At 39.0% G+C, this 144,179-nt stretch overlaps 1 protein-coding gene across 1 annotated transcript; it reads right to left on the bottom strand.

Annotated features, from left to right (window-relative positions):
- Positions 1–47,695: 47,695 nt before the first annotated feature.
- Positions 47,696–121,394, bottom strand: LOC137662649 (synaptotagmin-9). Its single transcript, XM_068399263.1, has 7 exons — positions 121,247–121,394; positions 78,733–79,084; positions 75,214–75,760; positions 50,344–50,464; positions 49,116–49,287; positions 48,367–48,496; positions 47,696–47,803 (listed from the first exon to the last, which is right to left on the bottom strand). Exons 1-7 carry the CDS (start codon positions 121,392–121,394, stop codon positions 47,696–47,698), a joined length of 1,578 nt encoding a protein of 525 aa, XP_068255364.1.
- Positions 121,395–144,179: the final 22,785 nt, after the last annotated feature.

Below are 144,179 nucleotides of genomic sequence, written 5' to 3'. Positions count from 1 at the left end.
TATCAAACAGTTTGAATGAGCTGCCATAATCAACTCCATAACCTTTTATAACTATCTTTGTGGATGAAAATTTTCCCTTTGAAATCCATATTGGCTATTCTCTTTCAGGTTATTACTTCAAATATGCTCTGCAACTCTCTTCTAATTAGTGATTGCATCTGTTTTGTAAGCCACAGATGAACAGTACTGTTCCAGTTTCTCCAGGTCAGGACTCCATACACTTTATAAACACTGAGGCCTCAACTTTGTACTTTTGGACCCTTCACTCTTTGTCTTAGTGATTTTTTTTTTTTATGATGACTGCCGCAAGCCTCTTAATTCACCCTGGTTTGAATCTTGACCATCAGAATTATTTAGAGCCAGAGGCTTCCATGAAGCTCTTGGGAGTTAGATCTGCTCAATACCTCCACCTCAAATGAAGTGGTCACACTTCATTTTCTTCAAAACTCTAGAATAAGATCAGCAGTGTTTTGAACATAATTAAACTACTTATGTAAATTACTATTGTCGCTCCTTTTGATCATAAAATCACTGACAATATTTGCTTAGAAATTGAATCCACACTCCAGCCCAATGAATTCTCTAGGAAACGGCAGTTTGAACGAACACCAAGAGACAATGAGGGTAATTTGGGGGAATGTTCTTAAGAATGTACCTTGCTGCAATCAATTAGTTTCAATAAAATTGTCCACCTCCCAGAAGTTTCAAATGCCCCAGTGATGCTATAGTGTATGGAGTAAAGGACACTTGTTCGCACCAGAAGGGGCACTGACTTGAAAAGAGCCTGTCTTCCAATTCAATTGCAAAGCTAGTATATTTGTTCATTCAGAATTTCTCTCTTCCTGATGCTGATTCCCTACTCAGAAAAATAATTTCCTGTTTCTGGTATTACTGCCTCGGACATCTGAAGTTATTGTGAGGAAGAAATACAGAGGCAGGGGAACTTCATATCAGGGAATATAAAAAATTTTGTGGTTTTATATTACCAAATAATATAGTTGAGACAGAAATAGTGAGTCAAAGCTAGAGCTATCCCACAAAAAACAAAGCAAGATAAAAATGCTCAAGATACAAAACTTTTGAGATTATTTTTCCAGTATATTTATTTCCATGTGCCTTGCATTCTCAGGGACAATTTGAGTTTGGAAACAGAATTTATAAAGTCCCTTTAGAGTGTCTGTTCCATGCAGTATTTCTAGCCTGACCAGAAATACATTTTCTCAAAGATCTGGAGAGAAAATTTGTTTTTTTTAAACTCAAAAGCTACTCTTTAATCAGACAAAATCCTGTGTTTTGTTAGTAAGGTTGTCCACTCATCCAAAGTTTGCTAACTTGTGATAGGATTTTGCCCTTTTTGGGTACCAAGCAAATTTTTTATGGTTCTCAGCTTTATCCTTTCCAGTAGTTGATGATTAGTTTTAGTTTTGATAAACTTCTGAACTTTTACAGTTCTAGAAATTAAACTGAATTTTTTTAGTATTTCCCATCATTGTGCTAGAATCTTCACTGTGGTTCCTCTCAAATGCATTCACTGTGAATGCTTGATGCTTAGTACCTTGATACGGTATTCAGCAGTTTACATGACTGAGTGTCTGCTGTCTTTGTAAAGGTGACTGGGGAAACATTTTCTAGTGGGGACGTGCTGTACTCTGTGCTAATCCGACAGACATATGCATCCTAGTTGAGCAATGTACTCCTTGACCTACTCATAATATACAACCAGAATGGATGGCAAGAAAAAAAAAGAAAAATGTGTCATGGAATATATACGCATCTCCCCTCAATTTTCCCTCTATATTCTTAAAATTTTCTCTGTAACATCAAAATTAAGGACTGAGATACTTGATTAAGCTACAACATATCAGTTGACCAATTGTAAGAGATAATGTACAGGCTTTTAACCTGTAGCAGTGAAAGAAATTCGAAGTGATCTATTTTACCTCACAGTCCATTACTGCAATTCACTGAGAACCTGGAATAAATCAGTCTTGTGCCCAAGTTCTAGCCCAGCTTGGTGTTCTTAGTTACAAACTGAATGCTTATAGAAAATGTGTATAAATCTCTAGTGCTCATAAATAAGCACTAAATTTACCATACTCATGGCTAAATTCTGGCAAATTAAAAACCAGCTAGTTGTGATGTTACTACTTTTTTTTTTTATTATTTTTTTCATCCATAAGTATTTTGCAATTGCAGTTACGAAATTATATATAGTACTCTATAAATGGAACAATATTATAGCCCTTGCTTTTGTGGAGCTTCTGGGATAAAGTAGACAAAAACTCAGTGAGGTAAACAGGCAGGAGGCACAAAGTCATGATAGAGTGGTTCTGAACGGTTTGATAAGCACTGATCAAAACAGACCAGAGCTTAGACGTGGTGTTCTAGACACTGCCATAAAAGCAAGTTTGAATGAGAGTTTTGAAGGAAAACAATAGGATTATTTTTGCGTAAATTAGAAAATACATAGGTACATTGCTGCTTGAGAGAGAACAGGTAGCAGACAAGATTACACAGATACCATCTTATTTTACATGATACAACCTATCATGTACATGTCACTGTATTCTTTAGCCCAGTTATGTAAAGGAAGAGTAGCTGGGTGCTGCTGTCCCTGCGTGTGGTTTTTGGAATGCAATTATTCAGTTTTACAGAGGGAAAACACAGTTTTACAGTGTTCTTTGTCTAAGAAGCAATCTCCATTGAAGCATTACTTAGGAAGGCTATGAAGTGCAACAGAAATCTGTCATACTGCTTCAGATTTCCACTAATTGTTGTGCTATAGCAGTAGAACAGTTCCATCTTCATGTCTGTAAATAGTATTGTTCAATTAGTAATCTCAGTAGTTATGAGGTTCAAAAATCCCTCAGGCTGACTGAAAAACAAGGAGAAAATAATTCCTTCTGCAGTGTTGAATAAAAGGGACTTGAACAGGGGAAATGAAAAAACTTTTATATAAAGTAGAATCATCATCAAGTGAAGAACGAACATTTGTCACAAAGGGAAATTGATAAGTGCTGAAGTTTTCACTATGTTTCACTCATTGTGTCTTACCAATACTGCAATCCCTTATATACTTATGAGTAAATAATGAGTTTTTATTTGATTTTGCATTTCATTACCATGCATTACATTCTATCTGTTCAATAATCATGAAAAATGTTTCTGAGTATCCACTGTCTCTTCATGTTTTTAAGAAAAGGCAGGAGAGTTGTAGGTCAACACTACTGAACTCAGCTGAAAAATCCCAAGTATATAGAAGGCGTAGAAACTAGATTGGGACATGTCTTGTGCTTTTTGTAGAAACAGGAGAGAAAGAGGTTATTCAGGCTATGACTTGCTGAGAAAAACTAGAGGAGTGCACGTTGCAGAAATAAACATTGAATAAGCACAGAACGTGTAGGTTGTAAAGTTTCTTTGGAGGTAAAATAAATGGACCTGCAAGGTGTCCTTCCACAGTACCAGTTCTAGCTGGAAGCACTTGTAGCTGACTGTGAATTCTAATTTTCTGATGGTGTAGCAAAATAATTTTATCTTGATTTTTCAAAAGTATAATGCGATTTTATATTGAGACAGGAATTCTCAGTTGAGTGAGATTTTAGCTTAACTGTGGAGCATCACTTGATGCTGTTCACAGTTCCACTATCAGTTGTAGTTGTCTTCATTGAATGCCACATTATTAATTTCATATGATTTATCCAATTTATCTGTAACATCTTGACTTGTGGTCCTGTCCTAAAAATACTTTCAATTCTACTTCATTTCATCAGGACACGTTGACAACTTTTGAGAAAAGGTTCATCTAGGGGGAAGGAAAGCTCTTTTTTCTTTTTTGACAAATACTTTGTGGAAATACTGTCAAGCACTTATGTTTCACACTATTGTGTCTGAAGCTGGAATTTTATGCAGGGGATTCCCACTGACTTTTTTTTTTTATCAGTGAAAAGCATTTAATATTTTGTAAGCTTATGGCTTTTTAAAGTAAGCTGCTGATTCAAAACTAATTTCTGGTACCTGCTCTAGGTTCAGATTTGCCATTGGCTCTAATACAGAGGTTGCTTTTACGTTTGACTCTGCTTGAAATATCTGTGTGCAGTGCTGGTGAGTAGTACCTTCAGCCTTGTTAGAGATGTCCATAACAATTTTATGTCTCTGGTAGTCCTCGTAAAATAACCCACGAGGCTGACCAAAACCTGCTTTCAAAGTCCTTTCCCAAACCGTCTTTTTTGCTCAGGTCTTTGTGAAATAATCAAACCCAGCTATATCTAGAACCGCTGAGGGAAAGAAATGTTACGTAATTTATCAGTCTTATAAGAGACATTGTGTATAATGTGTATAAATAATGATGACTATTCAGTGCTATGATACTGTGATGTCAAAGCAACTCAGAATATTTTTAGATGAAAAATACATAGATTCTGCTTTTTGGATGTTGAACTGAGTGAATGCAATAATGTCTATTTTGCAGCGATGAAATTTGTGTCATCTTTCTAGTCATTAAACATGGTACTTCAGCTAGTAGGATTTTGATGCTTTTTCAGGACAGAACCAGTACCTTCTTTAGTGCCATTTGATAAGCAGAGATCCAAGCAGACTAAAAGGTACAGTGCCATGAACTCTCTTAGTTTTCAATACTTCCTCTAAAAATATATAGAGAATTTCACAGCTCTGGGAATCTGTGTTTTTATGTACCTCTATCATCCCGCTGAGTTTTCCAGTGTAAGTTAGAATCTTGAGTCTGAATGGTGTAGCTGAAGTGGCATTTGATATGTTCATTTTAGAATCATAGAATAGAAAAGAATCATGGAACAGAATCATAGAATGGTTTGGGTTGGAAGGGACCTTAAAGATCATCTAGTTCCAACCCCCTTGGCATGGACAGGGACACCTTTCCTCTAGACCAGGTTGCTCAAAGCCTCATCCAACCTGGCCTTAAACACTGCCAGGGAGGGGGCATCCACAGCTTCTCTGGGCAACCTGTTCCAGAGTCTCACCACCATCACAGTAATGAATTTCTTCCTAATATCTAATCTAAATCTACCCTCTTTCAGTTTAAAACCATTCCTCCTCATCCTGTCACTACTTGCTCTTGTGAAAAGTCCCTCTCCCGCTTTTCTGTAGGCCCCCTTCAGGTACTGGAAGGCTGCTATAAGGTCTCCCCGGAGCCTTCGCTTCTCCAGGCTGAACAGCCCCAACTCTCTCAGCCTGTCTTCATCGGAGAGGTGCTCCAGCCCTCTCATCATCTTCGTGGCCCTCCTCTGGACTTGCTCCAACAGCTCTATGTCCTTCTTATGTTGGGGGCCCCAGAGCTGAATGCAGTACTCCAGGTGGGGTCTCACGAGAGCGGAGTGAAGGGGCAGAATCACCTCCCTCGACCCGCTGGCCACACTGCTTTTGATGCAGCCCAGGATGCGGTTGGCTTTCTGGGCTGCAAGCACGCACTGCTGGCTCATGTTGAGCTTCTCATCAACCATCACCCCCAAGTCCTTCTCCTCAGGGCTGCTCTCAGTTTTAAAGTGCAGTAATTTGGTGCGCTGCTTCTGCAAGTTTTTCGAAGTTTGATATGTTCTGGCATTTGATATGTTTATTTTAAAGTGCAGTAATTCAGTGCACTTCTGCAAGTTTCTACAAGTTTTCTTCTGTAAGTCTGCAAGTTTCCTTCCCTAATTTAATTCCTCTCCCATGTAAACTCCAGAATCTCTTTAGACAATAATTTTTCTGTGAGCTTTTAAGAGAACTACTAAATGACAATATTAAACTGTAGTCCTCCTTTTATTTTAATAAAGTCCAAGAAATTAAGGTATAATTCCTTCCTTTTTCCATCCAATTTATAGCAATTGAAAATTTATATTATTATCTATATTTATGTCTCTTAAGCCTGGATTAATTTTAGTGCTGTGTTTTAGTCAACTAATTTTGTATTATTTTTAAAAAAAATCAAGTGAGCTCAGAAGGGCTCATCTTCAAAGCTCAGCAATGACTGAGCATCCTTGACTTTCCTTCTTTTTTAAAAAATGAGGTTTTTCTTTTAATTTTGCCTTCTCATTTCTTCTCTCTGTACATTTAACTTTGGAAACGTTCATTGCTAACCTCATGAGGTTCAGTGGTGCCTTGATTTTTTTTTTCCAGTAGCATGTTCTGAGTTGCTGAGAAAGTCTTGTGTGCTACATTCGCTAATTTTTCTGAGAAATAGTATGTTTATTCTCATTCTGGGACGTAACATGTTCTGCAGTTGTATGAAAGCATCATGTGCTAACTGTGCCATTCACAGCCTGGAATGGTTCCAGGAGGGCACAGTTTAGCAGCTTCTCTATCAAAAAAGAGAATATATTTATTTCTTCCCCAGTCAGGACATTGATTCATTAGAAGTCTTTGTGCCAGAGCCTGTGTGCATCTGCCTGTTTTCTGTCACAACTGACAGAGTTCTCTTCCTTTCTTTCTTCTGTCTGTCCGTCAAAAGACATCAGAAAACCGTAAGTCTCATTGAGGACCACGGAGAAAGAAATGCATGCACGAGTGCCAGTATCAGAAGTTCTGATGAATGCATGCAGTTTGAATATATCTAGGTTTATGTGATTCTGGATAGTGTGTTTCATTGAGACCAAGTTACAGGAAAGGATAAAATGGCAGTGGGGTTCCTGAGATGCGTGGTTAGAAAACAGGGGTCAAATGTTCTTTTTTTTGGGGGTCTGAAGAGTCACTGATCTCATTTTGTGATCAACAGACCCAAGAAAAATAATTTTGGTGAACTAGTATACATTAAGAATTCCTATAGTGGGACATGTGAAATGATTTGCCAGTGTAGTACAATCTAGCATAACTGGAAGGTGCAGAGAAGCTTTCTAACAATCTGGAAGAATCTTTTCTACCAGTTACCAATATAGAATTTCTACCACCTCATATATGCTCGAACCGGTAGATTAAATGTTTTAAATGTTAAAATTAAAACATAATGAGATAAATAAACTACTATCATATATATACAGCATATTATATGGAGATATATTACCAATGTCCTGTCCTCTCTCATCTGGCATAAATCTGTCATTGACTTTGCTTTCTTGTACTATATCTAGTACTATCCTATATCAACTGCAGTTAATATGCCTTCCATCACCACTAGATTCCACCACAACATTCGTTCATTTCTGTGATAAAAAACAGGAACAGCAGCAGAGCACTAAGAATTAGAAATAAAATTAATTGAAATGAAAATAAATTTAAAAGTTAGAAAGCTTCTTAACCACTTTCATCCAGGAAGCAGAAGTAAAGTCTTAAGTTCTGTTCAACAGTGAGTACAGAAATGTAGTCAATGAATTCCTGTTCTATCTGTTTTCAACACCATTGTAAATGATGGGGTTTTGGGATCTTAAATGTATGTTATAAAACAAGACAGAAGAGGTTATGCAAGTCAACTAAAAGAAATGTTGTTGGCTGTAAAAATCTTGGCACAGAAACTCCCAGGATTTCAGAGTCAGAGCATCCATGACAACAGAGTCAAAACCAATACTTGAACTAGAAATTCACAGATTTAGGAGGACTAATCAATAGGTTGAAGGCCAAGGGGTTATCATACCAGCTGTATAAAAATTACAGATGAGCAGCTTCATCTCAAATTCTTGATGACTACATCAGACCTTACAGTATTCATATATCCATATACATTCCTTCTGTGCATTGTTTTTCAGCACGGAAAATATTTTATATTGCCCAAAGAGGAAAGGTGTTTAAAAAAAAAAAGAAAAAAAGCCAAACCCAACCACACAAGTTTATACTCAAGGGTTTAATTCAACTCAATGCCAAAGATGGTACTATGAAGTACTTGGGGAGAATGCATTAAAGCTCAAACTTGCAGTAAAAAAATTTGAAATGATTGGAGGCTGCATTTTACTTTTATTGAGAGCAACAAGGGAAAAAGGCCAAAATTAAAGGGTTCTGTAGAAAACCAATGAGCATGTGTCTGTGTGAGTTAGTCTCTGCCTGTGTACATCCTTTGAGACAACCTGCATCTGGGCACAAAACAGTAGCTACGTTTGTGGCAGGGATGTGAGAAAATGTTTTCTATTTAAAAATTCATCAGCAGAGAGTAATAAAACATTATATAATCAGGCATTTTTTAGAAACTATTGATCATTTAGTGATTATGCTGGCTGAATTTTGTTCACTGAAGATCTATTAGAAATGTGCAGTTCACACTAATTTACTTAGTGTTCACAACTGTTTTCCCCATTTTTTATATTACATATCAATGATGATGAGTAATTCACTTGTAAATAGTGTTCTCAGTAATGAGTTAGCTGAAAATTGAGATATCACAATAATCTGCAATTCAGGATGATGATCTCAGCATTTTCAGAACTGTTAATTTTTTCTTTCCCTGCACAACTGTGTCATCTCTGTTCTAGTGAGATAAGAAGAAAACTAAAGAAGATGGAGATTAAGAGCAAAAACTGAGAAACGAGCTTCTTCCTATGGCTCTTTGCCTCAAAACCACTTTTCCAGCTGACTTACCCAACATTCACCTGCATCTCTAACTGCGGGGCTTTGTGACGCTCCATGTGTCATTGTATTTGTTTTCACATTATCTCACAAGAAAAAGGTGTACGTTGGCAAATTTTATGTCAATCACTGTAAACTTCACAGTGGCTAGGCAGGAGCCTGTGCAAACCATGACCGGTGAGGACGCTGGCGTTGCTGACAAACTGTTATGGCCATATGGGGTCTTCTGGGGAAATGAATGCAAGAGCAGGTGCTGTTGCAAACACTTAAAACCTGGTAAGGCTATTTTTGTGGGTGACTGGAGCAAAGCAAACAGCGGTTTTGTCTCTGCGTGTGCTTGGCTGGGTGTTGCAGAAAACCGGGTAATTAAATTATGATACTGTTCAGGCAAGCTGGGTTTCTTAGCTGCCCTAGAAGAGATTGGTAGCAGATAGCTGTTAGAATAGCTGCTCCTCAAATCAATTAGACTAACACGGAAAGCTGACAGTAAGGGGATGTAAGCCTTTTCTCCCGCAGGCTGTGGGAGAAAAAGCTTAGAGGCAGCTATGGTTCTGCAGGTGTCCATCTGGGCAAAGTCTAAGGGAAATTGAATTTGGAATTGGGCGCAGGAAACAAGAGCTGGGGTTCAATGTGGTTTCTGAATATTTTGCAGAAAAGCTAATGACTAGTGACTTTTAGAGGACTTCTTGAGATCAGATGGAAGGTGACAGCCTTGATTACTGAGGGCATGACAGAAGTCCTCTTGGGAGTTTGAGCCTGTGCATCTTCAGAGGATATAGAGATTCTTGTTGAGCACATGCCACAGTGGCCGGAGGCAGTCGTAGCTGTGATTGCAGACCTCTCTCAGAGCAGTCTGAACTCCGCCGGTGTTGCAAGAGTAGCTGAAGTGAGCCTGAGATATGTGACATGTGACAGTTTGCAGATCTGGGTAAAGCAACATTGTTTGATAGCTCAAATAATAAAGTGGGTTCCAACAGTGTTTATAGTTAGATTGTGAAGCTGATAGCCAATTCCCCTGCCTTGCCTAGAATACTTCTTGTACTCAGTGGGAATTTGTATTAGATGAGATTTCAGACATAAATGCCCAGATGATTTTTATTACAAATTTAAGGAATGTTTTCTGAGATTGCTGGAATTCTGATGGCCTTTGATTATTATGGAGGCTATAAAGATGCTGGGATATTCAACTTCACAACTACTGCTGAACCTGTTGAATCAACAGCAATGTTTTTTGGCTTGCTGTTGCCCCTGTCTAAATGTGCTAGAAGTGAAAGTTATATCAGAATTTCAAGAACTCTGCAAGTAATATTCCTCTGAATGTTTAATTTACATTTGTTGCTGTCTTGTCTCTGTCTATACATAATCTTCTGCAGATTCCTTTAAAAATAAAATCCTTTTATGTCAGATCTTGGGGGAAAAAATCCTCGTAACATGGTTGAGAGTTAGTTCTACACAAAACTCTTTCAGAACCTTTGTATTTTGGAAATCAGCATCTGGGACTGGAACTCCAAAAGCAATCTGCAGCATTTAAAAATAAATCTAGTAAACAGCAGTGGCTGTCAGACAGAGAGAACATGCAAGGACTGGGGAGGGTAGTTTGCAAAATAAATGCGTGCCAGGAATGTTCAGGTTGGTGTCCATGCAGGTTAGTTTCCTCTTCTTATCAGACAGAGACTTCTGTGTCACAAATAAATATCCATACAGAAATTTAAAACATAGGAGCTGAATCATGTAAGATGCTAAACATTTTTGTGCTAGTTGAGCAAACACTTTGTAACACATGTGCTTAGCTTCAGCAGACTGTATGAAGTTCTACTTTCATTCTTTCAGTCTCTTTAGCTTAGAGAAGAGGAGACTGAGGGGTGACCTCATTAATGTTTATAAATATGTAAAGGGCAAGTGTCATGAGGATGGAGCCAGGCTCTTCTCAGTGACATCCCTTGACAGGACAAGGGGCAATGGGTGCAAGCTGGAACACAGGAGGTTCCACTTAAATTTGAGGAAAAACTTCTTTACTGTAAGGGTGACTGAACACTGGAACAGGCTGCCCAGAGGGGTTGTCGAGTCTCCTTCTCTGGAGACATTCAAAACCCGCCTGGACGCGTTCCTGTGTGATATGGTCTAGGCAATCCTGCCCCGGCAGGGGGATTGGACTAGATGATCTTTCGAGGTCCCTTCCAATCCCTAACATTCTGTGATTCTGTGATTCTGTGACGTGTTCCTGTGTGATATGATCTAGGTAATCCTGCTTCGGCAGGGGGATTGGACTAGATGATCTTTCGAGGTCCCTTCCAATCCCTAACATTCTGTGATTCTGTGATTCATTTTTGTGATGGGTTGGATCAGGAGCACAAGTCAGCACCTTGCAGGATCAGTCCTTGTGTTTGCGTAGAGCATTCCTGAGCGATTCAAACAACAAAAACATTGATGACAGCCTGCAGAAAGTCAATTAAAAATACCCCAAAACCAATAACCAGCCACATTCGTTCACATATCCTGTCTTCTAAAGTTTTCTGGTACCATTAATGAAAAAGTGATTAGGACAAAAAAATGAGACCCATTTCAAATGTATGCTGCACCCTTCATGTGCTGCAGATTTTTAATGCTGCAGGTCTCAATTACTATGGGAAAATCGCTTTCAAGAAGACAGTTATGTACTTACAGTCTTTTAAGTTTCTGGACCTTTGAGCCTCTTCCCTTCTGTGAAAGTATTTCCTTAGAAAATGACAACCATAATGGTTGTGAAGTGCTCAGAAACTGCTGTAATAGGGATTATCTCATACACCCTCTGATACTTTTCAAAATTAAACCGTGTGTAATATGAGGCTGATTTAGATACACACCAAAAAGTTTCATCTTAATGCTATGCATACTGAAGTGTCTAAGTTTTGGCTGACTTAAAACTGCTGGCTGCTCTGAAGACTTCTCTAGTAATTTGTGGTTTATTTACTTAAAGGCTCATAAGATTTTTCCATCCTCTGAACACTGAGGGCTTCAGGCTTGTTCATACGTACCTCTGCTTTTTGTTGTTGAACTTACAGAGCAAAATTTAGTTTTCAAAATACGGTTATGAGGAAGCATGTGGTTGAAAACAATGAGAAAATAATTAAATGGGAAGCTCATTTTAAAGATAAGAGAACATGTACCTGACAAATATGTACTGTAAATAATTAATCCTGTATCTATTGCATAAATAATAATGTATATCAGCCTGAGCTAGCCTGAGGGTTCTGTGTTATGCTATGTATATATCCCATGGGGCAGGAGAAACCCGCAAAGGTTTCGCATTTCATTAAACCTTTAGACAATTTTGCAGTTTTCAGGCCTGCTGAAGTAAGAGATTGGCCTTACATGACTTCCTCAGATGAGATGTAGTGTAAATGCTTTTCTTTGGCTACAGTTTTCAAAATGTTTTATGTGATACCAGATATTCATGTTTGGATGAGCAGGCAGCTGGCAACTTGTGTATGCTTTGAGCAAATGAACTACAAGGCATCATCAACCCTGCTGTATAGTGATATAAGGCAAATGTAACAATGGTAATATTCTGAGGAAAGTAAAGAGGTTTTTGTTTTGTTTGTTCCTGCCCATCCAAGATGCTATAGATAGTATGTCCTGCATTTAGGCAGTTGAAATAATTCATGTAATACGTGTGCTGAAAATCTGTCAAATAGCATAAGATCTAGAATCTAGTGTCCTGATTTCACTCTCTTTTACTTACTTGTACATGTAATCAGTAGAACTTTATACATTTTTCATTATCCTGTATTATCAGGTTCTGCCATGTTAAGAACAGCTGAACAAGATCAGTAACTCAGGATTAGTTTAGGTAATTTCTCTGATTATTTCATAAAGATGACAGTAATCGGACTTTTTTTCCAGGAGTAATAAAAATACAGTAGCAACTCATATCTACATTTTATTTTTATTGCAGACAAATGTAGAGTCAACTTTACTACAGCTGCTGAATATGCTGGAGCTAAAATCTTTAGTTACCTATTTTCTTTACTTTTTCACTCACTCAAAGCCGTGACTCGGCAGTTTCCATGTCTGAGCATGCCTGCAGTGCTAATGGTATTCAGCACTGAATAAAGCTGAGATCCTCTTGATGTCTGTCTTGTACATGGTTGTAACTGTTTTGTTCATTATAAAGAAATGGTTCTGTAATTAAGAAATAAATGTTAAATTCTGCCAGTACACTTTCTTTGGGTCCCTTACTCTTCAAAATTATGGAATTGTTCAACAGTATTTTTAAGTGATTATAAGTACCTCCTTCTGTGTTTTAAAAGAAATGCTAATAGAGGAATAATTGAAAATACATCCACATATATAAGTAACACTATAGTAGATATTACAATAGTCCTTTAAAATTCCTATCAGTGACGTACACTTTGTGTTACTGCTCTGCTCCTTCACGTATCAGTTCCCTAAGCTTTCAAGATTCAGAGGGTAGAGTTACGCACTAACAGTGCTCAAGGGGCCCCTGCTAGTCTTTGATTATGATCTTTTCTGGGTCAGATTAATAATTCATACAATATTTCTCTGTGAAAAGAGAGATGCTGCCTGTCATCTCCTGTCATCTTTTTAAGGTTTCTTTCAGCCCTCTAACAGGACTGAGGCCAGATGAGGATTAAACTTCAGAAAAAGGATAATTACTAGGTTATATGAACAGGCACCAAGCAAAGAGCATTCTTAACTTGGATGTGTTTTCTAGATCTTCAGCTATTAGACTGTGGAGTAACTTCTCATGGAACATGATGCAAGATCCACTACATCAGGCACTTAAAATGCAATTGATAACTCCTGATGGGGAAAAAAAATCACTGTGGGAATAATTTTTCTCTGTGCAAGAGCTGTAGATACAAATAAATTTTGCAACATTTTTGAGGGCAGTGACAAATTTCTCATGCACCCTTTGGCTCATTCCTTTAAGCCGTTTCATTACTCTTAACATCTTGTTCATGTTCTTCAGGATACAAGAGGTATTTGATGAAGATGTTATATGTTTTAGATTTTTAAAATGATCTTTGATTTAAGAAAAAATTGATCGCTTCACCTCAATTTTTAACTGAGTGAGGAAATCCATTTTCAGGAGAGAGACTCAGGTAGTTCATAAACATGGGTTTGAACTGAACAATTCAGAACAGAAGGTGGTGCCCAGGGATTTTGATTAGCTTTACATTATCTCACACATTTTTTGGTTTGGGGTTGTCTTTTTTTTCCAGTTACACTCAGTTTGCCTGTAGTACTTGGGACACAGATAGTGTTGTTTGCTATCCCTTTACCTGTTGCCTAATTTCAAAAGAAAAAAGAGGCAAAATGTAGCTTGACAGTCTCATCAGACTCTTTATTCTTTGACATGAGATTGAAGGGGAACTCTGGAAAGCGATTAGGAGAACCTCCCTGTCTAGACATCCGTGGCTTGAGTATTCCTTCCTACAGAGCTAGCAAACAGATAAAGGTTTGTCCAGCACAAGACACGGCAATGCTGGTTGAAATCCTCATCATACAGTGGACTTGCTGTATGACTGTGGGAAAATTGTCTGGTTTCCCTGCCCACTTGCAAAACAGCCTATTACGAGGAGAAATCTGTTAATCTGACATACTCCGTACTAGAAAAATGGGGCTATATATGTTCTTGTTCTCCTAGTACCATGCTGTAAGATGACCCTGGCAGGGAAAGGGAAGACCTGCTTCAAAAGTAGTCATGATTAATTCTTTTACTAAAGAATATGGTAATTTAGCTTCACAGTAAATCTCAGTATCCAACTCTAAAATGGACTGGAACACTTTAAATTGAATAAAATAACTGAAGTATGATTAATATTGCAGTTCCAAGATAAGGTCTCAATGATCTGTTTTTTGAATGATAAATGAATCTATAGAAGGGTAATAAAGTTAATATTTTCTGTACAGATAATTGAAGATAACTGTGTTTTTTCTTTCACATTCCATCAGCCTGGGAAAGATTAATTTCTAAAATATCAGCAGAGATTACAGCATAAACCAGACCTGTATAAGAGAGGCATAGTATTCCTGTCTTTTAAAATGGTATGGATATGATTAAATTGCAGGTGAGAGACTAAAACTTTTTATTATAGCAGTGTAAAAAGGTAGAAGGGGCTAAATTACTCTTTGAGGCACAGATTTCAAGAACATTGTACAATCACACTGAGAGAATAGCGATATAACTTGCGAGGAAAGTATTAAGGACAAAGAAATTTGTGCAGAGATTTAAAGGTCTAATCGTATATGTAAGTACTTAATCTGTGGCAAAACTTGAGACAGCTTAAATTGCATCTGGAAGAAAAGGAAATAGGTTTTGAGATTATCTACATTCTAAGTAGAACCCAGGACTTTTTTTGAACACTAAAACTATCTTGTCTTAACCAGCAGCACCTGGTTAACATGAGCTGGAATTAAAGGTATCCTTTACCGCAATCTCTGAAGTATTGACTTAGGGAGAACTGTGAGTGTTTGCTGTGTTCCCAGCTCCACTTACTTTAGCCTACTCTTAAATTCTTACTGTACTAAATGTAGTTTTGCATCCTCTGAGGATTTCTTTAAGCTGGGAGAATCCTGTCGTTCTCAGACAGGCTTGAAAGCTTTCTGGAGGTGTTTAACTCAGACATGTTTGCCTCACACAGCAAAACTTGTGATGTGCTGTGGTTGCTTGCTGTCTGTCTGAACCAGCTACAGAAAGAAGGTTCGTGTTTGTAACAGTAAAGGAGGCTGTAGATCAAATCCCTAATGATTCATCAGAGTGCATATTTCTATCTGTCTGTGGACTGGAAAAACTACAGGGTTATGGCTACAACCCACTGTGTCTCTGTTACTTCCTCTAATACTTGTATGTAACTACAGTTACCATCAGTGTAATCAACACACACACTGGAAAAGCACAAAGCCCTCTCTCTACTGCTCTGGTACAAACATTTTTACAGTATTTTCTGTTTTATACCATATATTATAATATTGTTCAGAATATAGCAAAGTAATTACAAACGTATAGTTTTATTGCTGTCACTAGAGCTTCTGAAAAGAATATTACAATATTTTATATAAAAATGTAACCTTTTTACTTTATCAGAAGAAAATGCCAGTATATTATTGAAATAAAGTATCTTGACATCACATAAAAGAACTGAGGTAGCTTAGATTGCAACTTTCTGCTATACATTTTGTCCAAAGCAGAATATTTCAATAAAATATATAAAAATATGTAATAGAACTGTAATTCTTGTATGTAAAGCAAGATCGTCAAAAAGACCTAACTAATCAACTTTAGGTGTAATGGCTGAGATGACTCTATTCACTGTTTAGAATATTGGATCCACTTTCAGAAGAGTTCTAATAATTACCAGTACAGTATCATTACACATTTCAGGAACAAAACCAGACAACACAGGATTTCTATCCTGTTGTGAATGATTCTGACTTTTCACTTACACATTTGGCGTGCTTCGAGAGGATTTTACCATGTGGCTATTAAAAGTTTCTGAGTTTCACAGTCATATCCACGAGGCTCAAAAAGTAAATTCACCCCTTGTGTTATTGTAATGGAGTTTCCCAGCAAGAAGCTGCCCTGCTGCCAAACCAAACAAGGCAAAAAGAAAAAAAAAATTAGAAAAAATAAATAAATGAGAGCCTGGAGATGGTCACAGTTGTTTCATAGGAGACCTAGCAATCTTTTGAGTGTAGATTCACAATCATTTCCAAACCTTTCCATAAATTTATTAATTGAGCAGCTCTCCAGTTTTCACAGAAGTCAGTCATTTGTGCATGGTAAAGCACTAGAGTCTCTGGCAAACACTGATGGGTTCTTTTGAAGGTAGTTAGCTATGTGGTGGTTCATGTCTTCTTCAGCAAATACCCTGGGAGGGAGTTGGAACCTGGGGTCAACCAATCTGTTACAAATACATTATTATATGAAGAGACAGTAAGTATGTGAAGAAGCATTCAGAAAAGGGATATGCAAGCCCTTTTCAGCTGGCAGTCTGTTATGACAAACCTAAAGAGAAGTGTGAATTCCAGTAAGCTATTTTCCAGATGATAGCTTAGAAGTACGACTGTCATTCAAGGAGAAAGATTAAAGCTTTCAGAACAGGATTTTCTCACTGATGTGATAAGTTCCCACAGAGCATGCAAATTCCCATGTTTCTTCCAGGGAGCGTTGTCAATGCATCATCAGGAAACTTGACTTCAGTAGAAATACAGAGGAATAATTTTTTGAGGAGGCTACTGATAAGGAATTTTTAATTTACACTGCTCCCCATCTACATGTTATGGAGCAAGTTCTTGAGCAAGCCTCTCATCTTTTAGATTAACTGTGATCAAGTCTAGCAACCAGCTTTTCATGATTTAAGATCAGGGCTGTTGGTAAGTGAGAAGGCTATATAATAACTTTTTATGGTTTTAGCTATTACTTACATTGTAATCTAATTAATATTTTAAAGATTCAGTTTGGTGCATTTTTTGTTTGTACTTATCTGATGGCCGTAGTTAGCCGAATTAGGACAGTGGCATAGCTGTTGCTGTAGTTTCAGGAGGTTTCTCTGGTTTTAAACTTTCTTGGTGGCAGTTAAACAACTGTTATCATTTGTGACAGAATGCAATTTTATTTGTAATTCTAAAAACTGTCACTTAAAACCGTGGCTTGTTATGTTCTAAAATATTTTCTCAGGTTTCACTTGTCTGAAAATGTAAAAATAAAAGAAAATGAAGAACTGTTAATACATATACATTGTTTGTGCTTTCATGTGCCATTTTCAGTTTTCTGATAAGTAGATGCACAACTTGGTGAATATGAAAGAGCTGGAGGTACCGTTGGACTCCCTGACTCACAATGATTCATCTTATGCGCTTGTTTCGATAACTGGATCAATTTTGTTTCTCACCTAAATTATTTTTCTATTACATTTTTACTTGCAATTTTTTTAGCTCATATATAGACAACTTCTTGTGTTTAAGTGTATTTTGAGGCTTGAACTTTTCATTTGTTCCGTTAGTATTTCCTGCTCATAGAACAGAATTTTTGAAAGAATATTGAACCACAATTGTCAAAAGAAACTAAAGCTGATGACAATGGTCCCATAAGACAGATTCTTATGGTAGTGTATGCTGCCAGCTTGTTCCTGTCCAAGCAGTCCTGATCCTTAAGTCACACTCACTTTAATGTGTGTGGTTAACTGTTTGTTATTTTAAAATAATTTTTACTGTTAAATAAACAATTATGTAGTGTCATTACTAATGATCTTCTGAGATTATATTTGCACTTCAAAAGCAGTAATTTTAATATGAGTACTGTTTTCCTGCATAGGATCTCAAAACATTTTATATCATGACATTGTTCCAATGCACAAATGGAAAGTTTATCCATATTTCTCCTCATCAGAATTATTTCCGGAGACCTGCTGCATATTCAGATCAGAGCATTAGTCTCCAATATGACCTATCAGCTTGTTTTAAAGAAAAGAAGGGGGAAACGGAGATGGAGTTGCCATTACATTGAAAACTTACCAAGAAATTGTGTTTCTTTTATTTATATTAAATGACATGCGAAGATGTATTGAAGCTAATTGGCTTCCTTTGAGAAACAGATTCAGATGATTAAAGGAAGGTGTAAATTATTAGAAACACAAAGATTTTAGGTAGATCTAAAAGTCTTGAATAGCTCATTTCATCTGAAGTGTTAAAAGCACACAACAGCTTTTAGCCTGAGTGATTAATCTTTTGAGGTTTCTGTTTGGAAGCATATATTCTTTCCAAAATACCTTGCTAATAATAATGTGTCATTAGATCTGCACCTGTCCCTGTTTAGCCCTCATCTGGGGCTAAACTATAACCAGCTGTTCTATTACCCACTGACCCCTCCCCAGCTGAGAAAGGCAACTGGGAAAAGGAAAGGAGACCCACAGGTTGAAATAGAAACACAGTTAATAAAATAAGAAAACTAGTATTAATGCTAATATAAAATGCACAAAGTTATACTCAGTGTGTACAGTGGTCACAAGCTGTGCGCTCCCAGCAGTGGATGTTAGATGTCAAACACTGTGAGCACCACAGCTCCAGCAAAAGCGTGACGGTCATAATGAACAGGGAAGCAGAATGATGGGCGAGACCCTACAGGGATGGCAACCATTGAGAAGAGAGACTGTCCCCAGCAAAATTTCCAATTTATAGTGGGTGTGATGTTTATGGTATAGAAGATTTCTATTGGCCAGGCTGGGTCAGCTGCCCTGGCTTTTGCTCCTCCTAGCTTTAGCACCTGGTTAACTTGAAGCTGCTGACTAAAACAAAGTGTCTTATCAACTTTGTTCCCACTGTATCGGGTGCTGCAGTCTTCTCAAAAACGCAGCTTTCCTGAACAGAACATCGATTTTATGATTCTATCCCAGCGAAAACAGGACAGCGCCTCACCACAGAGAGGTAGGTTAAAAAGTTATCAGAATTACTTCCTTGCACCCCTTAGTGAAGGAAAGATTCATAGATATCCTGAAGGCTACAGAATTCAGCTTCAGTCTGTATAATCATAAATAGGGAGTACTGTCAAATCAGAGTGTATATCTGCTGGAAATATACACTTCTCCATAAATCCTTGCTTACTCTTTTCTAATCGATGCTAGAAGATTTAGTAAAAGTAGGCCTCAAAGTAGGCCCTAAAAGGGCCTGTGTAACCTTTAGACAGAACCGATTTTCCTTTCAGTAATTTTCCTTCCAGCTAAAATACCTGCACTTTCTGAAGCTAACTGCATGTTTTGCAGACAGTGTCTGCTTCTAGGACTGATAATGCTTAAAGTTATATCTATCACTGACTCTTGCTTGTGCTTATTCTTAGAGAATTCAAGGTCTCTGTTAAATTCCTCACTAATTACAAAGAAGGGCCAAAGATAAAAAAGGCTCTGAACAACATCGTTGTAGTGTCTTAAATGACTTGATTCACAGTTCTGGCACCAGGAGAAGAGATAAATCCTGTAAGAACCAGAAAAGTATCTTTTCCTTGGAGCCACCTGCATGTGTCAACAGAAAGGCCTCAACTGCGCTTGCACAGAAGCAGGGTCATACAGCGGACAGCACAACTATGGGGGGATTGCGACCACCAGAGACCACCCAAGACCCCTTCCCCAATTTAGTACACATGCACAAAGACATTACATAATGTATTAGCATATGCATAAGGTTTCTTGGAATAGGCGGGCTTTTCTTGGAAATTATATGAATATTCGTTTCTCTATAATGTGTATAATGAGTGTGCTTTTGTGCCTCGGTCGACATGTTAGATGGAGCAATCTCCCATGTCCCTTGGCCGAATAAAGCAATGCCTGCTTGTTAATGCTAAAACCTGGCGTTAAGGAGTTTTATTCCTGATTTTGGTGACATAGTAAGAGCTGACTTGGAATAATAGCCAGGAAAAAATACTGTTTTCTTCACTGAAATGTAAAATAAAAGCAGTAAATGTCTTCACTTGAATCCATTTTTGGTGATCCTTTTTGATGTCTTACTTTTCACTACTGTTTGTGGGAGAATATGATTTTCCCGTGCTCTCAATGCAAATATGAACATCTACTATTTGATGCTGGATATTTAGCAAGTGCATTTAGCATAGGCATCATCTGTGGAGGGCTGAAATCAGCATGCAGAAGGGCCCCTGTATGGTAACAATGGAGGCAGTGATGCCGTATTAGAAAATGTCATTTCAAATAATGTGAGATTCACCTAAGACCTTGATGCTTGTTCTGTGCCTGCTTGCTTTCCTATAATGAAAATACAGAGGTAAAGTAGTTGAAGATAATTATCGTATTTAAATGAATACCATTGTTCAACCACCTTAAATGTGTATTTTTCTAATGGCTTCCTGTAAAAATGAGAAAATCTATCCTACATAAAGGTATTTATAAGGTGCTTTAAATGAACGTAGTGCTTAATAAAATAAAAGAGCAGGACATTTCAGTCTATTGGTCTTTCTAAACAAGAGTATTACTGCTGTTTATATTTGTCTGCTTTGATGTTTGTTAATATATACCATCTGTATCTTTCACTTATATTCAGTTTAGTGCTGCTTTCACAATTCCTATTCATGCTTTTTCAATTGTAATTTTCTCTTGTACCTAACATTTTTTACAGGTAGTTTCATTGGTCAGACTTTTAAAATTAATTTCTGGCTTGTTTTTTTTTTTTTAGGTTGTCATCTAAATCAGCTAATGGTCACCTCTGTCGGCGACAATGGAAAATAGGTAGGAATACATTTGAACATAATTCTACACTTTACAGCAAGAACATAATATGTCACTTTTTGCATGCTGATATATAGATGCAAAGGGAATCTAAACCATGCATGTATGTATAAAACATGTTATGAAGAACAGAACTGAAATGGCTGTCAATGAGTATAGGTGTCAGTTCCTCAGCAGTGACTTTTGCTCTACAAAGCTGCTCCTATTGAGCCTTACTAATGCTCTGCAGACGGAAGGTCCTGTGGTTACAAAATCCCTTTCTTCTAAAGGAGAAAATTATGAATGACATGGGCCTTGGCAGAGCTGCAAGTGAATGTGACCAGGGACAGCTGGTTATTGCCAGCCCACAACCAACAGAAGCTTGATGAGCCTAGTCGTATCCTCAAAGCCTCAGAAACTAGAAGTTGTCTCTCCCTGACTCACTCAGTTTCAAATAATGAGATGCCTGACACTGTGGTCCATTGGTCTCCATGTACAATGGCCTGGTGAGCTTAGGACATTGGCTCAGTTTGTGATACAAGTTAAGGTAACTCTCTTATAGAACTAGTACTATTACCTCAATAGCATCTCCATCCTACTATTACTCTACAGCACCTTCATGAATGAAGGCCCTGCAAAGTGACAGTCCTCTTGTGCACCCTCAAAAATATTCTCAGTTTGCGTGCTGAAATAGTCCTCTCCAGACAGATTCTGACCTTTGAGAATTATAGTCCTTTTACACACCTTACAGTGGCCAGAGTAAGCGACAAGAATTTAACAGAAGATGTGGCATAAACAAGATGATGGATTGGGGAATTATGTTTGAATGTTAAAAGTTGCACAGGTTTTTAGTAAGTGAGTAAGTGTATTCACGGATAGATTTGCAGGTGTCGGAAGATCTGAGAAAAGCACATCCCTAACTTTCAAGGTTAGTCTGACAATGAGGCTTGTTAGTGAGTACTGGTTTAAACTCAACTTCTATTATTCACTTCCTCTTACATGTATGTGTGCTTGTGTACTTACTGAATTAGGGTGCAGGTGACATGGTGTCAGAAATCCCAACTAGATTATTTACATTGCACATCTTAGAATCACAGTCATTGAGGTTGGAAAGGATCTCTGGAATCTCTATTTTTAAAAAACAAATATACTAAGTTTTATAAATGTGAAAGTTGCAAATATTTCCAAAGATTAAAGTCTTTAGCATGTGGAATTTAGAGACACTTTTACAGAACTCATGGTTTTCTGTTGCCCTTTGTTGCATGCTGTTGAACAGGGATTGTGATTCACAGACTGAAAGTTCGCAAGCAGCAATTTTTCAGGTAATATTTGACTCAGTGTGGAACAATTTTTTTTTTTTTTTGCTAGGAGCAATCTGTGTAAAAGAAAAATTAATTTGCATGGTTGCAAAATCAGAAAGGTTTGAAGAGAAAAAAGGAGAAGATTTCTGTGCTATGTAATTGTATTTTTTAATCCAGTGTTAAAAAGTCAAAGCTGAAGGTTTCCTTTCTATAAATTCAATTTAAAATATCAGAATGAAAAGATATCCCTCCATAATCATTACTTTTGAACACACAGTAATATATATTGGCTGAAAAAATAGAGAGCACAAATAATTATTTCAGCAGATCACTGCATTGCTGAAACTCCAAAAGGTTCAAATTAAAGTGTTTGAAAGCCATCCTGTAGGCTAATTGTGTTTCCTCAAGCCCCAAGGCAATTCATGATGTCTCCATGGCAACTGTTCTTTACTTTTTTATTTAGAAAACTGTTTATGCTTCATACTTCACATATTATCATGTGTAACGAAAACCTAATACTGGAGAAGTGTAATGGTTGGCAGCTTTTCCTTTTGCAGTATTTCCCTGAGTGCAGATATTACAGTTGTGATTTCTGATCTTAACTAGATTTTTATAACAAAGTGATCATTACAGTTTGTTTTTGCACTGCAAAATACTTATTCGATAACAAGGAAAATGATGTCATGTTTTCTTACATTATTGTAGGGGCAACCCAGTAGATTCTAACTGCCCTTCATTTGTGTGCAATTTTCATGTAATTTAGCAGAGGTATCACAGCTGGGACAGTGATTGACATCAATACCAAATCTGAGCATGACAAACCAGATTCTTTTTGGAATTTCAATCCATATCATATGATTGGTACCTGACTATTTCATTGACTAGAAACTGGAGCAGAATTAGGACTAATAAACGGAAAAGGGAACCCACTGAGAGTGAATAGGAACCTGAAAAAGCTCTCTCTGATGTTCAGGCTGGCATATTCAGGAGATGAACACCTAGAGTATATTTGCCTTCCAAATGGACTTGCTAAATGACTGCAGACAACTCATTTCACCTGTGTAACTCAGTTCCTGCATCTATAGGTGGTATTAATGATTTGTTTTTACAAAACTGCAACACCTGCACTTTTGAAAAGAGGTGCATTATAGCTCAAAGCTTTTCACTCTTTGTGAATACTAACCAACTTGCTTACTGGAAATATTTTGCTATTTGTCAGTTCTTGCCCAGTGGCGTTTATTTACGCGAATGATACCAAGACTCTGTGGCCATTTCAGTCACCTGCACAGCTTTTGTAGTTACAGTTATTTTAGAGAGCTACTCAGCAATTTGAGTTGTGGCTTCCTGCTCATTTTTGTTAACACAGTATTTTTGCTAGGGCTACCTGATTGTATTTCTTCATGTTTGAGAAAGGTGTGGTTGGAGAGCTTTTGGCCAGCTGTTACTACCTCTACCTCATAGCTAAAATTGCTGCGAACGTAGTTCACGTCATGTGAGCTTAAAGTGATCAGGAAGGATTATACCTTCTGTGTATGGCCTTCTGGAAGGGACTGTGGTATGAACTGAACAAAGAGGAACAACTGAGAGTGATGCCCAGTCTTAGAGTATTTCTGGAGCTCACAGCAGGACTCAACTGAATTCAATATCAGTTTGGGGAGGCAGTGGTAGTGAGACCTGTGAGCAGTTCTGGGCAAACATCTGTCAAGGATGTTTTAGATATGGTTGATTCTCTTGTATAAATGAGGATGGGCAAGAGATCTCTTTGTCCTGTTGGGCTCCCCTCCACACCTGTTTCTATAGTTTTATGGTACTTTTCAATAAGGAATATTTTTTTTCAAATGCTTTCCTTTTATTTTTAAAATTCTTGCTGTAGTATTTACTGAGAGATTTTTTTTTCCTTCAAAGACTTGAATTTAAAGTTTGTGTGAGTAAAACTCCACTTAATAACAGGCTTAAATCTAAGCACTTATTTAGATGCTTTATCGAATTGAAATCTGTCCTCTCAGTGCCCCATTCTGCCTTCTTTACCCTCTCCCTGAGAAATATGAGACCAGCATGGTGATTACTAATCCTGCTGCTATTGTTGTGGTAGTGTTTAGATGCATCAGTGAGGAACATTTTTAAGAACATTTCCTGTTGTTTGAATTAGTCTTTAATAAATCAGGGAACAGCAAAATTGGTGTGTGACCTTGAACAAAAATAACACAATTCAGATACCTAATATAGAGGAAACAGTTCCCAAGGAGCTTAGAGAGTATCAATTGTGGGCCCAGAGTAATCATCCAGTAATGATCACATCTATAAAGAATTTTAAATTTGTTTTTATGGAAAATATGCAAACAACACCCTTCCCCCAACTGTGTAATAGTAATAATTCATTTATCAGCAGCAGCTTGATAATAACAAACTGCCAGTCTATATTCTAGCTTGTACTAATAAGAAATTTCAGTCTCCTGTGCTAGTCCTAGAGAAGTATGGTGGAAAGCAGAATTAGGCATGCATTGTGTACAACTGAATGCCAGCTGATTACAATACTTCCATTAAAGCAGCTGAACAACTTGCTTGTTTTTATTTGTGAATATAGTGCAGTTATAAATGTGTGCATTCCATAAAACTGAACACAAACTAGTTGTTAAACAGTTGGCAGGAGAGAAAAGTATTGGCTGAAAGCATATTTATTGTGGTCTTTTTTGATTTGTTTTTCTAATAGCAGTAATAAGCAAGAACATGCTATGGAGTGAATGTGTGCCATTCATAATGGCATTGCTTTTTCTAAAACATAGGAGCAACAGCCTTGGTGGTATTTACTTAATGTTTACATTTAATATCACCAAAGAGATGAACTCTAATGTTCTAGGAATACTACAAATATATAATAAACAACAGTCCCTGCTTGAGACTTTCACGTGATCTATATAATCTAATCGTGATTTGTTCATATGCCTTATTTATTACAAATGACATTTCTTATATTTGACATCTCCATCTCTGAAGTCTTCCTTTAGATCAGGAGCATTCAGAGCTAAGGCTTCAGCTTTTTTTATCAAAAAAATAAAGCGTGATCTGCTTTAGGGGCTTTTGGGCCTCCTAAAGAAGCCCAAGGAGAACAGGAGAATCGCACGTTATTTGTCAGAGGGGTAATTGCAGAAACCAAAATATTAACTACACAACTACTAAAACTCATCTCCACAGACACAAGTCCTGTGAAAAAATCCGATAGAAAAATCAGACTGCTTTCTGGTGCTTTCTCAGTGCTCCTGTGGCACAAGATAACAATAAAGAATCTACCTTCAGAACTGACAGTAATATTCATTTTAGATATTTTTAGCGATCCTAATGGATTGTACATCTATAGAAATGCTGAGGTTTGTTCCTTACATTATACAGGATATTTCCAGAAAGAAAGAAAAAATGAAACTGTATAAACCAGAAATGAGAATGAAAAGCATTCAAGAATGCATAATCCTCTCCTAATAGCAACTTTAACTCCCTTGGCAAAAGTCCAGTCTCGGAAACATAAATGTTAACTTTGGTAAGGATTTTGAGCATGGCTCTTACATTCTGTTGAGCCCTCTAGGCTTAATTTGAAATGAATAGAAGCTGAATAGTCAGTGGAAATCTCTTTCTTAAGTAAAATTTGTATCAGGTAGAATGTTTCAAATTAAGAATTTAGATACCAATTAAAACATAAATATGCAGGTCATAGGGAGCAATGATCATTGACCAATAGTCTAAGTAGAAAACTATGGGATTGGGGTTAGAGATATGGAATAAATTAAAATGATCCTAAATAAAAATATAACCTGCTTTTTTTCCCTAAGCAAACACTTATGTGGAATAGGAAAAAAACAAACAAACAGTTAATTAGCACTCATTTAGTAATATTTATGGTCTGGATGTCTTTGTATAACTTGCCTTTTTTTAAAAAAAACAAAACACAAAAACTTGGTGTTGGTAATGTCTAACATAGGTTGGTGTTGTTTTAATTTTTTACAGAGTTTGAATACAAGCAAAAATCAGAAAGTTTTGCTGGCACAAACATCAAAATAGTAGATCTCATATGTAGCATCTACCTCATTTTACTAACTAGTGCTGTATTGACCCCATTTATCAGTACAGCACTAAACTTTGGGGCAGTAATGGTGGGAAGGTTGTGGTAAATGAAAACAGATGAAAATGCAGAGAACAGAGAACAAAGGGGTACAATGTTGTTTCTTGAACATTTTATTAGTTTTCCATTCCTTTTGTCCATGTACTAAAATGATTAGATAATGTGTATGATTGCCGTTAATTCACCAATAACCTTAAAAATAAAGAGACTTGTTAATGTTAGGTATAAGAGGAGGTTTAGGGAAGAAATGTGGCTATGTGGTAATGTCTGGCTGCTGGCTTGGAAACAGAATCCCTTCTGGACCTTCACTTTTATTGTTGCTACCCCATACTATTCACTGGTGCAGAAATACCATATAACATAGGGATTGCAACCAAAGACAGGGAAGCAGCAGTAGGAATAGATTAAGTCCTAAGGAAAAAAAAAAATCTAGTTTCCATAAAAAGACCTTAATTAAAAAAAAAGAGTAGGGAAGGGCAATGAAAGGAAACACAGAAGTCACAGATTGCTTTTTATGGCTGTATTTTTAGCACTTTTCATGGGTGACAATTACTGTCGAAAAAGAGCTTCTTAATACATTTTTTTCCAATACTGAGTATGGTACAGTGTGTGTATGAGTACAAATATACACAGATATAGGGCTAATATTGAAAGATTTTCAGCATGGCTTCAGTCATTTAGCACATATATTAATTCCCATTTAAACTTTATCTGATCTTGTCTTTTAAAGTTAAATTTCTCTAGAAAGGTAATGGAAAATAACCTGTATTGTTTTTTCATTAGTTACAAACGTCATCTTCTAATTTAAACCTACCTGGGGTTGGTTATTCTGTACCATAGAGGCACATAAAAGCAGATGTGATTATCAGAGAAATAAGCATTCCCCTCTTGGGTAAAGAAACAAGTGTATTCCTTCTGATATGCCTGAGGATGTCATGAAGTATCAGAAGACCCAGTCACATCCCACATTCTTTTGATGGTGCAACATCGTCCTGATGTAGGTCAGGGTTTAAGGACTATAGCAGAGTCCTCAACTCGTGATTTGTACTTTTCACTTCTTCTGAAATGTTCTTTGGTATTGTATGCATTACGATTACATCTGATAATATTAACAAAACACATTCCTCCTGCTTATCAGTGTGGGAAGAAGCCACACATGCATGTGCACTCACATGCATGCACATTTACTGTATGTAGTGCGGTTAAGCAGAGTAATTAATCAACTTGATTGTATGGAAAGCATAACATTATTATGGTTTCTTAGCATCAGAGACCATGGAAGCTAAGGACATTTTCCAGGAGGAACAGATTGGAGAGATTTTGATGCAGGTTCATCTTTAGAACCAATACAGGCTGCAGAGGTGACAAACTAAAGCAGCATTTCATAAACACCGTTTGTAGTTTATTAGGTAGCGTAGTTTGATTTTGGCATCCTGAAATAACAGATGAGATACTTCGCTCTATTGTCATTTCTATATATATTTATATGGCTCTGCTTTTTTATTTCACTTGTTTTGGAGCCTTTGGCGTTCTTCTTTGACAATGCATTAAAGCTGTCAGGATTTTTTCTATATCATTGCCTTTAATTCTAGTCCTGTGTCATTTTTTCCATCCTCTCCCTCTCCCCTCGCTGTTGTCTTTTTCTTCCTTCCAGCTCTCTTGCTGCTTTGCTTTCTGATTCATTATTTGAAATAAAATTTTTCTTCATATGATAAAGAATCACAGGCGTGATTTAAATGATATTTTCTTTCTTCAAATACAGACATTTATTCCAAATTGTGAGCAGGAGCCTCTGAGTAATGTCGTTTAAGAGTATCTGTTGATACCCTTCTATGGACGGGCTTGGCAGAATATGGGCAAAATGTTTCCGTTTAATAATATGTTATCAATGGCATAAATGGAGCAGAAGTTACTGCAGTATAGTCTTCATATGATTGCAGTGTAACTCATCTGAAAATGCAAGTGAATTAATTGTAGAATGACTGTTTAATACTAACAGAGCTGTTTTCTTTAGATTGCATGGTAAGTCACATTTCCTAACTCTTGAATGATAAGCCCTTGGGAAAGTTATTAATTTGTTGTTGAACATTGTCATTCCAGTCTCTGATGGACTGAGGCAATAGAACATAGATGTTGAATGGTTAAAAGTGTGAGGTGGCAGGAATTGCCTGTGGTTCATGATGGATCTGACAAAGACTATGAATATTTACTTCCTTTGCTACCATCCAGTCATTCTACTTCTATTCTGACATCCATGAGTGCAGCATATCCCTCCAAAAAGGATGGCTTGCACACTACCAAGTTGATAATACCAAGTTAATAATATCCTTAAACAAGGATTTGGTTTTTTTTTAATACTGAACAAAAAGAAGCACTGCAGTCTTTTGTTAATGTCCTAGCTCCCTCTGCCCTATGTGTTCAGGTCCTTGTATTTTATGTATAAAAATAAATGAACACATATGAACTATGTTAAGCAACTTGTTGACTTAGAATTTTATAAACTGAAGCATATATTAAATTAGGTATTCTTTTTCCTCACTGAAGTCAATGGCAATATTCCGGTAGTGTTCGTAAGTGCAAGAATAAGCCAGAAAGCTGTTTTTGCCTGAATTAAATGAGTGTACAACAGATTTTCCTTCAAGAAGTTGAAGCCTATTTAAAACATTTGTTTTGTTTTTGTTTTGTTTTGTTTTTTTTAATCAAAGAGTAACATGCAGTCATTGTTTGCATGAAAAGTGCACTAAAACTTGACCAAAATGTTTTATTGAATCCCTGAGGGACTGTACTAATGCCTTCATCTGTTTGGTTATATGCAAAATGAAGGACTGTATCATTCAAGCTCAGTGTTCTGAAACAGAATGTAAATCTCTAACAGGGACTGTTCACTGCCATTAGGAAGCAGCAACAATTGTTTGAAATACAGAGACTCCAAAGATAATGGAAAGCTTCCTTCAGAAACTAGATGGAGTCTGTAGCACTTTGTGGTATTTCAGCAGATGGCCAGAAGGTCTCCAAAAACTAAGTATGAAAGTAAAGCTCTAATTCTGCCATTTCAAAGTACTTGACTTGCCATTTCAAAGTTATGACTGCGACAAGGTTACAGCACAGCCTGAGCACCACGGAATCCACTATGAGAACTCCACACCCACCAGATACTTAAAACTATGCAAACAGAAAAGCCAAAGTTTATTAGACAGTCACAAATAAAGAAATCATCGATCACATGAAGATCACATGAAAATCACTTGAGGTCTAGAAGTAACTAATGCGGATGGGTTAATTTACTCTCTGATTTCTGAACACTCAGATTTCTTTAAATACCTTCTCAGAGACTAAGTGAAAGCTGAGATACTTTTTCAGTGTCCTGGTTCTACCTGTGATTTTAAGGAAAAATGCTGAACATTGATGAAAAAATTGTGATGTTTTGTGTCACTAATGATCAGAATAGATTTAAAGATAAGAAGTAGGCAATTGGATGGAATTTAGTTGCCTAAATCCAAAGCTGTATTTTTGAATATTTTTGAATATTTTTTCTCTATTGCGATATTCACGTGAGGTTTGCAGAAGCATTAGATCTGTGAGATAGCAAGGTTTTAAGCAACTTGCCAAAATTATATGTAGAGAATCAGTGGCTGGAGACCTGGATATCCAGTTATATTTTATATGAAGAAAACAATGAACAGAATACAGAAACAGCCTTGGACCAGATCACGGACCAGAACATGGGCTTGACTCTTCCAGTTAACACAGAGAACCTTACCTGTGGCTTTTTTTTTTCTTCTTTCACTTATTCCATTTCACCCCATTTCTTCCTTGCAAACTTCACAAAAATTGAGAGTATCACCACACTCTCTTCACGTAACCTGTTACCGCATTATAGTTTAACCTATTACCACATTATTTAGTGGCTTTGATTCTTTTGGTAGGTTTGAAACCCCCAGTTAACAAAGGACTTGTAAATCCTATATACATTTTTTTTTTTTATTTCTCTACTATCTACTCCAATTAAAAAGGAGTATGGCCATTGATTCAGATCAGAAGTTCACATTTTCTTCACAGCATCTGGCTATAGCTAGTTAAAATCTACCATTACTCAAAAATCTACTTTATGCTTGGCTGGTTTGACTCATCTCCAATTAGCATCCCATTGTGAAGTGTGCATCATCCTACCTCCAAAGAGACTGTTTTCATGAAACATCAAAAGTGATCATTCATTACAACACCCTTCATAATTGTCAAATGCTGTATTTGTCATTTGATGCCAAATAACTTCCTAATGCTGAAAAGAGGCAAATAGCTATGCAATGATATGTTAAAAGATCTGAAACAGAAGAAATTGTTGTTACTTCAGAAAAATGACAAGCTATGGTACATTTTATTATTTCATTTAAACTGTAACTTAGCTTGTGTATTTTCATATTAATTACTGAAGTAATATTTAATTGACTGTTCACTGGCAGAACTTGTTCAAATCTTAAGAGCTAATTTAGGAAATAATATTAAATGACAAAAAGTCTCTAATAGGACATTTTGTTTTGTTTGGGTTTTTTTTTATAAGTTTACAAGTATTTTTATGATTTCTATTATTACTATCCTTTGACATTGCCAGTAATTTGGATGATAACACTTGTAAAAAATTTTGAAGTTTAGAATTTCTTAAATAATATTTATTATGTTTTGTAAATGTTCCCTTTTCAAACGTTTTTTGAAATTTAATAGTGGCTTATTTACAGCTGGGAACACCTAATAGAGAGTCATTAAAAAAGTCTACTTCCATTTTCTCCGAATTAGTTTCAGGAGTATTTCAGATTAATAAAGCAAAAATAATACTTATTTGATTAATTATAGAATAAACTGTCACTCAGCTACTGTAGCCCTTGCCATATACACAGCTTGATATATTTCACAGGTGAAAATATTTATCCCTGATTTACGGAGAGGGAAATTGAGGCATGGGTTGATGGCTCAGACTTGTGGAAACCAACACTGTAAATGAAGCAATAAAAGCCTGTGTTCTTGTTCCATTGCTGCCACCCTGTCCACTTCATCATCCTGACAGAAACAAAACCATCTAATGGGATTCCAGTTGAAGTTGTGGACAGCAGCTTATACCTGTGAGGCAGCGCTGGGTCTGACCTCAGTAAAAATACCGAAGAACTTTATGGATAGGCTTGGATCTGGAGCTAAACTTTGAGGCTTACATCTAATGTCCAGTTTCAGTGACAGGAAATACTAAAACAGACTTGCAGCTGTGCCTCTTGGAAATGGTCTCTCATTGATCTTCATTTCCATGATTATGTTTCAGGCTTAGCGCTTCAAACACATTCATATCGATTTGTATGAATATTCACATCTTTATGAATGAGCCCTGCAAAATTCACCCTATACAGGTGTTATTCTGGGGGACCTTCTCTGATGCAGTAGGCAGGAACAAGGGCAACGTTACTTCTTGCTGAGATCATAAAGAAAAATGGCTGATCCTTTGAAATATGTTTTGCTACAGAAGATATGATTAGTGGGACAGATTTTGAATAAATTCTGTGTGTCTGTAGGAGAAATACTCTTCTAATGGAAAATATGCGTACTCAAGGAAAACCTTCTAAGTATGTGCAGCCAAAGGAGTTACAGGGAGGCAGAGGAAGGAGGAAATTACTTGTAAAAGGATGAATGAAGCAAGATTATTTTGGAGACAAGAAATAGACCTACACAGTACTTTTCTTAGTATTTCCTAGGATATGTCCTGTGTTTTTCATTTTATTGGCTTAAGGGAAATAAATTTAGCTTTTATTTCCAGAATAGAAATCACAGCACAGAAGAGGAATGCCCAGAGTAGGTAGCGCTAAAGAAAATGTCAGGGACCGAAGACGTAATATTCATATCAGATTGCATTAATTTGTCTAAAATGATGCTGGAATTCATTCATCCAGTTCAGCAAAACCCAAAGCTTTGTCTTTTAGAGATGTAGGACAAGGCTTTTTTCAGACACATGGTGAATGACATGAGGATGCATGATTGAAGAAGGTCACTTTCATTAGCTTGATTTGTTCAGTATCCTCTGCATAATCAGTATTGATGTCCATCGCTCATGACACCAAGAAGTTGAAAATGGATTTATGACTAATGTAATTAAAAAAGATAACATTAAAGAGAAACTATTTATAGGATTACCTAGCAAATAAAAGTTGTAATTAATAGTTAAAGATAGCCCAAAGGAAATACTGCAAAGCCCTGCGGTCTCTGTATTTTATCGGCTTTTGTTCAATATCTCAGAGTGACTCAGTTTAAAAGGACTAGGCATCTTGTATCTGTGACTCATGAGTATTAATGGCCACTGATGGCACAGGCTGATATGCACACATTCTTGTCCCCTGAAAAATGATCCAGTTAGGTCATTCTTGTCCATACCATAAAAGTTAAAATTTCAATCTAAGTCCTTTTTTCATGTGCGTGTAAGTAGCCAGTGTCTCTTCCTATTTGTGTTATCCAGACCTCTCTCTCTTACTCACTTTCCAGATATTTGGTGCATTTCTTCTTCAGCTAGTGCTCTGAAAAGAAGTCAGGCGTTTTTGTCATGCCAAACGTGGCAGACCTTTCACAATTACTAGAACACATGCACTGAATAATAATAATCATCATCATGTGAAGTTTGAAATAGTCCTGAAGCTTTTTGATCTCTTACTAAATGAGGGTACAACTGTAAATGAAATTGTCAGTTCTTTTTAGCATGGGCCAGGCTATACGTAGTAAGTGAGCGTTAGTTAACTGCTGCTTTTAGAAGTAAATCTATGACTGATTTCTCTTCACATTTCTGTTGTTGAGAGGGGTTTTTTTCAAGTATCTATGCAGATTGCTGGAGAGCATTTGATGTAAGTAGTAAAATGGATGAGAACAACATTTCTTTGAAGATTTCTGTTGGAGTAGCTTTGTGACAATAAAGCAGTTTTTCCAGCTGACAGACAACAGAAATGTAGTGACTTCAACAATGCTATCCCTTATAATTAATTCTTCTCCCTTAGCTGTACAATATGGGTTAGGTAGCTGAAAACCCAGATCAGCTTGTAGGCTGACTTCCCAGGCTCTCTTTTCCATGCTGTTGAAAAGTAAACAAAGTAGCTAGGTTTATCTTAAGTGAATTAATAAAATGTATGCATAGTTGAAATTTTTGAGACGTTTCTTGCCACAATCTAATTGCAGCACAATTTAAGTCAGTAGAATGACACTAAGGGAAGTTGGATAACAGTTCCCTTTCTAGATACCTTCCTTCGGCCATCAGTAAAGGGATGAAGAATTCTTTACATTGGAGGAAAAAAAGTCTTTGTGTCAGAAATGACCTCTATTTTAGACATTGCAGCACAACGGGAAAAACTGAAAAAAAAGGTCTCACACCTTTTCCCAGCAGCTTCAAGGCACTGAGAGTGGTAGGAAGGCTTTAAAGGCCCATCAGAGAAGAATAAATGCCTCCTTCACCTACTCTAGTCTGGCGGTTCTTTCCACAAGTTCCCCAAAAGGGAACACTGAGTTCTCCGCTGACTCCCTGCAGAGCATCCCTGGCATCATGCTGGTTTTGAGCTGTCACATTTGGCATAGAAATTGTCAGTAGGTGGAGGGAGATGAAGAAGAGCCCAAGCATATTTTTTAGGCTCTATCGAATATATACCAGTCCCTTGAGTTTGTCTGACACACAGCCCTGAGCAGCACAAAGATGATGTGTGTTTCTGCTGTCCTGTTACTTCATATCAGAATGAAGAATTGGGCTCAAAAGTTTTTTGAGTGTCAAATGTGTGTGGCTAGTTGCAGGGGAAAAAAAATTGACGTCAGTGAAGGTAGAAACTGTGAAGTCGGCAGAATTCTGGAGTACAAAAGCTATGCTACCAAACTGAAGTTGTGATGGCAGATGCAGCTGGGATTTGTGTGGTACCCTACAAAACTCAGCATTGCACATAGATTTGAGTTGAATTGGCTTTTTCCCCACCTACCTGCAGTGGAGAAACAATACTTGATTTTACCCCTCAATTAGCAACTTAGCAATTGTATGTCCTTTTATTGAGAAGATAAAAGGCTCTGCTTGCAGCCCTGATCTCCATGGAAGAAGTACGCTTTTCTTAAGTCATTCAATAAATGTGATAATTTTTCACTTGGAAACAAATTTTTGTAGGTTCGGGAATTTGGGAATCTGTGAAATTCCATTTATGAGCAGATTAGACGGTAATGATTTAATTGATGGTTGACCATGCAGACAAACTATGCATACAAGATCTTTTCAATAATTGTATCTTTTCATGGAGCGACAGGTTTTTGTAATTTAGGTCTCAGACAGTAATTATAAATCAGATGGTATTTTAGGCACAGTCTGCAGCACACCCATGGTACTTATTTTGGAATTCAAAACAAACACAAAACCACTGTTGGAGCACTTAAGGCAGAAAGATGAATTGGAGTCACTGTAATGTGACATCATGCATAGATACATGAATTGCTGTGAGAGTACTTTATAATATTATTAGAATAATCTCTATTTGGGTTCACTGTCATGGAGCATGACCAGTTTTGGTGAAATTATTTTTTTTAAGCTTTGTGTTGAATCTTCTGGGTCAAAAAGCTCAGGTTTCATTTGCAGACTGTGTTGCATAAAAATCACTGTGTGTTGGTATTTGGGGGTTTAGAAGAGTGAGGGTGAATTGTTTCCTGATAAAAATTGAGGCTTGTTAAAGTACTGTGAAAGCCGGCATGAGACATAATTCAGCTTAGGAACAAGGTAATGTCATACTCTACCTCTGCGCCCCATGCTCCTGCCATATTTCAAGCAGACTGCATTCTCTGGAATAACAAAGGATGTGTGGTAAGCAGTTGTCTGTCAGACTGCTGCCTTGTTTGTTGAGGCAACAGGAGGGCTATGATGTATCAGGCTGGGAATATTCCAGAGAGAAAGGAGGGTCTCCTGGCTGAGAGCTTTAACTTCTGTGTTCTGTGCCTGCTTTTCCCAAAGAGTTCCTTTACAGTGCTCAGACAGTTATTTATGTTGCAGATTTCATGATTCATCACGCCTTGTATTCTGTCTGTGTCCAGAGTGCTTTCCCTAGAGGGAGCGTACTGAGATGTTAGCATAGTATCTGGGCTTGTTCAGAACTCTATTTTGAGGAAATAACCTGCTCCAAGATGCTTATTACTGCTAACCCACACCCTTAGTTTTTGAATTGGCACCTGAATGAATATGTTAATGTCATTTTCTCTGTGCTCCTGCACTCCGTATATAAAATAGAGATGATATACCAAGGTAATTTCATCCTTCCTTTACAGCAGCTCATTTTATACATACTGCTTTGAGTACAGGACAAGTAAAGTGAAATCTGTGTTCTGGAGAGCCATGTAGGAGAACTGTCTCAGAATGTGCCATAGAAATTTGCTATGAATTTAAAAGGCAGGTTGTTTCTGTGCTGTTGAGGCTGATCATAGTGTCAGTTCATGTGGGATTGGCTTTAAATTTCTTTCCTTCTATTGGTATTAACATGCCAGCTGCTAAGGAGATAGGAAGATTTTCTTCCACTCCTATATCTTGCTCGATTGTCATCTGCTGCTCTGAATGATGTATTTTCTTTAACTACCAAGACGCATTTTTCTTTATAGGAATGTGTTTCTATCTGTAAAACAAAGGACTAAACGACAGAAGATGTGAGCAAAAGTCTGATAGCATATTTATGTTCCTACAGGAAACCTATTTAGGAGAGAAATGCAGTGGTGGCTCTAAACTGGTGTTTCTCATGTTATACAGGCGTTATAGTTTTGTCCGGAGCGAAATAGACTCAGCCTTCCTGACTTGGGATTTCCCTAGTTCTGTTTTCCATGGCTTACTATATACCCAAATATTTCTCTGATGTACATATGAGGTGTACTCTTTGTATGGCAAATGAGCATGCATATTGTACATATATTGTTTCCATGCATGTTTTCAAGAAGTTATTCAGAAGGATATACCTAAAGGATGTGTAAGGGGATCCTGACAGCAGAACAGAAAATCAGCTAATTCTTTTACTTCTGTGAGTAGCCAGCAATCAGTAGTACTAAATGCATGATGTTTTGCATTCCTCACACATTGAAGAGCTGCTGACTTGTCTTACCCGCTGAAATGTGCTTTTTACACAAGCATCCCAAACAAATAATGATCTAGAGATTTCAGGTTTTTTGCTTTGTCTCATGTTATTACCCTTTTTGAAACAGTTCATGGAAGATGCAGGATGTGGCAAAGGGGAAAAGAAATTAATATAGAGCAGTAAATCCAAATCTCTCTTTTTAGAAGTCCTTTCTGTTAAGGACAGTAACATTAGAAGTTTGCAGTGCCTTTGGTTTAAATAAAACTTCCAGAAGGTATTTCTCAATTAATTGTTGTTATTTTGGCATAGCTTAAGTATTATGTCAGTTCACCTGAATCCTATGGTAACACCTTTTCTAAACACAGCTCTCTTGCCTGTCCATTTGTTCTCTATGTTCCTGAATATTACTTTGGACAAGTGTCAGAATGCTCTGACACGTCAGGCTATGTTATGGCCTGGAACATTTTATTAATGTACTTTTTCAAACTTCACATGTATTGACAAATGTTTGATGTCTTTAGGAACAGACATGAGTAGCTATTGATTTTGTTATTTGCTGTCATCTTCGATTTTGCAACATTCATCAAAAGTGGCTCAGGCCTGGCTGTTACTATTAACTCATTACATTTCAATCTGGCAATTTATCCTACCATGTTCTGACATTCTGTAGCAGCCCTTAGGTCCTTACAATTTTGTTCTGTTACCTGAAGACAAATACACACCTAATGAAAATGTTATTGCTGTGAGGTAATAGCAGATGAAATGTGAGTAAAGGTTGAAACAGCTCATTGCCAGCCTTGTCTGTTGGACCTGGTCTCACTGGGAAAACTGCAGGAGAAATCAACGTGTTTGGGAAAGTTTTCTTATATATGAACAGCGAGAATGTTGAAGCCATCTGTCGAGTAAAAATCACTGAGAAAAGATGATGAGAGAAAGGTTTTGAGGGAAGAAGAGAAGGAGAAGAAAAGGCAGATATCAGAAGTGGAAAAAAAAATAAAACCAGTAGACAATTAAAATGAAAAACTATTAGGCAGATATCTAGATGCAACTTAGATGTTTTTTCTACTTGCAATGGAATTTCCAAGGCAAAGCGTCTTAGATCTTGTCTGAAAAGCTCCAGACATATTGAAGGTTTTGCTGAAATGTACTGTTCTGCCTGAGCAGGGTGAGAACAGCAAGGGGACTGGGAGAGAAGGGCACTCCAGTTCTCAGACAGATTGGAGGAAACGAAAAAGTGGTTCTGCAGAGCCCCACACCCAAACCTAAAGAGGCTCCTGAGGAAAGGAAGGAATTTCTTTTTTGAGTGAGCTCAACCTATTATGTGGCAGTGTTTGGAACAATTAATTTTAATTCAAGGTGGATTTAAATTAAGAGTAGGAGGAAACAGCTGCTTGTGTTTTCTCACAGAGAAGTGTCCTGCTTTCGCAGGGATAAAATTTATAGAATCAATTTTCTGTTACATTTTGTTCCAGTTTGTGGCCAGCTGCGGTATGGTGATCAAGGCCATTAGCAGTGAAAGCCAGGGCAGCTGACCAGGCTGGCCCACAGGTGTTTCTGTAACATTAATGTCATGTTCACTGTAAATGGGAAAGCTTGCTGGGGATGGGGGGCTCTTTGCTCTGCTCTCCTCTTTGTCCTTGTCCTCTCTTCTCTTCTTAACGGTTACTATCCCAGGAGGGACTTGCTACAAATCTATGAGCTATGTGTAATTTTGTGTCTTTTGTATTAGTATTGATATTGGTTTTCTTATTTTATTAAATCTGTTTAAATTTCAACCCAGGAGTCTCCCCCCTTTACTCAATTCCCTTTCTCGGTTGGGGAGGGGACATTGGGTGGTAGAACAACTGGTTATTGTTTAGCCCTGGGTGCGGGATAAACGGAGACAAGAGGAGATTTAACTCCAGTGTCGTACTGAGAATTCCTCCTTCCGTTTCAATCCTCTTTAACTTTTCAAGTAGTATAGGAAAGGAAGACATCTTGGGACACTTACAAATAACTGGATAAAGATGCAAGAAATGAATTTATTTGGGAAAATATGACAGAAAACCTTAGCTCCTGCTACCAATAGCAAGAAAACCATCCATAGTAGTAAAATGTTCCCAATTACTGTTGCTGGAACTGTGTGGTACTGAACAGAGTATAATCTTCATCCCAGGTGTACAAGTAGGTTTCTGCTACCTTTGATGCAAAGTACCAATTTAGGAAGTCTTCTACCATTTATGATGGCCTAATTTTATTTTATTTATTGACTAAAAACGTAGCTATGTTTCCAATTGCTGCAGCCATAAGACTTACAGGTGTTTGCAGTTCCTGTAGCTCCCAAATTGCTTTTCCATTACATTGAAAAGATTTATTTATTTGTAAGATTTTAGTAATGAAATTCAAAACGAAGCAGAATATCTTTTAAAAGTTATTTGAATTTCTGAATTATGTATGTTGTTGCATGGTCTGCCTAAGCTAGAAGCTGGTGAGATTCCTCAAGGGTAACTGAGGAGAGGTGACCAGGGCCAGAACTAGGAAAGACTTTTTGAATACTTCATGTTCTTTTCCTGAAACATGTAGTATGTACTAAAACACTTTGAGCTGAAAGTAAAGTGCCATCATGTTTGGAGAGCTGAGGTTTTGAAATGAGGAAATACCAGCAGCATGATCAAAAGATTGTTTCTGGAAGAAGGAAGAGGTATTTCTACTAGAACAGAAAATATTTGGAGTTGAGTTTCACTAAGATACAACAACTGACTGATGAGTTTGGAATTGTTTTTTAAGATAATTTATGTGATTATTCATCAAATATTATTTAGTGATTTATTTTCTGATTTTATGTAGTGAGCTATCACCGTTTTTTTTTTTTTTTTTAAAAAAAAAGCAAAAGTAATTCAAAAGGTCCAAAACTATTGTATTTTTAAAACATTCATTTTAAAATTATATTTCATTTTTTGGAGTCCTAATGTAGCTGAACTCAATAATCTATTGCTTTAGGAATGTTTTTGTGTCAGTTACCAGGATATAAATTACATGGTTCTAGAAACAGAATTCTGCTTGCTAAACTGAAAATTACAAAAGTTCATAAAGGTTCAGTATAGAATTTTGTTGTTATTATTAAGAATGGTTTCCCCAACAAAGATATTTTTATTGACAGCTTTTCCTTTGGGTAATGATCTAACACTAGCTGGCTTATTGACATTTCTCACACTTCTAAATGATTCTTTAATATTAAAGCTGCTTTAGTTCATCTCTTTGAACCAGACTGTCTGTTCGGGCACATCTTGCATTATGGAACATTTATAGGTTTTCCTACTTGTGCTTGTATTGGAACATAAATTCACTGAATGTTACTTGCAAGTTATTAAGTGGTTTAAGGCCATGACTTTTTGGATGGTGATGTGGACTAAATTGAAGTGTGTGGTTAATTAATTTGGAAATGATAAATGCATAAGTATAGTCAGTGAATTATTTGATGCTGTTTAAATGGCAATATTAGAACACGGATCAGGGTGATAAAAACAGTGGCTTGAAATAGACTTTGTTCTTGTGACTACTAGGGGACAACTTTGGCTCTCAATTCTGATTGTTGAAACTTCCATTTTCACAGGCCATGCAGGGAAAGGATTCAGCCCTGATCCATCTACTGATTTTTGTTTCAAGGCAGAGGTTTTTCTTTATTTCGCTTAGAATTTACACCACAAGTGTTACAAAAATTTGCATGTTGCTTATATTAGAAATTGCTGTTAGGGCCCACTATGACAAATTTCAGTGACAATACTGTCAGACGTGAATGGAATTAGTTTGCAGTACAAAACACGATGTGATTTCCTTCCCTGGAAATGTTACTTTTGGAGTCACAAAGTTTGCCAACTTTATCGTGTCTTTAGGTGCAGAGGTTCAGCCCTGTTCTGTGTCTGCTACTTTCAGAGTTACTGATTTCTTACTGAGATGGCCAATGCCTTCAGCTCTCCAGGGACATTGCTCTGTGCTTGCACTCCTGTTCTGTCACTTCAGGAGCTTTTTAGAATTTGTTGCGTGTCCTCACTAGGCATTCCCTCTGTGGAAAGTCAGTCAGCTGCTGGTAAAGTTTGTTATTAACAAGGTATCTCCCTTAATTTTCATCTCACTGGATATTAGCTGCGCAGTATCACTAGGCTTCTCAGGTTTAACATTATACGGGATGTCTTATTTGCTATTGATTAGGCTTCTTCAGTGAGGATTCTCAACCTTCGGCTTTTCACTTTCAGTTTGTTAACAGGCTGTTGCAATCAGTCTTTCAGCTGTCCCAGTCTTAATGGAGCTGTTTTGTTTCGAGTCTGTAGGCTACGTATAAATTCTTAAAGGATGGTTCTGCTGGAAAAGTGTCTTGCAAGGAGAGATGTGTGGGCCTGTTTTGACAGAGGAAAAGGCTTTTGCTTGTATTTTAACAAAGAAATAGAAACATGCAAAACAGTATTTTTGAAAGACATTAAAAATAATTTTGACGTTCATCCACCTCCTCTGCCATAGTATAGTTTATAATGGCTTATGGGACAGAAAGGGATAATTAGCACTACATTCATTGCCAGGGACAAAACGCCTATACATGTGTCCTTCATTAATCTTCCATCTCTCTTGTTATCCAAGCACGCTAGCTGTCTGGAGCAATATTTCCTTTGCAGGTACTTGTATGTAATGTAGAAAAACAGGAGCCTGTGTAGGGCCTAAAGGTGTTACCATTATTAAGGATAATATCAAGTTAAAAATTACAGGTGTATTCTCATTTCTTTTCCATGTGTCTATGATATAAAATAATCCCAAGAAGAGAACAGAACTACATTAAATTCTTTCTTAGTTGCATGAAATTATTTTGCATGTCAGCGGCCCTTTAATAATGAGGTATGTGCAAGTAGGCTAGATCTTCCAAATGAGAAGAGACTGAGCTTATCCCTAAGGAAACAGAGAAACTCTTACTTACTTAGATGTTATGCACATGTAGAACCCTTGCTGATGGACATGTAATTCCAGTTGGTGTGAAAAAAAAGACAATATTGGCTTTTTAGGTGCAGTTTGTGTGGTCATACCAGATACATCTGTGATCTCTTTTTCATTTGTTTCTGGGCTCTGCTAGGGGACCCCTGGGAATTTCCCTGAGCTACGTGTCGGGTGTTGACAGAAGGATTGCTAATTTGCTGGCATGCTATGCTAAGTACTAATTTTGGTAATTTAACACACTGTCACTTGGTAGAAGCACTTCTGTAGCTTCTTTTCTTAAGTATATATGAGATCCATGTTTTATGTATCTAAAAATCTTTCTGTAATGATGATTGTGGTCATGGGATGAAACAAGAGGAGGTTTCAGTATCCAAGCCCCCAAATTATGTTTGAGTGCTGTAAAGTAACTGTCATTTTAACATCTTTGTCTCTCTGGTTTCATTTATTTTATCAAAACACAACATCCATGGAGAATTGAGTTAAAACATTTCCAAAGTGTTTGCTGTCTTTCTGAAGAATGAATTGAACTTTAATATATTAAATACAAAATAGTAATAAATTAAAATTGCACAATTTCTTACAGAGTTTTTATTAAGATCAAAACTTATTTGTTCAGACTAGATTTATATAAATAAATCACAGTACATTTTTACTTGTGTTTAGAAGATTGTAATACATATTATAAAATTAAGAAATTTTTTGTCCCTCCAACCATCACTGTGAAAGTAATCATGCATTATTTCTACTAAATGAACAAAATGGCCACCTAATTGAGAGAGCCTCGATACAGGTATGGCTCTACTCTCCAAAAGTAGACATGAAACATAGAGATACCAGGACTATTTATTGAACAGGAAATAATAAAGCATAGTACAATGTTTGTGTGTTATTAAAAACAAAAGTATACCAAAACAACACACCTCTCTTCACGCACCTTGGCAATGGGTATTAAAAATGATAGCTGGCCAGCATGCAACTCAGTAAAACATCCCAGTTTTACAATGTCTACGTTTGAGCAAAAAAAGGAGGAACTAAAAAACCCAGACAAAACCAAAGGAACAAACAGCCCAGATGCTTGCAAGTCCTCAGGTCATCTTCCCCTCTGTGCCATGTGTGCTGTGTTCAGTCAGCAGTTGAGGTATGTCCTGATGATGCCTTTCCTGAACAGTGTCCATCACTGCCATCTGGATTAGTGCACTTTACGGACCTTCAAGGAGATGGAGGTCCTTTCAGAGAACTGCAGGACCCTGGAGAACTTCCACCTCTAGTTCCTTGCCCAACCCACAGTATTAGAAATTAACTGTAAACGCAGCTCTTAAAAACTACTAAGCCCTGAATGTGCAGTGCCCTTACAAGATAATTCACACTTTGCACAGCTTGGTTCACATATTGTAAGGCTGCCACTTCAGAACAGAATTACGGTGGCAAGCAAGGCCTTGCACTAATTTCACCAAGATTCAAAGTGATGCTGTTACAAAGTCTGTCCTGTTGCAATTTTTCCCAGCACAGAGGGGAAAAATCTACAGTATTGTGGATTACTTTCTCTACATGCTTTTCTCCTTGTAGATAAGAAAGACATTGTTTTCTCACTTGACACTGAGATATAATCATTTGACAATGCACTGTTTAAAGGGAAGAAAGCATTTAATTGATGACACTTCAGATTGAGTCACCTGGTTATGTTTTTTTCACTTCTTTCTGTTCAAACAAAACACATTAACAGTAAAGTAATTTTAGACAGATTTCTAACTGGGTCAAATAGATCTTTTCAACTGAATTTCCAGTCCTTTTCCTCCCTTCTTGTTTATTGTTACTTTTAAACTAAAAGAGAGCTTGCAGATATTTTTTTCAATGGCAAATAGGTTCCCCCAGTGCTCTAATGCTGTCAAGTGACAAACATGTAAATACGTCTCCTGTACCTCTGACTTCAGGTGCTCATGTTAATATAGCTACATATCATGTTTGGTATTTAAAAACAAACAAGTGAAATCAAACCAAAGCAAAAAAACAAAGAACAAAACCAACCAAAAAGCCACCCAAGAACTACCCACTCAAGCCAAGAAGGGTGGACTCAAATAACCTCTTATTTTTCAATGTTTTGTGCTGCCCTTTGCTGTTGTCTCACTTTGGACTGAATCAGCAGTTCCACTACTGGTAGTTAAACTGGACCTCTATATAACACACTTCTCGCATGTACTGCTTTGCTGTTTCATGGATCCGTTGGCACTGAAAGCTGAAGTACGCATTGACTGGTAGGAACAGTTTGAGCACTGGGTCTTTTATACTATACGTCTGCTTTCTGTTCCGGTAGCCCCTGCTTCCCCAGATTGAGATGCACGTGTGTTTGTCCACTGCCAGGATTATTTACAGGGAAAAACGAAAAAAAGAGAACAGAATGCTTTTAATGTCTTGTGATTTCAGTGGAAACAGATAAATATTTCAGCACTCAACTGCAGGAGGATTGTGCTGTGAGTATTTTGGCATGGGAATATCATGCAACTGCCCATTATACTCTGCCTTGGTGTCAGTAGCTTGGAAGGCTTTCCCATTGACACTCACTGCTTTTTCATAAAACAACATCTGAAATGGTGACTTGTTATGGAAAACTAAAAGTAACAGTTTAATAGCACACTGTTAATAAATGAAGTGGGATTAAAATCTTGCTGAGATGCATTTCTAAGGGATTTCCTTTTCTATTTTTGAATTATGATACTTGCCATACAGTGTAATTATGCATTCACAGGAAATAAGAAAACAAATGAGGGTTGTGAGTTTGGAATTATTCTTGTGACCTTTCTACTAATTTACCTCTGAGAATCATAGTTCAGAAAAGACAGACTGAACAGTAATTGGGATCTTAGATTTCTCTGGGTTTCCAGGTGATCCTGCAGCAGTAGATCCTCTGTTCCTTCCAAAGCGCTGTTACGTTATTGTACTACAGTCAAAGGCAGCAGCAGTGTACTGGCCCACCAGAACCATAACATGAAAATATTTCAGGTCTAGGGAATAGCATTGGTTAAGTGGAGTATAAAGGTGAAGAGTGAAGTATCCAAATATAGAAAATAGCCATCGTTCCATATATGCACTGCTATGATAAAGCAGATTATTTGTAAAAAGCACATAGTAATGCCACAGCCGGAGTAACAGTTTGCAATTCAGTAGGAATTAGGAGAATTTAACAAAAAATTAGATTTTCTTCCTCATCCCTAAGCCTTTGAGGTGTGCTGGATTCCACTTTAAATGCTCACTTAACAGCAATTTATTTTTTTGTTTTAATAGAATTGTGTTCAAAATCATTCTCTTGATGCCAGACCCTTTAGCATTAAATAAACTGAGTATGATAAGAAAATAAACAAACACTGGCAATTATACTACTTTTCAGCTGATGCCCCTTTGAGTTGCTGGAGACAAATCTTAGAAAGGCTTCTGCACTCTTCCATGGACACAAAATGAGCCTGCTGCGTAGGTGTTTTCCTTTTTACAGAAGCTGCTGTTGCTAACATCACAGTGGGAAAGCGTGCAGCTGCCTGCTCTGCATTCCAGGAAGGGATGCACGTACAATGATCTGTCCAGTAAATCAAAGAGCTTTACTCCAAAGGAACAGGTTCTCCTTTGCTCATGCATGTCTCCCATGTTGACTCCCGGGAGATGGGCCTGAGTAAAGAGTGCAGGATTTTGCCTGAAGTGAGGATCATGCACGAACAGGTATGAACATTATATTGTATCACCGGCCTGCTGATATAAAGCTTCAGTTGAAAGTGTAGTGAAATAGTTTTGGCCAGGGCAACTTTATATCTGTATTTTTCATTCTTCTGGAAATGCTCAGTTGCCCATCTGAAATTTTGCTTGGGCAGGTTTTGAAGAGTTGTTTAGTTTGCCAACGGTATTCTTGTATGTGGTAGCTGTATTCTCTATAGAATGGCATGAGATTTTTGAAAGCCACTGTACTTACAGGACTTCTGTTTTATAGCTGCAGCATGCATTTACAACAGATCTAAGATTTCCTGCAAGTGCCAAGCTGTGCTTTACACATTAGCAATTCAGATTTTCTAGAAGATCCTCAATTGATAGGTTATAAAACTAATTTTTCAGATTTTGGATCTAAATTTCAAATATTTTCTTCAATCTGTGCATTTCAAAATTTCAAACCCAAAATGCTTGGTGAGCGTTCAACACATACAAGATATGAAGCAATGTGTGTGTACATAAACTTATCTGAACTATATATAAAGACAAGGGCTCCCTATCTGTAAGTATGTAGCAGGCAACTAGATTGTATAAAATACTCATACTTTGCATTTGCATTTTTAAAATAAAAATCCCCATGTAAAAACTTGAATCAAATTCTCTCTAGAAAAGTTTGAAGCAAGAGAGAACTCCATGCATGGCTAAATAAGTGGTAAAAATTTATCATGAAGGCTCTTGTTCCGAGGCATAGATTTCATCATGTGAAAGAGTTCACTGCTTAACGGTCAGAATTTGTCAGCATTTACAATATACCATCATGTAAGATAGCCCTGTTAATTCTACTACAAATAATAAAGACAGACTTCATGGGCACTGTAGATTTGGAACAGCATTTTAAAATGACATTGGGGGGGTGTGTGCTTGTGTGTACGATAGAGCACAGCTGCTTGTGATATGCTTCCAACGTTTTGCAGTCTCATGGACACAACTATGAAACACTGGAAAATTATCTACAAAGGTTGAGGACTAGCAGCCTCCGTTTTATAGAGATGGTTATTTTCTTTCTAAAAGAACATACTGTCATTACAAATACCATATGTATCTTGTTCTCACCCAACAGAACTTTTTTTCAGTTTTTCAGATTTGAAGGATTTCTGCAAAGAACCATAATAATTTGTTTTCATGTAAGGTGAAGGGAGGCACCAACTGAGACTGAGGACACAAATTGTCATAAAAAATAAATGTCTGATGACAATCATTCTTGGAAAAAAAAAAGATTTAGAAAGCTATCCATTCACAATACTGAACCTTTTTCGCAAATACAAGAACCATATTTGTTGCTGCTTCCCATATTTGTTGGTTTTCATTGCTATCATGTCACTTGTAAAACCTGGGTTATTCTAATGAACAGAAATTATGACTTGAATTTGGGTAATGCTTACAACCATACAAATAATCTATCAGTAGCAATAGCGTCAGCTGGAGAGTTAATGCTACAAGTGGATAACATTACGCTACTTGAAACCAATAGCTCTTCACACAGTAGAAGACTGAGGGTCCTATTCAGCAAATATTCATGGTCCTATGGCTGTGGCCACAGAGGTTCCAGAAGCTCTCGCTGAGACTAATCCTGATTCAGGAACCAAAATGATATGCTGTGTATGTATTTCTCTGCACAGCCTGGATGCGCTGGACACCCTCCCCCACTTGATTCCTGAGAAGGAAAAAAAAATATGTCTCTGTTTAGCTTAGTGACAAGAAAAGCAATCCACAGTAATGAAATCTAAAGAAGTTAGCCAGGCATGTATGAAAAGAACAGGATGCCTGTAAAAAGGGAAGAGCTGTCAAAACCTAATTGTGGGCTCTGGCTGCAATAAAATTTATCAAAGAGGGAAGACAGGTTGGATATAAGGATGTAAACAACTTCTGCTACGAGACACTTCTTGTATTCTGGGAAATAGTAACCATTACACTACTCCTCACGTGCTTTGTAAAGCTGTTCCTATCAATGCTTGGCTACAGCTGAGAGCTTGGTGATGTGTTTTCTAAACCCAGCTCCCAAATGCCCAGGTAGGCATGCCAAGCGTGGCACTTGAGCCAGTAGCTAGCTTGTCACTGGTGTGCAAATGTATAGGCAGAGCTCCCCCACTTTGCTCGATCTTCTTTCACAGCATACTTGCACCTTGGCAGCACCCATGCTCTGAAAAGGCATGGTGCGTTCCCACTGCAACAGAGCCTGTGAGCACTCCAAGGTCTCCCTGCTGAAACTCTGCTGCTGTGGTCCCCAGGCACCAGGAAATGTAATTGCTTATGGACACAGGGTAAGACTGTGGTATTTTTGCCATTTTGCACCATCTTCCTATTGCCTGACAATTATTTATGGAACTGCCTAGGGTTAGTCCTTACAACCAAGCAGGTAAAGTCCTCAGCTGCGTTCTAGTAACGTGGCTACACTCTGATGCATAAAGGATACTCAGACGCTGCGAACTGCCTGCCTCTCTATATTAGGTGTTTATGGCATTGTTTGTGGCTTGATATGAATATGGTGGTCTTTCCTGTCTTTCAGCATTAGGAGTAACACTGTGGCTGTTCATAAACATAGTAGTTTCTTTTGACTGGGATTACTGCCTGACTTGAGCCAGTGATAGCAACAACAAAAGTAAGTCATGATAGCTCTTAGGAAGTACTTTAGTTAGATCTTTGATGGATTTTTGTGTCTCATACCTCAGGATTAGCATTCCCTGTATTGGGGAGAGGATTAGACAGAGGGATTAAAAGGACATCTTTACCCCACTGGACTCTGTGGAATAGCCCCTGAGGATATGGCTAAGAAAGAGTTCAACAGGAATGCCAAATTTCTGCTGAATAGGTTAAAAGGGTGAGGAAGCCTCTTCGGCAGCCATCCAAGCGCAGAAGACCTGCATAACATTTCTGCTGAATAGGGCCCTAAAGACAAAAAAACAAAACAAAACAAAACAAAAAAAACATAGGAACCTTGAAAAGCTTTTCTGATTGTGTGGCTTCTTATCAACGCCTCAGATCTCCAGAGACACTTAAACATTTTTTTTTCAGTGCAGTTAGGCATCCCTTGACATGTGCTAGTGGCATGGACTACATATTCTTACAAGAGAAGAAGTCAAATTAGGTTGTCATAGATACAAAAAAAATAGGTCTTGGTTGTTCTGTAAACAAGGTCCATTTCTTTCTATCAATAATCAGTGAAAGTTACCCAAGATCCTATTTAAAAAACAAAACCAAACCCTTAATCCAGTGCATAATGTTTGGTGTTTTCATGTATATATTAAAGCCATTAATTACTTTCTGTCCCCCTAAAATTGAAAAGAGCAGACTTGTGTGTTGTGTTTGACTTTTAATATCCAAGCCCTTTTCTAGGACTTTGTGCATGCATGTGGATGTTGGTTTTGTTCATAAAATTTTATCCAACTTTTAATGCCAGATGGAAGAATTTTCACAATTGTAGTAACAGGGAAGCAACAAATAAGTCTTACCTCTGCAAGAGGATGCCAGTGAGCAATGGGTTTCCGAGGGTACGACAGCATTTCGTTCCAGTGGTCGCGACCTAGACTTTCTGCATCGTTGCCTACTTGACATACTCCAATGACCTCATTGTGACCTACACTGTGAAAATGTTCCATAATATTTTTTTCTTAAAATTTTACCTTTAGAACCATACCATTTACATATTTCATTAGAAACATTAATCACGGATTTTTAGAATTATGTCTTGCCTGAAAAATGTAATCAACTATAAAATACGTAGGTTTGCTCTTTGCATTTCCCACTAATCAGAACAATTTAGTATTTTCCCCATTATAGCATACACTGTGTGTCTGTGTGCGTTTGTTTCTTATTTTTGCATAAGAATGTGAAAAGTTCTTTGCCTGTGTTCTGTAATTAGTTGCAAATACAAGTAAACTCTAGGCCACAATTTTAGAAATGGATGCGTGTGTCTAAGGGGTTAGCGTAATTGTGCACAGACAGAACATCAGTGTGTGAATTGATTACGTGTTCCGTTATTTCAGTTCTGGTAAGCATATTTGTGCTTAGTTATTTTAAAATTTAGAAAGGAAATTCTGCCTCACAATACGAGAAATTTTAGTCTTCTACCAAAGTCAACATGACATTACTTTCCCATTTATTGGGAAAAAAATGACAACTTTGTTTCTGGATGCAAATCTACTGTGCAAGATTTTATAAGCCAATAGATGATGTTATTTTACAGCTACAGGTATCTCACCGGTCGTAATCCATAACAGCTATCAACAAGTTAATTTGGTCAATGTTTTCTGGAGGGACGTCAAAGACTATGGCTTCATTGTAAACGGGATTAAGGGTATTCCTCTTGGTGGAAGTTTTTCTTTTCTTTAGTCGCCTTCCTTCACACATTAAAGAAACCTTCACGTAGGGATCTGTGTGAATCATAAGAACAATGTTGGTTTTCTTTTGTTGTTTTTAAGCAAACATAAATGGAAAGTGAAGGGAGCAGCCTTCTTGTATGCCCATACCTGCCTGCAGAATTAGTCACCTGGACCTGACTGGAATTTGAGCTTCTCTATTACCACGGAATGCCTGGGAGGCAGAGGAGCTTTGAAAGCTTTACCTGGTTTACTGCTTATAATGAAAAATTTAGGATCAAGAAGCTCCTTGTGTACTGACTTCTCAAAGGGTATTAAAATATCCACTGAACTGTGTTATACATGACTCTTTAATACAACAGCCTGTGTATCAGCCTATTTATAACAGCCTAATTACTTGTACAGATTTGTAGAACAGATAGAAGATGCAATATTTTACACAGTGGGATTTACTGATGTATGGTTAAGTATAATTCAAAGTGTAACAATTAGTGGCTTATATTTCTCAAGAGATTTATAATTATTTTTAAACTCCTGAATGTAGTAAAAAAACCTATTTCTTTGTAGCTCCTTTCTGGGAGATCTACAACTCCCTGCTAGCATTTAGAAGTCATTTATGAACTCTTATTTATATTAGTTTCTTGTTTTCATCATCAAATTTTGAAAGGGTTGCTGCAAGGAGTCTGGGATGATCACTGTTTTGTCCATATGCCAACAACAGCAGAATTGGCTCAGTGGCTCTCAGAGACTATCAGAGAGGGTCAGTCTGCCTCTGTGCCATAGCCCTAACAGACAGTCTGCTGTACAAACAAATACCTAGTGTTACGAATGCAGTTTGGTCAACTCATGCTATGATGAATCACAGTGGCTTTAGAAATAATAATCTTGCTGTTTTTTTTAAGAGCAGATTATTTTAAACTGTCAGTTGCAACAGAATAAACTAAAATATATTATTTACTTCTCCGAAACTCCTACACCCAAGTAACTCAAGAACTTGTAGTATAAGAACCCTCTTCTCAAAAATCGTTCTGGGAATCAACAGTGCTGAGTTCTGTGACTCAGGAGGGAAATGGGACAGAAATCCACACTGAGTATTAAATTCATTCCTACCTGATGCTCCTGTGATATCCATTGCCTTTAAATTTCTTGCCTTTATTATTGTAATAGTTAGTCTACCAGCTGTTGGAAGGTAGCAAAGTGAAAACATCAGGTCACCAAGATCCACATTATCCTGTTCCAAGGAAAGAGAGACAATGTGAAGCAATAATAACAATTTTCCCTAGCCCTAACAGGAACTACAGATAAAGTATACCTTTGTGGATCTACAGGTACACAACCAAAAGCTGAATTCTCACTCTGAAACATATCTGAAAACACAAACAACCATCTGCACACAAGATTCAAGTCGCTGCATTTGTTGCTACACCACCGAAGTTCTCAAGTGTAAATGTAGTTATAGTTCCTAGCACTCAGTCCTTGAAGATGAAACACATTTAAGTGATGAGGTACAGCGTGAGGCACTGGAATACCTTTGTTCTATTTTATGTTTTGTAGTGATTTGCGTGTATCGTTGACAAGTTGCAACAGATCTCTGTGCCTTTCTTTCCGGTCTGCAGGATAACCATAGGGAGGTTCACAGAAAGAACACTGTCTGGGCAGGGCAAAGTTTTATACAACTCTCAAGCTTGCATAAACTCGGGTGTGACGGGTGTGATGTCTCTATGGTAATGGGGCAGTCTCTACTGGAAGCAGAGTAAGGACATTACTTCCCGTGCCCTGCACAAACAAGCTCCCTCAAGTAAGCTTATCCACCTGCTTCACTGATAGAATGATTTGCAACCCTTTCCCATGTCAATGGCTCCAGGGTTTCAGAAAGGTAGTAGAAAATGAGCAAACTCTGTTTGCAATCACAAAGCAGCTGTTTTTTTTTTTTAAGGAAATCCAGTTCCTTTATAAAAAATATAGTGAATAAATTATTGTACTAAATGATTTCTGGCATTTGATTTGCATCTTTTTGACTGAGCAGTGAACTGATACTTTTACAGACCTATCTCCTGTAACCTAATATTTCATTCTTGACTGAAAAAAGTTATCCTGTCCAGCAAATTCAAAGCTACGTTCTAGGTTTTCTAGGGAAGGGAAATACAGCTGTTGTGGAATATGTGTATCTGGCCCACTTAGCTTTGTGCAATAGCTTCTCTGCTTTCCCAGGTTGGTTCCTTCTTTCTCAGTCACCAAAAAATTAAGGGTGGTGGATGACATAGAAGGTGAGTGAAAATACCTTGAAACAGCACCTAACCAGTTAGTGTTTGTCTCTGAGCTAGCTGCTATGTAGAGCAATGCCCAGAGCCTGCGCAGTCACTCTACATAGCTTTGTGAGTTGGCAGGGGAGGCACACAGGACAGAAAGAATTGCTGTCACAGAGTTGTAGAAAAATGTTATGTCGGAAGGGACTTCTAGACGTCACTTGATCCAACCCCTTGCTCAAAAGAGGCATCTTTGCTTTAGTACTCAGCTTATGCAAGAGGAAAAAAAAGGCAAACTATGCATATTCATTCAGAAACAGGTCCTTTCCTTGTGCTGTTAGTGGAGAGAGCTGCTGTCAAAGAAGGAAAAAGCTGATATTATGTGCCCTTTGTCAGTAATAACTAGCTTTTAACCCTGACTTCATTAACTATCACCTTTTTCATTCTAAAGATCAGTGTTTCACGGTAGCTGTAAAGCTAATAAAGGTTGTGACAATATCAAGATAGCTGATATGACTCACCCTGTTTAGTGTCTGTTGATGGCTCACACTTGGAAGCAGACCTGCTGCAACAAACTGTGTCACTGACTCACTTTGACTGTGGGAGGATCAAAGTGCTGTTTCAGAAGGTGATGCTGTAAGAAGTCCTACAGGCTAAAGTGATGTCAGCACATCCAGGAGAAATTTGTCTTGGCTAACACCTGCACTTAACATTACAGGAGGAATAATTGATCTCTGAAATTTTCCCAGTGGTCAGCTGGAGCTTGATACCTATAACCTGGGGAACAGGAAGCAAAGATTTCACTTATCCTTTCCATTGTGAGGAAGAAAATCTTCCAGAATTTAAGTGTTTAACATCCCCAGCTCTGAGATGCTGAGATTTGTAGCTGTGGAATTCTCTCTCATGCTGCTAACCATGCAACTCTGGGGGGAGCAGAATTTCATAAGCTGCTTAAAGAAATTATTGAGTGAAGCCAGCTTTTGGCAATTTGGATAATTTGTCACTGGCAAACTTTGAGAGGTTATTTTTCATGAATTGGTCACAAACTTTTAGGAGAAGATAGCATCGTTGAATCACTCAGTTTTTCCCTGAACATAAAGAAGCTCATCAGGCATCTGTTGTTTTAACAGTGTATCTTGGTATTCTTAGATATTGTCAACCACGTCAAAGTCATTCTGTATTCAACTCCAGTGCTCCACTTGGTGACGAGGTAATTCATTATGTGACTACTGTAAATGCTTTACTGTTACTACCAAATACAAGAGTTTCCATTCCTGACATGATCATCCTGAATGAACATTTTAAAACCTTTTTATCAGTTCTTATCAAGAAGTTAATAGGTAAATGAATAACTATACAATTGGTTTACATATAATTTCCAAGAAACACGTTATCCTTCTGCATAAATGAACCCATTAGGAATGAAAAGATCACATGTGTTGAATGTAATATTAGGAATTGCACCATAAAATACTTATCTACAAACTTTGTCTTATGTTTGAAAAGTAACCTTCTCCTACACTGTGATGTATTTTTTAACAAATGCTACAATGACAAAAATACTTTGTTAATGCTTTTCCAAAAATTGCACTGGGCATCATACAGAAAAAAATTGTTAAACTGGAAACAGAGCCTGCAATTTCTTCAGTTTTTTCCAGTTCTAGGAGTTGTAGCAATAGATCACAGATGACTGTCAGATTCAGACTGTTTGTAAGTCAATGCTAGTAGTAATCTAACCATGGCAATCTGAGAATGTAATTGAAGGAAAGCTTGCAGGCAGAAGCATGAGACACACACACTTTTTGGCATGCAAATCCTTCTCTGAGTTCGAAAAAGAAGCCCTGTCTTCTCATACTTTCATTTTGATTTGTAGTTTTGATTTGTAGGGAATTAACTACTCTGTAATACTGGTTACTTGTAAATGTTTTCTTAATTTTGGAAAGATAGATTTTCTAACAGAGTGAGCCTTTCCCAGTGCCCTGGCTATTGCACCCTGCTTACCCTATTTTCTGTAATCGTAGGGCAACATTTTTAACTGTTTCAAACATTGTAAATTTTACTGTTGGGGCTTCAAGGCTCAACTTAATGAGGGAATGTTCTTCAAAGAGTACCACAAACTGTGAGTGCACCACAGAATCTGCATGTGTGTTCATCTGTCTGGGCAACCTCAAGATAAATAAGACCTTGTCATTGCTGTTAGGAGCGTGGAGATAAGATCTCCCTCATGTTGTGCTTCCTCCTTGTTCCATTTCTGGTGGAAATATTTGATATATCATAAAAATAATATTATTCTAATAATTTTCAGTGGCTTGTACTGAAAAATTTATTTTTCCTGCTTCTCCCAGAAAATATTTCTGGTTTCCCCCCTGTAAAACTAACAAGGTGATAATATATCTTTTAAAATGCTGAATTCGAATGGTAATGTTAATAGCTTGTTAGTCTACAGTCACACAGTATTTATAGATTTTAAAATTACTAATTTCATTAGAGATTAATCTGCAGGATAAATCCTCCTTAGTACAGTGTCAACAGCTCCATGCTGGTGCTTAGGTGAATATGACTTAGAATATTAAACAGGGAGACATGTAATCTTAAAGAGGCCTGTGACGATGGGCTTCACCTTTGATTCCTTGGAGGCTGCATTACGAAGCTCAGGCTGGATCAAACTTTCTCAGTGAAAACTGGAAGTTACCTGCTCGTTAGGGAGTTTCTGACAAATGGGGATGACATTTGGGATCAGATTTCTCCAGTGGATGGGTTATCCCTTCTCATAAACACATTCGGGTGCGGAGAACGGGTGTGTAATATCATGCAAAACAGGCAGCAAGGGATGGAAGGAAACAAGACAAATTATAGATTACAACTTCTGCTTTTGCCTCTGGTCTTGAAGAAAATATGCTGACCTTGAGTTAGGCAATCGTAAGTTTTGTGCCTATTTCTTCAGAAACCTGCATTTTGTATTTCTGGAGCAGACAAGCTGTGATAGCCCTATTATCATGCAGTGCCCGTGCCACTCTAATTAAAGCACATATCTCAATTATACCAGGTTCCTTAGTTCCCCATCTATAAAAAGACAGACATTGCTTTTTTACTTTTCTGGTATGTTGCAAAAATAACGCTAATTATGGATTGTGAGGTGCTCAGATGTATTTTTATGCATCTCATCAACTTACCATTAATGGGAGCACCTACAAGCAGTGATGCCCTTGCTTATTTCTTTTAAAGTTGCTAACTGTTGAAAGAAAGGCATTAGTGATTTTAGAGATTTTATAAATTCTTATTGCTATGTCAGAGCTGTACAGCTCAGGCAATGGTACCTTTGCATACTACAACCTTTAGCAGTTACATGTGTCTCTGCAAAGGTCACTGGAAAAGAGAAAAATAACAGAGGTTTCATGAAATGAGATGATATCATTTCAGCTTCTGAAGCACAGAAAGGATTGCTTATCAGTATTTAATTATCTCTTTTTTTTTTTCCTCCTAGCTGAGGAACATTAGTTGTATTTTAAACAACAACAAAAAAATCTTTGTAGTTATTTCATAATCTTTACTGGAATTAATGGAAATATACTTCTGTAATGCAAGACATTTTACTGTACATCATTCTAATATTTGATAATGTGGGGTTTTGAATTTTGCAGGGATTTATTTTAGAGGAGGTTCACTCTGCTAAGATGAGGGTAATTCAAGTATACTAGGTACATGTGTTAAGTCTACATGAAATAAAAATACTTAAAGGAGTGCTACCTGCTTTGGGGGATATATATTTATTAAATTGTTAATCTGCGTTGAGAAGTCTGGATTCAGATTTGAGTGATCGAAGATATTAATTCAGTTCAGGTACATGTCCAGAACACAAATACTATGCAAATACAATACTAAACAAATTTGAGACTCTGATCTGTTCGAGAATGACTGTAAATCTAAAGTATCTAATGTGATGAACTCATAAAGTTAGCTCTACATTTTTGTTTACTTCATCATAGAATTATTTTGAGTTATATATATGAGAAATATATATTGAGAAAAACTCTTTAGAAATGTTTGATTTTAATTGAATTTGCACGTGATTAGGAGAGGGCCAGCTGCCTTCTCACTACAAAATTTAAGATGAATAGAGAAGACGTGACTGGAAAATTCTATTTTTATGACATCTGAAATCAAAGAAATGAACTCTAGTAAAGTAGGCATTTATTAATGCCTCAATCAAACTGTATCTACAGAGATATGATTAAGTTAAGTTTGTGGAAAATGAGAATGGCCTAGGTTTTACAATTATTCTTTCAATACATCAATGTCAGGCTATATTTCATGTTTTAAGTTCATTTGCAGATCGCATTATTTTCTCAGTGTGATTCAGTTTTTTGCATTTCATTGTTTTATTTCTTTATTCATGGTTTTCTTAAAAAACGAAAGCAAATAAGTAAAGAAGCTTTTAGAGCTAGGAATGCGAAAACGAGTCTGATTTCACCTACTAGGAAAGAACATTAAAAATCAATTCTGAAGCTTGGTTTCACTACAGTGAAGGAATATAAGAAAGCTGAAGTGTTTGCATGTAATGCACTCTGGATTTTATCCTGCTTTGGATACACAATATAATTTTCGTGTCACGTCACAGACTGGCTATCAGCTTGTATGCCTATACAACTGTACGAAGTGTACATATGGAAGTTAGTCTGATGTGATGCACAAAAAGGCAGGGTAAGAAAGGGCACCTTTGAATCCCTAGTACTCTCTCCGTGGGCTTGTCTGTGGCACAGCATTTGCCACTTAGTGCACACATTGATAAAGAAGCTGGACCTGAGATTCTTGCATAACTGATACAGTGAAAAGCATCACCAGCTGAAGAATTTAAGCAAAAAAGTCTTACAAAGGGGAAAGCAAGCACTTAAGCCAGTCAGGCAACAGAAAGTGTTCCATGTTCTAGTCTAAAAAAAAAAAAAATATCCTCTGACAACTAAGTTCAACTTTGTTGCTTAACTAAGTATGTAGCTTGATTTTTCTCTATTAGGATTTGTATTAGTAATGCCAAGATGATACCACAACAGAGTTTCTGTTGCCTTTTCTCTGAGGTATTCTGGAGCACCTTATAGCGAGACAGGTGTCTTGCCCAACAGACCAACTCTGAATACCACAACTTTGTGCTGTACTTCACAGGGACTGAAAGAAGGAGGAATCCTTCCTGCAGACTGGGTCATAGAGAGCTACTACGATTATCAACTCAGCGAGTGGATGTTCTTTTTTTAAATTACTCATAGCTTTGCCTAGGATCTTGGCAACTCCTATATAAAGACAGTATCAAAAGTAAAGCACCCAGCATATCCTCAATCTCTGCTTCAGAGCCTGGAGATCTTTTGATGTAGATTTTGTTGTTTGTTTTTTTTTTTTTTTTCTCTTTTTCTCTCCTGTTTCCACCATCTTTGTGTCACGATTACTTTTCTTTAAGGCAGTTCACTTCAGTCCACATAAGGAACATCCTCCAGACATGACTTTGTGTTGTGCCAGTCAGCCAAGATATCTTATAATGTGAGTAGCTGGAGTCGTAAGGATAAAGCTTTCACCTTCATGTATTTCAGAACAAACCAGATAATGTCTTTGAGAAGAACACACACGTAACTTGCCCTTGCCACAATGTCCTTAGTAAGTCAAGGACAGAGGCCTTTTCCTGTACGCAATGTACTTACCTCTCTAAAGACCCAACATCCCTATTGTCATAATTTATATCCTATAAATGTCAGTGATTAACTGAAACTGCCTTTCCAGTCGGTGAGCTGCATGTTGTCCTCAGTTATCTGAATGCATTTACAGAATATGTTTGCTCTTACTGAGTAATTTAAGACTTTATTGATAAATTATTCTGTAATCCTTATTTTAAAAAGGCCTCCATTCAGTAATGATAAACTTCATAGACATACTTATTTTTAAACATATACTTAAATCCTATCGATTTTACTGTCTTTGAATCCTTTACATAGATTTTCAATTCCCAGCGCTAAAGTGCTTTGCTGAATCCAGGCCTAAGAGTGAGTCTAATGAATTATCCTGTGGCTGCTGAGATAGAGATAATGTCTTAATTTGTTCCAAACTAAATTGATGAGCTGGGGAGATAATCTGAATTGAGCTAATGAAAATTAGTAGAGACATGACTGGAAAAGCTGGAGCACTTGTCCTGTTTATGTGCGTGTGGCTATGTCAGAAATTGATTTCACAGGAAAAACAGACATGAGGAATTCTGAAAATGAAATTTCTGTAGAAAGTTAATATAAGTAATTTTTAACTTCCTTGTCAGTTATTAAGAGGAGGAAAGTGTGTGTACATGGAGTTGTTTCTGAAGGCTTGCTAGATGACATTGTTAGGCAGAGAAAGAAGTAGTTAATTCAAGTTTAAGCTTCTCCTTGCAAGTTAAACTGTTCCTCTGAAAACTATTTTTTTTCTTGAATTGTTATTCCTTTATGCAACTCTTATGACTTGTTGCTTTCTACAAAATACAAAGTTCAGTATAGATTAAATAATACAAAAAAGTCTGCCCTGACTCTTTTCCAGGTCTTGCAGGCTGCCTTTTATCATTCTGATTGTTCCTGGGAAGCAGGGGTGCATGTGCATGTGTGTGGAGGACGGGCAACGCTTGAGAGCTCGAGAAGGTAATTGTGTCTTCCTGATCTAACATTTTTAAAACGAAAATGTCATAACCTGTAAGACGTGAGTTTACAAGTGAGGTGCTGTGGACAGATTTGCTCCTCCTTTTCTTCTAGTATATCCCATTTCAGTGTATCCCACCTTGTCACTGTTTACAGATTGCTGCCTTTGGTATTGTGCTTCAAAAGTCTTTTGAAAGGGAAGGCTCTTGAGGGTGGGTTTGATTTCACAGTGCTAAAGCTTTAAAGGAGAGTACTCTAGCACACAGCTGACTCAAACCTTTCTGTCTGCAGAGGAGGCAGTGGTGCTTCAGAAATGTTGACAAGCTTGGGACCAGCAATGAAATGTAAATTGTTCTATATAGGAATGGATGTTTGGAGGATAACTGTTTACTTGAAAGGAAATGTAAGGGAGAGCTTCAGCTGGGAAACATAAAAGTTTTGATGTTAGGTGAAGACGGTAAAAATGGAAGGACTAGTAGGTCAGGCACACAGGGGATGCCTCATAAAGGGAAGTTTCACAAAACATTCTAACAGTGTAATCTGGAACAATGGGCAGTAGTTTCCCAAAGTGAGGACCAAAGCTTTTAATGAACGTCCATCAGTATCTGTCATATCAAACCCAATATTTTTTCAACAGGCTGTAATTGATTTGGATTAGACCTCAATTTGTTTGTGAAACACTGAGACTGAAAAAACAAAGAAAAACAGAGCTTAATGGCATTGTAGTGCGCAGTACCTTACAATACAAGCTAACCTGAGTGGGCCAACCTTGCTGACAGAAAAGAAAACTCTTGATGAACATCACATAAAGGGGAAGAGGTGAGAAAACAAACCCTCGTGGTTTCAAGGCTAAATGCTGGCTTGTTGTAAGAACAGGAGGCTAAATTACATGTTAAGTGTTCACCATCTCTAGGCAAACGTGAGCTTGAAGAAAAAGAAGCAGCAAATCCATTCTAATGCATAGAACTATTTCTACCATGAATTATTTGCCAGTTACCTCTTGTTTCCTTTCCGTCATAAGTTGAAAGTAATGTTTAATTATCTCAGTATCCCACTAATAATGAAAATCTCAAATACATCCAAGAAAAACTGCAAGGAAGGAAGTTGGTTTTAAAAATAATCAAAATATTTTAATCCAAAATGTCTTGCCTGTTATTTTTTCCATAGTGTGTTAAAATGAAAATGTCAATTTAAACTAAATCTGCATGCAAATTAATGGATTGGCCTTTCACTCCACCTTGAGTTATGATGGGGCTGTGTGTGAACTTACAGCTCCACTAAAACATCAAAAGATGCTCCATCTTCTAACCCTGCTCAATTATCTGTTAATGTACAGGGACTGAAAGCAATCAGTATGTCAGGACCCTGAGGGCGCTAATGGGCCTGACTAGCCCTGACCACCCCCTAGGGCTTCCCCCCACCCTGCCCATGGCCCAGGACCCCATTTCAGCCCAGCCCAGGGCTGGTGGTCCCTGCTCCAGTGACACCGTAGGGTGCTGGTCTCCAGCTTCCCACAGATCTAGCCTGGCTTGGCCTGTCCACAGGGAGCTAGCTGATGCCAGGGGCTGCCCCCCAGTTCCCTGACTGGGGCAGTGGGATGGGACCTGGCTGGTGAGGTCCTGCCCAGCAGCACCAGGGTCCTCCATGGCTCCTGGCATCCCAGCCCCAGGGAGCAGCCAGCCCTTGTGCCCTGCTGACATAGTCTTAATTAAGGATAAAGTCTTGCAGAGTGGCCGTTCTGTATAAGAAAAGCTAATACATACACGCTGCTGAAATGACATGATATTAAAGCTTTGGGCCCTACTAACAGTTCCTCACGTTTGCTTAGTACAGAGTGTCATTCATGCCCATGGCAGGGGGGGGTGGAACTAGATGATCTTTAAGGTCCCTTCCAACCCAAACCACTCTATGATTCTCAGTGCAGGTATTTTGTGTTGTGTAAAGCAACAGTTCTGAGCACATCATTCTGAAAAGCAGAGAAACTAAGTACCCGGATAGCGCTGAAAAAAGATGGGAGAAAGTCACAGTATCAGGAAACAAAAAAAAAAATGTTCTTTTCAGTCTGCATAAACACCAGTAGTGTTTTGTGGATGTATTCATTATACTTACATTAGGTGTTCTGTACTGACTGACTGCCTTGCTACTCAGGCTTAGCACAGGTTGTATACAAAACGGGTAATAAAGAAGGGCCATTTTTAAAAATCTGAATCTACTTTTAGTCTAAGTAAAGGTTTGCTCCACAATTTTGTTTTTGAAGAAGTTGATAGGCAAAAGAGGACGGTCCAAATAATATAGTCTGCTTGAAAAACAGAAAGCTCATGTCAAACTCTGTGTTGCAGTAGCATGTCTTTCTTGCCATTCCAGAGCTTTTCTCTCAGATATGTTTGGTTTTTTGTTTTTTTTTTTAAATCAGATATCTCTTGTTGGATTTTGCCATCTGCTGCGTAACTTCATCTCAGGTAGATGGAATCTATATTTCAGTAGAGAAGATATGTTGGTCTGCTATACACATATCTGTGTATGTATGTGCCCTGGTAAGGCCAGGAGGGATCATTCTGCTCAGGGCTCTAGTGTAATGAATGCAGGAGCTGGAGAAGCACGTGTGCATTGTTCATTGCAAACAGGCAGCGAAGAAGCACTTTGCCCCCAGATTTTGACCACTTGAATATAATGGGCTCCTTTCACAGACAACTAATGTAACTGTTAATGAACAGTGTACTGCCATTAATCCAAACTCTGTCTAATCATTTAAAAATTCTTGTGATATCTGGAAATCAAATCCAAGCCCAATGAAATCCCTGGTGTGCCCTTTCTCTCTCTTTCTGATCCTTTTTTGCTTCTCATCCCACTAAGAAGTAATAAAAGAATTATTATCTCTGTTAATAAGGTATACCTAAGGCAGACTTTTCAAAAGTAATATTTTCTATGTGAGGCTCCCTTTAAGTTTGGTGCCCATTTAGCAGGTGGGGAGAGAAGTGCCGTTTTATGAATCTATTTCTCCTATTTTTTTTCTATGAGTTACACAGAGATTTTCCTCACCATGATTTAAAGTTCTTTTTTCTTTCAAACAGGTGGCTTTCCTGGGCTTTCTTCTGATTTTAAAGCCAAGGATCAAGTATCTTTCTGTTGAAGTTTCTCCACGTATTTAACGTATTTTGTTTCTCTAGAAACAATTCTGTCATGTTGTGTCGTGTCATGTCATGCACCCCCTCAGGTCAGGAACCACTGAGAATACTTCATGTTTTTTTCTGGTAAAAAGTAGCTTTTTTTCTAGAGCTCCCTGATATTTAAATCCTGTTACCTTTGAAATCAACTTGATTGCTATTAAGTGGTGTAACTAAATACAAAAAGTTGGCTTGTGATCTGTCACCTGTATAAACAATAACACTGGTGCCCTGCCAGACTCTAATGCACCATCCACAGAAAGTATAAATATAAGAGAAATGATGAAATGGGATCATTATGGCTTAAAAACGTGTCCGAGAGCATTCCACATAACCTTCCATTAGACTGGAAGCACAACTAAATTTCACAACATGCATTTTAGTGGTAACACTTCTCTATAAAATTACCCACTTTTAACAATAGTAAAGCAATTTCCATAGAAGTTTCATTTACTTCTTAGTAATTTATTTAAATGGGTCATATAGAAAAGAAAATCACTGCAAATTTCAAAGCGAAGCAGCCAAGGTAAAGAGACCACTGCTAGCCATATTCTGTTAATGGATTGGGTGAAAAGGTGTGCAGCTGTACTGCTTTGATTGTCTTTGCACAGCAATTCCATTTTAATTGCAAGTTAAATGGAAGAATATAATAATGGATGCTAAGGTTAATCCTACAAAACACCTGTATTAAATATGTCAAAACAGACAAAACCCCCGAGTCTTCAATACCGCAAAATTGTCTCATTTTATACCTTAAGAGTCCCTCTGGTTTTCAAATACAAAAGAAATTAAAATAATAGAGGGAGGAAAGAAGAATGGGAATGACAATAAAATGAACAATAACAGGACAGCGTCATTCCAGAAGTGTGAAAAAGAGGACTGCTTTCATCCTTTATTTCTCAAACCATGCTACAAAGAAAACTTCATAGTTGAATCAGGAGAGAAGTTGGGGGTTTGGTGGTTCTTTTTTCAGGGTGGGGGGAAACATAGGAGACAGGGGAGGCTCTTCTGTTTCCTCCCAGAGATGCTACTGACAATTTCGTAACAGATTGCTATGTAAAATTTGCCGACTGCATAACATGCCGATATGCTGTTGGTTTCTAACCCTCTTGGGGCAAACCTCCCTGGCTGACCTCCTGAATCAATGCCGTGGAATCTGTGGTGATCTAGCAACCAAGGATTACTTTTACCACTTCTCTTAGGCAATGCCAGGACCATTTCAGTGTTTCTCAGTCTCTCAGCTGCTGATGCTGCCCAAAAGCTCATGTAAATCCAGCTACCCTCTTTTCTTCAGAGACAGTTCTGGACTATAACCATTAGGACACTTAGGCTATGTGGATGTGGTCAAGGAGAATTTATGCTGTTGTTGTGTATCATTCACCTACCTTGTAAATAAACAGAATATTTTAATCTTGAAGCTGTTAGGCAGTCTACCAATCCAGTACTACATCTACTTTGAAGCTGTACAGATAAAACAGCTTTAAAATAAAACTAAAGACTGTGAGGAAGCTGAAGGAAGGGGAAGGAATAAGATAGATAGAGATCCATTTTAGAAAATGCAGACTCTGAAATCAAGTGTATCATCCAGGTGTCTACAGCATGAGCAGGCGAAAATGTAATTGTGTAGAGTGTGATAACACTTCTTTTTCTGTAATACTTGTTCTCTATCAGATATGCTCATGCCTCCCTATTATATTTAGACATGTACTGCAGGCAATTTTAGGACCTCTTTAGTGAGCATGTTTTCTCTCTTAAAGAATACACAGAGGGTAGCATAAGATGTGAGATAAAGAGAGCACTAAATATAGAAGTGCTTTAGTGCTTTAAGTCTATAAAAGTGAGTCAACAAAACTTCCTCCTCTTGGAATACTTTTCTTTTAACTTGTTTTATTTTACACATGCTATCTGTGAAATGCATCTAGAGAGGAAAAAGATTTTTTCGTGGCTTGATCTACTCTCTTCCTGATGACATCATGTGCATTTGCGTGAGGTGAGTCTGGGTGAGATGCCCAGACTTTTACCTGGTTATGTTTATGTTCAGAATAACTAGTGTTATGTTGTACATACTGCCTTATGGGTAGGGGAAAAAAGCTGCATTTTTAAAAAGTCTGTGAGTGACTTAGTAAACAGTATCTTGCGGTCACTTAGGTACCTTCTCAAATTTTCATTTTAGTTGCCTATAATTTAAATAATCTGATAGTTTTGAGATGACAGAAAAGTTGTGAGTTTACTTGTCCTAAATGGTGAGTTCACTTTAGAACTCTTTGTTACTTTGAGAATGATCAATGATTTTGGGTACTCAGTTGGACACCTTAAAAGGGCTTCACTTCAGTTTTTTTGGAAGGAAGTATAATCTTGGAAGAATTTAGTGTCGTTATCTCAGAGCATCCAGACTCATAACTTTTGGAGCAAGACTGTCTGAAAAGAAAGATAGTACAGGGTTTTTTTGTGTGCTGCTTTAGCACTGAAAGGTTTCCTGAAATAAATTATTTTTGAGAAGAACAAGAAAGTGGCTGGATGGGGGTGAAGAGAGTGAGCATCTACTGCTACATCTACTGGTTTGTTTTTTTTTTTTTAAAAAAATCTATATTTTGGTGAAAAAAAGTATTATCGTTATAGATAGCATGAAAAGCTTTTTATATGTTGTTCTATAATAAAAGCTTTGTATTGAATGAAATGTTTCTCATGGCTTTCCAAAGAATGCTGACACTCTATATACTGAATAAAGTGAAGAATTTGGAAAAGGAGCTGGCAAATGAGAAACACTGCTGAGCTACTGAAAGGAATGCGTCGGGTGCTCGCTGCAGAAACATGCAGCATAGAATAGTCTGTTTTCATTCTATTAGGACTGCTGCAGGCAGTCAAAATGTGCAGATGTGGATGCAGAACTCGGGTCATTTCTGATGGAGAGATTTCTATCTGCTTTCTCCAGAACCAAATTTGATAGCTCCCTCATATTTTAGCCACCAAATTTTAGGGTAGTGGAAGAAGGAGACGATTTAAATCTTTGCTGAGCATGTCATTGTCATGTGTTTATTTTGCAGAGAGGAATAAAAGGATGGTGATTTGCTTGTTCTGCTGTTCTAGTGAATTTTCTGATGTACATCTCAGGTGACTTGTTTACATTATTCCACGTGGCTTTTTGTACTGTTTACAAGATACTATTTCCAAACTCTAGCAAGAGGATATGCATGAAATCTGAGCTTCAGTGGGAATTCTTTCCCCGAATTTACAGTAGAGTCAAGATCTCATCCTGAATACTACTCATTTCTAACTGCATAAAATGTTGCTGTCCCAGTAGAATGAAGTTTATTGCTAGATTAGCATTTACTGTAAGATTCTGTGCTCAGTGAAGTACAGACATTGACAGGTTTTCATTATTTTAAAGTGATTCCTTTCTTCCTGATGATCATAAATAATTCTCTAGGGGTCTCGAAACTGAAGTCTGCTGTTTTCTTATCTCTGCTGTACACACTTTTGTTTCCCTTTACTGCCTACATATTTATTCTATTGTTGGGGTTATTCAGAAGAGTTATAATGTAGATCAGATGGTTGATTAAACCACAGCTGGCTTTTAAAAATATTTATAAAACCCCAGCATGCTTTTAAAAAGAAAACACATAAAGAGTTCAATGAATTCTGAAAGACAAAATACAGTGTGGGAATTGTTCTTTTGCTCTTTTGTATTAACTTTCATAGTGTTTGGGTAGCAGTTTCTATATGAATTGAAAATATTACATATTGCACAATATTGCTAAGCTCCTATTCACTGCTCATTTTAAAATAATTTTACTGCAGGAAATGGAAGAGGAAATCTTAGGTAGAAGGAGTGGTGCATTTCAGCCACTTGTACTGTGGCTGTTAGTAACTGGTTGCCTGACAAGCAAGGTTATGTTTTCTGATGTTGTGATAATCTGCTGTTTTTACGATGCTAGATTTGGCCCAAGAATCCGAGTGGGGAATTTTATCCCAATAGTTCATTTCATCAACTGTGAAAATCTCCAGCTGTCAGTTGTTTTCTGCTTCCCTGCCCATCACAAGCAAGATGCCATCACTAGTCAGAAATCTTCTTCCAGATGTTGTATGTAGCTTTAATTCTGAGTTTGGCTGATGAAAGGAGTAGTGAATGATCAAGCACTCACTAAAGTAAGCTCTAGCTTGTGACTACTATTTTCTTGAGTAAATAGAGCAAGGTGTTTAATCAAGCAACAAAGTGCCAGAAACATGTAGCTATACAAATCTCAAATGTCGTGATACCACAGACGTTGCTAATTCAGTCTCGTCATTTGAGCCTCTCGCTTCACCAAAGTACATGGCATGAAATACTCATTCTAATTCTCTGCTAGGGAGCCATAGGAAGGCTCAGACACTGCAAATGACTGTGCACTTCATTTACCCATGTGAATACTTCCAGTGACTTCAGTGGGACTAACTACAGAAGTTATTATATCCATAATTCTAGAATTTGAGTGCACATCGCAAATTGCCTTTGAGTGTTTGTGAAGACCAGTGCAGAGGTTTGCGTGTGTTTCTCATTTAATCCTACCCAGGCAAGCACGAAGGGATGTCGCAGTGGCCTTCTGGACTTTTTCAGGAAACACTATACTTTATATGTTGTTCCTGATACACATATGTATTTCTGAATGTTTAGAGAAATGTATATGCATGAGGAGAAATTGAATAAGATAGTGAGTTAAATAAAGGTAGTAAACTTGGGACTAATAAATCTTGATAAAAAAGCTTCTAGCCAGGTTATAGGTCCCAGTTTTGCCATCGTTTCTTTAGCTCCACTCTCAGAAAAATAGCTCAATTGCCATGAAAGAATGATGCCTTTCTGTCCCTCTCCCTGGGATAGTCTGTCTGCCAAGTAATCTTACTTTTTACAAAGTGAAAGAATGGAAGAGCATAGCTATGTATCTTTCTGCAATAATCTGAGCCAGGTCCTCCTCTACAGAGCCTCAGAAGTGGCCCTCATGCTCCAAACGGCCAGGGATTGAAGAGAGAAAAGCTGTCATGTACATCTCTGAGCCCTCCCAGGGACAATTAGGGCCTCTACAATATCTGGTATACCTGTTGACCATATAACCAAACCTTAGCAAAATGTATTGTGTGTCTTTTAAAGTTTCTACTCTCATTTATGTCAGTTCAGTTGTTTCATCTTTTATTTCTTTCAAACTGCATGATCAGCTGCTAAAAGTCTCCTAGACTTCTAGGAGAAAAGCTAGAAAAGCTATAGATACATATATAGGACATATTCTTTTCAACCTATTTACCTGGGACACAGGTGTACTAGAAAAGATGAAGTCCAGACTGTACCCCAGCAAGCACACATTTTAGGTAGTGTCAGAATGCCGGCGTGTCAGGCATGGTGTGCAGGAGGTGTTTCACAAATAGCGAGGCTCTCCCCTGCACAAATATCCTCTATGTCTTGGTAAGAGTTTGGAGCACAGTTATAGTTAACCCTTAATTAAATAATACACAATAACAAAAAAGTCCATTTACTGCTTAAATATAAGACCATGAGAAAACAACATGAGAACTGAGTAAACAGTCTCTAAGCAGAGGAAAACTGTAAAAATCTGAAATACCCTGTTTGGTGGAGAAAGATGCCTGATGGCTGTGATATCTTGTGGGGATTAAAGACTAAAAATGTCTTGAGGCTTTTCACAGAAGCACAGTATGTTCAGAGGGAAGAATACTTTCAAGTTTGGCTGCAAATATTGAAACTAAATTTAAAGAGTAGGATTTTTTTCAGAAATTTTGATGAATCCGCAAGCTATTGAAATGCTTTCTGTGACCTCTGCTAGAAAAAAAAAAAAAGACAAAGTAAGAATTCCCCAAACTGTTCAATAATTAAATGTGTGTTTGAAGTGATTTTTTTTCTCCCTGCCCAGCAAAATTCATGTTTAAATTGAAAGTTATATAACCCTGTAGAAAAAAGGCTATGGCACAGTCTAATTTCAAATTATGTGCAGAATGGTTACAGCTAAGATCACCTTAATACGCCTATTTTAGCCTTAATGCTGTGTGAGTGCTCTTTGCTTATCTTGAAGAATTGCTGTCTATGAATTGTAAAACACTTGAGCAATTTTTTTTCGTGTTCGCAGCTCCCACTAACAATTTTGGATGGCATAATTGAAGGACAGGCTTGGCTGACCAGGATCACATTTTGGCTTTGCTTTACGTGCAGCGTGTATGTTATTGTGAGCTGTTTCACTGAAGGCTGTCTCTGAGAGCCTTGTTTAGAGAGAGATTTCTGGAAAAAAAGAATTGGCAGAAAAGTCCGAGAAGAAAGGAGAAGGGGGATGTGTAGTACAGGGATAATTACAGACTCTTCCACTAATCCAGAAAAACAGGAGTTTAGGATTGGGTCTAACCTTTTTTAGCATGTGGCTAATGTATGGAGGAAAATGTTCTTCATACACTATTGCTGTTCTGGGGCTGTGGCACCAGGGAAACACGTATGATACAAAGACAAAGAGCTCAAGAATATACAGCATTGATGGGCAGAGGAAGAACCAATGTGGAAATCGGGATTTTAATTTCATAAGGAATTTTGAGTTATATGAATTTTTAAGCAGAATATCCCTCACTTGACTTGAAACATTTTGCTTTGATAAAAACCAGGATGTTTTGTTCCTATTTCAACTTCCAAAATATTTTAAAATATCGCAATAGAAGGGCATTCCAAACGAGAAATCAAAACATCTTATTCTGAAATTTCAGTCTTCCCAAAATACTGACTTAAATATTTTTTTTTCTTTTAAATTCTTTAACTGAAACAGTCCCATTTCTGCTACATTTTTTTTTTTTTTTGTCTGCTTTAGTTTCTACTTTGTTTTGTTCGTTTGTTTGTATGTATGTTTTTTGTAGAGAAATATCCAGAATGAAAAAGCTCACTTGGAAACTCCAATGGCCATACTCCCGGGTTCTGTAAGCATCAAGTGGTACATATACACTTACGCAATTCTCTGAATTATCATTTTCTTAAACTAGTCCCAAAACCCCAATAAATGTTAGCTGAGGCTTCAGTGATATTACAAGATTTATCCTGTTTCTGACCATGCCTGTGGAGCTACAAGGCTGTTAGGTAATCACTTGCACTGAATAGTCACTATTATTTTTAGAGCCAAGCTTGGGGTGCTTGTACCACTGACTCGGGACCAGCCTAACAGCATCTCAAACCATTGCTCTTCACGGCATTTGACTTTTTCTACTTCAGAACCTTCCCAAGTTTTATTGAATATTATTCTCATAGTTACACAGTTACCCGGTTGCTCCAAACAGAACTAGGCATCTGCTGTCTTTAAGTTTTCTGAAAACACATGTCAATATTTTATATACGATTATATAGGGTAGAGATAACTGTATCTGTCCTTTGTTTAGTCATGCTGAGTGCTGTCTCCTAATCATTTAAACATATGTAATTTCTGACAAATATTCTCCTACAAAGCAATTAGCAAAATCATTAGATTATAAAAGAAAACACAAAAAGACAAAAGAAAAAGCCATGTTTTGAAAATGAACCCATTTAAACGTGGTTATTAAAAACCGTAGGAAAAACACTGGCTGCAGCAGTTCTCCACTGTGCAATAACTACTACACCTGTTGTGCTGATGTTGAAGCCTAATCAATTTCTTTTTCATACTTACTGTGGTGATCCTTAGAAATCTGAAGGATTAAAGATCTATGACTTTTCAGCATCTTTTGGCTATGAAATGATCCATCACACATAGACTTTTATTTTTTCTGTACATTTGATGAAGTAAGAATAGTCAGAAAAATCATGAAACAAAGAGTGACCTGTGTGACTTAGGAGAAGATGAATATCCACTGATCTGTCTCTTGAAGGCAATTATGTTTTCTCTATTTTTTTGAGTACTCCTGGGTTTGGATGTGGGTTTTGTTTTTTTTAAAAATAAATATAAAATTTAAGTGAGGTGAATCTTACCTCTTGTGTTTACTGCCTTAACTTGCCTAGCCATGAAATAATTGTTGTTGCTCCTTAAGCTTTTGGCATGCTTTAACATGGGCAAGACACATGGGTTTGCAAATCTGTCTCTTCTAGAGAGACTTGCATTTGCAAATCAATTAAACAGTTGATGTGTACATGTCCACATCAACAACTGATTGCCTCCCTGATGCCAAAGCCTACTTGTTTTAAACAAGTGGAACATCAGGTTAAAACCAGTATGTTTTCTGTACTACAAGAAAAATCAACTGGTGTTTCCCATTTACTGCTACAGTCCTAAAAAGGTAGATATGGCACTTAACATTGATGGTTTAGATATGAATTCATACACAGAGCCAGAGATTTGGTTTGTTTCTATTCCTTCTCAAACTGTTGACTCAAAAATTTTTGTTAACCATTGCTAACATTTTAAATGCTTTTCTGAGATCTTGCTCAATGCCATCGCTTTTCTAAACGGCAGCAATTTGCCAAAACCAGGAATTTTAGAAATACTGACTGAAACATCTTGACAAGCTAAACATTTTTTTTTTAGTTTTGGAGTAGGTGGATTTAGTTGACTTACTGCCAGCTACAGTATCTGTACACTGTCAAAGAAGACAAGCATTGCTACATAGAGTAGATTAAGGCTGGTACCAGGAATCTGCAGATTCCGGACCTGGTCTCATTTCTGCTATGAAGTAGTGTCATGTCTTGAGTGAGTCACATTCTTTTAGTCTGAGTCTGTTCCACTGTCCATGAATTAGGGACAGTATTTACCTACTTCTTTCAAAGAAGGGTGTTTATTTTCCTCAAGTTTTGAGGGTGTAAGCCCTAAGGATTATGACCTGCACCTACGCATGTACATTTGGCACACATTACATTGCTCACAGGCTCTTAGCAGGAGTGGTCCTGAGCAATGCAACCTTTGAGAAAGTTTTTTTGCAGTTTGAGGACAGAATAGTTTTGAACTTCAGAAAATCTGATAGATTTGGTCAGATTTAAAAATTTTAGACTTTTATTATGCTTTCCATAAACAACTGACTGAAATAATCTAGTCTCTTTTTGTCTCTCTTCTACACGTACTGTGGTTGGCATTAACATCTCTGAAACAGGGAACTTGAAACTTCCTTCTGGTGATGTTATGATTCCAGTTGCATCTCAGTTACACAACATAAATGCCTAAAAAAGCAGATTCTCAAATCTTTCTTTATTGGGCAAACTTGAGAACGACAGCAGTGAACAATTAGCATTTCTAGAATGCAGAATTTCAAATACTTACAACCATCCTGCTTTTTAACTCTCTCTTTGTCAAAACACTAGCATGTGTACCAACATGCAGCTTAAATTCATTATTGTTTTAAATACGGTTTTGTTTACCGCTTCTGTGCAAAAGGAATTCAGCATGATCTGACACACTGTTGTATTCTTGACCACTACATACACCCTAAAAGAGCTTGAAGATTCTTAAAAATGGATGCAATCAATTTCTTGGCTTTGCAACTTCTAGCATATGCTGGCTTTTTTCTGGATGTAAGAGTAAACAACTTGATATACAGCTTGTGTTTCTTTATAGCTTTGAACTCTCCATAACTATATTTTGGATTTTCAGTGAACCATACACATTCTCTAAAGTCTGTGACATGTTACTTCCCAAATTCTATATGTATTACCTAGGGTTTTCTTTCTGTAATATCTTTGCTCTTTCTTTCAGAAATATTTTTCTTCTATATTTTCACCCCCATTTTGTACCCTGTTATATTGTTTTTTAACTTTGGGGGCTGGATACTACACTCTTGGTGTAGAAGCAGAAGTACTTCAAAATAGTCGTATTCAAAACAGAGTAATCTTTTGAATCCTTTGTAGTAATCCGATTGTCTGCAGATAAAGAATAAACGATGGTTTGAATCTGACCAACTGCTTTCAACTTTATCAGAGTTTCAATTTACTTCACACCTGCACAGGAGGGGGATCCAGCAAAGAGCCTCAAAGGAACCACAAGATAAGCATAAATGGTAGCAGTCATTATGGTAGCTACAATTCATAGAATATTAGGTGTATAATCACTGCAAATCTTGTTGTAAATATCCTTTGAGAATTGAATGTTATAGAAAGATTCATGAAAATAGGTTAGTCTGGAATGCTCGGCGTCGGGCTGAGATGAAAGGTGCCAACGGGGTGTTATGAATAAGATTTTTTTTTTAAGTGTATATATAAGCTCAGGCATTCAGAAAAAGAACAGTTTTCATTGTACCATGCCTAGATCTCAAGTATAACTCTATGTGACAACTGAAAAGATAGCATCAGTGTCAAAAGCTATATATATATACTATAAGACCAAAGTCAGAAATTTGCCTCCTAAAATGAACAGTCATTTTGGAAAATGCTGGCCCAGCTAATAATGGACATTTCCATTGTTCTTTCTCACTCCCCATTATTCCCCTGCTTTAAGTAGAGGCCACTTCTAAATACTCCTCTTGTCTGGAAAGATCACCTGCTTAGCCAAGTGACAAAGGCTGAGCATTCTGAGAATCCAAACAGCCAGTATGAACCAGAGCTAGATTTCTAGTTCACAGAAATCCTTCTCTGTGCCCCATAGCTGCCTGGTGATGTTTAAGAAGCAATTCTTGAGAAAAGATTTTTCCTTCTGGGTGCACAGCAAGTTATGCAAGTGGATATTTGGGATCTTCTGAAAGAGAAGGTTCTCCTTTATCTCAAATGGACTATGTCCCAGCTTCCTGTCCTTCATAGCTGTTCATTTTATTTTGCGACAAAGCCATTTATTCTTGCCTGATTACATCTGAGTTTGAAGATGGCAATCAAGGAAATATTAACAACTCTCTTCTCTTCAAAACTTGCCATCAGTCTATGAACATTACAGAAATAAACCAAAAAACCCAATCCAAACCCTGAATATGTTTTAGAGACTACTAAAGAAAACATACCAACTACTGAAACCTAGCCTAAAAATAAAGAGCATCTTTTTTTCTTGATGAGCCAGAAACCAGTGTAATCTGTCTGGTAGATATACCAAAAGATTATCTAGTTCATTTCATGTTCATCTAAAGTTGATCCATTTAATTATTTCTTCCATTAAACAGCCCACTGCTGCTTTTTTCTGGTTGGAAAAAGTGTCAGTGTTACAGGAGAGAGATTTTATGCTCAGAGGACCTGGCATTAGAAGAATAATCATTTTGTTATTGGAGATTTGTGTTTGGAGGCAGATTGCTTTTGAAAGTGGAGAAATTTTTATGTTGACATGCATCTGTGTTACGAAATAATTTCAAACTTTGGGATGGCAGCAGATGTTATAGTCCAAAGAATGAAAACTGTTGGTTTTGGATTAAAAAAAAATCTTCCAGTGTTATTAGAAATCAGAAGAAAGCACATGGCATAATAGTTCAATTTAATGGCATTGTTTGCAGTAAAGCTGACATTTCAGGCATAATCTGCAGTGCTCACTTGAAGTAGGCCATTTTGCTGGGTAGAGATACATTCTTTTATATTACTGTGTCAAATTGGATTAGAGCGTAATAAAATGAAGAATGTATAATAAAGGCCTTTGGGATTGCTGGTTATGTAGAATAATAAGATGCACAAGGAATTAAAATGAATGTACTCTTCAGAAGTATGACAAACTTGTCATGTAGTTGTATGGACCTTCCCTTTTTCTACTTCATTACTTTAGTTTATCCCTCCTGTGCTGCACTCTCTGTTGATCTAGATCAAGCAAACTTCCTTCATTGTTTGCCCAACATTTGTCTGTTTTGTAATTATTATTATTTGAAACAACAAGACATTCAAAGATAAAATGATTGAAAACCTGTTACAGTTGATACAGTTTCAAGTTTGCAACCATAAACTGCCCAACGGTGCTCAAAACTTTGCTAAAATTTCCTTCAGAGATTCAGCTCTGTTGATACAGCTCCACTGAGTAGCCCATAGGATTCAGGTTCTGCTGTCAGTCTGTGAGATATCTAAGCTACACAGATAAGAAAATGTGCTGAAACTTGGTTTCTTAAATGATGCTTGGAGGGTTTATCATTACTTTATAGAGTAAGTTCTAACCTTTGAAATTTTGGAAATGTTAATTAGTAAGCTGAGTACTCCACACTTTCATTTATCTGATACTCTCATCTCAGAACTCACATTAGCCAAAATTGGATTGTGTCTCCTATGTACTGTGAGTCATTTGCTTTGAAAAGGTCTCTGTTAGCTGAAAACCCAGTGACAAGTCTAGATGGCAGGTCATGTGTTCTGTTTGGATGAACAGGGTTACACTTCACACAGGAATTAATATTAGCAGGAATTAATAAATGATTCATGTTTCAGTCCTGAATTAAATTTCAGAGATTACAAAAGATCTGAAGATGAACTATATGCTGCATCGCTTTTGAAATTTGGAAGGGGAAGTGATTAAACAAAGAAAAAACAGAGACAATCTTTTGCGTAAGTTAAAGCATGGAAAAAGGTCTAGTATGTATCAAAGTAACTCCAGCATGCATGTGCATTCAACTTTCAGTTGACTGCAAAACTGAAAAGTTGAGCTTGGGACACTTAATGCTGTATGAAGGCAGGCTTTCACTTGGAATGACTGTCATCTGCTCTGTCAGATTCTTACTTTTCACTTGTGGCTGAAGAGCAGTAACTTTTAATAGAAAAGGCAGGTTCATCCTTCTCTGACACTGAGTGTCCATGCCCTGCCTGTACCTCGAATGAGGGAACTGCTAACGCTGTTGCTGCAGTTCCATACTAGTGTGGAAGAGGTTTGTGCAGCGGGCGCACAGCATGTTCCACACACGGATATGTAACACTAACTAAGAACACTGAGAAATCACCTTAAAACAAGGACAATGTCAATTTTCAAAAAAGAAATTCCAAACACAAAAATGGATTTAATCCATTTGGTCTGTCATACAGCATGCTACCAGACCACAGAGGTGTAAGGTGAGAGTCTGAATTCAGGAAAGTATTTGTCTCAGAACACCCTTAACTTTTCAATGGCTTCTTACACTCAGCTAAGTATATGCTTAAATGCTTTCCTGAACAGAGGTCTAACAAACTTACATTTTGATCTTACTGTTAATAATGTTTGGTTTATTTGACTCTAAAATGTGCACTCCATTTGAGTATGGTTTGACATAGCAAATGAAATATTTACTGACTCTTGGTACTAGCAGCTTCATCTTTGTGGATTTCTATAAGGTATCATTCTCACTGGAGGTCTGTTCTCCATAGGATGCGTGTGATTAATTTTGAATAGCACTACAAGGAGGTTGGCTCATGTTTTGAGAAAAAAGCTCTTTCTTTTCCAAAAGTAATTTTTGCGGTTTTGTACCTAATCACTAATTGGATTCCTGTGTAGAATCTGATACCAGAGACTTTGGGATAACAGAAATATAGACTTATAAGTCTCCCATTTCCCTGTCTAACAAAGGGATGCCAAACAAAGAGTTAAACCAATTCAGTGTGTTTCACTGCTTTCATGGAACAGCATTGTCTGAACTCTGCCTGGATTATACAAGTGGTGTTATGTCACTTTATGAGACTATATTCTTTTGAAGGACTGAAGATCACTACATAAGAAATCTTGAATCTGCAGTTCTGGCTGATTAGTATGCTGTAATTTATGTGGCAAATCATGCAAAACACAGAAAGACAGGCAAAATAAGAAAAGTAGTATTTCCTTAAGTAAGTTTTAGATTAAGTAAGATTAAGTGAAAAACATTCTCCAGCTTTTCTACCCTGTCAGCAGGGCAATGACTAAATCCACTATCTCCTACATAAGACATTCTTTAATGTATCCAAAGAACGAGAAGTAAGGACTGAAAATGTACTGTCAATTTCCTTGGATTAATGTCAAACTTGAGAAAGAGAAAGAATAGAGTATTTTCGTTCATAAATTTACCAAAGTCAATTATAATCAGATTAAGGAAATAAAACCAGAAACAAAAAAATCTCAAAAGAAAAATTGGAATACTTACATTGGTGACGTATTCAATATCCTTCCAAATATTACATTCTCTGGGAAAATCTGCCAAATCTAAAAAATTGTCCACTATCACTTGGCCAATCAAGTCATGCCTGGAGAATCTGTCAAAGTCATACACAGAGAAATGGAGTTTTCTTGCGTTCAGATCACTGTATGGGACACTAAATAAAAAAACTTCATCAAATACTGGATTTAGGGTCTTTCTATGCACTTTAGTCTGGTGTTTTGTTTTCCTATCAGGAAGCAGATATATCTTCACATATGGATCTGAAGTTCCAGAGAAGTCCTTTGCTGGCAGGTTGATGGCCTTGTGTATCTTCACTATCAGCTGCTCTAAATCACAATCATATTTCAGGATAAAGTTCAGTTTTCCACATGCCTTGCTATTACTCCTTCGGCCATCGTCTGTGTCCACTGATCTTTGTTTATATAGCTCTGGCTTAATGCGGCCAATCCCTGTCAGCTGCTCCTGTTTCTGAACTTGCTGGATGTTGAAGTCGGGGTTGGAGAGGTTGAGCTGTCTTCGGATTGAATTATGCCTTAAGTGAAAATGAAAGAATTGAAATAGAAGGTGTTAAAGGTGATAAGAATCTGTACACACAGTAAAGATCCTGTTCTCATCTGACGTGTTTTTGTAATGTATGTCAGGGTCAGATTTTTACTTGCGTAAAGTAATAAAGCGTGATACCCAGCAATTGTGAGAGCTCACCTTCAGCATTCGACTGCTAATACCACATAATTTTCTGTTCCTGTGTCTCAAGCTAGTGGTACGCACTCTCCAAACCTGGCTGAAGAAAGTAACAAATGCAAATTCATGGCCACTGCAAACCCAAAGGATTTGCCTTATTGGCAAGCATAATGCGATATGATAAGAACTGTCACAGTTCTTATCAGCTACCATTTTCAACTGATTCCTTTGGATTAATGCCTATGAAATGAGTTACATTATGTAAATGGCAGCAGGATCTGGCCTATTATGCCAGGCTGAGCTTGCTGATTTCTGGTGCTAAAATAAAGCTGGACAAAGAAGGATGCTTCCTAACATCTCTGCATTTTAATTACTTGTTGATCTCTACGACTACTTCATTTACAATTGAGCTGTTCTGGTCTGAAATGGTTTGTTGACCACCCCAACAATTGTTTTGTTTTTTATCTCATACCTGATGTAATAAGCTCTGTGGTACTTTGGCTGAAAAGCTCCTTTAGTTTCATTACTCTGAGGAGAGAAAGTTGCTTTTCGCTTTGGTCCAGTGAGATTTATTACCTGGAGTCACTCAGTTATTGTGATTGAAATTTCCACTCCGTGAGATGGTAACAGAAATCAAATTTGCAAACCCTGTCGGGGTAGTGGGATGTGAAAGTTGGATTAGGTAAAATCCTAATCTTTTATGAGTTGGATTCCACTTTTTTGTCCTATTCATATGCAGCAATCATTCAGCGTATTAGAGTAGCATGAGCTGTGGTTGAACATAGAAAGAGCACGTGGAAAATCCTAGTACAGGATTAGTCCAAAGCTATTTATGTTAAATGTAATCAGCAATAGTTCCTCTGCTATCATCGTTCATTGCTTGTAAATATGTTTACGCATGCTTAAAACGGGAACAGCCTCTTATATACCATCCTAATTTTTTTCTCTTGTTGCATAATAAATGGATGATTTTATAGCTATACATTAGTCATTTCCATGATAAAATATCATGTCACAAAAAAGAGGGAGCTTCCTTAAGCTCCTCATCGCAGTAGGAGGTGCAGAATACCCTGGGGAGAAATAAAAAGGAGGGCACTGGAGAGACAGATTAGCAAGGACTGTAGCAGAGGCAGGTGCCTGTCTCTGTGCCCACGCCGCCAGCAAAGCCACAGCTGGCCATCCTGTTATGCCAGAAAGCAGCAGAGACAAACGGGAACAAACAAAGGATGTAGTAAAAGGAAGATGGGTCCCTCTTGCTCAGTGAAATGAGTCTTTTGGAGAAGACCTGGGCAAAAGTATGGGACAATGAAAGGGAGGGGTAAAAAGCAAAGCATGTATCAGAAAATGGTATAGGTTGGTATGGGTGGGACTGGGACAAATCATGCCCTTCTAGACAGAGAGCCACTGTAACATCTGCTGGAGAGGGGCAGACTGGCAACAGCTGCCAGAAGAAAGACCTGCAGAGATTCACAGGAGTGAAGACATTGTCCATGCACTCAGGATGCTGAGGCAAGTCATTTTACAGATTGGGATTGCTGCTGCTTCTTGTGAGATGACTATGCTGTGGTGATACTGTGCATTTGTCATTTGATTAAGTACCAGAATTCTGCTGCCCTGTTGTAGCAGAGAAAGCCTGGATCTGACTCAATACTTTCAGAATATCGAAGACACACATGAGGGCTCTTGGTGTTAGATGTCGGATATGAATCTTTGGTTGTTAATGAATCCCATGACATGCTTATTTCCCAGCAGTTTGAAAACAGAGCAGCACCAGCCCTGTACTGTACTTCTGGACTATTAGTCCTGAGTTGGAATTTAACCTTGCACGTGGTAGGGTGCAAGCTTGAGTATCCATAACTATGGCTTTGACCTCTCCATAGACTCCTACAACAAAATGAGCCTAGGCCATTCTTATGCTAATGTAAGAAGGACGGGCACTTGGAGCTTTTGCTGCATAGTATTAATGCTGTCTGGAGACTTCTCAAATTCTTTCTGAGACATGTTTTGGACAACTGGCAATTACTGAACTGGCTGCTAGCTGCTGCCATCCTACCCATGTTCAGGTGTGCCTGCAGGCAAAAGCCTTGGCTAAACTCGCTCTCCTAGATGGCCAGAAAGGAGGCTAGCAAAGAGAAATTGGGCTAGTGCTGTACCTTCTCCAGCTGAAGTGCATCTGCTTTGACTCAGAAATTTACTGGCTCTTCACATGCTGATCCTTCTTCTTTGTGAAACGTAATCCTTGCATCACCTGCCCCTGCACACACTCTCACCCTCCCTCTTTCCTCTTCCCTCCTGTACTGATTCTCCAGTTCCCCTGGAGACCTCACTGACTCTTGTTCAGTCACTTTTCCCCCCACAGTCATGACTGTGGCTAAAATCTATGATTTTTAATCCTATTTCTAACTCTTGCGAGTGTTTCATTAGCTTGGCCTACTTTTCTTCTTTGGCTGTTTTAAAAACCTTTGAGGAGCTATTACTTGAGTGTTCAGCATCAGTACTAAGTGCAAATGAATATGCTTTACAAGCTAAATCTAGGCTGTTCTAGTGCTTTAAGGGACACAGTGCTTTGTGTTGTCCAGCTTCTGAGGGAGAGGCACAAATGAGACAGTAGTTGATAGAAGGGTGGAATAGCATTGTGATCCTGCCCTGTTAACCTAAGAGGTTTGTGCACCTCGAAGAAGAACTTTCGTGTAATTTTTTTTTAAAAAGAACATGGCAAGTAAATTGTGCATTTTTAATAGATCAGTGTACTGGATAATCAAGCTGTGCTCTTTTGACTGTATCTCTATTCATTAATATCAGAGAGAAATTGGAGTTACTGACCGAGCAGAAGAGGTTGGTTCAGTGATCTGACGATGCATTCGCACATTGTGTACGCAGTTCTCCTTCGTTCCTGCCTGAGCATCTAATGGAATATCAGGGGAGGTGTGGCTGATCTTCATGGAGGACTCCGGATAGGCTGTAGGCTGACCCAGATAATCCTCACTGTAGTCATGGTCATTGGTCTCTGTATCTGTGTAGTTCAGTGATTCTTGTTTGTTGTCTTTGTTTCCAAATGGCAGACCACGCTCTCGCCAAGGGATCCAACAAAGCTTCCAGGACACGAACAGAGAGACACCAAACAGAGCAAGACCACAGGCTGTGACAACTAGGGATAGCAAGCTTATTGAGATATCTGAAAACAAGAAAAACACATGCGTGTCACATCTTTGTGCTCTTTGAGCTCCACATCTACAAGGCATACAATATGGGGAGTAAACACCTCTGGATTGCAGATCTACAAAAATTAAACTCTGGTCCCTGCCACAGTCATATAATAGAAAATGTTCTATTTTTTTCCCCTGAAGTAAAAAAAATTAACCTTGTTTGGAATTCAGTATAAGGCTTCTTGATACAACTTAGTTTGTATTTTCCCTCCAAAAGCTGTGTGGGATGAAGGGTCATTCTAAATATGAAAAAGGCTGCTCATTTGTTCACTCAGCTTTCTACTGATGAAAGAGTAGTGCCTGCAGTACATTTTGTTTTTTCTTTATTTTCCTTTTATGTAGTGCAGTTTCCTTCACCTCCTTTAACAGGTCTTACTGTCTTCTCTTCCAGAGATTGTATTATACTTACACAACCATGAACATATGCACACATGCACATACGGGGCACCAATTTTTTTTAGGTATTTAACTGAAGTATCTTGTTTCATTACTTTAATTCCTTTCCTTCTAATCTTAGACTCATTATCTTTGCAAATGATTTTTGACTATCAATACATGTCTTGCTGTTCATCGTTTAGTTTAGGTATCAGTATCTCTTCAAAATTAAGATTTTTCTGGTTTTCAGCTCCAAAGGCTCTTTTTTTCTGTTTCCAAACTTCTGGTATAAAAAGAATGTGGAGATGAGTTTTCTGTTGTTTTTCCTCACATTCCTAGCATTACCCTACTCCATAATCATATCAACACAAACAAGTTATAACTGGGAGAGGCTTTTTCTCTGTTTTGCTTTGTTTTAAGTTGCACATTGGGAAAATGACTCAGTGGAACAGCTGTTTTTATGGTTACAGTGTTTTTGAAATGAGTTTCTCTGTGGATTACACAATACTCCATGCCTTAAACAAAATTAGTAAGATTTCTATTTTACTGCCTCAAATTATAAACACAACCTGATCAAAGCAATTCTTCACACTGCATGTAGGTTCAGAATGTCAGGCTGCATCTCTCTAGCTAACAGCTAGCCTGAATTTTCAAAGGATGGCATGAGGTTGAAATGTACTGCTCCTACGAGGACAATTATTTAAGAATGACAATTCAGATGAAACAGGTTCAGTCAATTTGAAAAACAAAAAAGAAGAATATTTTTTTTAAAAAAGTGGAAAAGTCAATACCTTCTGCCCCTGCTCTGAGTCTCATTCTCATTAGCCAGACAGATTACATTTCTGCAGAGGGGTAAGTGACACTACAATCGGTTTCACATAGGAGCTGTCCAGTTTATTTTGCATGCTGAAAACCAATTTTAAACAATTTTAGCCAGCATGGCCCTTTCTGTCCTTCTCCCAGTTGTATGAAGACAAAGCTCATTAACAGGGAGGACAGCACAGCAGCTGTTTGGAACTACAGCAAAGAGTTTCAGAGCTGAAATTAATTAAAGAAATTCCTCCCATGCATAATAGGCAATTTGGGAGAAAGCAGAATGGCGGTTCTTGATATTTTTGGAATATTTACTGGTAAACAAGTCTGGCAGTGGAGGCAGAGCACAACCTCTCCGTTTGATTAAAAGGCAGAGGAACCGGGATGAAGTAGTGAAAGACCTTCAGAATAAAACAATTTGTCTTGGTTTCCCTGGAGGAAAAGGAAGAAATACATGAGAGGTCTGCAAAAAGGTCACTTTTTCAAAGAACTGATTCAAGTAAATGATCCAGCATTGAAAGAAATGAGAAATTAGGAGTTGTCAGAACCAGCCAGAAGATTCTAAGGTGAGAACTGGAGTCTGCCCAGTGCCAAGGGTGGGTGAAGGTGAGGAACAATTTGAAAGGTAGACCAACAGTCCCCTACCTTGAGGATTACTTTAGCAGATGACACAGTTTAGATATCTAGAGAACTGACATCATTAGAAAAAATACCTGAGAGCAATATGAACTATTTTTCATTTGGAGAGTTTGAAGGGCTTTAATAATATACCTCTGCATTTAGTAATATAACACTGAGAACCTTTATCTCACAGCTTACTTTCAGAGAAGCTGGGTAATAAACAGTTCAGGTAACTTGCCAAGTTGCAGAATAAGAAGGGATTATTTTTCATCATTTTGGTTTTACTTCTTTCCGAGTCCTCAGGAACCATTTTTGTGTGAAATTTTTGTTTCTGTCGGTGGAAAAGGGACAATCATGTACCTGCCTTACTTCTATGAAAGATAGTGGGGCTAAAGGGCAGTGCTCTAAACTGTTACTTTCTATTGGACAGAAATTTTCAGATCCTGCACACCTGGCTGGCAATTTTCAGCAACTGGGTAGACCCAGTGTTAATAGCTGCGGTGACTGCAGTCCCAAGTGAAGACATTTTTGGCTGTATCCTGGAGCTGCTTCTACATTAGCCATTTGTACTGTTACATACTGTATTTTCTGTATAATTTTTACTCCATCTCAGTTTTTCTAAGCCCATTTATCTGTACTCCCACGTGCTAGCAGTACTCATCTGACGTCAGTGATTTCCTCTGCTTCGCAATGAGAGCAGGGTAAGTCTTGTTTGTCCTTACAAAAATCAGAGATGTGCAGCAAAGAAAGTGTTCCTCAAAAATCCATCTGCTTCTCAGTTTACTCTGCTTTCACCAGAATTAGTGCAATGGGTTTTCCAGAGCAGTATCTGATGTAAGTCTGAACTGCAACTGTGAATCAAAGTGCAGGCAAGCACTACAGGCAAGGCTGAGCAGTTTACAGGTACGCATGGACATTGGGAGCAGTGAGGAATGGTGCTGAGTATTTCAGAAGGAACAGGTTTTTTCAGTAGCATTGCAACATATAAATTTAGTGTGCATGTTGTGCCGTGTTTTTGATGATCATCTGTGCTCACTTTTAGCATTTGGCCTGTGCCATTAGTGGCTAACTAACATATCTACTCTCTGTACCTACTCTGCATTGAGCTCTTAATGCTTTGCAATGCAGAATCTCTTGAACACAAGGAAGGCCCCGGCGCCCATAGGTACTTGCATTGATCTCTTTCCTGGTGTAACCATGATGCCAGCCAACTGTCTTGAGGTGGTGTTATGAATCCACATCAAAATTTCATTAACTATAGTTTCTTGATCAAGGCTGTAGTGTGACCTGAGCTCCCAAATTCCAGCATGTCAGAATACCTGGACAGTATTCCAGCACGTTGATAATGGTAATGTGTTCCATAGAAAGTAAGTTCAAATTTTTTGTTAAAAACACTTACTTTTAAAATGGGTTAAAACAACCAATCAAAGCAATTCCATATACATACAGTGATTTTTTTATAAGCACATCCTCTGCGGTGTACTTTCATACACCAGTACAGGAGGCCTTTTGAGAGACAGAAATAAGAAGACAGACCTTCAGGGTAGCCCCACATTAGAAATTTTCAAGACTAGGGAGCTCCCATCTAATTTTTAGTCTATTAAGACTGTACCTTCATTGTTAGAGGACTTGGAAGACTGCCATTATTTCCGTGCAGTTATAACACCTTAGGTACTCAGCTGTGGTTTGCAGTAAGGCCACGGACACATAGGCTCCCTGAATATCTTGCTCATGGCACGTCTTACAGATATTCTGACATACTAATCAATTTTTGACCAGGTTATCATGTTTGAATCCCTTTTACTCTATGACTTTCAATTTCTTATTAATCTTCTATGCTTATCAGCATAATTAGTGCATTTGTTGATTTTTTGGTAGCAAGCACAAGGTTAAAAACAATGCAGAAATAGCAAGTGAAATAGAGTTTTCTACCAGTGGATCACATCATCAGTTATTATCACAGACTGAAGGGATGAGCATGGCCCTTCTGTGACAGATTTTATTACAATCAGTTTTATGACAGCTTTATCAAAAAGACTCATTTGGTTATGGAGTCATTGCTGGATCTTTTTTAAATTTTTTACTTAAATTTTCAAGTAGGTATGTTATACAAAGAAGAAAAATCCCACTCCTTATATCAAGAGATTGTATGATGGGAATATAAATTCTCATCTTCAGATTACCCTATTAAACGGAATCACAGAATCATTGGGGAAGGGATCCTTCAGATCATCTAGTTCAACACTCTGCTCAAGCAAGGTCACCTAAAGTAGGCTGCCCAGAACTGTACCCAGACAAAATTTCTCCACGGGTGGAGACTCCACAGCCTCTATGGGCAACCTCTTCCAATATGTGACCACCCTCAAAAAGGCTAATAACGTAATTTTATTTTGGTACGGACAAGATATTAAGTGAGTAACATTCTTTAGATCACAATACAAATATGTCAATAAAACTCTAAGATCATCTAGGAAAAAAAAGAAACAAAATCATGCCTCTGTTTATATTGCACCGGTTTTTAATATAGCTCTACTGAACATAAGCTTTTATATTGACTTTGAATGAAATCATAGACTGTTCCAAAATAACCTGAGTTAGTGTTGAATTTATACATATATATTGCATGTTTCTTGTTCAGTATTGGAGGTTATAAGACTAAAGGTAAATGTATCATAGAACCATAGAACCATAGAATGGTTTTGGTTGGAAGGGACCTTAAAGATCATCTAGTTCCAATCCCCCTGCCACAGGCAGGGACACCTTTCCACTAGACCAGGTTGCTCAAAGCCTCATCCAATCTGGCCTTAAACACTGCCAGGGAGGGGGCATCTACAGCTTCTCTGGGCAACCTGTTCCAGTGTCTCACTACCCTCACAGTAAAGAATTTCTTCCTAATATCTAATCTAAATCTATCCTCTTTCAGTTTAAAACCATTCCCCCTTGTCCTATCACTACATGCCCTTGTAAAAAGTCCATTCAAATTCTGACAGTACAAAATTGCAGGCCTGTGACTTTTTTCTGGCACAAATTGTTGTGCCTTACCCTCTAAAACTCTGACGTTGAAAAAACTTACCAAAAAAATAGACATAGGAAATATGGAAATAATAGTGGTGGTTTTGTCTGTTCATATGTAAAACAAGGGATGAAATAATTTTTTTTCCTTCTTTTATTTGTTACCATTTGAATTGCTAAATATTACACAAAATCAAATAGCTAAATTAGCCAACAGTGGGAGAGATCAATAGCTAATGTAGATCAATGCATGTATCCAGATATGCAACTGGAGTTACAGAGTCAAAAGGCACAAACTAAACTATTTGGATTTATCCGACTCCAAAAGATGCAAATAAAAGCAAACATATGAAGAAAATAAAGCAACCCAGAATTTCTGATTAACCAGGCATAGACAGGACATCTCATCAAAGGAACTGCAGAGCAATAATATAATTATTTGGGTAATCAAGTTTTTGGTTGCCTGGTTGTGATCAGTGTTCTATCAAACGAATCCCTTTCCCAGCAAACTGGCTGTAATCTGGTTTAACTTGAAGCTGAAAGAGTTTTGCCAGAAATCCTAACTAGGAGAGTTCTTTTAACAAGTTCTTATTGAAATAAAACAAGCTTTCTTCTCTATGCTTATTTACTCTTCTCTTTTTATTATGACGAGTATTCAGATATGCTAGCATTATTGTAATACATAGATTGGCCTATTAGGTGAAGTTTGGCTAGCAAGAAATGAAATAAATCTTAGCAATTTAAAATCTTGAAATATAGATGTTTTTAGTCCAATACAAGCAATCTTTGCTGATTTAACAACCAACCAATTTCAAAAAGCATTCGATTCAACAGTGCAGTCAAATAGAAAATGATAAAATTAACTTGTTCTGAATAATCATGTTACTAAACTTTAGGACATATTGGGACAGATCAGTCAATCTTTATGAATATGATTCAGTCCAAATTCAATGGTAATTTCAAGCTGTTATTTCCAGAGAAAAAAATGGTCCTCCATTCATTAAGTTCTTGTTGCTTAGGGGAAGATTTTAAGGAACATGAAGTGGTTAGACAACTAACTTCTTGAAAAACAATGGAAACATCAGTGCCTGTTGCTTAAATCCTAGCTGTGCTTTTGAAAATCTAAATTGTCTTTCCTCCATGCAAATAAATCTATTGAGGCTTAGCCATAATTCAGCTCAGTAGTTGTACTATAAGAGCAACTTTTTTTTTTTTAAACCTAGAAGTCTAAGACCCTAACTTTTCCAGAGGAGAAGTGTTGTTTGGACGAAGTATCTGAAGTACTTACTGAAGCGGTTTTAACCTAATATTGCAGTGTAGTTTCATTTGTGCTTCACAAGTTTTTCTTAATTAACATAGCTGGCACTTGTTCAGGATGAAAGGTGTCTCTTTGCAAAGACTCCTGAGACAAAGGAATAATTCTCAGCTAATATATTCTTCTCTGAAATATTCCTGAGCAGAGTTACTTACCCTTAATACTATGTTTAGAAACTTTCTGGGAAATTCTTTAAAGTAAGGCAGCTGAAAACCAAGGGAGCGAATCTCAGATTATACTAATTTTATTACACATAAATACTCCAGCTCTTATCTGTCTGACCCTGAGGTTTATGAATGTGGACCTATGAAACAGGCCTAAGTGAGATCAGTGTCAGGGTTTTATATAGTAATAATGTTTTCCATGATCTGAAAATTTGTTTGTAACTGGGCTTTACTGATATTTGAGGCTGTTAGTAGCTTTTAGTGACTACATTTTTTTCAAGGTATGAGTTCTACATCCTATAGGTAGGTCTTAAGGTATGTAAAGCTCTTGTGTTGATTAAGGCACTGTTCTAATCCTCTGAGTGACTTGCATATATTTTTATTCTGAAATAGTGTTACAAATTCCAGTTTATCAGTGTGTGCTTTTTCTTTATCTATCTGCTTTGCTTAGGTTACAAATTTGAGTAAGTTTTTTCCAGGTATTGCTTTAAATTAACTAAGTTTCATAAATTAACTAGATCAATGACGTATAATCCTAGGACTTCGCCAATGTAATTATCAATTAGTTTAAATGTACATAAATTCCATAGCACAATTTCAATATGAAATCAGAGTTACCAAATGGCCATACAAAATACTCACAACAAAAAGTGCATAAGCAATAGAGATTTGTTTGCTCAGAATATTTTTCCAGCAGCAATTGCTGTAATGTGTCAGTTTTGAATTATAAGATTGATGTAATAGTTTATTGGTAAAATCACAAAATTAGAGCTTTAAGCAAAAAAAAAAAAAAAAAAGAAATTGTTCATGAACATTCATGAGCAGGAAAAAAGGCTTCAAAACATAGCAAAATATTCTTTTTTTTTTAATTATTTTGTAGCAGCAGAAAGATTTTAGTTTTTTTTATTAAGAAGAAGAATTATGTAAGCAGAATGTTCTGTTTGTAATTCAGGTAAGGTGACTTCATATTGAGATAGTGTATTAATTGCAATCAAAATTGTATGTGAGCACAACACTCAAAAGTGTACTTGCTGAAGAAAACTGATCAGTCTCTGTGATTAAGCTTAACACCTGTAATACAGTAAGTTAAACTTGTTCTAAGAAGAATTTCTTCTTGTTTGCGCATCTATTTCCTCTTAAAATATTTACTCTGCATTAATGCAAATCTCCTTGACAACTTAGCTGACATATAATATTCTGCTAGAGTTTGTAAGTGGCAAAAAACGTCTTTACTAATCAGCTGGCTGAACAAGCAGTGATTCTTAAAGACACAGTTGAGAGGAGTCACATGTTCAAGGGCTTACATTTTACTTTCTGACAACTTGCAGTGGTATCTACTAACACAGAACTATGCTGTCCCTCTTGTGAAAACTAAAGCTTCCATTTCACAAGAAACGTGAATACAAAGAAAGCATATTAGAAAATAAAATTTGTCATGACTGCACATACACAACTGTAATAAGTTTTATCCGGGTTCGCATGCCTCAGTTCTTTCTGATAGTTACCATATTCTCTTTGCATACATACTTCGCACAACTGATAAAATACTGTATACATTTGGTCTTGTCATACCTAGAAAAAATATTATACAGTATAATCTCAAAAAAATGCATAACTAATAACAACAGAAGAGAGGACACCAGTTTTAAAGATACATGCCAGATTGTCAAGTTCGCTATGTGTAATGTGACATGGAGATGGCCTGAAGGGTTCTATCGCATCTCGTTAGGCACAATCACTTAAGGTGCTACATTTGCAGGACAGGAAATGTAGCCGGAGCAAATATGAGATTTTCTATAAGCCATTTGGCATTTGAGAAACGCTTATAGATTGATGGCTAAAAGGAGAAGCTGGTGATATGCTGAGTGGGAAAGAAATTTTAGGGGTATTTATTTATACTGCAAATTCATATGACTGTCAGTTGTTAGGTCCTTTATAGTGCAAAAACTGAGTAGCTGTGCTTTGTAAGAGTTACAGTTCCCAAGACTGCAGTCAAGAGCTGTAATGCGTATTTTCACCCACCCACTTGCTCTGCTACTTCTTGGGGATACTTTAAATAGAATCAGATTAATTATTTGCTTGGAATAAAGGATACACTTAGAGTTTTCTTTTTCTTGTAGAATCATTCATAAAGTGAACTGAGTTGCTAATTTAATAATTGCAAATGTTTATTTTTATTTTTTTTTAAAGGATGGAAAAGAGTAGTTCATAAGGTAACTGAGCAATTTAACTTCTCATCCAGTCGTAGAAAGTGGCTAGCCACTTTTGGCAAATACTGTGTATGTTCCCTCATTGGCAGAATGAAAGGTTTTAATAGAGAAATGAATGATGAAGAATGAATAAAGAACAACCATGCTTTCTAGGTGAAATTTTTGGACAAATCATGTGTGCTAAAAAGTACGAAACTTTAAAGATTTGTGAACATTTTCATGAATAAGCTATCAGAGCATACATTAATCTTGAATGTTATGACCCTACAAATAATAAGGAAGAGAAATTGCCATTTATTTCTACAATATATAGCCAGTAGCAGGAATTCCACAGGCTATGGAAGAAGAGCAAACAGCTTATTTGAACCATGCCAGTAAGCTTTAAATTCCATTATAATCCTTGAAAGCCCAGTAAGTTGCAATAAATAGTAAAGCAGTATCTGAGAACACTAAAAGAAATGACAGAGAAGCGTTTCACTTCCCACTTGTATAAAACTGTACAGTAATATTGTACCAAAGTGCTCAAAACAATAGTTACAGAGATATGTTATAAAAAATAATAATGAAGAAGCAACATTTTCTGCAGATTTTTAACAAATTCCTTTTAATTTTGATACCCTTTAGGGCACAATCTTTCCAGGGGAAAAACAAAAAAAAGGTACTTACCCAAATGTTTCATCAAATGACTTTCTTTTGGTGGGAAAATTTGTGGAATTAAATTACTTTGAAGAACCATGGAAGATGTGGACAGACCACTAAAGTATTTCAATGGCTGTTTGAGCTTTAGCAAAATTTAGGTTTCACATTCAGATCTAAAGATGTGTACATGTAAATATATATATACACATATAATGTGATGAATATAATGTAATATGATGAAAAAATATTTTCACAGAACCAGCCATAATGATTAATAGGAGTTGCGTCACTCACATAGTTCTAGAACAAATCTATATAACATATTTTTCTTTCAAAGTTCCATTTTCTTTTCTATTGAAAGCACTGAATTTCATCTACCAGTTGGCTATTTGTCCCTTTAATATTCTTAAGCCCAGTGGAAACCATTAGCCTTTCTAATTTTGAATAATCTAAAAAAAAAATATGTATTTTTGAACTTTACTTCCTTCATTTTGACTTTTTAAGGAAATAAATATGTAAGAAAAAAGAAGACAGTATTACTCTTCTGGGCAATTTATGCAGAACAGAAGTGCAAGCTTCTCTTTAAACTCAGACTGCTTCGAATGGAAATGAGGTCAATTATTTCATTAGCTTCCTTTTCAGAATAAAGTACTCTAAGCCTATATTACGGGAGTTTGGCACATCACAGTGGTTCAATATTTACAATCCTTGCTTTACATTTAAGGAAGTCAAAATTCTTTTGCTTTCTGTACACTGGCTGGCAGATCATAAAAAGGTTGCCACAAGTGTTGAAACCTCACAAGGGACTTCAGGAAAGTTCCCTGCATAGACTGATACAGATAAAGAGGAAATATATTACTTACCTCGACCTTCATGAACCTAATGAGATGTTTATATCTCTTTTTCGGTTTGGCTGGTCTTCCCCGTGCCCCCGCCCCCAAAAGACTGTACTCTCATGCCTACATCTAGACTAGAAAGATAGTTTACAACATTCTCAAACCGCTCTGGTTAGGGCTTCTTCATGTTAACTGGTTGTCCTGGACTTGTTACACATTATTCTTTCTGAAAAGTAAACTATCCCAAACCACTAGCATCTTAAACTGATTAAATAGCCTGATTTTTCTTTTAGGAGGGAGCTGTTGGCATAAAGGGAATTAAAGACAGCTTTGAAAGCATTTATCCTTCTCAGATCACAGAATCACAGAATCACAGAATGTTAGGGATTGGAAGGGACCTCGAAAGATCATCTAGTCCAATCCCCCTGCCGGGGCAGGATTGCCTAGACCATATCACACAGGAATGCGTCCAGGCGGGTTTTGAATGTCTCCAGAGAAGGAGACTCCACAACCTCTCTGGGCAGCCCGTTCCAGTGTTCGGTCACCCTCACCGTAAAGAAGTTTTTCCTCATATTTATGTGGAACCTCCTGTGTTCCAGCTTGCACCCATTGCCCCTTGTCCTGTCAAGGGATGTCACTGAGAAGAGCCTGGCTCCATCCTCTTGACACTTGCCCTTTACATATTTATAAACATTAATGAGGTCACCCCTCAGTCTCCTCTTCTCCAAGCTAAAGAGACCCAGCTCCCTCAGCCTCTCCTCATAAGGGAGATGTTCCACTCCCTTAATCATCTTCATGGCTCTGCACTGGACTCTCTCTAGCAGTTCCCTGTCCTTCTTGAACTGAGGAGCCCAGAACTGGACACAATACTCCTGATGCGGCCTCACCAGGGCAGAGTAGAGGGGGAGGAGAACCTCTCTCGACCTGCTGACCACACCCCTTCTAATACACCCCAGGATGCCATTGGCCTTCTTGGCCACAAGGGCACACTGCTGGCTCATGGTCATCCTGTTGTCCACTAGGACCCCCAGGTTCCTTTCCCCTACGCTGCTCTCCAACAGGTCTGCCCCCAACTTGTACTGGTACATGGGGTTGTTCTTGCCCAGATGCAGGACTCTACACTTGCCCTTGTTATATTTCATTAAATTTCTCCCCGCCCAACTCTCCAGCCTGTCCAGGTCCCTCTGAATGGCTGCGCAGCCTTCCGGCACGTCAGCCATTTCTCCCAGTTTTGTGTCATCAGCGAACTTGCTGACAGCGCACTCTAATCCCTCATCCAAGTCATTAATGAATATATTGAATAGAACTGGTCCCAGAACCGACCCTTGCGGGACTCCGCTAGACACAGGCCTCCAACTGGACTCTGTCCCATTGACCACCCCTCTCTGGCTTCTTTCCTTCAGCCAGTTCACAATCCACCTCACTACCCGATCATCCAGATCACACTTCCCCAGTTTAACTGCGAGGATGCTGTGGGAGACCGTGTCAAACGCTTTACTGAAATCGAGATAGACCACATCCACAGCTTTACCATCATCTGTCCACTGGGTTACATCCTCATAAAAGGCTATCAAGTTGGTTGAGCATGACTTCCCCTTGGTGAAGCCATGCTGAGTGCCCCTAATGATCCCCCTATCCTTGATGTGCCTAGAGACAGCACCAAGAACAAGTTGTTCCATCACCTTTCCGGGGATGGAGGTGAGGCTGACCGGTCTATAGTTACCCGGGTCCTCCTTCTTGCCCTTTTTGAAGACTGGAGTGACATTCGCTTTCCTCCAGTCCTCAGGCACCTCTCCTGTTGCCCACGACTTAGCAAAGATGATGGAGAGTGGCCTAGCAATGACTTCCGCCAGCTCCCTCAGCACCCGCGGGTGCATCCCATCAGGGCCCATGGATTTATGGACGTCCAGGTTGCTTAATTGGTCCTTGACCCAGCCCTCATCAACCAAGACAGATTCCTCCTCTATCCTGACTTCTTCTGAGGCCTCAGGGGTCCGGGGCTCCTCAGGACAGCCTCCAGCAGTATAGACAGAGGCAAAGAAGGCATTCAGTAACTCCGCCTTCTTTTTATCCTCTGTCTCCAGGGCCCCCACCTCATTCATCAGTGGGCCTACATTGCCTCTAGTGTTGGCTTTACCTGCAATGTATTTGAAGAAGCCCTTTCTGTTGTCCTTGACCTCTCTTGCAAGGTTTAATTCCAAGGAGGCCTTAGCTTTCCTAGTTGCCTCCCTACATCCTCTGACAACAGACTTATATTCCTCCCAAGTGGCCAGCCCCTCCTTCCACGATCTGTACACCCTCTTCTTCCACTTGAGTTTGCCCAGCAGTTCCCTGTTTAACCATGCAGGTCTCCTGGTACCCTTCCTTGACTTCCTACCTGTTGGGATGCTCTGATCTTGAGCTCGGAAGAAGCAGTCCTTGAATGCTAACCAACTATTTTGGGCCCCCTTACCTTCTAGTACCCTGTCCCATGGGATTTCCCCTAGCAATTGCTTGAAAAGGCCAAAGTTGGCCCTCCTGAAGTTCAGGGTTGTGATTCTGCTAGCTATTCTGTTCCTGCCACATGAGATCCTGAACTCTACCATCTCATGGTCACTACAACCAAGGCTGCCCTCAACCTTCACCTCTTCAACCAGACCCTCCTTGTTAGTGAGGATAAGATCCAGCAGCGCTCCTCTCCTAGTTGGCTCATCCACCATTTGCATCAGAAAGTTATCATCAATGCACTGGAGGAACCTCCTGGACTGAGGATGGCTGGCTGAGTAGGCCTCCCAGCAAATATCAGGGTAGTTGAAATCCCCCACAACAACCAGGCCCTGTAATTGCGAGACTGCTCTCAGCTGCCTGTAGAAGGCCTCATCACCCTCCTCATCCTGATCCGGTGGCCTGTAATAGACACCCACAACAGTATCACCCCTGCCAGCCTGCCCCTTAATTCGCACCCACAAACTCTCAACTCGCTCCTGATCCGCCCCTGGACAGAACTCAATACATTCTAGCTGCTCACTCACATAAAGAGCAACTCCACCACCTCTCCTTAGCGGCCTGTCTTTCCTGAACAGGACATAGCCATCCATGACCACATTCCAGTCATGCGAGGCATCCCACCAAGTCTCTGTAATTGCCACTAGATCATAGCCCCCCGACCGAACACGGATTTCCAACTCCTCCTGTTTATTCCCCATGCTGCGTGCATTGGTGTACAGGCATTTCAGGGAGCAAGCTGAGCACACCGATTTCACCCCAGGGGGATGGGGGGCCTCCTGGTCTACCTCAACACTAGAGCGTTGCCCCAGTGGTGCAAGCCCAGCTACTACCCGATCCCCCTTCAAATCTACTTTAAAGCTCTCCGAATGAGCCCTGCTAATTCCTGTCCCAGAACCCTTTTGCCCCTACGACATAAGCCTTTCCCATGTATTACCGTCACGCCTGTTGTCTTATAAAACCAGCCATTATCAAAGAACCCAAAGCCCTGTCTGTAGCACCAGTCTCGTAGCCAGGCATTAATAGAAAGAATCCTACTATTCCATCCCACGTCATCACCTGAAAATGGAAGGAGGGAGGAGAAAACAACTTGTGCCCCAGACTCTTTCACCAACCGTCCTAGGGCCTTGTAGTCTTTCTTCATCCCCCTCAGACTACGGGATGCAGCTTCTTCCCCACCTGTCTGGAAGATCAGCAGGGGGTAGTAGTCTGTGGCCTTCACCAGGTTGGGGAGTTGCCTGGTGATATCCCTGATTCGGGCTCCAGGCAGGCTGCAGACCTCCCTGTGATGGGGGTCAGCTCTGCAAATTGGGCCCTCAGATCCCTTTAGGAAGGAGTCTCCAACCACTAAAACTCTTATCTTCTTCCTTGTGGAGGAGGTAGCTATACGCCTGTCAGGTTTTTCTGACTGTGGTGGGACCTCTGATATAGGTTGCCTCTCCACCACATCCCCATTGGACTGGCTGTATTCCATTAGGGCTTCATATCTATTGCTCAGAGGCACCTGTGGAGGCAAGGTAGGCAAGGAGGGCACTCGCCTTTTGCCACAGCCATAGACTTGCCTCCACTCACTCCTCTCCTCTAGGTTATCATTTTCCACCTGAGAGGGGCAGAGTACAGGGGTCCCTCGATCCTGGGAGCTCTCCGGCAGGTGCTCCCATTTTTGTTGCAGGGAGGGCAGAGCCTGGCTCCACCAGTCTATCTCCATTTCAGCCTCCCGAATGCTCCTAAGCCTTTCTACTTCGGCTTGAAGCCTTTCAACCTGGCTTTGCAGCTGTGCCGCTCGGCCAAGCAGATCATCTACTTGCTCACAGCGCACACAGCCCCCTGACACCACAGAGACGCTGTAGCATTCCCTGCAGCCTGCGACCTGCACCATCGCCTCCTTCCGTGGGAGCTCTGTCTGGGTTCCCACATCCATTTTGGTCTTCTTCCGCCGGGTAGATACCATTGTTCTTTCACTGAACTGGGAAATACCTGTTGGTGCCACCCCTGGTTCACACCTCCTTGGCACCTTTCTCGCCTTGTGCACTGGGAGGGAGTCAGCGCCCTCCCCAACGAGCTGCAAACGGCTGCGGCCTCTCCCGCCCTGGGACACACCCAGTCACAGCTAAGTCTCCCTCTCCCCTCTGGGCAGGGACTAGTCCCTGTCCTCCAGCAGACTTTTTATCACCCGATCACAGGGGGTGGTGCGTTTAAATCGCTTAAATCGCCCGCGGTGCCTCCGGCTACGCCCCCTCCTCTCCTGATTCGTTGCCAGGAACCTTCGGGTCCGGGTCCGGGGTTGGGGGGGGAAGCAGCTCGGGGCTGATGCTCGCGGGGCTGATACTCGCAGCTCGGGGCTGATGCTCGCGGGGGGCTCGGGGGGGCCCAGAGTACGAAAAACTGCCCGGTTAAGCCCGATGTCGCCCTCGCCCCCGCACTAACCTCAAGTCACTGCCGCCGCTTTCGCTGCTGCCGCCGCTCTCACTGCTGCCGCCGCTGTCGATGAAGAGCCAGATTCACTGTAATGCTCACATTGATTTTTTTTTTTTTTTTTTAAATTATTTCAGAAAATGAGCCATGGTGAATGTATTATGTATCTGTTGCTCTTTGTGAACTTGGGGTTCCCATTTTATAAAATTAAGCTTTTTTGGCCTGATCTGTATGTATCAGGGTATGATGGAAGTCTTACTGACAGGGATATTTACTACCAGGAAAGATAATGAATTACTAATTCATTATCAGATCAAGTTTACTATGAAATTACTGTTAGAAAAAAATATATAGAATATACTTCTTTCCCATCCACACTCTTCATCTCCAGAGAAGAGATGAAGAAGAAACAAGTTCAGCGCTTCTACAAATTGTTAGTAGTGGGTAATTCTGGAAAACCTGTCTGTCTAAAACACTGTCTAATAGAAAATTGTAGAACAGATACGAAAACAGAGAAACTAAGAGCAGAAAATCAAAAGAAATCTAAAGTCAAACACTTAAAAATGTGACAGCTAAAGAACAGAATTGAGAAACAGATTTGATAAAAAATTATCATGCAGATTGCTCTTCTTTTTCATTCCTAGAAAGTGATTATTTTAAAGCTGAGATGCTCTTGGAAGCCTTCTTAATTTTGGCCAATCCAAATACAAAGGAGAACTTCAACTTGCTTACTTTTACAAAGCATATACTAAATAATGTATGCTTTGTGTAAGAATTTAACATATCTGGCTTTCCTGGGTGTAACTGTACAGCCGTGCAAGACATTCCTTATATTAAAAGGAATCTGTAAAAAGAACTAGTAGCAACAACTCTTTGAAGTTTTCTTATGAGCTACACAATTTCATGTTGTACTTAGATGTGAATGCAAAATTGAAACTGGACAGCTTGAGGGGTTTTTCTTCTTGTATTTAACTAGTTTTACACAGAGGAAAGCTGATATACTGTAATTATGACCAACAAAACAAATATTAAACACCATGTAGTAGTGACAGATGCCCCACCATCCCAGATTAATGGACCCACCCTGATCAAAATTTGTTACCAAGAAGAAAGCAGTAGAGTCTAATCCTGTTTTACCAGTGAGTGTACCCGAACTTCACAGTGAGTTACAGAAATGAATGCAGTGAAGTTTTGATATTGAGAAGGATGGTAATAATCTTCATACCCAACAGTTTCTTTCTGAGGCTTGTCAGTATTCTTACTCCATATCATGAGGTAGGCATCCAAATACATGGCTTTCTCACTGAAGAGGAAACTGGCAGGCAGCTTGCTGTACTATAGTTGACTGTAGGGATAAATTCAGGGCTTTACTCTCTACAGTTGCTGATATAAGCACTTTTATTGAGCTATAATAGATTAAAAATAGGACAAAATCAAGAATATAATAAATCAGAACAGTGTATTTAGTATCAGTGAAGTAACCATGGGATTGCTACTCTCCAAGATCTAGCTGTCACACTTCACAGATGTGACGCGAACTGTTGTGAGTGACTGGTGAAGATTAATGTATTAATGTGCCCTTGAATTCCTTGAGTAAAATTGGGCAGAGTTATATCTGGAGAAACACGGCCCTACCACATGGTCAAAGAGGCACGTTCAACGAATCAGTTATTGTGAAAGGTCAAGTTTCTGAGAACCTGTTGGATTCATAGGGAAAACAGATCTTTAGAAGGAGACAGGTGGGGGATAAGGGACAAGGATATAACCCTATGTGCTACATTTGCCAATCCTTGTCTGTCAACAACAGCCATAGCTGTGTACTACAGAAACAATCAGATTATAATAAAATATAAATGCCAAAGAGGAATATCAATAACTAGTTCACTACGGCTAGAAACTCTGGCAAACGTTGAGATTAAGATGTTTCAGCTTTTATGGAAAAGCAGCTTATTTTTGCCCTTACACCTATACGTAATAACGAACACAATCCTTCAGAAAGGCATGCTGAGTCAGAAGTTAATTCGTTTTTCATTCATCTTGACATAATGGTCAAGATACTAATGCTTTAGCATTTCAGGGTTTTAAGGCTGATAGTAACTTAACTGAATGCATTAGCTTTGCATCTGTCTGGAGATTTCAAAACCTGCAAGAGGCCTCATGGTGCATTTTGCACCTAAGAAAAGCAAGAATTGTTTTTATTTTGCTATTTAAGAAACACTGTGAGCCTTTTTGCACAAATAAGGAGACATCTACTTGTGAACGCCAGAGACTCTAATGTGAGTGAAAGGATCAGAAGCTCTTACATTTCATACAAGAAGTAATTTATAGCCATGACTGCCTGTTGAACCCTATTTACCAGTATCAATCACTGTGAAGAAGTGTGTTACTTCAGTGCATCTAAAAATCTTCAGCAATTAAAAAATGAATGGTTAATATTTTAAGTGTCCTGAAGATTTTGATCTACTTCCCTCACTGATAATGAACAGAAGTTCACACACCCATTTTCCAAACACTGCAGACTCAGGCAGATGGCTCCATACTGATTTACACTGTTTTGTGTGTTCAAAGGTTTCTCCTTTGCTTTCTCTTCTTCTCCCTCACTCCATCCCTCCCCTCCAATACACATACTCCATCCCTCCCCTCCAATACACATACTCACACATGTATATCCCAATTCTAAGATACATCAGTGTGGGTGGAAAGCTAAGATCCTTAAGTTTATATTAAATTAATAGAAAGTGACCACTGACATAAGCTTAATAAATGGTGTTGCCTCTAGGACTTTGGTGTTTCAAAAAATTACTGAATTCTGATGAGTAAAATAGATATTGAGGGAGACAACAACTCTCAAATCTCTAAGGCTGGAGCCACAGTTTACTGTAGGGACCTCGTTCTGCTTTGACCGAGTTGTGATGAGTTGTGAGAAAGCATTGCCAAATGCAAGCTTCCCTCCTTGATCATACAGGTACTGAGTCACCATCCCTGGAGGTATTTAAAAGATGTGTAGACGTGGTGCTTAGTGACGTGGTTTAGTGGTGGACTTGGCAGTGCTGGGTTAATGGTTGGACTCAATGATCTTAAGGGTCTTTTCCAAACTAAATGCTGCTGTTCTATGGTTCTATGAAAAAGTCATCAGTTGACGACTCATCACAGTGACCTCAGAATTACATAAATAAAATCCTCTGTGCACCTAGGATACCTGATTTTTACTAGCAACTAGATGCAGGCTTAGTGTATGCCCTGGAGTATAACTATTCAAGAGTAACTAAGATAAAGGGTTGTCTGACACCTTGCTTGTCGAAGTCTTCAGAATACCTCTCTGATGCATGATGCATTCATCATTACTGTCCATCAACTAACAGTATGCCTCCCGCCTTCTTGGATGATGACAAGAAGGTCTGTTCAAAATAAATATTTTCCTCCAGTAATTTCAACTATTATAGAAATGGGAAAAGAGATGCAAATCCAGATTTTTAAGAGAAAGACGTAATTTAAAGTACTTTAGATTTGCAGGCTTTTTCAGTTTTTGTCTTATTTAACAGTTTAGTGATCTCTGCTATATATCTACAAGACATAAACAACAGCTTTCTGTCCTTATTTAACTAATTAGTAATGTTGCCATTGCTGACAGGATGAGTAAATTATTTTAAAAAAAAATCAAGGATTATTCACAAAAGCTGCTAGAAAGCATTAAAATTCTCTCCAAGTGTCTGGACATACACAGTTAAAACCATTGGGAGGAAATCTGAATCTGACAAATGTTAATGGAATGCAAACAGTGCAATAAATGGGTTTAGAAACCCTAATGGATATTTGAAGAATTGTTTGTAGTGCTTTTCTATACACATTACCAAGTACCATGTAGAACAAAGTTGTTAAATTATCACAATGATTAAACTGTTTATCGCTAAGTAGCTTTTTCCCTCCTTCTATAAATGTCAAAGTTATTTAAATGTCTTTTTACAAATAGGCAACAGAAACCAAGATGCAGCACAGTTGCTCAAGGTGAAATTAGGTAAATCAGTTGAAAAGTTAAAAATGGAACCTGGATCTTCTCACTTCTAATTTTGAGTCTAGCAGCTTTCCAGTTGCTTCTAGTGAAACAGCATGCAACTAAATAGAATAATAATAATAGACTGGCAACACCGCTGCCAGTTGGCAACGGCGGTAGCGGCGGCAGCGACTGAGGTTAGTGCGGGGAGAGATCGGGCCGTAGCGGGCGAGCGGTTTCCGTGCTCCGGGCCCCCTCGAGCAGCAGCCCGAGACCCGCCTGGACCCGGAAGTTCCCGGCAACGAATCAGGAGAGGAGGGGGCGTAGCACCGCCCCCTGTGATCGGGTGATAAAGAGCCTCTGGGAGGACAGGGACTAGTCCCTGGCCAGAGGGGAGAGGGGGAGTCAGCAGTGACTGGGTGAGTCAGCAGTGACTGTGTGTGTCCCGGGGCGGGGGAGGGCACAGCCCCAGGGGCGTGGCAGTTTGCGCAGCAGTTCGCGCAGGCAGGGCGGCGAGCAGGGTAGGCGGGCAGGCAGGTATGGTTTCCACTCAGCGGGGCCCTAAGTCCCTTGCGGGTGCCAGAAAAGACATGGCAACCCAAACGGACCTGCCACGGAAGCATGCGGAGGTGCAGGTGGCAGGCTGCAGGGAGTGCCAGAGCCTGGCCCTGGCACTCGAGGGTAATGGAGACCTCACCTGTGTGAGGTGTGAACAGGTCGACGACCTGATCTCCTTGGTGGCCCAGCTCAAGGAGGAGGTGGAAAGGTTAAGGAGTGCAAGAGCATCCCAGGAAGAGGATGGCGGGCAGTGCTGTTCCCTGCCTGTCCTGGGGAAAACGGACGGGCCTAATGCTCCCCGGGTAGTGGAGGAACCTTTTCCTCCTCCACAAGGAGCAGGAACAGACCTAGGGGATGGGGGGGAATGGAGGCAGGTCCCTGCTCGGGGTGGCAGGCAAATCCCATCCCGACCTTCCTCCCCTCCCCACGTCCCCCTGCAGAATAGGTATGAGGCGCTGGAGCCTGAGAGTCTTCCTGAGTGTCGGGAAGACACAAATCTAGGTGAAAGACCCTCTATGGGACTACGTGAACAGAAGCAACCAAGTAAGAGGGTTGCAACCAGCTCCAAAAAGGAGAAAAGAAAAGTAATTGTTATAGGCGACTCCCTGCTAAGGGGAACGGAGGGCCCCATATGCAGGCCAGACCCGACTCACAGGGAAGTCTGCTGCCTCCCTGGGGCTCGGGTAAAGGATGTTGCCAGGAGGATTCCTCAACGGGTGAGGCCCTCTGACTACTACCCACTATTAGCATTCCAGGTGGGTAGGGATGAGATTGAAGAGAGAAGTCCCAGGGCAATCAAAAGGGACTTCAGGGCCCTGGGGCGTTTGGTAAAGGGGGTAGGTGCGCAGGTGATATTCTCTTCAATTCCTTTGGTATTTGGTGAAAATAGGGAAAAGACTATGAAAGTAGAACAGATTAATATGTGGCTAAGAGACTGGTGCCGTAGGTGGGATTTTGGGTTTGTTGACCACGGGGCGGCTTTCATGACACTGGGCCTGCTTATGCCGGATGGGGAACAGCTGAGTCAGAAGGGGAAAAGGGTTACGGCCCAGAAGTTGGCAGGGCTGGTTAAAAGGTCTTTAAACTAGGTTCGATGGGGGAGGGGGATAAGACCAGGGCAGCCACAAATAAACCTAGGGGAGACAGGCCTGCGTCGGGGGCAAGGCCGCTAGCCCAGCTGAAGTGCGTTTACACCAATGCACGAGTATGGGCAACAAACAGGAAGAGCTAGACGCCACTGTACAGCAGGAAGGTTATGATGTGGTTGCCATCACAGAAACGTGGTGGGATGACTCTCATGACTGGAGTGCAACTATGGATGCCTATAAGCTCTTTAAGAGGGACAGGTGAAGCAGGAGAGGCGGTGGGGTAGCGCTGTATGTTAGGGAGTGCTTGGACTGTGTTGAAATTTAGGAAGATGGTGAGGATGACAAGGTTGAATGTTTATGGGTGAAGATCAGGGGGAAGGTCGGCAGGGCGGACATTACGGTGGGAGTCTGTTATAGACCACCCAACCAGGATGAGCAGGCGGACGAGGTGTTTTACAAGCGGCTGTCAGAAGCCGCCCGGTCACCGGCCCTTGTACTCGTGGGCGACTTCAACTTGCCGGATGTCTGCTGGAAATACAACATGGCAGAGAGGAAGCAATCTAAGAGGTTCCTAGAATGTGTGGAGGACAACTTCCTCTTGCAAGTGGCAAATGAGCCCACTAGAGGAGGGGCCCTGCTTGACCTGTTTTTTGTGAACAGAGAAGGACTAGTGGGAGATGTGAGGGTCGGTGGCCGTCTTGGGAGTAGCGACCACGAAATGTTAGAGTTTTCGATAGTGGGGGAAGTAAGGAGGGGCAAGAGCAGAACTTCTGCCTTAGATTTCCGGCGGGCTGACTTTAGCCTGTTTAAGAGGCTGGTGGACCGAGTCCCTTGGGAATCGGTCCTGGAGGGCAAAGGAGTCCAGGAAGGCTGGACATGCTTCAAAAGGGAATTGCTAAATATTCAGGAGCAGGCTGTCCCAGTCTGTAGGAAGACAAGCCGTTGGGGAAAAAGACCGGCCTGGTTAAACAGGGAACTTAGACTAGAACTTAAGGAAAAAAAGAGAGCCTACTTGCTCTGGAAGAAGGGTCGGGTAACTTGGGAGGTCTATAGGGACGTGGCCAGGTCGTGTAGGGAGAAGATTAGAAGGGCCAAAGCTCAATTAGAGCTCGATTTGGCTGCTACGGTCAAAGACAACAAAAAAAGCTTTTACAAATACATCAACAGCAAAAGGAGGGTCAAGGAGAGCCTCCACCACTTGCTGAATGAGGAGAGTAGTGTAGTGTCAGGGGATGAGGAAAAGGCAGAGGTGCTCAATGCCTTCTTTGCCTCGGTCTTTAATGTCAAGATCGGTTGTCCTCAGGAGACTCGGCCCCCAGAGCCTGAAGTTAGGGACGGGGGGCTGTGTGAACCTCCCATGATCCAGGAGGAGGCGGTTAGTGACCTGCTGTGCCAGTTGGACACCCACAAGGCTATGGGCCCGGATGGGATTCACCCCAGAGTAATGAAGGAACTGGCAAATGAACTTGCCAAACTACTCTCGATTATCTACCGGCAGTCCTGGTTAACTGGAGAAGTTCCAGCTGTCTGGAAATTAGCAAACGTAACGCCCATCTACAAGAAGGGTCGGAAGGACGATCCAGGGAACTATAGGCCTGTCAGCCTGACCTTGGTGCCAGGCAAGGTGATGGAACAGATCATCCTGAGTGCCATTACATGGCACATGCAGGACAATCGGAGCATCGGGGCCAGCCAACATGGATTCATGAAAGGCAGGTCCTGCTCGACCAACCTGGTCTCCTTCTATGACAAAGTGACCCGCTTAGTAGATGAGGGCAGGGCTGTGGATGTAGTCTATCTAGACTTCAGTAAGGCATTCGACACTGTCTCCACAGCATCCTCCTGGACAAACTGGCTGCCCAGGGCTTGGATGGGTGGACTCTTAAATGGGTTAAAAACTGGCTGGATGTCCGAGCCCAGAGAGTGGTGGTGAATGGGGCAAAGTCCAACTGGCGGCCGGTTACTAGCGGTGTTCCCCAGGGCTCAGTTCTGGGGCCGGTGCTGCTCAATATCTTTATAGATGATCTAGACGTAGGGATTGAGTGCACCCTCAGTAAATTTGCAGATGACACCAAGCTGGGTGGGAGTGTCGATCTGCTGGAGGGTAGGAAGGCCCTACAGAGGGATTTGGACAGGTTAGATAGATGGGCCGAGACCAACGGCATGAGGTTCAACAAGAACAAGTGCCGGGTCTTACACTTCGGCCACAACAACCCCATGCAGCTCTACAGGCTGGGGGAAGAGTGGTTAGAAAGCGGCCCCGTGGAAAGAGACCTAGGGGTGCTGATCGACAGCCGGCTAAACATGAGCCAGCAGTGTGCCCAGGTGGCCAAGAAGGCCAATGGCATCCTGGCCTCTATTAGGAATAGTGTAGCCAGCCGGTCTAGGGAAGGGATCGTCCCTCTCTACTCGGCACTGGTGAGGCCGCACCTTGAGTACTGTGTTCAGTTCTGGGCCCCGCACTTCAAGAAAGATGTTGAGGTGTTGGAGCGAGTCCAGAGGAGGGCGACCAAGCTGGTGAAGGGTCTGGAGGGTCTGACCTACGAGGAACGGCTGAGGGAGCTGGGGTTGTTTAGCCTGGAGAAGAGGGGGCTCCGAGGTGACCTTATTGCAGTCTACAACTACCTGAAGGGAGGTTGTAGTGAAGTGGGAGTTGGCCTCTTCTCCCGGGCAACTAGCGATAGGACAAGAGGACACAGCCTCAGGCTTCGCCAGGGGAGGTTCAGGTTGGACATCAGGAAGAATTTCTTTACAGAAAGGGTTATTAGACATTGGAATGGGCTGCCCAGGGAGGGGGTGGAGTCACCATCTCTGGATGTGTTTAAGAAAAGACTGGACGTGGCACTTAGTGCCATGGTCTAGTTGACAGGGTGGTGTAGGGGCAACGGTTGGACTCGATGATCCCTGAGGTCTCTTCCAACCTGGCTGATTCTGTGATTCTGTGAGAAGGCATGCAGAGTCCTTAATAAGCATTACTTAGCACAGAAGCAAGATTTTGACCACTAAACAGATGATATGGCTTTTTCAAATAATGTAGTTATAAATAAGTTAAATAATTGAGTTCTGAGAAACTGTCATCTTTCCAAATGCACCTGCTTTCTATGAGACAACAGGCATATTGCCACCACATATAAAGTACCAACTGACCCAATGAACAGACATTTGCAGAAAGCAAGCGGTACAGACAACTGAAAAGCCGTGTCACCATACCCTGCAGCATAAGGGATTGCTGAGCATCAATTCCTAGGTTGTGAAAAAAAAAAGAATATGTTTTTTTTCAGAGTAGATCCCAGGAAGCCTGAAATGACACAAAAAAGCAATTACGATCAACATCTGTAATAGAAAAAAAAAAGGAACATAGGTTTTGATAAATGTAACAGTGCTGGAAGATTTAAGCAGAAAATCCAAGCAATGGTATTTATGTACAATCCTAAATGACTCCCAGGATAAGGATTTGTAGTAGTCTTCCACACCCCATGTAACATACCCCATTTTCTTGTGGGATATACATGTACATGTAACTGCTATCAAAGTTAACAGCCTCTTTTAACTTGGAATTCTGCAGATTTTAATCTTGCTATGCTTTCTTCTAAAGCAAACTCTGCAGTAATCATTTATTATCAACACCATTTTACATATCATATAAGAACTTTGATAATTAATTGAATGGAGAATAGCAAAATGATTCACTGGATTAAAAGTAAGCTCTAAAGTAGTTTGAATGGGCTGGAAATCAGCCCATGATATTTAGGCTTGTCTTTCCACTTGCAGTAGGTAAAACATTCAAATCAGATAGTCTCTGTTTTCATCCTGTATTCTGATAGAAGATATTTCTAATATTTTAGATGTACAATTATTGTCATTATTTGTCATATCCAGACTCTTAGAGAGATTTTGTGCTTGCAGCAAGTAGAATCTACACTCTCATTCTACTGGGTTTGCATTCCTTTAATTAAGTTAATTTAGCTAGATCTGTATCTTATCTCCTGAAATTCTTTTCTTCAGAAAAATTAGAACAGCTAGTTTCTTAATATGAGAAACTAAAAGAGTATTCTCTGCTTTAAAAAGGACAGCAAGGAGACTTCTGATTAGCTGTTCCTTGAGCAATCCACTACGAAATGAAAAGCGCAGGCACTGGCAGTCTAAACTTGAAAACCAGACCCGTGCTCCAACTTCCAAGCCCTGTGCGGTATCAGGAGACAATGTAGCTCTCCATTCCCATGAAGGAAAATTTTGCAGATTCCTGTCCTTTTTCTGTACGAAGGGCTTCATTTTTTTTCTGTCCTAGACCACTTCTTGGCAAAGCTCGCTCTTTTATTGAGGTTTCTAGACAGTCCATGTTAATTCTGGAGCTTTGGCTGTTTAAATAGAAAATACTGCCACGCTAAGCTGGCAGATGAATTCATGTGAGCAATTCAGTGCTTCTTCCATCTCATAACCTAGAATATGTGGATGAAATCTATTCCTTTCAAGAATTACTCTACAGTTCTATATGCAGAAAACAATTGCCGTGTCTTACAGACAGCATAACACTTTGTTTCAGCATCTTTACCCGGAGCCTTTCTAAATAACATAGGATGTGTCCGCATTAGTGATTTAGCATTGGAGGAGGGAGGGGGAAGGATCCTTCTTGCTGAAGCTTTGCCTTGTGTTTATACTTGGAGCCTGGCAATAACACTGGCGGGTGTGTTTGAAGTAGTTTTCCTCCTGGTGGAACCAAGGCTGACGCTAGCCTCCAGAGGTGGACACAGGGTTCTCCTGCAGTTAGTGCTCTAGGCTTGCCTGATGCGTGCCATGAACTGGCAACAGGCACAAGCTTCACCGCTGGTAGCAGCACAATGGGGACATTCGGTCCTATAACCAGAAGAGTGTGCAGCAAATCAGACTCCTCTCATTCCACACAAGTCAGTAATGCAGATTTACCTGTCATGTCTTTATGCACAAGTTACCCTCCCTGAAATTAGGGAGATTTCAAGTACAGGAGGACTATGAGTTTGGAACATGAACTATGTTAAAATCTTTGTATTTTTCTACTCTGAAAAAAAAAACCCCTCACCACAAAGATCCCTTATTTTGCATTGTATTTTTGTAAGCAATTAACTCCCCAATTTTGAGATCCAAACAACAAAATAGTAATGTATTGTGCACTTTTAGAATAAAGACAGTATAGCAATTACAGTTAATTGCATATGAGATTCTCAAAGAGACCTAGGATGCAACAAAGGTGACAAGCAATTTAACAGACTGCATTTTCAGTGCCAAAATCAATTTGGATATTCCAAATCCTGTAAACATTAATAGTAATTAGCAAGCTATGTGTCACTGTGCGTCTTGACTGATGTCCAGCATGTACTGTCTTGTTGTGTTTAGCTACAGGGGACACTTACTAACAAATCTTTTTAGAGACAGTCTACAGCACACATTTATAGAGGGAGAACAAAATATTCGCATGTATATGTACTGCTGCCAGCGGCTCGAGCATGTTTAGGCCAGCCTCTGGATGTCATTGATAGCATAAATACAGAATAATAATTAATTGCTAGGCCATGCTAACTACAACCGAATGAGGCTGAATATGAAACTGTGTTCATAGCACTGATCTTATTATTCAATTTGGCTCACTCTTAGATGATGCTAGTACCACGGGATTACAAATCCCTTCAGGGGTTATTCTGCAGTGAAAAACCACCAGTTGCACAGTATCTTACTTCTTCTAAAACATAATTTCAAATGTATTAAGTTCATTCAAGCATTAAATAAGAACAAGAGGATAAACAACCTTATCAGAGAGAGAAATTACAATCACAGTATACGGTATAGTTTTTTTTAAGACTAGTTCAATTACAATCACCGATATACCCTCTGTGTTATACAATAGTCCCTCCAGGTTTGTGTACATAAACAAATGGGATGTGCAGAAAGGACCATCATCTTTGCAACATTCTTCTTGCAGACTGAGGGCTGCGTTTCCTCGGGCCTGTTCCACAGGGAGAACAACTGCTCTCCCTACCTCCCTCTCAGAATTACAGAGGTATAAAGAAGAAAATGTTGTCAGCAGCCCCTTGTTCCCAGAAACCATAATACCACAACAGTGGGATACTTAAGAAAACAGTGTGGAAACACTGACCCACAGCTTTCATATCTTCTCTCTTCCCCCCAAAATTGCTCAGCTGGATTGCTCTCAGATCTGGGCAATTCCTTGGGTTTTGAAGAACTCCAAGAATTCTGCTACTTCTAAGGGAAAAACAAACATACGTAACAGAGTAAACTGATGGTAAATTTCTAGCCACTGTTTTGCCATCTTCTGGCCTCTACGTTTTTTATTCTTGCCCAGAAAATAAAATACATCTAAAAATAGTAATGTGGGTTTCTTCTCAGCTCCCCAGAGACAGCTACAACCCACTTTTCTTGCTAACTGGAATGCACTGATGGGATTTGCTAATTTTTCAGCTACTTCAGCTGAATGATTTAGGATCATTTTTTTGAACACTTGATACTTTTTTTCCTTGTCATCCAACATCTTTAGGTAGATAAGGCACCCACCAATTTCCACTACTTATCCTGTTCCCACATGGCCCCCAAAAATAAAGAGAATGAGATTAAAAAAACCCCCACAGTTCTGACAGTTTGACTACATTATGAAAAAATATACATAAAACTATATTACGTGAACATTATTTTAAATCTTCTTTTTAGAATCAGGTGCTTGTATACATTCTTCTCTCAGGAAGTGTCTGTGATCCTATTTCCTTTCAACTAACACTATTCCCACCCTTGGGCTGACGTTTAACAACCTCACTAAGTTAGCAAAGATTACCTTTCACACTGTAAATTTCTAACTTTTGCTGACAGTGCATAGCATTGAAGGGAAAAATTGATCACATTCTTATATTTTTAAGGAAGAATTTGTTAATTTCTTGTTATAGCATACATTTATTCAAGTAAGACAAAATGATATAAATCAGGTGAGACTATTCAAAATGGATCACTGGGATAAGTATTTTGTACAGAAGCAGTCATTTCTTATTTTATGCAACCACAAACTATAAGACTTGGATTTTCAAAAATACATTAAGGGGTTATATATCAAATTCCTACTCAGTTCAGTGGGGTATGAGTAGTTTCACTCACGTGTTTCTTTGAAAATTTTACTCTCCAAGATTATTTTGAGTGAAAGTAGTACTACAGAAGTCGTGAGGTCGGATTTAGTGGCTCTGGTTTAGCAGCTTTTGAAATCTGACTGACAGCAGGATTAAGTTTTCCCCCAAAATCCTAGAAACTCAGATGAATGTAGGAAAAAGGAATAATTTTTTGAATTACTAAAATGTGAATGTTAAGAAAACAGAAAACATTTCACTTGGAAGGATAAGATTACATTCACTTAGGAAAAAAACTGACAAAAAGGAAGGAAAAGGGAAGGGGGAAAGGAAGAGGAAGGTAAAAGGACCATGCACTTCAAAGAGCTGCATGTTCCAAACTTCCAAACTTGTGAAAGTCAGGCTGTTAGCGGGCTGCTGAGTAGAGTTACCTCACTGTTAAACAATTTCTCCAGAGGACTTTCATGTAAGGGGTGGGTGATTTGTTTTCTAAGTTTCTTAAACATGAGCAAAACATGCATGCTGAGGTATACAACTGAAATTAATAAACAAATATATATCCTTAACAGCAAGTAAATCGAGTCAGTAAAAATACACTGTTTAATCCCAAGCATGTGTACAAGGGCAAACTGGAGAATAAGGGCACGTTAAAAAGGCTTCTCCCACCAAGACACATACTTTGTATTATGCATTTCTGCTACAATGTGAGCTACAACAATGTGAACAGGATTACCTTTATAATAGTCCTTTCACTTTAGGTCTCAAATGGTACCATGTTGACATGAGAATTTGCAATCCAACCCTGGCCATCAAAGTAAACATTTGAAAATCTTATGCAGAAAAAGGGGCAGTAAAAAGCAAAATGCTGGGATATGCAAAAGAAAGCTAAAAGTTACCCTGTTAATACTGTTGCACAGTCAGAAGCAGGCTAGAGTGCAGGGTGGGATTTAGGTCTGAAAACATAAATCCAAGCTTGAAAACAGATATCATGAATAAATTCCACAGCTTAAACGTTCAGATTAAACCCAGCGCAGAAACAGAGGTTTAGAAATCCTCCTTATGCTTTTATTTATTCCCATTTGAATGTGTATTCCATCAAATCTCTGCCTCTCAATTATGGCTTTCTTGCTGGTAACAGAGGCACATTTCTATTTGCTAACCTACACTGGAGGAAAATATATTCTGTTTATTATTTATTAGAGCAAAGTGCTGAGAGGCCTTGACAAAGCACAGGCTCTTGTTGCCTGTACACTAGGAAAAGAGAGTGCCATATTCAGGAAGACGACTTTCCACCTAAGTCCCTGGGCCTAATGTTTTCTCTTGGCCGCTTTTTAGGCAGTTTTCTGCTCAGTGCTTTACTGACATCACACTCGAGACATGCCCTGCTTTCTCTGCTGATTGCAGACAGGGGATTAGCTGGAATTTTAACCGCATATCAGTACTGAAAAGGCAACTGAAAGGGCAGGGGAAAAGCAGCACTGAGAGATTTCTCCAAGATGACACCCCAAGTGACCGGCACAGTTAAGAAAAGAGCCTTAGTTTCCACAGTCCCCAACTAGTAATCTATTCCAGTCAACTAAACTGTACTACTGTCTCTAAACAACATCCTTGAATCAAGCAAGTTTGTATTAACATATTCGATTCACGGGATTTACAGCCAGGTATCTCCTATGCCCTTTTGTATGTTCACAGTCCTCCTCAGCTGGGGCTAAGTCCTCCCATTACCTTGAACCACACGTGTCAGCATCATTCCTTTCATTCAGTTGCTGAGTTAAGAAATACGCTGTAAAAGCTTCTTTTCTTTTCCTTCTTTTTTTCCAAAGACTATCTAATAGGTAAAAGAATAGCAACATTTCGTTTTTTAAACTCAACATTAATATTTATCTCAGAAGTACTTAAGGACTTAGCACCTACTTGCTGTCATTTACTGGGGACAGTACTGCTTGAAACATTGTAAAAGGGGTCATTCCTTGTTAATCAAGGGCTAGCTATGCAACACTTCTGTATCTAACATTTCTTCTACTTCTGTCCTAAGAAAACAATTTTTATTTATTAGCAACATTTCCAGACTAATAACCCTGGCATGTGCTATACTATTTACAATGAATCCGAGATCTTATGTGAATACCCACTTTGAGGTGGTGCTTCTTTTAACATCAATGATGTTATGATGGCAATAAACACACTGGAATGGCTGCCAACCATGTTTCAAACTGCTGGGACTGCTACAGAAAAATTAAGAATTGCTCCACTTTTACAGCTTTGGACATTTTATATTGTTACAAGTCCATGGACTTGTGTACTTCCCAGATGCAGCAGGCTGTTCTTGCTGTCACGCATTCCACTATACTCCCTTACTGATTGGTTTATTACATCTAGTTTGCTCATCGGTCTTTGAGATAGCATTTTAAGGCACTAGTTTTACAGCTTTCTGATCTGCTTTTCTTACTGAGAAAATGAAAAGGGATTTTTTACACAGTAAACATAGTAGGTCTTGATGCAGCAGTGATGATTCGAGAAGGGAAAACAGCAGAGGATGGAGGGACTGACTGCACAGCTTCTTTGCTCCTCCATCTCCTATACAGCGTACGTCATACTAGATACTGTTAACAGGGTTGGGGAGAAGGAATGGAGAATGGAAAGAGAAAAGCAAAGGGAAGACACTGCTAAATTTACCCTTGGCAAAAACATCTCACAAAGTCAGAAAGATAGTCCTGAGAGGAAATCCAGTGTGGGAGACAATTAGGGATGCTGCTCAAGACAAAAGGGCCTAGTGAAATAAAAGGCAGTACTGATCTGGGGTTTTGAATTCCCTAATTCTCCTCCCCTCCTCCCTGGCTCTCACGATTTTGAATGAAACATTAATACTGCTTCAGATGCTTCTTCCCTTCAAGGCCAATCAGCTGCTCAGCAGGGCGTGAAGCGGTTGTTCATTTGAACAGCTAACGAGGGAGTGGAAGGACAGAGCTAATTCTAAGGTTTTTCCAGCATTGCTGAAGCTCACATTTGCCTTGACACACGGGGAATGACCTGAAGAGCTTCTCTCCACTTTGGAATAAGAGAAGTGGTGCTGTATTAATTCTGCGTAAACCAGCCTGACTTGTTAGAAGAGATAATTTTTCATGATACAACCGTAAACATAGTTTTAAGATTGGAGTAGGCACCTGGTCCTGCTTAGTACCATGGCAACAACTACCACTGGAAATCTTCCTCATAAGAGGGGTACAGAAAAAAGGAGGTAAAACAGCCAAACCACTGAAAATGTCAAATCCCAAGACTTCCATTTTAACAAAATTTCTGTTCCTTCTCCTCTTGGTGCACAGAGCCTTTAGAATGAGGAGTGAATCCTGAGATTGAATTTTAGATGTTCCTGAGGGTGAGAAATTGCTTCCCCACAATTTGGGAAGGAAAAAAAGTTGAGGTGGCTGAAGGTGTTGCTGGTTCTGTTGCTATTAAGGTCTGTTCTGGTTTCCAGCTCCCAAGAAAAACAGAAAAGAAGGAAAAAAAATACATCAAAGGAAGAAAGTGCAGTTTTTGTTCACAGTGCTGGGTCTCACTTGTAACACTGCGCCACAGAAGGACAGATACAGTAATTACTATGAAATCGCTCTGGCAAACCTCTACCTGTGCACTGCTATTTTGGGCACTGCTTTTAGCTATTTTATTGTCACTGGCTCATAGCAGTGGTATGAAAGAAATCATCTTGACTAGTCAAATCACTCTTTATAACATAACGGCAACGGAACAAGAGACAGGTAGAGAATGAATAAGGTAGGCAGGAACAAGACATTAACTTGAGAATGAGAGCAGATATAAAAATGTTACACCTTCTGCAGTTAACAGAAGCTGGCAGGAACAGTGATGGTGCTGCATAGGAAAGAGCCGAGGTGACAGGTTTTCCTTACTAGGTGAAGCTGTGATGGCCAAGCTTTCTCTTTCCTGCTTAGCCACAGCCCTACTGTCAGTGTCAAATTATGCTTTCTCTGGCAGGCTTACCAAACCATGAACGCAAAAAAAAAAAAAAAAAAAAAAAAAAAAAAGCAAGCGATGAGCATCTGATGGGACCCCAAGACAGCCAAAGCATTTAGACAGATCCACTTTTATCTTTTTCTACAGTGAACTTCCCAAAAAAGCTCAAAAGGCTTTTAAATGCAGAAAAAAGGCTAATTTTACTGTAATAAAAACCAGAAATATAACTTCTTACAACAGAGGTATAACAAGGTATATCCACAACTTTTCCTGTCTACTGTGTCCCTGTAGGCAGCTCCTCAAAATCCCAGGCTTTAATTCAGTTAACTCTAATTTCCGAGTGACAGCAAATCTGCTCGGTGCTCTCTGGTCCCTTAGGAACATGAGTGGTACCTCCCTCTTCAGAGGTTCGGCTGCCTGTTCTGCTCCTCACGTCCATCTCCTGAGCAGCACAAGCGACAGGCTTGCTGCTCATGTCTGCTGCACCAGGAGGTTTTGCCTCTCTTTCTTTGTGGGACAGCTATAAATTTAGAACAAACAAATCAAACGAAAAAAATAGGTCAGCTCCTCACCTTTCTGTTTACCAGCTAAGCCTAATTTCTGGTCTCCATTTTCCAGTCCCATACTCATTTTCTTCATTAAACATGATGATTTATCTCACAGTCCTTGACTTGGATGGACAATATTTTTGTTTTGACTCATTAATAATCATTAATATTTGTCAATTAAAAAAAAAAAGGAAAATTTTAAGTTAGACTTTTGTTACCATGGGTCCCTTAGTGGCACCTGCAGAAACAGGAGACTTTCCTGGTGGCATGATCTACTGCAGATGAGAGGACAATCACAGGATTAAACAAAATTGGAGCTATTAGTTTAGATTTGAGTCTTATATTACCCCAAGCAAATTGGTAAAGCTTAAAAAAAATAGTACTGATGAGAGAATTTTCTGTTCAGAGCTTTCCATATTTTTTAAGCAATACCAGATCTGTTTTCTCTTGGTTTTGGGTGCTAATAGACCTAAAAGCTCCTTTCAGCAGTTAAGAATTGCCATAATGCCACTGCTACATATCCTACGTCAGCCCTACTAGAGGGAATACAATAGCACTCAGCAAGAACCAACTCTACCTGCTTTATTTCCCTGTAGCCAGACTCAGGGAACACTCCCTTCCTTTATGCTGTGCAGAGAGACCTTAGCACAATGTACACTTGAGATCACCCTATTTATGGCAGGCTTCGCAAAAAAAAGATAGAATAACTAGGCATTAATTTTATCCATTAAACTTCTCTAGGGAAAAAAAATATTAAGGAAACTTCTCTTTTAAATGGCTATAACATCTGCTACAATTGGAAACAGAAGATTGTAAGACTGTTGGTCTCATTGATCATTTTCTAATTAGCATTGGGCATTCCTTTCTGTGTATTATAGTAGGATAATTCTTACTGAATTACAAGTTGTTATTCATACAATTTGATAGATGTGAGAAACACCTTCTGTAATATCTTAATACATATTAGTGAAACCATTAACTTTATAGACATGAACTTCTTGCAAATCACAAAATAAGTAGAAAGTTTTAAAAGTGAAATCTAAACAGAACTTTATATAGCTGTGGCCAGATGCTCAATGAGATAATCTGTGTGTAAGATGGGTCAAACATTATATATTGATTAAACAGCAATACAATTATGTTCTCAAATTACACTAAAAGTGAGGAGAAAACAAACCATACTGTTGAGGTCAGAGAATTAAAACACAGATGAATTAAAAATACTAGAAATATGGGCAGTAAATAAAATGAGATGCTGCTTGAGCAATGGAGCAGGAACACGCAGACGAAAAAACATGTGAAACACAGGTATATGCACACACAAGCTGGAAAACAAATGGAGAAACCAGGCACAAAGTAACCTGGGTAGGAATGATGAAGACTGGTTTACAAGAAGAGATTTAAAAATATAAATATTTAGTGTTTGGTTAGTAGTTGTATATACACAAAAAGGTCCATAAGATGGGGAAAGGAAGTATTTGGGGAGTTTCACAGACAGCAAGATAGAATTAAGAAATTTTGTACAAACTTCCTGATGGAAACATATTTCCAAGGGAAGTCAGGAAGGCTTTCTTTTTGTGTGCGTGTGAAACTAAACTGGGGGGAAAAAGAGTGAGAAACTATACTGGAAGGAATGAACCTATTTCAATTCCTGCTTCTTTTACATGCCCTTTGAAAGTTTTAACTCTGAAATCATTAGTGCCTGACTTTTTTTGTTAGTATGGTGGATTTACATCAATAATCTAAAAGCTTTTTCTGACAGATTATATATTCTTGGACTCTTCCCATGTTTATCTTTGGCAGACACACATCAGCTGTAAATTGGCTCAAGACATACAGATGTGTATGCCAGTTTCAACTGCATCCGCTGTATTTCTGAATTCCAACTAACCATAGGAAGTACACGGGATAAAATCCTGTAGCGTACTTGTCTGCCAAAAGAAGCCAAACTGATTTTACTTGGCTAATGAATGTCTAAAATCCAAAAAAAAAAGCAGCTGAACATATTGAGCAACTTAAAACACCCAAGATTCAGTGTGATTACAATAGCTAATGTAACAGATGTGCAAACCACCAGCTGTTAGACATAACATTTTCTTTATGTGACAGAATTTTTTTGTACTCTCCAAATGAATGGATCAAGTACTCACTACTTAACAGTAGTACAGAACATCCAAAAAAGACTTATCTTGTAAGATGATGAACTTTAGGAATTAATGATTTTCTAAGTTGCAACTGACAGCATTTTTATGAAAAACCCTTTCTTCTGTAATTAATTATTGTAAATTCTTATCCCTTGGACTAAATTTTGTTAGCAATATGAAAAGGACAAAAAGCTTTAGACCAAAATAATCTCTCTTTATCTCTTTGGTCTAAATAAAGCCACAAAAGAGCTTAAATTAATGACAAAATATAGCAAAAGATGCACAATACAATGTTCTAAGTACAGCGTTGCACTAAACCAACAATGATAATTATTTTCTGTGGGGGAAGAACTGAAATCTAGAAATGTGGTTTTAAACATATATACATAAATTGCAGTTTATGTTTGACCTCTACTCATTAGACACCAAAGATGCTATAGTGCTGCACAGCCTCAAGACTGAATTTAGCCTGATCTGTTGTTATGACAGAGATCACTTTGGACTTAGATTTCTATGTCTCTAAATTGTCAGTGTAATTAAACTCTCACAAATTACTTCGGAAAGGAAATTTCCAGAAACCTATCTGGGGTGGACATGTGGCCGATCATTTGTACTTTGGTCACTAAATGTACGGATCACAGAAAAATATAACAATTCTGAATTCTACCAGTACTGAAAAACAGTGTTATTGTAACACAGGTTCACGTTTTTCGAGGAATTAATGACCCATAAATCCATTACAGTAACACCTTTACTTAAGAGTTCAGAGCTTTGTGTCTCCAAATGTAAACTGTTGCCTGCAGAAAGCTTATGGATATTTCTTAGGAAACTATAATTAGCAAATTCTTTCCCCCGCTATCTAAGATGAATGTGCAAATCCCATTGAAAAGAGTTATGACAAATGCAGTGACAAAGTTTTAGTGGCAAGTACAGTCATACGTACAAGGGCTAAATTTAGCCTACTGTTTTTCATCAGCAAAACTGGCATTTAAGATAAGAATTCAGGTGCAAGACAGACTGTATGCTATGTAGCCATCCTAATTTTTTTTGTTACTCACAATTCAAAATAACCATTTAACATTCACCGCACCTTTGGAAGAGACTTGCATAAACTGTGGGATGACTGTAGAGATAACTGACTTCTGATTCAGTTGGTATGTTATTCTAACTTTTAGGATTACTTCAGAAATCTGCTTGCAATGACTTCACTAAATAAATATTATTTACATATATATACAATGAATATAGTATACAAGTAAACATACTTTTTTTGTTGTTAAATACGAAGGGGTGTAGTTGGTATCAGTCTATTTAACACAAGCATAACACAATGTTATGCTATCATTTCAGTGCATAAGTGCATACTGTAAACAACAGACGTTTGGTATAAGTGAGAAGTAAAACCAAAATGGAAATAGAAGCCCCAGAAAGCTCTTGCTTTCCACTCCTATACTGAATATGGATGCAGAGGCCAAGAGGGCTAGAAGCCACCTTCCTCTTGTCTTTTTTCTCATACAGTTAAACTTGCTCTCCTTCCTACAACATCCAAAAGCAGCCAAGGACAGCTGTGGCACAAGTCTTGGTCAAAGGGACTACAGAAAACCTACTCAAATTAGAGGAAAGTACCACTACACCGAAGTTGCTTTGCACCACTGGAAAATGTAAAGTGTGAGGATCTGTCCTTTCACATTAGAACAGTTACTTACTATGACTATGCTCCAACCTGGTCAAAGCTCGAGATCAGTTTTATCGTAAGAATGATCTTTGTAGCTTTCCTTTTGTCTGGTTCTGAAGTGTAAATTTTAACTTAAACATCTATACATCTTTAGGTTACCTGTAAAAAGAACAAAAATCTATTCTAGGAAAAAGTTATATAGAGTTATATTAAAGTAAAATCTTTAATTTACTTTAATTACAACTTCAAGCTGTTATTAAGCATGCAGGTGGTCCCTTTTATTTCAACATAATTTGCTCTTTTCCACACTTTGTTTCAAAGTTTAGAGTTACCTGTTTAAAATAGATTTCCCAGGAAAAGCCAATACTAAACTCAGGAAAATCTCTGAGAGCCTATTTGTTTAGAGGGAATTAAACTAACAGAGCATCTTAGAATACAAGCAACAGGAAATAATTATTTTTTACCTTCTGCAAACTTGTTCCTGACTTTTCAAAAGAGAAAAAGAATACATATTTTTAGTCTAAAACACATAACATCACTATATTTTTTAAAATTCTTGAAACAGCACTTTGGTTCTTGAAACCCAAAGGGATTTGGGCCTCACACTTCTTCATTCATTTGACATCATGTCAGTGAATATGATTCATATTTGTCCTCTATTTTGCAAAGAGTTTTGCAGTAGCACAACATATAGAATACTATCAATTTGGAGTGGCAGCATTTTACATTCATTTTGCAGGAGGAAAATAAAATCAAAAATATGGAAAGCAATGGCTCATAATGAGTAAAATAAAAACCATACTGAAAGTTATTTCACCCACTCAAATCCTTCTCATGTCTTTACAACTCGTAAATACTTTTTGCATTTATCTAGATAAATCTAGATGTACTTAACATCTTGATGAAACTCTGCAGCCTGATATGGTCCTGGAAGTTGGTGGGGGGAGGATAAATCACTAAGTCATTTGAGTTACAAAAATTTAAAAATACCCTCTTAAGAAATTAAACTACTTTCTGAAGACAGGTTTTCTTTTTAAACTCAGTTCTGAATTAACGGGAAGCTTGCTGGGATACTACTTAATTGCAAGTATTAGCTTCCTAGGGAGTGACCAGTCTATCAGAATGATACTCTCCAACAAAACCTTGACTCCCACAACCCACTGGTTGGCTGGGAGGCCACGTTTATGCCAGTCAGGCCTTTTTGTTTCTTTGTGCTTTTCTCTTTTCTGAAGTTGAAAGTATACATTAAAAAAAAAAGTACTGGTTAATAAGATTCTTAAATTTGACTGCAAGACCATAACTGCACCTTTGCGTACACTGTCTTCAATATCCATAAATTTCCATACCCACATTTTTTTAGCTTCTTGATTGTCAACTGCCTTTACCTCCAGCAAGTGCTAAAATCTGACTTTCTGCCACTGTACAACACTGATCTCTTATTTATGACTTGTAGAATACTATATGCCTAAACGCCATCACTATATCCATAATATTCACCATATATTCTGTTTTAGCATCTGTTAGTCAACTTTAAAGCACATAATTAAGAATATTTTAAGACTTTACTGGCTTATCCTCAAGATGTGCTATCCAACAGAACAGAAAAGGAGAGCAAACTTTACTTTTTATTTCTGTTCATTTTTCCACCACAATATTAATGAAAACTCATTATGATTAATGGTCTAGACTTTTTTAATGTCCTTTATCTTCATAAGTATCTTTTTTATCCAGTCCTCAGATTCATAACAGCTTCCTCTGACCTTTTTAGATTTTTTATTTCAAGTTTTCAAGGGACGCATACTTTTTAGCTAAAGGAAGAAAAATTCAATCTGTAGAATGTGCTAAGGAGATGAATTTTTGTGTAAGGCAGTCTTGGTGTGCAGCTCTTTTATACTTCTCCTTTATATAGCTTAATTTTACCAATATTCTGCAAATTCCAGCAAACATGTAACTATGCATTAAGTACTTTGTTGCTATATCTAGCAGTCACTGGAAGGCATGCAGGCACCCCAAGTTGCTGCAAAGTTGGCAAAACACTACAGAGAGCAATGGCAGTCTACCGCTGCCATCTCTGGGAAGGTGTTCGTTTAAAACGAAGATTCACAACAGAAAACAACTACAAAAATCCCCAGAAGAGCCAGAATCACCTACACCCAAGAACTACAATAACAACTAGGGGCAAAAGCTTTAAGGTTGATTTCTGAAATGTCTGAAATGCAACTCTAAAGCAGTCAAATCAGCTACAAGGGAAGCGTGATTCACAGTCGCGTACCATGCAGACTGAGAACAGGGCACTGGCTCCAGACACCGAAAGACTTTCTTTTTCTCTCCTATGCCAAACTCTACACTGTCCTAAATAAAAACCATGTAACTCTTCCTCTTGATTTTTTCCCCCCCTTAAGTGTCCATCTTTGAAAAGTCCAAAATCACATGTACAAACCCATACACATCCTTTCTGGCAGGCTTGATTAGTGCCACACCAAGTTTTTCAGTTAAGATGTTGCAAGGTATATCTATTAGAGGAATGGTCCACAAGGAATTGCAACTTGTTTTAGTCTTAATTCCTCTTTCAGTGGTCAGTATCTCCATTACGATTTTCTGACTTCATGATTTTTTTGTTCAGTAGTTTTCTTGGTTTTGTTTTTTTTTACACATTAGTATAATTCTAGTCAAGCAACTTCCATTCCTCATCTACAATATTTGCTTTATCTGGTATCATGGGGTGATATTACATACGACTACCAAGGTTTTCACTTCACTACCTCTAAAAGGTCCATACGATTCTCCCTTATGAATGTATTACATACTCGGGGTGCTCAGACTTGCAATTTACCCTCATAAAACCCTTCTATGAGATACAAATATTATCAACATTTTACAAATAGGGAATGGAGGGACAAATGGAACAGAAAAAGATCCAGTTTATTAAGGTATCTAAATGCTTAAGGATACCTATTGGGATTTTCCAGGGTGCTCTGACATATAATTCTCATTGAACTAATTGAAGATTTTTCACTAAATGCCTAATTTGCATTTTTAGTTTTCTGAAAACCTTTAAAATCTGACTCACTTATGTCACCCTTTAAATCCAGCAGACCAGTGCATTAAACCTGGAACTTGTTAGCCCTTAAACTTATGCTCTAAGCACTGTGCAGTACTTCCCATAATAGGGCAAATTACATGAAAAATAAAGATGCTGCACGTACAACAAGCATCCAGTCCCTCCTGTCCCACTCCCTCCTGCCCACACCAAATACTGAGATGGTGGGAAGCCACACAGCCAACTGCATCGGATGTCAGGCAAGTGGATCTCCTGGGATCTGGCTGCTCAGTGCTGGGACCGAGGGGTGCCACGAGGTTGAGCTTGTATAGACAAACACTGATATCGTGCTCAGCAACCCCTCAGCTCACTTCATCCCTCATTAGGGTTCGATTCCTCCCCCCCCCCCCCCCTCCCATCACCACTCACATAACACAGCCAATGTACGTGAGTGGCTCAAACCAAATGGGCTGTATGATCATCTGTAACCACTATGTAGTTGGGCTTAGGCAAGTAGCCACTGTATTGCAGAAAAACTTCTATAAGCATGGGGAAATACTTTAATTCCCGTACAAAAGCTAATCACATATGTTTTCTAGCCGCACTTTTCACAACTCTAACGTTGTACACATTTTTAGATAGCTCTTTTGTCTGGCCTAAGAGGAAGATGTTCAGTTCAGCTAACGCACATCACCTTCATACAGGAAAAAAATAGGTTATAACAAGCATAGCTTTATCTGTTGCCTAATTTTGCCAAGAAGAGGCTTTCAGCACAGGTTCTCTTCACACCCCTATGTTTAGACCACTAGCGGCTAGAAAGTGAATGGATCAGCTGTCAGGGCTTTTTAATGCCATTTCTCCATCATTAAGTCAAGGAAACTCACTATGTAAATGAAGCTGGATTTGGTCAATGTACTACCCTGTGACTGTGAATCAGATGACTTCTTTCTGGAAGTCATGTACACTGTCTTCTTACAGCCCATACCATCACATCCAAGGACCAGCTGAACAAACCTCATGGGCAGCCAGTTTACTGGGATAACATATGTATAAGACAAGGTAAACTAATAAATTCCTGACATTGCTACCCTACAGAAGTGGTTTCCCAGTCAGGGCTTATGGATAACATGTTGCCTGCTAGACCCTCTGAGACTGGCTGCAACTGCAAAAAGATAAAAATGTTAAAATTGAGGCCAATAGGAAGATGCTGCCTGCAGCATAATTGCTCACTGTTGTTGCACGTCGGCTGGCGAAGGTCAGGGACCGCTGCTCTGTGTAATTGAGCAGGTTTGCAACAATACCGGAATGTTGTTGTATAATAATGGTTTAAGCAAAACAGGTAGAAATAAATACAGATTTAATTTTTTTTTTATCTTTAGGTCGAGGTGATAAATTTTTACTGAGCACATCATGTATTCAAAATGCTCCCAAACAGATGCCAGGAACTCTTTTTGCCTGAGGCTGATGCAAAAAAGCAGGTAGCTTCTGAAAGAAATCTGAAGAGTTGTTATCCAAGTAGCTGAGGTTAAAGTCCCAAATGCATTTCAAATAATTTAGTATTCAAAGTGAGCATTGATTTAAGTAGACATTTTTGGAATCATCACCTGATATACACCTGATATGTGATTGATCTCTTGGTAAATGAAAATTACAGAAAATCACAGATGTCTGTCACAAAAATTATTGCTTTTATGAACAAAGTAATTAAATCTGCCTATATGAACAAAACAAATTTGCCTAATTTTAAAGAATCTTCATCAAACATTGCATGAATCACTTTAATTTGAATATTTTTAAGTGAGCGAGAAGCCGGAATGGCTGCAAATAGCTTTGGATACAAGCAAACTGAACGTTGGAAAATTCCTTATTCATTTATTGTGATAGCAGATCTCTTTTCCCCCAAATTTTTTTACTTGTTTCCTTCAGGCCTTTTAGCATATCCAAGCATGTCAGTAAGCTGCACTCTGAGCATTACTTCAGACTCAACAAATCACAGAAAAATATTTAAGAATAGTGTCATTAGACTGCCCTATGGTACATTAACTAATTTATTTCAGAGAATATTAAAGAAATTAATACTGTGCTGTGATGATCAGCTGATCTAACAGCAAGGCTTTCCAGTACTGCAAATGTTTATCAACTTCTCTTTTAACTCTCTAAATTTCTCCTTATACTGAGCAAACTCAACTTGATGGTGTAAAAATAACTATAAAAAACTCCTACTTCAAACTGCAATTTGCCTTTCCCTTATGGCTAGAGACGTACAGAACATCATCAATCTTTCAACACTTTTGAGCAGCCGGAGCTCAGTTTCCTTATTAAAAAGCTTCCTTAAGGTAAAGTTTTTAAGTCAGAGTGTTATGTCAAGATAGGGAATGGCAACCATAACCCAGACACACACACACACACACAAAACCACTCAGTGCACATCTTGTCAGAACTACAACCCCGACATCTGCTACGGAAATGCAAGAAATAGTCTTTTTAGCTTGTGAAATATAGAACTGGAAAGTTAGGTTAAATTGTGCCGGATTCAAACTGAGCTACAAAATCCCCGTCTTTGCAATTAAACCCAGAGTGATGGGGAGGGCCACAGGAGCACAGAGGAGCCCCCTCGGCTTGTGACACTGCAGGAAGCTACGGAGGGGGCAGCGCTGGGCAGCGAGGCTCCGACCCGCCCCAGGGCCAGGCTGAGGCGAGGCAAGCGGCGGGGCCACGGTGGCCAGCCGAGGGAGAAAGTTGCCAGCCACTCCGCCCGCCCCCCGCGCTGCCGGCACTCGGGCACTTCCCAGCCGGCTCCAGCGGGGAGAGCTGCCGAACGAGGGGTTCGCATCGCCGCCAGCAGCGGGGCGCTGGACGCCTGTAACGGAGACCCGGCAGCACCGGCAGCCGCGGCGGGCAGCCGGGCGTCCTCCCTCGGCCAGACCGGGGCAAATCCCCCCAGCCCCGGGGTCCTGGGAGCCCCCCCTCCCCTCCTTCCTCCCCGGCCGCTCGCACCCCGGGGCAGCCCCCGCCATGCCGGCAGGCCTCGCCCCGCGGCACCCGGCCTCCGAGGGATGCTTGGGATTGTTCACCCTCCTCCTGCAGCCCGGGCACGGGGAAGGCCGCCGGTGCCCGCGCCCAGCCCGCGGTCGTACCTGAGTCGCTGAGGCGGGGCCGGGCTCTGTCCCGCAGGTAGTAGATGAAATCCCGGCAGTTCTCGTTCTCCACCGCCCCGACGGAGCACAGCTCGGCCAGCAGCTGCAGCGCTTTCTGGCAAATCTCGTCCTCCCTGTCGCCGGGCATCGCCCCCCCAGCATCCTCGGGAGCGGAGCGGAGCCCTGCGGTCAGGCGCCGCGCCGCTGCCCGCCGCCCGCCTGCAGCCGCCCGCGCCGCCGGGCCGCCGCCCGCATCCTCCGCCAGCGGCGCCCGCCCCGCCGGGCCGAGCCGGGCCGGGCCGGGCCGGGCCGCCCGCCGATCCCCCCCCGCCCCGCTGCCGGCTTCGTCCCGCCGCCGCCTGCCCGCCGCGCCGCTGCCGGGGCCGGAGGAGGGGGCTCCCCACCAGTTGAATGCGAGCGCGGGGAGCGCCGGCGCCGCGACCGCCCAGCCGCGCTGGCGCAGCTCGCGCCCGCGGCGGGAGCGGGCGGGGGGCCCCGCCGCGTCTCCGCCCGAGCGGGCTGGCCGCCGCGCCCCTCTCCGCCCCCGAGGGCAGGGCTGTCCCCGGACCCCGGCCCGCGTCCTGCCCGTGGGGCCCCGCTCGGCGGCGGGGTCCGGTCGCGGCACCCCTCGAGCCGAGATCCTCGGCCGTGACTGAAAACAGGCGCGGAGGAGAACTTCAGAAGCGGCGCGGCGTGTGGTGAAGGACGGTCCTGAAGGCAGGTCCTGATGGGCAGCTCCTCGTCCTCCTCCTCTCCATCACTAGCCAGGCCCAAACCTCCTCTTTGCTGGTCCGTGTTTAATGCTAACAGTTTGTTAAACACCGTATGCTTTTTGTTTCTCACTGCCTAGTTCTATTCAGAAATTATTCCATTCACTCAGCTAATTGTCTTGAAATTAGCCTCTATAATAGTACCCTCACTGTTGGGAACACAGCAGAGGGGCAAATGTTAGAAATTGATTCTTGACAGAACGGTGTTCTTCAGCAGGTTCATATTTTGGGCTGGGTGATGGGTTAGAAGGAGTTAAAGCACCAGTGAGAAATCTCAGGCACCTGAGAACTGGCCATAGCTTTAGGGGAATGCAGGAGAGCCTTGGCTGGAGGAGGTGGAGGCTGAGAAGCTGTCTGCCATTAAGCATGTTTATCCTGACAAGCAGGAGATTTGTAAGGTGCTGCTTCGCTTTCTGGATTTGCAAGCAGGGAGGCTGGTGGGTGTCACGAGGGGAAAAGCTGAGAACTGGCTGCTCCATTTAACTTATTTTTTTTTCTCTCTCTCTGTTATAATAGTCTAAGCAAATATCAGAGGCCATGATGAGCTTGGAAAGTTCAGACTGGTGTGGATGTTCAGCCTACTGTTTAAAGACTGGTGATAACGGTTCTAGAAATAGTGTAGACAGCAACATCTACTAGCAGCTTTTTACTTTTTTTAAGGACAAAAGCATGTTGTTGAAATAAGCTAAAATGTATTCTGCGAATAGAGTGGATGTTAACAACAAAAGTTGTTTACTAGTATGACTTGATGTCTCCTAGTGCTGTGGCAGCATTGCTTATGTCTCAAAGGCATGACTTTTTTTTCTCACTTTTAATAGAAAAATTATGTCTGTAAAACATGATTGTGTAAACCAGGTATAATTCCATCAGTAAACAAGCAACTCTTTCATGCTGGCTTGTTGCTATTAAGAATTAATAATAGATAATAAAATGGTATGTAGCTGTTATTGAGGTCATATTTTTGAGCCTGGAGATTTTTATGACATAAGTATATGTTTTCACATCTAAGCATGGGGAAACTTCCTACTAGTCTCATAAATGCTGCACAAATGTTTATCTTGGTGCTGGAAATACCAACGTGATTGGTTTGTTTCTCCAAGCATTCAGGGAGGGAGGGAAGAGAGACAATTCTGAAGAGGTACTGTCAATCACAGCACTTTCTCTGAAACCGAGGACCAGGCTTTAGCAGTACTGCTGCTCTTCCTACTTCAGTGAAGAAGGGATAAAATATAAAGAACTTGGTAGAACCAGAGGTACCAGAATCCCTTTTTGGGAAAAACAGCTGCAAGAGGGCTAGTGAATTATTCATATGTATGTAAGCTCTCTGGGTTAGAAACCTTTTCATGTATAACGCAAAATCAAGTCCTGGCCAATGCTGGCACTATGTAATGAAGAGGAGGAAAGATAGAGGGGCCTTCAAAGATCACTGACAGACATCAGTGAAGTATACTCTGAGTAGTCCAGTGATCATGTGCGACCAGATTTTGAATTACTGTACAATTTGTGCATTGTGACTCATTTAGGCAGATTATTTGGCTATGTTTTGGTAATTTGGCCCTGACCTAGATGGCTGTGCTGTTTTATAGCTTGTACTCTGTCCAGGATGGTCAAATATATCAACTGCAAAGTGATATTAATGCTTTTACTAGAGTGTGGTTTTCGTCCTGTGGGACCACAAGCCCATTGCTAGCCAGGGATTCTACCTTGCTGCTGCCGCTGAGTGATCTCTGGACAGCCTGGAGATGAAGTGGTAATTTCTTTATCTTTCTCCTGTAACTAAAATATCTTGCTTCATTTTTTAAATAGCAGCAATTTGAAGGTGCTGAGATGTTTGTAATGCAGATAGTGAGGGTTGGAAATTTTTCAATCTGGTGGAGGAAAGACCATGAAATTGTTTGGACATCACTGCTAGTAAACAAAGGCATCTATTCTCAAAAGCTCTGAGCAAGTACTAAGTGCACTGCATAAGCAAATGCCCTTGTCTCTTTCTGGAGATAAGAGCAGTAAATGTAATCTGCTGCTCTAAAAGCAAATGCAACTTTTCCTTCCTGTGGTTGTTTGTGGAAACTGGATTATATCTGCCATTTTGTTGTTATCGATTGCATGTTTCTCTTCTTGCAGTTGTGATGAGTTTACTCTTGTGTCGGCTGCAGATTTTGCCCATTCAGAGGATCGTGTTATGTTTGAGATCCTTAGTGAATGCTGTACTAATTAACCTTGGTCCTAGAAGGGTGTTGCATGATGCAGTGAGACACTCCTGTTAACCTTGAGGTTTACAACTTGTACTGACCATAAGTCTATTTTTTTTCTGTTTCTCACACAGTACAGTGTACTCAGAAGTTAGAAAAAAAATCCCCAAGCCTGCTACACATGGAGTCAGAATAAGTTTAACTGTTTGACCTACAACAGTTCTGTCATCATCAATTGACATGTTCTTCTGTCTTTTCTTGAAACAAAGCTTTTCCCCAGTGTTCTGGCAGTAACACAAGGGTTGCTTGGCAATAAAATCATCTTCAAAGCTAAGGCGTCATGAAACAAATGCCTTTCTGGAAGAAAGTAAGGCAACTTGCATCAGAATTTTTATTATGGCTATGCTGCAACCAGAACTTATCAAGTATTTATACCAAATATTTATAATTGTTTGATGACATTTGGCCTCAAATAGGTGGATATAGCTCATCATGTTAATACTTTTTTTTAATAAAAGGGAAGAAAGAGGCCATGTGTGTTTCGGGAAATCAAGGAAACATGTAGAGCAGTAAACTTACTAAATGCAACATGACAAGCAAGGTTTTGTTTTGTTTTTTTTCGAAAGTCAAAGTGGATGAACTCTGCCATTAAAGACTAGGAAGGAAAGGCAGAGATCAAGGAGGACATCGCTGTGGTTAAAGGATGCCATTGTGTTAAGGCAGTCACCTGAAGTCCAGGATGGAGAATGGAAATGCCACTGTAGCAGCAAAGATTGATACATCTATCAAATCTTTCTGTTACTGGCTGTGCCAGACTTTCTGCCCCACTCTCCCTCATATATGTATATATGCTTTACCTTCTGTTCTTAATGGATAAATCTTTTTTTATGCTGCTGAAAACTAGAGAATGCCTAGGTGAACATATAAAAAATAGGAACATGGGTAACCACTAGTGAGTTTTTGTGAGATGGTGCTTTTCTAGGCAGCTTTGTTCTTGAGACGCATTAGTTATTCTTCACAGGGTTTAGGACTGCTTTTAAAGGGAGGGTAGAAAGTAAGGATGCCAATGGCATCCTGGCCTCTATTAAGAATAGTGTAGCAAGCCAGTCTAGGAAAGTGATCGTCCCTCTGTACTCGGCACTGGTGAGGCTGCACCTTGAATACTGTGTCCAGTTCTGGGCCCCGCACTTCAAGAAAGATGTTGAGCTGTTGGAGCGAGTCCAGAGGAGGGCAACCAAGCTGGTGAAGGGTCTGGAGGGTCTGACCTATGAGGAACGGCTGAGGGAGCTGGGGTTGAGGACGCTGGAGAAGAGGAGGCTCCGAGGTGACCTTATTGCAGTCTACAATTACTTGAAGGGAGGTTATAGTGAAGTAGGAGTCGGCCTCTTCTCCCAGGAAACTACCGATAGGACAAGAGGACATAGCCTCAAGCTTCACCAGGGGAGGTTCAGGTTGGACATTAGGAAGCATTTCTTCTCAGAAAGGGTCATTAGACATTGGAACGGGCTGCCCAGGGAGGTGGTGGAGAAATGATGTGTTTCTTAAACACATCTCTGGATGTGTTTAAGAAAAGTCTGGACATGGCTCTTAGTGCCATGGCCTAGTTGACATGGTGGTGTCAGGGCAATGGTTGGACTCGATGATCCCAGAGGTCTCTTCCAACCTGATTGATTCTGCGATTCTGTGATTCTGTAGTTAGAAAATAGATATGCCTCCATTTGGGCTTTTTACTCATCATTGACTGCTAGAGGTCATATGGAAACAGGTCAGTGTTAACTAAAGGAAAGGTGATACCATCCTTTAGAGAACGCCTTATAAAACTTCGATAGCTGTTCTTGGGTGTAGCTAATAATATGGAGATGTTTAAAGATTTTGAGATCAGTATTAAATACTGTGATGAAGGAACATGGGAAGGGATGGTGGTGTATTTTCATTATGGTATTTATAAAATCTTAAGGCTGTTTATGTGGAATCGTGTCATTTATTGACATCTTTTCAGATTTTTAAACCATAATGCATAAAAACAGTGTTAAACACTGGATAGTACAAAGCTTTTATTTTTTCCTCTGCAGGAGACCTGTAAGCTCTTTGTATATCACAATTATTAAAATGTCATTACGGAATTTTCTGAATGATGGTAGGTAGGTTGCTTTCTCACAGCAGGTCCTGAAGGAAGAGCAAAATGCCTATCCTGTATCGAGCAGAAAAAAAGTATGTCAAAATGTCTTAGATATCATCAAGCATCACTAGAAGCTGTGCTGTATCAGAAGATTTGGAATATACATCTGACAGCCAGTGTCCTTATACAACTGGGGCTTAGCTACATTTTATGAAGTGAGTTGAAGTGGTGTAGATAATGAATGAGTTGTTTGAATGAAGGTTGTGAGAAAAAGCAAGACAGCTACTTTTAGTTCATCAGTGGGATTTTTTTGTTTGGTTGTTTTTTTTTCCCTGTGTTGCCATTGGACAAATCTTTACTGCCTAGGGAAGAGGAAGAGATGCAAGCTCTGAGTAGAAGATGCTGCCCAGAAGACTGTAAACAGTGTAACATGAATGCATGCTATTTCAGATGATGGATCACTTTCATGACCTCTTTGTAGCAGAAAACCTTTTTTTCCTTGATCTTCATACCCCTCACGTTGTTAAAAGAGAGGACTCTGGGTGCTGTAGCTTGTCATCTGCTATTTTCATCTATCTTAAGAAAGCTTCCTCAAAACTAGAGAAAGAGGGAGGAAAATGAGTCTTCTGATTTGACTTTAATTCTAATTTGACAATCTCTTCCTTGACAGATTTTGCAAACACTACTGGGGAAAAAAAAAAGTTTACTGAATAGTTCAGTCTTGAGAGTGAATTGAGCTTGAGGAGAATTGTTGAATTCCCAAGTCTGTGGTCTGTGGTTTTTGTTATTGACTGCTCACGTGGATTTAAAGTCCTGTCTCCGCAGTCAGTGGTTTTTATCTCCCTTTTGGATGCTGCAATTTTGTCTGGCTTTCCATCCCTCAATGCCAGCTCTCTGCTCTGGCAAACAAACATGAAGAACAATCGAAGGTCCTTCCTGCTGCCAAGGGGAGCCATAGCTAGCATGCTGCACCGAGCTCCTTTCTAGCTGCAGATCTGCATATATCTATGCAACTATAAATCAGAATTTGACCCTGCCCCTGAGTGTTGAAGAGAGTCCAATGAAAGCTGATGGAGTTAGCTTCAGTATGAAGCCATCTTTTCTGACTTCTAAGGTCTGGTGTTTTTTTTCCTGTTCTCTGGGGTGTTACTTATGACACTTTCCCTTAATGTTTGCCTGTTAGTTGATGCTGCTTTTGTTACTGAAATTTTAATCTTACAAATACACATGAAAGCATGGTGTGAAAGAAGGAAATTGATATTCCAGACATAAACAATCAAATGAACACTTTAGTTTTACCTTGCAAGTAAAGGATGGTCCAATAACCAAATCATCACCTGTGATGTCTTTCTTTTACTGCTAAAGTGTGTCCCCTAAACTGCACTATAACTGTAGTTAAGTTGGAGGCACAACATCATCTTGCTCTCTAATAGCTAGAGTTATTCTCAGATAAAGAGCAAAAGTGTTGACCTTTACATTGCTTGGTGGACTCTTGGTTAGAAAAAGGAAATATGCTGAAAAGAGTGTTCCTACATTAACCTGGACAACATTGCACTGTTCGTTTCTGAGGCACTGGTCCTAGTATCCTCCCCTCGTCTCCTGAAGCATCCAAGTCCTTAAGGGAGACGAAAACTTGATATCAGAAAAGAATCCCCTGAAAATGGGGTGTCTTACTCATTCCAGATATACCCTTGAAGTCTGTTAGTTATATTAACATTCTAATGGGAGCCAGACAATAACAAGATAGGAGTTGGTCCTGTACTGCATGCTTCTACAGTCAAAAAGTAACAAAAAAATCTTTGTATTATTTGAGTATTTGTAAGTGCATAAAAAATACAGGCCATTTTGTGCAAGGTGGAATGATGACATGATAAATGTCACTGAAAGCAGCTTGTCCAGAAAAAAAAAAATGATAGGAGTCTAGCTAATATTCAGGACTGTATATAAAACGTGAACCAGGCTTAGCTATCTTTAAAACCACTGAATAAAGTAAATGTTATTATCTCTAAAGCATTTTTTTTCTAGTTCAAGAAGCAGAATCATCTGAGACAAAAATGAGCCTCAAAATTGGTATCATACTGTCTAGTAGGACCTTTATATGATTAACTCTTGTTGATGGTCTTGCGCAGTGGTACAGTTCATATGAGTAAATATATAAGAGCTCAATTGTAATGTGGACTGCAGGAAAGCTCTGCTAATGTATTTCCACTCAGCTGCTTACAGCTACATGTTACTATTTCCTAACCAAAAGAAGGAATAAAAATGTTTTGTGGTTTTATGGCTTATAGCTTGATAGATTTGTAAGACAATGCTAAGAAAGTAGCTTTCAGTGAGGAGGATATAGTCCCTTATCATTGAACCTTAAAAGGTTACAGAACCTTCAACTAAACAAGAAAAAAAAAAACACTCAAAAGAAAACCTTTTTTTGATTCGTGGTAATTTAGTGCTTTGTAAATTATAGATATCACTAGTATTTCTCTAGTCATGGACTTCTTTGAAAGGTAGTTAAATTTAGAAAACATTTTTAATTAAGTGATAGATCAGATGGGATCTGCTTCCAAGTAAAATAAATCCACAAATCCCATTGTGGATTGATGACAAGTTTTATTCCTTTTAGATCTACCTTTAGATCTAGTTATGTGCTCTATAACATATAATCAGATAAGCTACAGTCCATCCAGAAGGCAGCAGTGGTTAAAAATAGTCAATTAATTGTATCAAGAATATGATTTCTGCTAAGTATTCTTGAAGTAGGAAGTGTAGAAACAGTAACTGAAATAATGGAATAACAGAATTGATATTGGTGTGGTTTTGAACCTTTTTGGACTTGGGCAGCAAGTTCAACTTTTGTATTACAAGAATCTGAAAAGTCCAGGTGGCCTCCTATGTCAACTGGATTGATGCCTCCCAAGTATCACTCTGAATCAGGACTGCCCACAGTAATGCTCCTGGACTGCTTGTTTGAGTAAAGGTGGTAGGATCCTCTTCTCAAATCCTTGGCTAAAGATGAATAACTTTGTTATGAAACTACTCAGCTTTTATAACAGTTAACTTGGTCAAAGCCTTGTTACTAAGCAAACAAATAACAGAAACAACATTGTTCGATTTCCTCTTCTGTTTTGTTTAGTTCACTTGAAGAAGGAGATGAAGGAATCCCAGCTGAACATGACATTTTGGCCACAGTGTAACTTGCGATACCTCAGTGCAATGGCTGCTGGCCTTCTGTTCCTGTGTGAATCGCAGGACCCAATGCCTGACATAAATCTGCGCAAGATGGCAAGAGTTTTATAGGTAGCTTGGACGTCTCCCTTCCCAATAGACTAACAAACAACTTCTTTCTTCTATTGCAGTTGAAACATTGAGTGAATAAATGAGCTGTGCTGCTGTATGAGATACTTTTGAGGGAAAAAAACAGGTAAGCTGTTTGCTTGGTGCAGGCATAACTGAAAGTTATGACTGAGGCCCCACATGTAAATGAGTTTCTTTGAGACTTTCTGGCATCACAGTGATAAACACTTTGATCAGAAGAGTAGTGGTTTTTTTGTATGTCTGTTTGTGATGCTGAGGCAATATACTTTACAGTTTGTTTTACTGGTTGTAATAATTACAACCTATATCTTAGAACAGTTTTTCTTCTACCCTCTGATCATCTCACAAAACAGTTAAAAGGTATTTTTCCTTCTCTCAGGATGTTCTGATGAAGCTGACGCTATGTGGTAGGTCCTGGCCACCTGCTTTACTTGCTCATGTGAATGCTTTCTTGAGTCATACTCCCAAAGTATATTGTCTAAATCTAGGGAAGACTGGTAATTGGTAGCAGTTGAACTTTCATATTATACCAGAGTTTATGTTAAAAATAAACTCTTACAAATGATCAGTGTCTGGAAAACATATGTGTTGTTTGCTAAGAAACAAAAGGTGGTAAGCACCAGAGTTTGCTGTGTGAGAATGGTTTTCTGTTGCTATTAATTACTCCGGGAAGAAAAACTCACAGTAGACCACTACATAGGAAATACTTTGCGATTCATTGTTCAGTACTTTTCTTATTAAATATTGAAGCTGTCACAGAAATGTTCCCCATCCTATGTCAACTACTGTTAGCTTTAAGAGCCATGTTCATTTTTCTTTAGGCACTGTGAATTTTCAGTTCTTTTCAACAGAATAGTACCTTTTCAGCCAGAAGTGTTAAGGTTGCTTTAGCAAGGTGGGGTGCATAGGATGTCTGTAGGTGGGCTGTTAAGTTGTTCTGTGAGCCAGAACCTGTGGGCAAAAATCTTTTTTGCAAAGAATTGACTCCTGGTCTTGCGCCTTTGGAATGTGGTCTAAGTGAGATGCTGTTATACTGAGATCCTGTCATTTTGTCTACTATGTCTTTTGATTTTTTCCTCCTGGAAGAGTGTCTGTCTTTGGGAGAGGATTCCAAAGAGTATTCCAGGTGGATGATGTGGTCCGCCTTTCAGTCTGGAGGAAACTGGGGGAAAAAGTAAAATATTGTGCTGGTCCCAGCATTCTCCTGGGCTGTCTCTGCAGTGGTACTTGGAGTGGGCTAACTCCAGCAAGCTCCTCGGTCAGTAACTGAGCTAATTTGAATTTTTTTGAGGTGTGTGCCTGTCCCCATGATTTATGTGTGAAAGTAAATGGCCCCTTTCCCTCATATTAGAAAGTGGAAGGATGCATTATCCACCCTGTACTTGTGCTGTTTGGAATAACTGACTAGAACAGGACTTTGAAAACAAACTTAGGGTCATAGAGAAAAACAGAGTGAGTCGACAATGTGAAGCTATTGCAAAGAGAGGCAAATGTGATTCTGCAGTTTATGATCAGGAATATTACATGGAAGAAGAGGGGCATAATTATCCTGATTTGAAATTGCTGAGGCTTCACCTAATGCAAGTTTTGGGTACTGCAATTTCAGATATAGACAAGCTGAAGAGTCTCCAGAAAAGAGAAACAAAAAAAAAAAGCCTTACAAAACAATGTTTTGTAAGCATGACTTGTGAACAAATGCTAAAAGAAATAGGAGTTTTTATAAGCTTTTCTAGAGAAAGAGAATGATCTTTTGACTGTGGAAAAGTTTGTTAGGTTTTCTGCCTTCTTTAAATAGAAGATGAGTATGATTACATAGAAAAGTGGGACAAAATATAATCAACTCAACAAATAGTAAAGAAAATGTAGTTTTCTATGCAATAGAAGGCTATCTAACTGGATAAGGAAGAAATTCAAGTGAGCAATGCTTTTTTGTCTTTAATGCAAATCATGCAAAAGCATTTTGTCTTGATGTCTTGGAAGTGGTTTAGTTTAGCAAAAATTTATTTTTATTTAAAATATTTTTTCTTGAGTAAATAAGCATACCTTTGCAGCCACTGTTGAATATATATTAAGCTTAGACAAACCTAAAAGCTTGTCTTAATTGTTTTAAAAGCAGCCCATTGCAGATCATTTAACATCCAGTGCAATTCCCACCAAATTCACTGTAAAGACTACGATCACTATCTTTACACTGTATAATAGCCTTTACTCATAAAATTGGGTAAAAGCAAAGAAATCTGTATGGGTGTCTGTACTTGATGTTGTTCAGTGTAATAGGAACATTTCAGTAGATTGCAGCAGTCGGTTCTGAGATTTCTTTGTCTGTGTGTGGTCTGGGGATTTCAGTTCAAGATGGATCTCATCTAATCCTCTGGACCATAGGTTTCCATTTGTAAATGCAGTACAAAGCTGGCCAATGAACGACTCATGGTTTCAAACTCCCACTGGGGTAACTTTGCTTTTTCTTGGCAGACATGCCAAATATCAAGGATACGGAAATTTAATCTTATTATTGATAGCAACTAGACATTTTTAAGATATTCATCAAAAGGTTCTTTGAACTTTTTATTCTGTCCAACAACTTAATACTCGTAAAACAAGGAGAAATTCTGATAAAATGTGAGCACCATGTTTTTTCCAAGTGCACATCTGTCTGTCACAGGAGTTCTTTAACATTTGATCAAAGTATCTAAAACTGTATGGTAAAGACCTCAATAATTAACAGGTCAAGATTTGCATTCAATTATGTCTCACAACGTAAGCTGTATTTGTTTGAATGTAGAAACAGAGTCTTCTGACTTGATTTGCTGCTTCTCACGTTGTGAACTAACATTGCTTAATAAATGTTAATTAACTTACTGTAGTCTTACATAATCAGAGTGTAACTTCTTAAGCTGACAGTTTCTGACCTTAAAGTTGTATTTATAGTTTGTATTTGAATCTAAACTTTCCTTCTGTTCGTTATGGTACAACCAGAGTTGAATGAGAAATGTCTTTCCAATTTTTTGAAATGTTGAAGAATTCCATGATAACTTCTGTTCCAGTGTGGGCAGAAATCATACTTTTTTTCAGAGTGCTTTGGGGTTTTTTTTGTTTTTGCTAAGAAAAATGGGACTGCCTTCATTTAGCCAAAGACTTTTGCAGCTGGAACATATCTTGGGAAGAGAGCAGCCTGAATCGAATGCCTGATACCTCCTACATGAGTTTCCTCACAGCTAGTTTTGCTATATCCAGCTGAAAGGACAGAAGAAAGACCTACCTTTAAATTTTTTTTCTTGCCTATTCTTTCAGAAAGTTTATTTTTCTTATTAACATTCCTAAACCAGACAGAGATTGGCATTTCCTCACAGAAACTTGTTCAGTTAAAGCATTCCTGGCAATTTGCATTGCAGTCTCTCAAAGGCTTTGGCAGAGTAAGGGGTTGCCAAATAAGTGGTTGCTGCTATTCTAGTCCCAGCTGCTGGATTTGGGTTGACTAGCAAGATTCTTCTTCCCCTCTTGAGACCTAAGATGGCTTCCCATTTATCTGTCTTTTTTTATTGTTGTTTTTTTTTTGTGTGTGTGTGTGTGCGGTTTTTTTCTCTTGTGCAGCTCATAAAATCTTTACTTAAAGACATGAGGGGTTGATTATCTGCTTTCCCCAGGAGTATGAACTCTTCAGTCCTAGACTCCATGTTGCCGTTAGGTCAGCAGGGCTGATACGAGCTTGCTTACTGCAGATTGGCTTCTCTCAGTGCATCCAGCTATTTTTCCCTCAAACCATGTGGAGAAGGAGAAATGATCCATAACCAGCTGTAGTTTTTGTTTTTTCCCTGCTGTTATGTTTCTGTTCATACACAGGCTTTTCAATTTCACGAAGCCAGCTTTACATGAAAGCTGAAATGTAATTGCATCCTCCTGAGTAAAATGGACAATTTCTGTGCTAACTGCATTTTAAAAGAAAAAGATTACAGCATTCACTCTGCTGCCTGCTTGCTTTCCCAATGAATCCCTTTGCTGATGTAAAGGGATTAAATATTCTAAAACACCAGCCAGACCAATTCTTTATAATTCTATAAGTGCACAGAATAACACCTTCAGTATTTTTGTCAGGGGAAGAAGTAGAACATAACAGGTAGGCCTCTTCCAATACATCTTGTTTCCAATACACCCCTCGACACTATGGGCTGCTGCATGGAAACCTGTCGGTTTATCCAATACTAGTGAGGATTCAGTTCAGTATACATCATGCTTACTGTTCCTCTCAGCTCTCCATGTTAACTTAAACTTTAATTTCCTTGTGGAATTTGTGGCTTTTTGGTATACCTTGTAGATCTAAGGCAACGTAATAAATATCGTGCAGTTTCCAGTTTTTTGTTTGTTTGTTTAAAACTGAAGACCTTAAGTGTGATTAGATTTGTCTATGTCATGGAAAAATTATTTTTAATAAGGGTGCATGGTTGCACACAAAGCAGTTTCAAATATCTTTTTCCTCCCTTTTTTTATAGTTTCTAGCATTCTTTGTATCGTTCATAATACCTTTGCACAGCCTCAGGAAACGGGTGGCTTTTACAGAATTGAATTTAGATACAGTGTTTTGTCTTTCATTGATTGCATTTTTTAAGATTTCCAGGCTTACGCATGCATTTTATGCTTGCCTATAGACAGTCATAAAATAGTTTACTTATAGTTATGTTGTGAGCATAACAATGCCAATATATCTTGCTTGCATTGAATAGTGTACAGACTTCTCTTTTCCCAGCCAGATGATGTTGTAGACTTACCTGAAAGAATACTTGATAGCAAGATTATGCAATGTAGTTCTTGTTCCCAAAAATGTGCTTCTCCATTTCAAGTCTGCACCATCCTTCCCTTAATATTGGAATTTATTCTTTGGAAGCCATCTCTGATATCCTCCAGAGCGGTCCAAACCAGCTTAATGAATAGATGTTAGGAAAAATGATACTCTAACTGTTTTGAAAAAGATTGTATTTGCAAAAGTGGCAGAAGTTCCTAAACTCAGGACGACCTGAACTCAAAAGCCTGGGCTATCTGGGGTAAAAGATTTCTATTTTGGGCACAGCTAAGATAACTGCAAGTATAGTTAAACTGTAAGACTTGCAGTCTCCTTCAGGAGGTGCTGAAGGGCTAATTCCCATTAATGTCCAGTTCAGCAGATTCAGCAGTTGTTCTGTAACACAGGATAAAGGAGGTGACAAGCTGCTTCTCCTTCAGTTACTGTCACACCTACATCCATCCCAGCTACTGATTACAGCCACTGCAGGAGAGACTCAGTGGTGCCACATCACTGAGTTTTTGAGCACTGTGTGTGCAGAACTGTGATAGCCATAATCAAAATGTGGGCATGACACCTAATACTGAAGGAAGTATGTTCATCTCAACTAAGGAATCCTTGGAGTCACAGCAATAACCAGACAAGCCCTAAGGAGGTATTAGAGCCTATGTCTATAAAATAAGATTATGTTCTGAAAGATGTTGAGCATCAACTCCGAATAAAATCAGTAAGAACAGAGTGTGTGCAGAGCAACAAAAAGCAATGTGGAGGAAGTACTGTACGTCTAAGAGCACTGGAAGTGTGAAAGAAATGTTATGAAATTAAAAACAGTGAGATGTCTGTAACTACACTCCAGTAGACTGGATTATAAACCAATGTGAGCACTGGTACTTAGAGGCTTGGAGGAGGAGAAGGTGGGTAGATCATCAGAAGAGGTGTAAATGCCAAGAGAAAAGACTAAAATGTTTTAATACCTTAATTTCCTCATGTGGGTCAGATAAAAGAGTGAAACTAGAATAGGAATTGTCATCTATCTGCCTCTGTATGTGGAAATCTAATGGATTCTGAAAGACTTCTTAATGTGCACTTTTTAAGGAGATTCTTTAACTCATTTTTTCCCACTAATAATAGTAGACATCTTTTTGCTGAGAACCTTAGTGCTACAAATGCTGTGATTTAATTTTTTTTTCTCATTAGGAAGCACAAAAAAAGTCTCGTGCATTTTCAGAAAACAGCTGGGTCTTTATAGTATGTTTTCTTACTGTTAACTTTACTAAATCATGAGGGATGTAACCATCAACAGGATTTTAGCAGAATTAAAGCTAACTTACTTTTCAGTCTCCACCTGAACAAAAGCATTCATCAGTCATCTTCATGAGTTCACAGAATACTACGATCTCAGGCAATTCTCATGTATTGTATAACCATCTGCAGATCTTAATGCCAGCCATCTTTCGGCAGTGTCCTCTGCCTAAGCGGAAAAATGCCTCAAAGCTTTTGTGGGAGAGGATGGAGTTTTTTTCTCCCTTCTAAGGCAAAACTTGCCCTTCTTCCTTCTTAGCACAAGTCTGTGACTATTTCAACCTCACAAAGTCTGCCTTTCAAGAGATGCTTACAAATTGTAGAGGTAGTACTTGAAATCTGAAGCCAATGTTTTTTTCTACCATCTACACTACTTGAGATGTATTAAGACGCCTGTTAAATGGTAAAAGCAAGAGCACTTTATTGAAGGCTATTGATCATTACTTGCTTTTTGAAGCGCTGATTTTTTTTTGTGATATTCGTGTACAGCATTACTTGAGTCTAAAGTTTCAGTCTTTTATGACAGATGTTAATGCCAGGCCTTTAGACCTTTCCCAGTCTAGTTGATCTTTGGGAAGGCAGAGCCTATGCTGTTGGACAAATGCTGACTGAACCGGCCCTACACCTTGCTTAGCACTCGAGGAGCAATATCAGCCCTCTGTGGGCTCTTATTTCCCAAGATTTAATCCTACTCTAAATCCAGTCTTATCCCTAGTGTAAACTGGTATCTGTCTTAAAAAGAGTGGTAGCTTAATTCCCTCTGCTTCCTCCAGCCCTTATTTTATCCCTGTGAGCTTTTAAAGAGTCACCATTAATTTCAACTGTCCAGCTATCCATTCCCAACTTTAAACCAGCTTAAACTCTCTTCTGGATTGTTACCAGAGGCTCTCTACCTGCTTTGGCAGGAGTAGTAACTTCTTTACGGTTTCTTCCATGTGTCTTCATTTTAAATAGTTCATGATCCATGACTAGTTTCACCTCTAGAGCTTCTCTTTTCCTGACCAGTCACAGCCTAAGCTGTACCCATGAGTCTCATACCTGCCTTAGAAGGAGTGACATTACATTTCTCCCAGCTCTTATTTTAGCTGCATGAGCATGTCAAGATCTATCACATAGCTGCATATGCTCTTCTTTTTCAGGCTCTATCCTTAACCTAAATCCCATCTTTCAGCAATGCAATAGGACTTGACGTACCTTACAGCCAGTGGCAGCATGGTTACACCTCTGTCCCACAGTCCTCATGTCACCCTGAAGGCTCTCAACCCACAGCATTCATCTCAGTTCTGCTTTACTTTCCTGAAAGCTAACTCTAAATGCAGTCATAGGGCTAGTTAGTACTTGCCTTAACTGGAATGACAGCTCATTTAGCCCTGCTTCCTCCAACTCTCATTTTGGGAACGTCTGCAGAACTGGAGGCAGTGCTGAATCTTGAAGGGCTGGTAGGGCTGAAGCAAGTGCTATGGACAGGAGAGGAAGATACAGTCCAGTCTGCAGGATTTGGGAGAGGGTGAAATGCATGGTGGATTTTTTAAGACCTACAGGGCTAAAATGGGGCAGGTGTAAGTCCTATGTCCAATACAGCTTCTAACCTTATTAATACATTTTTGTCATCCTTTTACCTGTGGTCTTGTCTCTAGTGATCTAACATCCACTTCAGCTTCACAAGCTCTCCTTTCTTGAGCAGTCCCTAACTACAGTCTAAGCCACAACCATTGGGCTGTTGTTTGTCTTCCCATGCTAGAAACTCTTTTAAAGACTTAGCGCTAAAGATTTCTTTCCCCCTCATCCCTGAATATATCCCTGGCCATATGACTCGTACTTCCCATTTAAATGATAAATCATTAACTTGTGCTTTCACCATGAACGTATCAGATGGAAGAAAGCTGTATCTCTTACTCATGTTGGAACTGGAATTAGAGTTACATTTTGGAATATTGTTCTCTGGAAAATGTCCAGCTGCAGCAATGAGTCTAGATTAAACATACTCCCAATTCCTATACAAAGATAGCTTTTTTTCTCATTTATCATTGCTAGCATCAATCATCATCTTAGGTCTTTAGCCCTTGCTTTCCGCATCCCTGTTCATCTTTTGGTCTGAGCATTATTCTGAGTGATAAACCTAGCCCAGTGATACCAACCTGATTCTCTAGGTAGCCAGACAAGTAATTTTTGTCCAAAATAGAGGACTAATCCAATAATAATTCTATGTTTACAGCCCCTCCTATGCTGATCATAACCTTAGTACTAATTAGTCCAGCTGCTCCTGTCCTCTTCCAAAGCTTGAGGTAGTTGTGTATGGAGTACTGAATTTAGTTCTTTAATATATTTTCTGGAACTCAAAGCTTCTCCTTGACTGTCTAGCCTAGCAATACATAACTGTTACTTTCTAGGTTGTGTTTACTTTGGTAAATAAATAAATAGAGTTTATAACTAAGCAGTTCAAATCATAATTAAAATTTTAATTGGAAAGCATGCAGAAATAATGTATTTACATAAGCAACTTAATATACATATACACATTTTTATGCTTAGAGATGAATATTTCTTTTACAGAATGCTATCCTGTATACAAATAGGACTAATAAATATTTTTTTGTGTGTAGCCTCTCCCTGTGCAATTACATTACATTTTCAGAGTATAAGGAAAAAGGCTCACCCCTTCCCTTCCCTTAGGGCTAGATTTTTCCAAGAAGCTCCTCTCTTTAGGAGGAGCACAGGGAGTACTTTGTGTACTGTGCTCTTTTGAAAAATATGTCGACCTGCTATGATCTCTACATGGCAGCTGATCTCTTCAAAAATCTGGCTTTCATCCAAGTGAACCAGCATATGTGTATGTAGTACAGCCTTCCTCTGTGGACACATGATGAGCTTATTAAAAAAGCTGTATACATACCGTGATTTTTCATATAGATTGAATTCAGTCTAAGCACATTTTCACTGATGCGTTCAAAAATACTTCTCAAGAAGGGATGTTTCTAGGCAGCTGCTCAAGTATATTTCTTCAACCATTTGATTGGTTGAAGAATTTTTTAAATGTTTAACTCTTTTGATGATGAAGTGTAATTATAAAATATATTCCATCTTGCAAAACCTAAGTTTACTAATTTTGCAAAGTCACTGTGAATTAAGTGCAATATTATAGCTGTAAATAGTAGAATTTAGCTGGGAAGGTTAACGTTCTCAGAGTAGATTGCAAGCAGAAACTCCAGACTAGAATTAATTTATAAATGCAGTTTGTTTATACAACTTCTGTAATGAGAAATCGGTTTTTAGGTCTTGAATTTTCAGACTGAATGAGATATTATCAGACTTTCATGACCTACTATTAGATTAGATGAGTTTTATGAAGAGATTTCAATAAATTCTCTACATCAAGTGGGCATACATTAGGCTACCTGCATACATGTAGTTATTGTCAGCTTTTAACTCTTTACTAAAGGGGGTGATGAGAAGCGTAAAAGAAGACTGGCAATACCTAAGTTTCCTGGAGTGTTACAGATGTTTGGAGTGCTCAGGCCTTGCCAGCATCCTACTGCCTTTAAAGATCACCAGGCTGGTGGCTGAAGTCAATGTGTTCAGTGATGTTAAGCTAAGGAGTTGCACCCAGCAGCTATGAATCCCTGGAAGACTTTCTGCTACAGGGATCCTGTGCTATCCTGGGATACATTAGAGATAACATAGAAAATTCCATAATACAGTTTACTGCAGGTAAAGAAGGTCCTTCACTTCCCATGGATTGAGATTGACATGCAACTGCAAATGTATCTCACCTGTTTATTGGTAAATCATAAAGGGCACAGACCTAAAGAACTTTGATTATAGTCAAGAAAAAAACCTCACTCAGCCAAATTATACTGCAGCTTTTTGATTTATGGCTTTATGGTATACTTGTGGTTTTGAATCTGTTATTGTGCTTTTAGTTTGAGGATCTTTGAACACAGACAGATGGTTTGTTGCTTGTCAGTAGGAAAGAGAAGAGCCTTTTGTAAAAGCAGCAGTTTTAGTGAGAATTCCACGGCTAAGGTTTGTACAAGTCTGACCTTTGCTTAAACTGTATGCAGCAGTCTTTTTTCTATTTTTTTATGACATGAAAAGGGTTGATAACCTTGCTTTGCCTTGCTCCATGCTATGTGATTTACCTTAATAAAATATCATTTTGCCTTGGGCTTTCTGCTGACTGTGCTGTAAGCCTTGTACCCCAAAATGTGTTTGTCAGTATGTGTCATATCTCTTCTTACCTAGCTTGGTCTATCTGCCTATTTATGTAAACTTCACTATCATCAAACACTTATCAGCATAGGAATTCTGGAAAATGCCCTGCCACAGAGATATTAGTACAAGCATCCTGTGTTTTTCATCTTGTTTCTGTAATGATGCTGCACACCTGTGTCAGGTATTACCCTACATCTGTGAGTGCTAAGGATTTCATAATTAGGTGAGGCTGTGCTACCAAGGAGAATTAAGAGTAAGCCCAGGACTGTGGATATTCAACATCTGATTTCTGATTTGCTTAATTTTCCTTTCTGTCTGTGTAATGAGAGAGCTCACAGTTGCAGGGAGGTGCTATATGAATGGGATCTGTAAATCTCTCAGAGCGCCTTTGTCCTGGTTTTGCAGAGATAAAATTTATAGAATCACTTTTCTGTTACATTTTGTTTCAGTTTGTGGCCAGCTGCGGTATGGTGATCAAGGCCATTAGCAGTGAAAGCCAGGGCAGCTGACCCAGGCTGGCCCACAGGTGTATTCTGTAACATCAATGTCAGGTTCACTATAAATGGGAAAGCTTGATGGGGGGTAGTTTTGTTTTTTCTTTCTTCTTCTGTGCTCTCTTTCTCCTCTTAATGGTTGTGATCTCTCGAGGAACTTGCTATCACTCTGGGGGCTGAGTATAACTTTGTGTCTTTTGTGTTAGTATTGATATTGGTTTTCTTATTTTGTTAAATCTGTTTAAATTTTAGCCCATGAGTGTCCCTCCTTTTCCCAATTCCCTTTCTCCATTGGGGAGGGGTCTTGGGTGATAGAACAACTGGTTATTGTTTAGCCCTGGGTGCAGGCTACATGGAGACAGCCTTGAGAACAGGATAAAAGAGAAGTGGCAACTTCAGCACTTTTTCTGTAAAGCTAAATTTCTGTGAGTAGTGGCTTTATTTGTCTGTCCTATACAAAATGCAAGATTATTCTTTATGCAAAAAGTTGGAAAGGAGAGAATTACACCCTTATTTGGTTTGTAAGTCATGCCTGGCTGGTCAAGAGGCAGAATAGGATACAGCAGTATGTATATGTTAACAAAAGGGTGTAAAAATGTAAAATTCTGTAGTGGAGAGAAGTCTGATTACAGCTGGCTGGCTGTAAAACTTGTCACGAACAGTGGGAAGTAGGATCCAAGTAGATGGTGAGTAAAAGAACATGAGTGACAATTCTGCTGATGAGTTCGTAGTGGATCAAAGACCTGCTTGATGGCAGAGGCACCGTAAGCGTTCGTTAGGCCACTTCCATGTGGGTTTTTTTCTGTTACTTTCTCTTGTGTGTGTTTTGTCAGCTGTGGGATCAAGGGGAACAGAATAACTAGGTTTCTTTTTCAGTAGGATACCTTTATGATTGTGTGTGTTGGGGTTTTGTGCGGTGGTGATGTTTTGGTTTTCGGTTTTTTTTTTTTTTTTTTAAACTCTGTTCTGTTTTCTCCTGTTACCAGTTGTGCTTAATATCTGATCTCTTAAGTCTTCTTTGAAGATAAAGCAAAACAGGTATTGAATGTGTTTGGGGTTTTTGCATTTGTCAATTACCTTATTGGAGAAGTCCTGGACTTGCATTTTTCTAGGTCTTGTTTTTATGTTTTTTATTGCTGTTTGTGCCTCTTCACTAATCCATTTTGCACTGCAGCCCCTGATTCTGGCATTACATGCTGATGTTTTTCTCCTGTGTTTGTTAGCATTCCACTTCATTTAATGCATCTGTGAGTTTGACCTATAGCTCTCTTCTTGCTGTTCAGCTTCTCTCACTTCTTATTTTCCTCAGAATCATGGGCTCTGTCTCTCATCATCTCATTCAAAACACCTTCACACATTTATATTCTCAAATACTTTATTAGTCAGGTCCAAAATAACTGTCTCTTCCAGGTTTTTCCTGTCTCCTGAAAAAAAACCCTTTTTTCTAAGCACATTTCATGAATTTTTTTGCGTAGCCTGTGCCCAGTTATATGTTTAGGGTGCAGGGACTTACCATCAACAGTTGTGAATCTCTTAAAGCCACTTTCCCAGTCATACCCCACAAATAGTACAGGGATCTAAAGGTAATCTTGGAAATGCCATGAAGAACCCGTTCATCTACTACACAATTACAAAGTAGAACTGGCATCTAGAGCTTTCATGTATTTTGATGATGTCTTGTGTCTTGGTTTCCTTTTATTACTGTCAGCTGAGATCGATTAGGACAGGCTGAAATTAGTTCTAACTTACCCCAGGTTTGCTATTTGCATACTGTGTGCTCACAGCAGCACACCAGAGTCCTGCTACTCGCCACCTCCATGTTACTGTAGCATTCTGCCTGAAATGAGTATGGGGAAGAAAGCAGGAAAATGAGGGTAAGGGACATAAGTCAAAATGTGTGCAGATGCTTGGGAATGGATGGTAAACTTTACCTGGAGAAACTTGAAGCAGTTTCTCCAAGAAAAACCTAGTTCAGTTTTTACCTAGTAGGTTGTAAATGTGTGAGTGATACTTGATAGGGAAGTGGGGGAAGACAGGGAATCTCTTTAACTGTATGTTTTGCCAAAACAAATATGCTTTTTTGCAGATTTTGTATTGAGAATATGATTATATGTACTGTGGGCTCCAGTATGTTCCCTGAGCTTGACTGAGGAAGAAAGTAGAATCCTCCTGAGATTCTGGAAAACTGAAATAGAGAATTGCTGATACAACATAAATGTTTGCTTCAAAGAATTGCTGATGGACTGTGAAAGGATGGATTTCAGATCACACTAAGTTTTGCTCCATGTGTGCTGAAATTAAATTACTGCCCTGATTGTTAGTTGTAGTATACTATCTGTGCTTCCATATTGGAGCAGCCTTTCTTGCCTGTGTTTTCCCTTCTTTAACACAAAGATTGGCAATATCTATTATAGTGAATGCTCTGTTAAAAGGAAGCTTGTGAACTGAGACTGGTAGTGAAGCTGTATTGGTAAACAAACTACCCAATTTGTTATGCTTCAGACTAACTTCAGTTTTGAGGAGACAATTTTCTCTGTAGCATTGAGCTACTTTCTTATGGTTTTTATGGCTTTACTTGCTATGATATGACTTTGATACACTTGTTGGGAGAAGCATATATAGATCACTTGTCCCCTTGGAAACCAGAAGGTAAAATTACTCTAGTTGTATCTGTTGCCTGTATTTTGATATAAATAATATTTTTCCCCAAAGGATAGCTACCTAGACACTGAGGCATTAACCATTTTGTAATGATTTTCTGTCTTCTGCTAAGGCAAGGGGTCTTACAGTGGAAGAACAATAACAGCACTCTTAATTAACCAGCTCAGATATGCTATTTGCCTTAAGCACCTTGCATTCTAACTAGAAATCAAAGCATTACAAAGTGTTCCCTTCGCCTTGTACTCCTGACAGTTTGTGGAGTTTCTCTGCCTTTTGTCCAGCCTTCTCTTCAGTGCAAGGTTGTTTCTGTGCAAATATTTTAAATAAAAGCCTTGCAGAATATGTTCTTTCTGTAAAACTTAGACTGCTAATGGTAAAGAGCTCATTTATAATACATGTCACTAAGGTAGTTGTTATTCCCATGGAGATACTAATGCTGCACTGCAAGGAGAATGAACATGGGAAGGTGCTAAGAGTCTGATAACTGTAGGTCAGAAACACTTTAGCAGATGTAAAAGAAGAGCTATGCTCTCTTTAAAAGATAGATATGGTGTGACAGGTGACTTCTACTAATAGCGTTGTGGTAACAAGTGGCAACTAGACAGATGCAGTCTTGGGAGTTTTTTGTCTCTAAGCATCTTTATTGACTAGAATATTTGTTGTACCTTGCAGTGTTTAACACAGGGGAAAAATGACCACCTGCAGGAAGCCTACTTGAGTTTGATCTGTATCACAACTATTGACCTTATGACTTGTTTTTAGGCATTAGAAAGATGATAGTGTAACAATGTTCTCCAGTATAACATGTACATATACATACAGTGTAATATATGTACTCTAAGATGATAAAATTGTCCATGCAATGCAGAAAAATTCATTATTTCATCCTCTGGTCTATCTTTGATTTCTCTCCAGATGCCACCTATGATGTGTTACATAGGTAACAGCAAAGACCTGAGCTTCTTAACTCCTAATGTCCTTTGTACCATCCTTTGCTTATAGAGGGAAACCACAAGTTTTGCTTCAGTGCTAGACTTTTAAGAGAACTGCAACAAATCCATTTCCAAGACTGAACAGAGCAGTGTATTGGTATGGGTTTCTAC

The sequence above is a fragment of the Nyctibius grandis genome, chromosome 4, assembly GCF_013368605.1.
Source record: "Nyctibius grandis isolate bNycGra1 chromosome 4, bNycGra1.pri, whole genome shotgun sequence".
Lineage (NCBI taxonomy): Eukaryota > Metazoa > Chordata > Aves > Nyctibiiformes > Nyctibiidae > Nyctibius > Nyctibius grandis.
The sequence above is the reverse complement of the archived record's forward strand: the minus strand, read 5'-3'. Positions and strand labels throughout refer to the sequence as shown.

Excerpts from the sequence above, each read along its gene's own strand:
- LOC137662649 (XM_068399263.1), bottom strand. The coding sequence starts at position 121,394 with ATGCCCGGCGACAGGGAGGACGAGATTTGCCAGAAAGCGCTGCAGCTG. Across the intron at positions 79,085-121,246 it reads GCCCCGCCTCAGCGACTCAG|ATATCTCAATAAGCTTGCTA; the intron begins GTACGACCGCGG and ends TCTTGTTTTCAG. Across the intron at positions 48,497-49,115 it reads GCTGTTATGGATTACGACCG|TGTAGGTCACAATGAGGTCA; the intron begins GTGAGATACCTG and ends ACATTTTCACAG.